Consider the following 144,179-nt stretch of genomic DNA (forward strand, 5'->3'; position numbering starts at 1 on the left):
TGGTTTTCGGGTGCTACATCACATTTGCATAGACCCTGAGGTACGTTGCTTTGAAAAAGCATTCATATCCCTTGAACTTTTTCACATATTTTTTACACTCCCAAACTTAAATGTATTTTAGAGGGATTTTATGTGATAGATTAATGTAAAGTAGCAAGTATGTTTGAAGTGAAAAGAAAATGATACATGGTTTTCAAAATGTTTAATAAATGAAAAGCTGAAAAGTGTGACATACATTTGTATTCAGCCCCTGAGTCAATACTTTGCAGGACCACCTTTCATTTCAATTACAGCTGCAGATGTGCAAAGCTATTTCTCCACCAGCTTTGAACATCTAAAGGCTGAAATGTTTGTCCATTCTTCTTTCCAAAATAGTTCAAACGCTGTCAAATTGGATGGAGAGCGCCTGTGAACAGCAATTTTAAAGTCTTGCCGCAGATTCTCAATGGGATTCTCAATGGGATTTAGTCTTTACTTTGACTGGGCCATTCTAACACATGAATATGCTTTGATCTAAATTCTAAACCATCCCATTGTAGCTCTGGATGTATGCTTAGTCCTTCTGAAAGGTAAACTTCCACCTGCGTTTTTTGCAGCCCCTACCAAGTTTTCCTCCAGTATTGCCCTGTATTTAGCTCCATCCATCTTCCTATCAACTCTGTCAAACTTAATAGTTTCTGATCTTTAACCAGTTTCCAATCACCCATAGACTATAAATGTCTGGCTGGTTGGGACATATCTCTGCACTGACATTTCTGCTGTACATTCTGTTGGGGGCTGTATTCCACCCTGTAACTGGGGCTAATATGTTAACCCCATGTACAGCAGAAGTCAGCAATACATTTTTTTAAATTTATTTTAAATGTTCCCCAAAGGTCTTATGTTACCTTATGCTGGCACAAAGTATAAAATTATATATATATATATATATTTAGATACACATATATATCCTTGTGAGGCGAGGTGACCAAAAAATGGCTGTTCTGGCATAGTTTTTTTATGGTGTTCCCCTCACTGGGTAGGTCATTAGAGATGTCGCGAACATAAAATTTCCTCAAATGTTCGCGAACGGGCGAAACGAGCAAACCACCATAGACTTCAATAGGCAGACGAATTTTAAATCCCACAGTGACTCTTTCTGGCCACAATAGTGATGGAAAAGTTGTTTCAAGGGGACTAACACCTGGACTGTGGCATGCCAGAGGGGGATCCATGGCAAAACTCCCATGGAAAATTACATAGTTGACGCAGAGTCGGGTTTTAATCCATGAAGGGCATAAATCATCTAACATTCCTAAATTGTTTGGAATAACGTGCTTTAAAACATCAGGTATGATTTTGTATCGATCAGGTAGTGTAAGGGTTGTCAATAGTTGACACACTCATGACATAAATTTTATTCCTCTATGCGTCAATCTTGGTGTAGTGATGACTGTGCTCGTGCGCACGTTTGGGAGATTGCAGGCGATGGTGGTTTTTCAAAGCCTATGGTTGTGCTAAGGTAGTTCAGTGACAGTTAAGTGACCCAGAAAACAATGATTCTGCAGTGTGGGCCCATTGTTGGCCTAGTAGGCTTTAATGATCACCTTAGATGATCACAAAGAAAATTAATGTTTTTTCTATGCAAAATTATCCAGCCGATCGCTTTTGGTCTGTTCACAATGAAGCAACGACCTTATCATCTGGGGTGTGCCAACATTTCCATTGCCAACACACTCATAGAGGTGATCTCTTCATTGTGATACGCAAGGCCCTTCACCACAACAAGGTAACAATCTCGAAGGGGAATTTACACATGTATGTGCCTTTTTTTTTGTTTTGTTTTTGCAGCCACAGTGCAGCACCAGAGGCCAGAAAAATTAGGCATGTACACATGCCTGAAAAATTAGGTATTGTTGCAGCCGCTGCTGTAAATTTATGTTTTCCAGGCAGAAAGTGCACTAAAACATTGCGGCTTAAACCCTAGTTGGTGGCGGAGAAGTCATCCGGCATGCAGAGATAAAATACAGCAGCGTGTGGACACAAATGTATCGCCCACTGTCAGTCCCTTTGGGATCCATGCCTCATTCATCTTAATAAAGGTGAGGTAATCTAGACTTTTTTGACCTAGGCGACTTCTCTTCTCAGTGACAATACTTCCTGCTGCACTGAAGGTCCTTTCTGACAGGACACTTGAAGCGGGGCAGGCCAGAAGTTCCATCGCAAATTGGGATAGCTCAGGCCACAGGTCAAGCCTGCACACCCAGTAGTCAAGGGGTTCATCACTCCTCAGAGTGTCGATATCTGCAGTTAAGGCAAGGTAGTCTGCTACCTGTCGGTCGAGTCGCTCTCTGAGGGTGGACCCCGAAGGTCTGTGGCGATGCGTAGGACTTAAAAAGCTCCGCATGTCCTCCATCAACAACACATCTGTAAAGCTTCCTGTCCTTGCCGGCGTGGTCGTGGTAGGAGGAGGATTACTTTCACCTCTTCCCGTTAGATTCCCGTTGTGCTGTGACATCACCCGTATACGCTGTGTAAAGCATACTTTTTAACTTGTTTTGGAACTGCTGCATCTATTCCGACTTCCGGTAATTCGGTAACATTTCAGCCACTTTCTGCTTATACCAGGGATCTAGTAGCGTGGCCACCCAGTACAGGTCGTTCTCCTTCAGCCTTTTTATACGAGAGTCCCTCAACAGGCACGACAGCATGAAAGACCCCATTTGCACAAGGTTGGATGCCGAGCTACTCATGTCCCGTTCCTCGTCTTTACTGATCTTACTGAAGGTCTGTTCTTCCCCCCAGCCATGTACAACACCACGGGTACCAGATTGGTGACAACGAGCACCCTGGGATGCCTGCTGTGGTTGGTCTTCCTCCTCCTCAAAGCCACATTCCTCCTCTGACTCCTCTTCCTCAGACTGCTCTTCCAGCGTTGCCGCAGGTCCAGCAAACTATGCTGATAAGGCTGTTTCTGGTAGTGATGGTGACCACAACTCTTCCTCTTCATGCTCATCTACGGCCTGATCCAGCACTCTTAGCAGGGCATGCTCCAGGAAGAAAACAAATGGGATGATGTCGCTGATGGTGCCTTCAGTGCGACTGACTAGGTTTGTCACCTCCTCAAAAGGACGCATGAGCCTACAGGCATTGCGCATGAGCGTCCAGTAACGTGGCAAAAAAATACCCAGCTCCGCAGAGGCTGTCCTGGCACCCCGGTCATACAAATACTCGTTGACGGCTTTTTCTTGTTGGAGCAGGCGGTCGAACATTTGTAGTGTTGAATTCCAACGTGTGGGGCTGTCGCAAATCAAGCACCTCACTGGCATTTTGTTTTGCCACTGAATATCTGAAAAGTGCGCCATGGCCGTGTAGGAATGCCTGAAATGGCCACACACCTTCCTGGCCTGCTTGAGGACGCCCTGTAAGCCTGGGTACTTATGCACAAAGCGTTGTACAATCAGATTCAACACATGTGCCCTGCAAGGCACATGTGTCAACTTGCCCAAATTCAATGCCGCCAACAAATTGCTTCCGTTGTCACACACCACTTTACCGATCTCCAGTTGGAGTCATCCACTGATCCACCTGTGCGTTCAGGGCGGACAGGAGTGTTGGTCCGGTGTGACTCTCTGCTTTCAGGCAAGTCATCCCCAAGACGTCGTGACACTGTCGTATCTGGGATGTGGAATAGCCCCTGGGGAGCTGGGGGGTGCAGTTGATGTGGAGCAAGACACAGCAGCAGAAGAGGACTCAGCCGAGGGGGTTAGCGAAGAGGATGGAGTAGGAGGAGTAGAGGAGGTGGCAGCAGGCCTGCCTGCAAGTCGTGGCGGTGTCACCAACCCCTCTGCAGAGCCACGCATTACATGCTTGGCAGCCGTCAGCAGGTTTACCCAATGCGCAGTGTACGTGATATACCTGACCTGACCTTGCTTTGCAGACCAGGTATCAGTGTTCAGATGGACCCTTGCCCCAACACTGTGTACCAGACATGCCATGACTTCCTTTTCCACAATAGAGTACAGGTTGGGGATTGCCTTTTGTGAAAATAAATTTTGGCCGGGTACCTTCCACTGCGGTGTCCCAATAGCTACAAATTTTTTAAAAGCCTCAGACTCCACCAGCTTGTATGGTAAAAGCTGGCGGGCTAAGAGTTTCGACAAGCCAGCTGTCAGACGCCGGGCAAGGGGGTGACTCTGTGACATTGGCTTCTTACGCTCAAACATTTCCTTGACAGACACCTGACTGTGGGCAGATGAGCAGGAACTGCTCAAGGCGAGAAGGGGAGTGCCGGATGGTTAAGAGGGGGCAAGGAGGAAAGCAGTGGTTGATGTGGCTGAAGATGCTGGACCAGGAGGAGGATGGTGGCTTTGAGTTTGTGTGCTGCTTGTACTCGTCATCATGTGTTGATCCCATAGGCATTTGTGATGTGAGATCATGTGCCTTCGCAAAGCAGTTGTACCTAGGTGGGTGTTGGACTTCCCACAACTTAGTTTCTTTTGGCACAGGTTGCAAATGGCATTGCTGTTATCAAAGGCAGACACACAAAAAAAATGCCACACTGCTGAGTTTTGCAATGACGGTATTCTGGTGGTGGCAACAGCATGCGTTGATTGGCGTGCTCTCTGGCTGACCTTGGGTGCCGATACATGCTGTCTGACTGTGACACTAGCTCCTTGCGACGACCTCCCCATGCTTCCAACTTGTCTCCTCCTCTTCTCTGTCTCCCCATCTTTTCCCCTGTTCTTCTTCTCTTCGAGCTGGCACCCACATGTCATCCACGGACACATCGTCATCATCAACCGCTTCACTTGTATCTGACAACTCAGCAAAGGAAGCAGCAGCGGGTACAACATCATCATCATCACATCGTACGTCCATGTGTGTAATGCTGCCTGACAGACATATCCCTGTTATCTACATCCTCTGGCAATAATGGTTGCGCATCACTCATTTCTTCCAACTGATGTGTAAATAACTCCTCTGACAGATCAAGTGAAGCAGCTGTGGTGCTAGTGTTGGTGGTGGCGGCAGGCGGGCGAGTGGTAACTTGAGAGGTGCCCGAAACTGAGCTGGAGGAGGATAGTGCGTCAAGGTTCCGAGCGGAAGCTGTAGAAGATTGGGTGTCCTGTGTTAGCCAGTCAACTATGTCCTCAGAACTTTTCGAGTTCAGGGTACGTGGCCTCTGAACACTGGGCTTTATTCTAGGGCCAAAGGAAATCACAGCACAACAACCACGACGGCCCCTGTGGGGTGGCCTGCCTCTGCCTGTCATTTTTTTCCCGATTAGTTGTACTATGCGTGCAAACTACTGTGACACCAGCTATGAGTGGTGGCACTGGGCACTGGCAATAGTGGGCACAGTACACGCTGTAGGCCTGACACACACGCTTGCAGGCAACTGCAATTATATTACAGTGAAAAAATTATTATTATTTTTTTTTTATGTAATCTACTGTGACACCAGATATGAGTGGTGCAACTGGGCACTGGAAGTAGTGGGCACAGTACACGCTGTAGGCCTGACACACACGCTTGCAAGCAACTGCAATTATATTACAGTGAAAAAAGTGTTGTTTTTTTTAAAATGGAATCTACTGTGACACCAGATATGAGTGGTGGCATTGGGCACTGGCAGTAGTGGGCACAGTACACTGCCACTTCTGTGAGAAGGTCTGTTAGATGTTCTTCTCTACCTGCATGAAGTTCGTTTTGGTTTCACTTTGTTATCTCCTTTCCTTCTCCCAGCTGTCACCTATTTACACGAATTGTCTCCCTTTATATTCCCTCCCATACTGCCTCACTTTGCGGTTTATACTTCTTCTTGGATTGTGTTCACTGCTGGATGCTGCTTCTGCTGATTCCTCAGATAAGTCTGTTTCCTTTATTTGTGTTTCCTTGCTGGCTTCATTCTATGTGACCCTGACTCCGTCTGTATTAAGTGCAGGGAGCCGGTGGTCGTGACCCCTCACTATTATAGGGTTTTCAGGTGTCACATAGTATGAGGTACGTGGACATGCAATCGTCTACCATAAAGACCTTTGCATGGGCATAGTAGTCAGGGAGAGCTCTAGTGGTTTTATAGGGCTCACCCATATGCTCCTTAGTTTGGGATCAAGCCAGTCGGATGTTTATTTATAAGTTCCAGCTTTCTGCAACACCATCCGTGACAGCAAGCTACTGTGACACCAGATATGAGTGGTGGCACTGGGCACTGGCAGTAGTGGGCACAGTACACGCTGTAGGCCTGACACACACGCTTGCAGGCAACTGCAATTATATTACAGTGAAAAAAATATATATTTTTTAAATGCAAGCTACTGTGACACCAGATATGAGTGTCGGCATTGGGCACTGGCAGTAGTGGGCACAGTATACGCTGTGGGCCTGACACACACGCTGGCAGGCAACTGGAATTAGATTACAGAGAAACAAAAAAAAAAGCAGACTGATGTACTAGCCCTAAAAAGGGCTTTTTGGGGTGCTGTCCTTACAGCATATCAGATGAGTCTTTCAGGACTGGAGTGGACACTGAATACACTGGCCTAGCTATGGATTTCCCTATAAATCAGCAGCAGCTGCACTGTCCCTGCTCTCACTAACACTGCAGCTTCCAAATGAATCTAAGATGGATGCTGTCCTTGCTTTTTGCTAGGAGGTGGGAGGCTCTGGGAGAGAGGATATGCTGCAGATTGGCTGGAATGTGTCTGCTGACTGTGAGATACAGGGTCAAAGTTTGTTCAATGATGACAAATAGGGGGTGGACCGAACATTGCATATGTTGGCCCGCCGCGGCGAACCCGAACAAGCGATGTTCATCGGGAACTGTTCGCCGGCGAATAGTTCGGGACATCTCTATATGTCATGTGATATTTTTATACAGCCTATATATATATATATATATATATATATATATATATAGTACAGACCAAAAGTTTGGACACACCTTCTCATTCAAAGAGTTTTCTTTATTTTCATGACTATGAAAATTGTAGATTCACACTGAAGGCCTCAAAACTATGAATTAACACATGTGGATTTATATACAGAACAAAAAAGTGTGAAACAACTGAAAATATGTCATATTCTAGGTTCTTCAAAGTAGCCACCTTTTGCTTTGATTACTGCTTTGCACGCTCTTGGCATTCTCTTGATGAGCTTCAGTCACCTGAAATGGTTTTCACTTCACAGGTGTGCCCTGTCAGGTTTAATAAGTGGGATTTCTTGCCTTATAAATGGGGTTGGGACCATCAGTTGCGTTGTGGAGAAGTCAGGTGGATACACAGCTGATAGTCCTACTGAATAGAATTTAGAGTTAGAATTTGTATTATGGCAAGAAAAAAGCAGCTAAGTAAAGAAAAACGAGTGGCCATCATTACTTTAAGAAATGAAGGTCAGTCAGTCCGAAAAATTGGGAAAACTTTGAAAGTGCCCCAAGTGCAGTCACAAAAACCATCAAGCGCTAGAAAGAAACTGGCTCACATGCGGACCGCCCCAGGAAAGGAAGACCAAGAGTCACCTCTGCTGCGGAGGATAAGTTCATCCGAGTTACCAGCCTCAGAAATCGCAGGTTAACAGCAGCTCAGATTAGAGACCAGGTCAATGCCACACAGAGTTCTAGCAGCAGACACATCTCTAGAACAACTGTTAAGAGGAGACTGTGTGAATCAGGCCTTCATGGTAGAATATCTGCTAGGAAACCACTGCTAAGGACAGGCAACAAGCAGAAGAGGCTTGTTTGGGCTAAAGAACACAAGGAATGGACATTAGACCAGTGGAAATCTGTGCTTTGGTCTGATGAGTCCAAATTTGAGATCTTTGGTTCCAACCACCGTGTCTTTGTGCGACGCAGAAAAGGTGAACAGATGGACTCTACATGCCTGGTTCCCACCGTGAAGCATGGAGGAGGAGGTGTGATGGTGTGGGGGTGCTTTGCTGGTGACACTGTTGGGGATTTATTCAAAATTGAAGGCATACTAAACCAGCATGGCTACCACAGCATCTTGCAGCGGCATGCTATTCCATCCGGTTTGCATTTAGTTGGACCATCATTTATTTTTCAACAGGGCAATGACCCCAAACACACCTCCAGGCTGTGTAAGGGCTATTTGACCATGAAGGAGAGTGATGGGGTGCTGCACCAGATGACCTGGCCTCCACAGTCACCGGACCTGAACCCAACCGAGATGGTTTGGGGTGAGCTGGACCGCAGAGTGAAGGCAAAACAAGTGCTAAGCATCTCTGGGAACTCCTTCAAGACTGTTGGAAGACCATTTCAGGTGACTACCTCTTGAAGCTCATCAAGAGAATGCCAAGAGTGTGCAAAGCAGTAATCAAAGCAAAAGGTAGCTACTTTGAAGAACCTAGAATATGACATATTTTCAGTTGTTTCACACTTTTTTGTTATGTATATAATTCCACATGTGTTAATTCATAGTTTTAATGCCTTCAGTGTGAATCAACAATTTTCATAGTCATGAAAATAAGGAAAACTCTTTGAATGAGAAGGTGTGTCCAAACTTTTGGTCTGTACTGTATATATACACAGTCAGGTCCATAAATATTGGGACATCGACACAATTCTAACATTTTTGGCTCTATACACCACCACAATGGATTTGAAATGAAACGAACAAGATGTACTTTAACTGCAGACTGTCAGCTTTAATTTGAGGGTATTTACATCCAAATCAGGTGAACGGTGTAGGAATTACAACAGTTTTCATATGCGCCTTCCACTTCTTAAGGGACCAAAAGTAATTGGCTTCTCAGCTGTTCCATGGCCAGGTGTGTGTTATTCTCTCATTATCCCAATTACAATTAGCAGATAAAAGGTTCATTTCAAGTGTGCTATTCGCATTTGGAATCTGTTGCTGTCAACTGTCAAGATGAGATCCAAAGAGCTGTCACTATCAGTGAAACAAGCCATCATTAGGCTGAAAAAACAAATCCATCAGAGAGATGTCCAATAATAAGGAAACACTTTTTATCATTTTTTAAAGCAGAACTGTAGACAAAATCTGACTCACTGCGTTATGACTAGTTCTGGAACTGAGGGGGAGGTGCGTGACTTCCCTTGTGGTATTTGAATCCCTGTGTCATGCTCCACCCCCTCATGTCCTGTACTATGCATAGTAAAGTGTATGAATTCTGCCTAGAGGGTTCCTTTAACCTACTGTATTTTCACTTAGTTGATAAATGTATCCAAAGCATTGCACTCACCATAACAATCTTTATTTAATCAAGCATGCACATACAGCAAGCACAGGAGGTTGATGCAGATGAGTAGGGCTGCTCTCTTGCTGTATGTGCACTGTATGTGCACTCTGGATTAAATAAAGGAAGATTTTTATGGTGAGTGTCACGCTTTGGATCTCTTTTGTTCCGGACTCACATTGGATTAACACTGTTGCATTGAGTACCACCAAATTATTGTATGTTTTCTCTTATAAAAGGATAGTTCCGGCTATGTGTTTTCTCTTTCATTTTATGGTTGGTAAATATATATTTTTGAACATGAGCCTCAATATGTATGCTCTAGCCATTTGTTTAATAATATACATTGAAAGTATATGTAGATCTGCTGTTTTTCTACACACTTTGTGATCTTGCTAAATATTATCATTTCAACATTAAAATGTGTTGATTGTGCTCAGATTCTAAAATGTGTTGGTAATTGTCAAAAAATAAACTGTGGCATACAGTACAAATCAATTATTTAATCAACAAGATTTCTGATGAAGAATCCCCCTGCCGCTTGATTAACACGGCCCTGTCAATCTTGTGCTTGGGTTGCCGCTCCAAGTAGTGGTGCAATCGCAGAGGCACTGATTCCACTTCTGGAGCAGCGACTACTTCTACCCAGGAGTGTAGAGGCGCATGCACAGTCACTGCTCTGGTAGCAGAATCCAAGACTATCCACTTGTGTGCTACTTGGAACAGTAGCACAAGCGCGAGATTGTCAGGACCAGGCGAGATGTCCAGCGGAGAGAACACCTCGCAGGTGAAGAAATCTTGTTGATGAACAAATCGATTCGTATGAATCTCTACTCGCTCATTTCTACTGTGGCATCCTTAGCATGTATAATTTGTAGGGCAGGAGAAACCAGAAGTAACTAATAATTCACTAAGACAGCAGCAATCCCAAATTTTATCTGTGTTAGACTATTAATAACTAAATAACAAGCAAGGAAACAAATGAATATGCAATAAATATATTGGTGGTTGGTGGTTATACATATCATTGGAAATTCACTTTGCAAACATATAAATTAGTAACACACTTATAGAAGCCATGTTGCAGAAACGTAACAATTGTATGTACAGCATTGTGTTTTCAACTGGTTGAATTTTAAAAACATACAGAAGGGCAAGGTTTATCAATTTATTTTCAGCACGAATGTATTGAAAAAAAAAATCACACATTTTGGCTGAACATCTAAGTTATGAATCCCCTGTGCCACACATACAAACAAGTCTGGTAAAAAGTGGCCGGGGCTTCAATGATGCATCAAATGTCCCTTTGATCAAAGTGTTAAGTCCTTTTAAGTCTATGTCAGGTTTCACCAACATTGAGCACACTTCACAGGGGCACAGATTGGTACACGAATGCACCAATATTCATAAATCTTCCCTATGGTGTTCCCTATTATAAAATGGTAATTTAAAAAATAAATAAAAAAAATGTAATTTTGATTTGTGTATGTAAAAACAAAAAAGTTTATTATTCATTAACACTCAATGCTGTTACTGTTGCATTTTACTTTAAAAGGTCATCTCATCCATTTACAATTCATAAGTCATTCTGAAAAGTACCATCTTCTGTACACCAGTCATGTATTGTCCACTTCTTGGAATTGCCTGGTGGTACTTGTTAACATACTGCACATGTCATGAATAACCATTCCACTATACAAACTTTGAGATCACAGACAGCAATTATCCACAATTATAGACAATAGGAAAATACACCTCAAAAATATGTTATGTAGAATTCCAACAGTTTTCAATAGCTGTAGATCAGAAATCATCAAGCTATTTGAGAGCTCATGTCCAATCCGAGGAACAAATAAATACCAAATGTACATACAAATCCTCACATGTACAAAACTATAGGACTCTTTCATACTGGAATGTAAAACAGAACAAATGAAGCCAAACAAACCAACAAATAAGACCTTTCCTTAAGTGAATATCTGCCCTTGAATCCCCTTTTTTTATCTACATAGGACCACAATTTTGTGATGATTAATTTCTTAAAATATATTAAAAGCAGTTTCATAAAGAGCTCCAATGTCCCTCTATAACAATTTTATTATTAATTATCTGTGGTCTATATCTTTCCCTAGTGTGAGTTACCACTTTTATACAGATAGATTAAAAAATTAATTTGCATAGAATATTGCATCTAAAAATTACATGGTGATAAACGGTGGCGATTTACATGTTTTATTAGGAAAGTACATCTTTTTGACTACTTAACCGATAAGTCAATTTACGGTATATTTGCCCTGGGTCAGTGTTCAGGCCACTGATATATTTCCCTTTAAATAAATGTGTTAAGTTATTGTCTCAAACACAGTTCTCCATCAACATATTATTAGGTAAAATGTACTGGTTCCTCAACTAGTGGTAGAGGAAATTATCCTTGGAAAGGACATGCCATTCCTTCACAAAATCAGCCTTTCTAATCTCTAACTAACTTGCAAAAGTTTCAAAATGTTTCCAACTTCTTAATAGTTTCAGCAGCTGATAAATTGCCAAGCTACCCATTGCACAGATCCCTCTGTATAAGAGCTGACCACCCGACCTGCTTCTCTTGTACACATTGTATCCCCAAAAAAGTTTATAGAACTTTGAGCACTTTTTCTGTTGAGGGATTATTTCCCTAGTTTCACCCCGGGTCATAGCAGGGATTGTTAGATGATCACACACTGCATGAAAGTCAAAGGAACTTTTGAATCCATTCAAGACTTAACAATAAATCTCAATCCACCCTTTCAACAAATTTTTCTGATTAGAGTCAAATTCTTTATGATTTCACATATGACCTAAAAACATTAAAAAACAGAAAAAATACAAGAAATTATCAATAAGAATCATACTGGTTAACCCAGTTCCAGCGTCTAAGTCTTCAGTTTCACTCATAGTCAAAAAGAATTTCCAATGCAGACTGTAGATCCTCTCTTCGATGTTCGCAATGTTACGATGTAGGCTCTTTAAAAAGATGGTGATAAACCTGCTTCTGGATTACAGATCATCAGTGTATATGATACAAGGGCTTGTTTCCTCACACAGTTCCAGATGTACACTGGAGGCAAACCATTTTTTTGGCCCCCCGCAGTTGTAGTTGAGCGTTGTTCTGTAAATGTTCTTGGCATGTTTTGGATAGATGATGGTTGTGCTTTGAAACCTCAGAGGCTTGTTGCGTGGCTCAAAAAGTAGCTGAGATTTATAATTTCTCCACGTGCAGTTTGGGGTGGAGATAATTGTTTCACTGAAAGAAGTGACAGTTGGAATTGGGGCATAAAACACATGATCTCGAAAGTGCTTCTCTGAATCATATTTTATTTCTGAATTGCACCTGGAAATAGAAATTTGAATATAATAAAACCATGTAACAGTGAAATTTTCAAAAAGTCTGAAAAAAATCTGGCATATACAGTATAAGTATGGATTATAACATGGTCCAAACTACATGAGGAAGAAATGTGTCCCTGCTCATAAATAATGAAGTGTGCAGACAGTACCACCCGTGTGCCTTTTCTTGTTCATTGTGAGAACATATAGTGGGAGGGAATTTATCATTTAAGGAATGTTTTGAAATCAAATTCGCAGGAGTCTACATGGTCAAAATGTGGGCCAAATACCATAATTTGGCCCAAATGTATCAAAATCTCACACAATGTTCAATCAGCTGGTGTAGCTTTAAAGGTTATGTACACCTTTGGGGACATTGTATTTACTATTGTATTGTACTCATTTTGAGGTAAAAAATTTTTTTCAATTGCCCTTTCTTAAAAATGTTGAACCTCTTTCTCTGTCCAGCCTAGCAGCAAGCTCTGTATTTTTATCTCACTGATAAGAATGTGACTTAAAAAGTGTTTATAACCTTTTAGTAATTTAGTTTATTAGATGTAGCACAAACTGAAAGCGAAAGTAAGATTCACACAGCTACACAAACAGTTAAAGGGGTTCTCTGGGAATTAAAAAAGTGAAATAAAGAGAGGATGGAACGACTGTGGTAATGGAGACTGCATACAAGTGCTACTGCTCATTATCCACACCTCCACCCTCCTCTCTGTACTTCATGTCTCCTCATTAACTCTATTCTTACAGAAATTCAGCTGAAGATCTTATCAGCTATATTCAGGATCATGATTCCTGATAAGCATAGCAGAGAGGAGGATGAGGCAGCAATTTATCTCAGTGTTGTGAAGTAACTTGTCCTGCTGTTGGTTGATTAGGACAGGTTTTGTGTGTACCAATAGGATGGCGGCCATTTTATTTCTCCTAATGATTGCTCTTCAGACAAAACGAGCCATTATAAAGAATGAAATGTATTTGGGAATACCGGTATATTTATAATAACACAATATTTAAGTATTTTAATTTTCTTAATTCCTGGAGAACCCCTTTAAAGATCAAATGAAAAACTATTTTTACATAGTAGATAGCACTTAAGTGTACCACTTCTATCTTGAGATGTTACTCCACTTTCTACACCACTCCTTTACTGGAGAAAAAAATGAGACTTTTTAAAACACCTCAGGCAATAATACTAGCTCCAATAAGCCATGGACACTTTCTCCCCACTCCTAAACTGGACATAGTGGAGTAAAACTGCAAAATGTCTAAATTTATAGTCAATGATGTTGGCGGGTGTCAGGTAGTGTCCGGCACAGCCAGATCCAGACATCTCCAGCAGGCTGCTCCCTGCCGCAACAGGCTGCTGGAGATGGTAAGGAGTCTGGGTATTTACTGACTGTAAACAAGCCTTAAAGGGGTATTCCATTTGTTCCACAGGATAGGGCATAACTATCAGGTCTGTGGGGGTCCTACCACTGATACCCCAATAGATCATAAGAACAGGGGCCCTGTATCTCCTGAAGCCCCCCTGAAATGAATGGAGTGGCCGGTGGCAGATGCATGTTGCCACTCTATTAATTTCTATGGGAGTTCCAGAGATAACCGAGTACAGAGCTTGGCTATCTCCGGAATTCCCATAGAGATGAATAGAGTGGCCGTATGGATTCCTGACTGGCTGCTCTTTTTGTTTCAGGGGGCTGCAGAGGATACGGGGCACCCATTCTCATGATCTATAGGGGTCTCAGCGGTAAGACCCCCACCGATCTAATAGTTTTCTCCTATCCCATGGATAGGGGATCATTTCTAACAACGGGCATAACCCTTTAACACTAACAGGCCTTCTAAAAGCTATGCACACCTTCAAGGGCAATTTTTTTATGATTGCATTTTACTCATTTTGGGCTAACAAAACATTTTTCAAATGGTCTTTATTAAAAATATTTAGCTGTTCTGTCACAAAGGGTTACCTGTCTAGCTGTATGAATCGTACTTTCACTTTGTGAGAGTCATCTAATAACCATTATCTCTAAATTACTAAAAGGTCATACTTAATATAGCCACTTTAAGGGCTCTTTCACACTTGCGTTGTCCCGATCCGTCGTGTACCCGGATCCGTAACACCGCAAGTGAACTGAAAGCATTTGAATACTGATCAGTCTTCAAAATGCATTCAGTGTTACTATGGCAGCCAGGACGCTATTAAAGTCCTGGTTGCCATAGTAGTAGTGGGGAACTGGGGAGCAGTATATTTACCGCCCGTGCGGCTCCCGGGGCGCTCCAGAATGACGTCAGAGCGCCCCATGCGCATAGATGACGTGATCCATGCGATCACGTCATCCATGCGCATGGGGCGCCCTGATGTCACTCTGAAGCGCCCCGGGAGCCGTATGGATGGTAAGTATACTGCTCCCCGCTCCCCACTAAACTTTACCATGGCAAACAGGACTTTAGCGTCCTGGCAGCCATGGTAACCATTCAGATAAAGCTAAACGTCGGATCCGGTAATGCGCCGAAACGACATTTAGCTTAAGGCCGGATCCGGATTAATGCCTCTCAATGGGCATTAATTCCGGATCCGGCCTTGCGGCAAGTCTTCAGGTTTTTTGGCCGGAGCAAAAAGCGCAGCATGCTGCGGTATTTTCTCCGGCCAAAAAACGTTCCGGTCCTGATCTGAAGACATCCTGATGCATCCTGAACGGATTTCTCTCCATTCAGAATGCATTGGGATAATCCTGATCAGGATTTTTCCGGCATAGAGCCACGATGACGGAACTCTATGCCGGAAAAGAAATATGCAAGTGTGAAAGAGCCCTAAGCCACATATTTAACTTAAGAATTGAGCTATAATGAGTGTTTAGGACATCAGAGATAAAAAGCCGTCAGCTGAGCTGCCTGACGGAAAGAGTATAAATACAGAACCTGATAATAGAGAATCACAAGGCTGTACAGAGAAAAGGGATCAACATTTTTTAAATGAAAAAATGATTTTTAGCTCAAAATGAGTACAATGCAATAATAATGGCCTACTATTGCCTCCCCCCCTTGCCCCTTCCCCCGTCTCTGGATGTTTTGTTCCACGCGATGTGGATATATATATATATATATATATATGTTAGCAGGATGACCCGACTTTGCATGGGTATATTTTAACTATTTCATTTATGTGTGTGAGGTTAAAAGGTATGGACAGTGTTTCCCATAACAGTGACCTCTACAGCACCCCTCCCCCTTAATAGTGACGTCCACAGCTTTACACCCCTTTAACATCTTTGGGACACAGCCTTATTTCACCTTAAGTACCAGACTATTTTTTGGAAATCTGACCAGTGTCATTTTAAGTGGTGATAACTTTAAAACGCTTTGACTTATCCAGGCTATTCTGAGACTGTTTTTTCGTCACATATTGTACTTCATGACACTGGTAAAATTAAGTAAAAAATAATAATTTTTATTTAAAAAAAAGACAAAATTTACCAAATATTTGCAAAAAATTGCAAATTTCCAAGTTTCAATTTCTCTACTTCTATAATACATAGTAATACCTCCAAAAATAGTTAATACTTTACATTCCCCATATGTCTACTTCATGTTTGGATCATTTTGGGAATTATATTTTATTTTTTGGGGATGTTACAAGGCTTAGACGTTTAGAAGCAAAACCGAATTTTTAGGGACCAGTTCAGGTCTGAAGTCACTTTGCGAGGCTTACATAATAGAAACCACCCCAAAATGACCCCATTCTATAAACTACACCCCTCAAGGTATTTAAAACTGATTTTACAAACTTTGTTAACCCTTTAGGTGTTCCACAAGAATTAATGGAAAATAGAGATACAATTTAAAAATTTCACTTTATTGGCAGATTTTCCATTTTAATATTTTTTTTCCAGTTACAAAGGAAGGGTTAACAGCCAAACCAAACTCAATATTTATGGCCCTGATTCTCTAGTTTACAGAAACACCCCATATGTGGCCGTAAACCGCTGTACGGGCACATGGCAGGGCGCAGAAGGAAAGGAATGCCATACAGATATTGGAAGGCAGTTTTTGCTGGACAGTTTTTTTTGACACCATGTCCCATTTGAAGCCCCCCTGATGCACCCCTAGAGTAGAAACTCCAAAAAAGTGACCCCATCTAAGAAAATACACCCCTCAAGGTATTTAAAACTGATTTTACAAACGTCGTTAACCCTTTAGGTGTTCCACAAGAATTAATGGAATACAGAGATACAATTTCAAAATTGCACTTTTTTGGCAGATTTTCCATTTTAATATTTTTTTTACTGTTACAAAGCAAGGGTTAACAGCCAAAAAAACCTCAATATTTATGGCCCTATTTCTGTAGTGCACAGAAACACCCCATATGTGGTAGAGCGCAGAAGAAAAGGAATGCCATATGGTTTTTGGAAGGCAGATTTTGCTGGACTGTTATTTTTTACACTATGTCCCATTTGAAGCCTCCCTGATGCAACCCTAGAGTAGAAACTCCATAAAAGTGACCCCATCTAAGAAACTACACTCCTCAAGGTATTCAAAACTAATTTTACAAATGTTTTTAACCCTTTAGGTGTTCCACAAGAGTTATTTGCAAATGGAGATGAAATTACAGAATTTAAATTTTTGGGCAAATTTTCCATTTTAATCCATTTTTCCCAGTAACAAAGCAAGAGTTAACAGCCAAACAAAACTCTATATTTATTGCCCGCATTCTGTAGTTTACAGAAACACCTCATATGTGGTCATAAACTGCTGTACGGGCACACGGTGGGGCGCAGAAGGAAAGGAATGTCATACGGTTTTTAGAAGGCCGATTTTGCTGGACTGTTTTTTTTTGACACCATGTCCCATTTGAAGCCCCCCTGATGCACCCCTAGAGTAGAAACTCCAAAAAAGTGGTCCCATTTTAGAAACTATGGGATAGGGTGACAGTATTTTTGGTATTAGTTTAAGGTACATATGATTTTTGGTTGCTCTATATTACACTTTTTGTGAGGCAAGGTAACAAGAAATAGCTGTTTTGGCACCGTTTTTATTTTTTGTTATTTACAACATTCATCTGACGGGTTAGATCATGTGATATTTTTATAGACCAGGTTGTCACGGATGCGGCGATACCTAATATGTATACTTTTTTATATTTATGTAAGTTTCTTCTTTAAAACAAAGTTTCTTCTTTGAAACAAACAAAAAAAATAATGTTATAGTGTTTCCATAGTCTGAGAGCCATAATGTTTTCAGTTTTTGGGCGATTACCTTGGGTACGGTATGATTTTTGCGGGATGAGATGACGGTTTATTGCCACTATTTTGGGGTGCGTATGACTTTTTGATCGCTTGCTATTACACTTTTTGTGATGTAAGGTGACAAAAAATTGCTTTTTTTAATCCATTTTTATTTTTTTACGGTATTCACCTGAGGGGTTAGGCCATGTGATATTTTTATAGAGAAAGTTATTACGGATGCTGCAATACCTAATATGTATATATATATATATATTTTATTTATGTAAGTTTTACACAATGATTTCTTTTTTGAAACCAAAAAAATCATGTTTTAGTGTTTCCATAGTCTGAGAGCCATAATTTTTTCAGTTTTTGGGCGATTACCTTGGGTAGGGTACGATTTTTGCGGGATGAGATGACGGTTTGATTGACACTATTTTGGGGTGCGTGTGACTTTTTGATCACTTGCTATTACACTTTTTGTGATGTAAGGTGACAAAAAAATGGTTTATTTAGCACATTTTTTATTTTACATTTTTCACGGTGTTCATCTGAGGGGTTAGGTCATGTGATATTTTTATGGAGCCGGTCGATATGGACACGGCAATACCTAATGTATATTTTTTCCCCCCTATTTTTTACCAATTTTTTTAACTTCATCTGGGGAAAATGACGTTTTTGTTTATTTTTACTTTCAACTTTTAATTTTTTTGGGGGGAAAATTTTTAGTTTTTCAACTTTTTTTTCACTTTATTTTTTGTCCCACTTTGGGACTTTAGCTTTTTTGGGGGTCTAATCCTTTACAATGCATTCCAATACTTCTGTATTGGAATGCATTGGCTGTATGAGTAATACAGTGAGTATTACTCATACAGCTTCCAGCCTGTGAGATCCAGGGGGCTGGATCTCACAGGCTCGTCACCGGAAGGCAGCCATTGGGTTCCCCCTACAGCCGCATGGGGACCCGATGGCACCGCCCCCGCTACCGCAACCGCAGGTAAAAGCCGCAAACCGCAGGTCTGAATTGACCTGCGGTTTGCGGCGATCTTGGCATTTAGCCAAGGTGCCTGCTCAATGATTCGGCGGGCAGCGGTGATTGGAAATACACATGACGTACCGGTACGTCATGTGTCCTTAAGTACCAGGACAACATGCCATACCGGTACGTCATGTGTCCTGACGAGGTTAACAGTGACCTCCACAGTGACCCGCCCTCTTAATAGTAACCCCTCACAGTGCCCTGCACAGCATCCCACCCTCTTAACATTGACCTGCACAGGGCCCCTCGCCTTTAATAGTGACCACTCACTGCACTGCATTCCCATAAAAGTAACAGCACCCTGTCCCCCTAATATAAGAATTTCACAACAACCTGCCTCCTTGCCTCAAGAACCGTTCCTGAGATATTCCCCCAAAAAAATTTTTATAGGACCTTGCAGCTTCATTCACATTCTAACTGCCATTCACACAGTCACATTTTTCTTTACTGTTGGAAGTCACTGTTAAGGGGGTGTGGTGCTGTGGAGGTCACTGTTATGGGGCGAGGTGCTATGGATGTCAAATTTTAAGTTTTAGAGAGCTGAGACCAGGTCTAAACCTTCCCCGAAACACATGATGTACCTATGTGCCAAATTTGGTGCAGACCTGTCTAGTCATTTGACTGCGCATAAAGAACAGACAGACAAAAATGAATTTTTATATATATATGTACTAGCTGGATGATCTGGCTTCGCATGGGTATATTTCCACTATTTCATTTAATGTTTGTGCGTGATGTTAAAATATTCCCACAGTGTTCCCCATAACAGTGACCTCCACAGCATCCCACCCCTTAAATTTGACCTCCACTGCATCCCACCCGGTTAAATTTGACCTCAACAGCAGCCTGCCCCTTCTACAGTGACCTCCACAGTGCCCCACCCCAATAATTGTGACCTTCACAGCCCCCCGCTCCCATAACAGTGTTCTCCACAGCGGCCCTATCCCCTTAACACTGACCTTCACAGCACCCTGCCCCTTAAAATTGACCTCCACAGCAGCTCACCCCCTAAACTTTGACCTTCACAGCAGCCCACACACTTAACAGTGACCTCAACAGAGGCCTGCTCCTTTAATGACATCTCCAGCACCTCGCCCCCATAACAGTGACCTCCAAAGTACACAGTCCCCATAACAGTGACCTCCACAGAAGCTCATCCCCTTAACAGTGACCTCAACAGAACTCCTCCCCCTTAACTGTGACCTCAACAGTGCCCAGCACCCTTTACACTGACCTACACAGTAGCCCGCCCCTTAAAAGTGACCTCCACAGTGGCCTGCCCTCTTAACAGTCACCCCACAATGCCCTGGCCCCGTAAAAGTAACCTCTACAGCGCACCGCCCCCTTAACAGTGACCTGCACAGTGGCCCACTCCCTTAACAGTGTACTTCACAGAGCTCTCCCACTTAACAGTGACCTCTAAAGCGCCTCACCCTCTTAACATTGACTTCCACAGTACCCCGCTCCCTTTACAGTGAGCCTCCACAGCGATCTTCCCCTTAACACTGACCTCCACAGCCGTACATCCCCTTAACAGTGACCCCCCCCACAGTGGTCCGCCCCCTTAACAGTGACATCCAGAGCATTTGGCTCCCGTAACAGTGGCCTCCACAATGGCCTGAGCTGGCTGAGTTGTTATGGAAACCTGGTGTAACTGTATATGTCAAAACTAAAAGGCCTGCAAGTTTCTATTGGATAATAAGGGTTATGTGACTGTGTCAATGGCATACACCCTCCATTCATTTCTATGGGGCCGCCGAAAATAGTCAAGCTCTGGCTCGGTTATTTTCGTTGGCCCCATAGAAATGAATGGGAGCGGTGGCAGCGCAAGCGCGGTGCGCTCCCATTCGCTTGTATGGGGAGAGCGCTTGGGTCCTCCAGCCACCACTCTCCCCGCTCTGTTCTCGGGGGTGGGACATGCCCCCGTTGTCTGTGATGGAAATACCCTTTTAAGTAACTAACTGGGATTTTGTGGAGATAAGAGGGGGTTAACTGAAGGTTTTCTATAAGAGTGTGAGGTCTTGAAACAAACCTTAGTGGTGGCAGTATTGAGGGGCAGTATTGAGTATTGGGTAATATAAATAATTTATAGTTTTTGCATTGGTCACCCAGTTACACACACACACATCATGTGAACTCCAGCGAGGGTGATTATAACACTGATGAAGGGAATAAAATGCTCTGTGCTGCTATTAAGAACTGAGAAGAAATTATAACTGTAATTTACCTGATTTCCTGGACTGGCTCTGGATTTACTTCTATGCTTTCCCCAAACACAACCGGGTGCATTCTTGGCCTTGACTCTGGAGGGGAGTTGTTAAGGAGAAGATATGGAATCTGCAGAGGAGAGCAATGAAATATTCCCCTCAGTACTTTCTCAATAGTATAAAAATATTGTCTGTGTATATATTAATAAGCTTAACAAAGACAATAAATCTTTCTGGAGCTCATTCAAATCCACATGTAAGTTCTTTACCTAATTTGTTTAATATACCACAATACATCGAGTCATATAATTGTTGATATTTTTCTGAAAGAATTGTACAGTGCCATATCTACAGTGGAGCAGCAAGATAATTTTTAGTAGCTTTACATCTGATCCCCTTCAAATGCAAACAGTGCCAAAGAAATATAAGAGAATCAATAAATATATTGCAGCAGAAACGTATAGAAAAGGATCTCTGGCAACTGAGCGAACTAGACACATGTAATCCTGGGGCAGACTACCAATATACTAAACAATCACTGTATTCTGAATCTACATTGTATAATTAATACATTTTCTTACACTAGAATACTGATGAACTCTCCTCAAGATAAGTCATCAATATCAGATTTACTTCTGTATGTCTTTTGTTACACCTTTTTTTTATATATATATATATATATATATATATATATATATATACACACGTACGTATTATATCGCACTATAAGACGCCCTATAAGACGCAACCCAATGTTAATCAGACCTCAGAACAGACCCCTGCTGTTAATAAGTTCCCCAATCAGGCCTCAGATCAGACCTCCATGTGAATAAACCCCAATCAGAACTCAGATTAGACATTAATAAGTCCCCCAATTAGACCTCAGATCAGACCTCCATGTGAATGACCCCCAATCAGCCCTTAGATTAGAACTCAATAAGTCCACCAATCAGAACTCCATGTGAATGACTCATATTCAGACCTCAGATCAGACTTCAATACGTCCCCAATCAGACCTCAGATCATACTTCTATGTGAATGACCTCATACCAGGTCTCCATAAATCCCCTATTCAGACCTCAAATCAGACCTTCATGTAAATGACCTCCATAAGTCCCCCAACCAGACCTCAGATAAGACCTCCATGTGTATAACCCCCAATTAGACATCCATAAGTCCCCCAATCAGATCTCAGATCAGACCTCCATCTGAATGGCCTTCAATCAGACCTCAGATTAGACCTCAATAAATCCCCCAATTAGACCTCAGATCAGACCACCATGTGAATGACCCCCAATCAGACCTCAGATCAGAACTCAATAAGACCCCAATCAGACCTCCATGTGAATAACCCATATTCACACCTCAGATCAGACTTCAATACATCCCCCAATCAGACCTCAGATCATACTTCTATGTGAATGACCTCCTATCAGATCTCCATAAATTCCCTATTCAGACCTCAAATCAGACTTCCATGTAAATGACCCCCAATCAGACCTCCATAAGTCCCACAATCAGATTTCAGATCAGACTTCCATGTAAATGACCCCCAATCAGACCTCCATGAGTTCACCAATCAGACCTCAGATCAGACCTCCATGTAAATGACCCCCATGCTCAGATCAGATTTAAAAAAAATCTACTTACCTCTCCTGCTCCGGCTGTCGCCGCTGCTCCTCACATCAGGCACTCTTCTTCTTCCTGCTGAGCTGTGAATCGACACAGACCAACATCCTCACACTGTGCGCAGTCACAGCACAGCGAGCGGCCGAGGACCAGGAAGCTGTGAGTACAGGGCCTCCATGGAAGTGCTCATTAGTATTTTCCCCATAACACGCACTGACTTTTCCACCCCAGTTTTGGGGATGGGGAGGAGTGCGTCTTATAGGGCAAAAAATATGGTATATACAGTGGATATAAAAAGTCTACACACCCCTGTTAAAATGTCAGGTTTCTGTGATGTAAAAAAATTAGACAAAGATAAACAATTCCAGAACTTTTTCCACCTTTAATGTGACCTATAAACTGTACAACTCAAATAAAAAAACAAACTGAAATCTTTTAGGTAGCGGGAAGAAAAAATATAAAAATAAAATAATATGGTTGCATAAGTGTGCACACCCTTAAACTAATACTTTGATGAAGCACCTTTTGATTTTATTACAGCACTCAGTCTTTTTGGGTATCAGTCTATCAGCATGGCACATTTTGACTTGGCAAGATTTGCACACTCTTCTTTGCAAAAACACAGCAAATCTGTCAGATTGCAAGGGCATCTCCTGTGCACAGCCCTCTTCAGATCACCCCGCAGATTTTCAATCGGATTCAGGTCTGGGCTCTGGCTGGGCCATTCCAAAAATTGAATCTTCTTCTGGTGAAGCCATTTCTTTATTTATTTGGATGTATTCTTTGGGTCGTTGTCATGCTGAAAGATGAAGTTCATCTTCATGTTCAGCTTTCTAGCAGAAGCCTGAAGGTTTTGTGCCAATATTGACTGGTATTTGGAACTGTTCATAATTCCCTCTAGATTAATTAAGGTCCCAGTTCCATGCTTCACTGTGGGTATGGTGTTCTTTTGGTGATGTGCAGTGTTGTTTTTGCACCAAACATATCTTTTGGAATTAGACCATATCAGACCATAACACCTTTTCCCACATGCTTTTGGGAGACTTCAGATGTGTTTTTGCAAAATGTAGCCTGGTTTGGATGTTTTTCTTCGTAAGAAAAGGCTTTCGTCTTGCAACTCTACCCCATAGCCCAGACATATGAAGAATACGGGAGATTGTTGTCACATGTATCACACAGCCAGATATTCCTGCAGCTCCTTTAATGTTGCTGTAGGCCTCTTGGTAGCCTCCCAGACCAGTTTTCTTTTTGTCTTTTCATCAATTTTGGAGGGACGTCCAGTTCTTCGTAATGTCACTGTTGTGCCATATTTTCTCCACTTGATGATGACTGTCTTCACTATGTCTCATTGTATACCTAATGCCTTGGAAATGCTTTTGCACCCTTCTCCTGACTGATACCTTTTAACAAGGAGATCCCTCTGATGCTTTGGAAGCTCTCTGTGGACCAGGGCTTTTGCTGTAGGATGCGAGTTAGAAGATTTCAGGAAAGACCAACTAGAGCAGCTGAACTTTATTTGGGGTTAATCAGAGGCACTTTAAATAATGGCAGGTGTATGCTGACTCCTATTTTACATGATTTTTAATGTGATTGCTTAATTCTGAACACAACTACATTTCCAGATATAAGAGGGTGTGCACAGTTATGCAACTACATTATTTTAGTTATTTTAGTTTTATTCTCTCTACCGAAAAGATTTCAGTTTGTTTTTCAATTGAGTGGTACAGTTTATAGGTCACATTAAAGGTGGAAAAAGTTCTGAAATGATTTATCTTTGTCTAATGTTTTTACAATACAGAAACCTGACATTTTAACAGGGGTGTGTAGACTTGTTATATCCACTGTATATATAGCATTGTGACTCTTCATCATGTAGAACGCCCTTTAAAATGTTATGTCTTGTGTTCTTAAACAAATCCACGTGCTAAGCTTAGAGCACATAAGGACTGAGCTGAACATAAGCCATGCAATTGATAAATGTGACATTACTGGCCTAGGACGAGGCCACAATGCACACCGAATTGCCGCATACTTTTCAAACAACTAACTGGTGGATTGCCGGGAATTAGATCCTACAATCTGGTATTGATGACCTATTCTGAGGACATTTTTTTTTTCTCTACTATTATGGAGGATAGGTCATCAAAATTCTACTCTGGGAAACCCCTCTAATACCACCTTTTGAGCAACAGGATGCCCAGCTTCTACTTACTTACAGTGCTGCCCATAATTATTCATATTCCGGGCAAATTTAGACTTAAAGTTACTATTATTCAACCAGCAAGTCATTTTTTGATGGGAAATGACATAGGTGTCTCCCAAAAGATAATAAGACGATGTACAAGAGGCATTATTGTGGAAAAAAAAAAAACATTTCTCAGCTTTTATTTACATTTGAGCAAAAAATACAAGATGTTCCGCACTGTGGAAAATCTCAGAGGACGCGGTCGGAAGCCAAACGTGACACCTGTGCTGGCCAAGAGGATAGTTGGAGAGGTTAAAAAGAATCCAAGGTGAATCCTAATGAATCTGGGCTCTGCTGGTGGCAATGTCTCAAGGCAGACAATCCAATGCACACTGCACAATGCAGACCATATACTGAGGGTGGTTTACAACGATTTGGTCCCTTTATTCTCTACACAGGCGGATGCCGTTCAATGGCTGGACATGGTGGGGTTATAAAGAAAATATGGCTGGTGGAGGCGGGGAGGTTAGGGGGGAAGTGGTTGAGAGGAGGTTTGGTGGATTGGAAGAGGTTGATGGGTAAGGTGCTTTTCCTTATCAACCATGGAGGGGGTGTTTTGGGGGTGGGTATGAGGGAGGGATTGGCACTCGCTTTATAGGCTTATGTGTTTCTCTCCAAGATGGGGGATCAGGACTACCAGTTATCTGCTGTCTATGCCACGTAATATTCTATTTTGGAATGTCAGAGGGCTGGGAGACAGGGTGAAGAGGACTGTGGTGTTTGATCAGGTGGCCTGTCATCTGCCGGCAATTGTTGTATTATTAAAAACCCATGCAACAGTAGACAGGCTCTATACATTGAAGAGAAAATGGGCTTCTCTGGAATACCATGCTTACTTCTCTACTTATGCAAGAGGGGTCAGTGTGTATATTCACGGTGGGATGGAATTCCTACTGGTGGATAAAATGATCGATAAAGAAAGGAGATTTGTCTTCTTGCATGGGTACTGGAAAGGGAAGGAGATTATAATGGTGTTTATCTACATACCTCCACCATATAAATCAACTGTTTTTTCTCTATTATCTAAATATCTTGCTACAAGAAATCCGTGCCCGCTACTAGTAGCTGGAGATTTCAACTCTGTACCTGATCCTGAGCTGGATCATTTCTCTACCTCGTCTGGGCGAGGTCAGACTGGATCTCCTCTGAGCTTTGTTCGCCAGGAGCTGGCGCTGGTGGATGTCTGGCGCCACCTCTATGGCAACAGGATAATTTATTCTTGTTTTAGCCAGTCCTATGGGTCAATGTCCCGTAATGATCTGGCTTTTGCAAGTCGCGATTTGTGTCATCAGATTGTGAAAATGAAATATGAACCTCATGGAATATCAGATCACTCTCCAGTCCTGATATCGCTCAGAGAGGGGATTCTCCTGCTTCACGTCGAACTTTTAAATTGAACTCGCACTGGCTGGATATGATAGGGGAGCAGGGTCAGATAGACCATAAAATACAGAAATTCTGGGGCATCAATGTAGGCTCAACACACATTAATTATGTGTGGGACGCACTGAAGGCCCATATAAGGGGTATATACTTCTCTAAAATTAACCATTATAGGGCTGAACTTCGTCAAAGGGAACAACAGTTGACAGAGACAATTGGGAGACTACAGGGGATATTGACTGTCCAGCATAGTGAGCAAAATATAACCAAGTTAAGAGGCCAATGCACAGTTTAAGACACTTTTATATAGTAAAGCTCAACATAAGCTTCTCTTCCAGGGGCAAAACCGTTTTTGTGAATCGGGTAAAACAGGGATGTTCTTGGCACGGTTGGTTGCTAATCAGAGAGAGGCTACTAATATAAGCGAAATTAGGAATTTAAAAAGCAATAGGGTGAGATCCCCAGAGTTGATTAGGGATGAGTTTTCAAAATACTACTTTTTGCTTTATCAGTCGGATATCACACCTAGTCAGGAAGATATGGATCGATACCTTCAACAATTAGGACTTCCCCAGCTGGAACTACAGGATAGGGAAATGTTGGATCGCCCTATTGATTTGGAGGAGCTACGATCGATACTTCCATTACTGACATATAATTCATCCCCTGGCCCTGACGGTCTGCCATTTGAACTCTATAGGTACCATGCTAAATCGCTCCTTCCAATTTTTTTGCGGGTCTTGAATGAATCCTGTGTATCTGGTTCTCTGCCTCCATCATTTAAGGAGGCAGTGATTACCTTGGTGCTGAAAAAGGATAAAGATGGACGCGATATGGGGTCATGTAGACCCATATCGCTCCTAAATACAGATTACAAGATCTTCGCCAAAATATTGGCCAACCATTTGAAAAGGGTCATAGCCTCTCTGGTTCATATTAACCAGACGGGATTCATTCCAGGCCGACAAATACAGATGAGTCTCTATAGGGTGTATTTGAACCTCTCGGTTGGGGGTAGTATAGACCACGCCATCCTGTCTTTAGATGCCGCAAAGGCGTTTGACAGGATGGAGTGGCCTTTTTTGTGGGCCACTATGTCTCATTTTGGAATAGGGACTGTATTCCTAGAGATGACTCAAATGCTATACGAACAGCCGTTAGCGCATATAAATATCAATGGTATTTGTTCTGCCCCCATTATGATGTGTCGTGGGATGAGACAGGGTTGCCCTCTCTCTCCCCTTCTTTTTGCCCTATTCATTGAACCATTAGCTTGTAAGATCTGTTTAGATAACAACATAGACGGCTTTGGGGTAGCAGTAGAAAGCGATAAAATAAGCCTCTACGGTGATGATGTTATTTTATTTTTGGACCGGGGATGGAGGTCCTCCCCCATGTGATGGCAGTAATAGAGGACTTTGGTAAATTTTCGGGCTATTTGATTAACTGGTCCAAGTCATCGCTCCTCCCGCTTAACCGCAAGGCCGTAGATGAGGGGAGTAGAGTAAGAGTTCTTGCTATAAATAGGTATTATGAGCTTAATTTAGCCCCGCTCTTGAACAAAGTAAAGTCTAAAATATGTGTTTGGCATAAATTGATACTGGCACAGACGGATCGAATAGCGTTGGTTAAGATGATTATTTTGCCTATTGTGATGTACCCGATGTGTGCTTTCCCAGTTTGGATCGACGATATATTTTTTTTATAGACTGTAGACTCTTATTAACGATCTAATATGGGGAAGGAAGAGGGTCAGGATAAAGCAAAGATATCTATGGCTGTCGGAATCAGATGGTGGGCTATCATTCCCTTTCTTTCAGGGATATTATTTATGTGCACAGGTTCAGCGTTGTTGTAGTTACACAGATAGTGTTTTATCACGATATTTGTCGCAGGTCTTGGAGAAACCAATAGAGAATATTTTTACATGTTTGGAGTCTGGTTATTTTGGGGGGAGAAAATCTCTATTGATTCCTTGGACCCTAATGATGGTATGGAATAAGCTCAAGAGGATTCTGAAAGTCTCTTCCCCTTTCGCTTTCACCCCTTTGTGGGAGAATAGGAATTTGACAGAACGGTCCACGGGAGAATGTATTTTTTTATTTTTGTTATGCCCAGACAGATGAGAGGGTTAAGATAGCTAGTTTATATAGCAAACTTCAAACAGCACTAGCAACTGTTACTCTATATAAAGGCTCAAGTAAATGGGAGCAAGAGCTGCATTGCTCACCATTACAATGGTCTAGTATATATAGGAATGTAAGAAAGGCTACACTATCTAATGCCCATAGATTAATCCAATTTAAGATCCTCCATCGGTTGTACTATACGCCAAAAACTCAAGCGAGATTCTCCCAAAATAAAGGCCGAGACTGCTGCTGCCCGAAATGTGGGTATGGAAATGCGTATTTCAGGCATTTACTTTGGGAATGTAGCAAAATAAAAAGGTATTGAGAGCAAGTTTTTCTAGCCCTACAAAAGGAGGCCTCTTCGAGGTATAGTCCTGGAATGGTGACAGTGTTGCTGAGAGATTATGCTCTTGACACTGAAGTTCTGATCCCGTTTAGACAGATCTGGATGAGGGGTTTGATGGTGGCAAAAGTTATTTTAGTTAGATATTGGGGCTCTGTCTCCCCACCATTGTTTAATGAATGGAGTCTTTACCTCCAACAAATCAAAGTCTATGAGGATATGGAAAGGAAACGGAGAGCGGCACGTATGACCAATCAGATATAGTTATTTGTGAAACCGTGTCGGATTCTATTAGGGTTGAAGTGACGACAGCCCCAATACAAAGTTTGCCCTAGGGCCCATAGACCTCTAGTTATGCCACTGGTTGCAGCATCAGAGACAGCCAGTACAAACAATGCAGAGCTATGCTTGGAAAACAATTGACGGGATCACCAGTTAGTGGACTGACGAGCATGCAGGAGTTGGACACCTACCTATCTGATATTGATGACTTATCCTTAGGATAAGCCATCATTTTATAGTCTTTAATGGGTCTAGCACTGTTTGGAGGATTATGCTAGTGCCAGGGACCCCTTCACAATATTTCATGCCTGGTAATGCTGGTTCTTCTAGAGAAAAGCCAGAATATTTTCAGCAAGCTGAAACTTCCCAGTTACAAGGTAAGCAGTAGCAGCTTTGTTCAATGATAGACTCTGTTCCAAATAACTGTAAGCATAAATTCCAGACTAATGTCTTACTTAAAAGTGACAACTTGAGTTATAGCTTACCTTCCTGCAGCCAAAATTATAAAAGTGCACTCAGACAGCCAAGCCATTGCTTCTGGCTTCTAGGTGTGTACTGCTAGCTAGTACTTGGTGACCTGCATTTTTTAAGTATTTGTTTGTCAGTTTATGTGATAAAAATAGGAAGTCCACCTTGGATACTTTCTTTTAGAAGCTGTCCCCTACGATAAGCTGACCGCAGGATGTCCCACAGTCCCACAGCTGGGTCTTCGCAGTGTTTTCCAGGAATTTACTGTTGATGGTCACGATAGGGTATTAATATCTTATCAACGGCGATGTGACACCCTGCATTCCCCAGCCTGGCAACTGTTTCACAGTAGCTCCATTGTGTAATGGATGGAGATGATAACTGCAGCCCTGTTTCCATGTAAGGGTAATTTTACACTGAATATTTTTAACAAGTACTTTGGTGCATTTTCCTTGCTGAATCCTAAGCGCCCCATTGCTTTTAATGGGAACCTACATTAGATTTCACACCGTGCAGATTTTTTCATGTGTGATTTTGAAATCTGCATTGCAGAATATACTGTTGACAGGTCTATTCTTGTCAGGGTTTCCATGTGGAAACTGCAACCGGTGGGCACAAGTGGATTAGCCCAGTTGAATAGAGCGAAATCTGAGTGCATATCCATGAGGACAAATACAAATCCGTGGCTGAAATCTGAGTACATGCAAAATACTTATGCTTCACTAACCAGTATGCCATCCTTTGGTATATTTATACTGAAAATAGGGTGCTGAAAGCAAGGAGCAATGCAATTAATACAATGAACATACTCTTATTTGTGCCCAATAAAATGTGCTATTAAATCCAGGGTACAGTTTTCATACATAATGTATACCGATGTACAAACTGGATTCCCAAAAAGTTGGGACACTATACAAATCGTGAATAAAAACTGAATGCAATGATGTGGAGGTGCCAACTTCTAATATTTTATTCAGAATAGAACATAAATCACGGAGCAAAAGTTTAAACTGAGAAAATGTACCATTTTAAGGAAAAAATATGTTGAATCAGAATTTCATGGTGTCAACAAATCCCCAAAAAGTTGGGACAAGGCCATTTTCACCACTGTGTGGCATCTGCCCTTCTTCTTACAACACTCAACAGACGTCTGGGGACCGAGGAGACCAGTTTCTCAAGTTTAGAAATAGGAATGCTCTCCCATTCTTGTCTAATACAGGCCTCTAACTGTTCAATCGTCTTGGGCCTTCTTTGTTGCACCTTCCTCTTTATGATGTGCCAAATGTTCTCTATAGGTGAAAGATCTGGACTGCAGACTGGCCATTTCAGTACACGGATCCTTCTCCTACGCAGCCATGATGTTGTGATTGATGCAGAATGTGGTCTGGCATTATCTTGTTGAAAAATGCAGGGTCTTCCCTGAAAGAGATGACTTCTGGACGGGAGCATATGTTGTTCTAGAACCTGAATATATTTTTCTGCATTGATGGTGCCTTTCCAGACATACAAGCTGCCCATGCCACATGCACTCATGCAACCCTATACCATCAGAGATGCAGGCTTCTGAACTGAGCATTGATAACAACTTGGGTTGTCCTTGTCCTCTTTGGTCCGGATGACATGGCGTCCCAGATTTCCAAAAAGAACTTCGAATCGTGACTTGTCTGACCACAGAACAGTCTTCCATTTTGCCACACTCCTTTTTAAATTATCCCTGAGCTTGTGGATCTTGCTTAGAAATGGCTTCTTCTTTGCACTGTAGAGTTTCAGCTGGCAACGGCGGATGGCACGGTGGATTGTGTTCACTGACAATGGTTTCTGGAAGTATTCCTGAGCCCATTCTGTGATTTCCTTTACAGTAGCATTCCTGTTTGTGGTGCAGTGTCGTTTAAGGGCCCGGAGATCACGGGCATCCAGTATGGTTTTACGGCCTTGACCCTTACGCACAGAGATTGTTCCAGATTCTCTGAATCTTCGGATGATGTTATGCACAGTTGATGATGATAGATGCAAAGTCTTTGCAATTTTTCGCTGGGTAACACCTTTCTGATATTGCTCCACTATCTTTCTGCGCAACATTGTGGGAATTGGTGATCCTCTACCCATCTTGGCTTCTGAGAGACACTGCCACTCTGAGAAGCTCTTTTATACCCAATCATGTTGCCAATTGACTTAATTAGTGTTAATTGGTCTTCCAGCTCTTCGTTATGCTCAAATTTACTTTTTCCAGCCTCTTATTGCTACTTGTCCCAACTTTTTGGGGATTTGTTGACACCGTGAAAATTTGAATCAACTTATTTTTCCTTTAAAATTATACATTTACTCAGATTAAACGTTTGATCTGTCATCTACGTTCTATTACAAATAAAATATTGACATTTGCCATCTCCACATCATTGCATTCAGTTTTTATTCACAATTTGTTTAGTGTCCCAACTTTTTTGGAATCCGGTTTGTATGTGACACGCACAGCTTCTATAAGAAGATACTTCGAAACTGATATGAAACTGCACTTTAACAACCAGAACTTTTTCTCCAAAGTGGTGGTAGTAGTTAGGCTCCCATGGTCATCAGTCCATACCCTACAGATGTTATGTAATGATCTACTGGAGATGATGGAACATATTGCTTTTCTCCTTTGCCAGTAAATGATGGATTTCAAAATCATTTTCCAAACTAGCCATTGCGTCTGAAAGGAAAATACACATTTGTATTGACTTCGAAAGTATGCATGTAAGGTTATACTGTTCTAAAGTAACAAGCCCTAAGCTCCTTGTTCTTTGCAGATGGAAAAAAGCCTCAAGCTGGGCACTTCCCACATCTGCAATACAGAAATTAGAACCAGGCTAACATGTTTAAGCATTTCCCAGTTCTAGACCCCTAGTCATATTAATGGCCTCCAGCCTATCTTGCAAAACATTCTTACAAATAAATGCAGTGCTTCATGTTGACTTGGCTTCTGACGAAGGAAATGCCACCAGCGCTATTATTCATACTCAGAAGCTTTCTGCAATAACATTTAACACATAGTTAAGGGTGATAATGGCCGGAGAACTGATACCTCAAGTAGGAATAATTATCTTCAATTAAGGAAAAAGCTGTAGAGCAAACAAGATATATCAACCTGATTATATATTATACACTAGCAGAAGGACCCGGCTTTGCACCGGTATATTTCATCTATTTCATTTAATGTTTGTGTGTGTCGTTAAAAGATATCGACAGTATCCCACATAACAGTGACCTCTGCAGCTCCCCACTCCCTTGACAGTGACCTCCTCAGAGGCCCGCCCCCTTAACAGTGACCTCCACGGTACCCCGCTCCCTTAACAGTGACCTCACAGTACCCTGCTGCCTTAACAGTGACCTCACTGTATCCTGCTGCCTCAACAGTGACCTCCCAGCAGTTGCCCTTTTAATAGTGGCCCCTGCCTCCTTAACAGTGACCTCCACAGTGTCTGCCCCTTTAACAGTGACCTCCACAGCGCCCTGCCCCTTTAATGCTAAGGATACATGAAGACAGGTGTCATGCAATATTCTGTCTCAACAAGATGGATTTTTCTGCGACTGTCATGTCGCAGTCGCAGCATGTCGCATGTTGCAATGCGACACCATGGACTATCATTCTAAAAAGTTGCGAGACATTGGTGCGACATCAACATGTAGCAGTGTAGTTGTGCCCTATGTGTCATGCAGCCCTAGCCTAAAGCTGACCTACATCAGTGAAGAAAAATAGCTGGGTTGTTATGGACACCTGGAGTAAAACTGTGTGTATGTGAAGACTAAAGGCCTGCGAGCTTCTATTGGGTGATAAGGGACATGTGACCATGTGTATGGCAGTTGGGATATGAAGAGAAACACTTGCAGGCTTGTATTAGCTAATGCAGATCATTTTTTGGGAATATCTCAGGAACGGTACGTCCTAGAGAGCTGTGGCCCCCACAAAGATTTATTTCCAGGTCGCAAGGGATGTGTATACCAAGTTTCGTTGAATTCTATGGTTGCGTTTTTGAATGATCGCAGAACATACAGTACAGACCAAAAGTTTGGACACACCTTCTCATTCATAGAGTTTTCTTTATTTTCATGACTATGAAAATTGTAGATTCACACTGAAGGCATCAAAACTATGAATTAACACATGTGGAATTATATACATAACAAAAAAGTGTGAAACAACTGAAAATATGTCATATTCTAGGTTCTTCAAAGTAGCCACCATTTGCTTTGATTACTGCTTTGCACACTCTTGGCATTCTCTTGATGAGCTTCAAGAGGTAGTCACCTGAAATGGTTTTCACTTCACAGGTGTGCCCTGTCAGGTTTAATAAGTGGGATTTCTTGCCTTATAAATGGGGTTGGGACCATCAGTTGCGTTGTGGAGAAGTCAGGTGGATACACAGCTGATAGTCCTACTGAATAGACTGTTAGAATTTGTATTATGGCAAGAAAAAAGCAGCTAAGTAAAGAAAAACGAGTGGCCATCATTACTTTAAGAAATGAACGTCAGTCAGTCCGAAAAATTGGGAAAACTTTGAAAGTGTCCCTAAGTGCAGTCACAAAAAACATCAAGCGCTACAAAGAAACTGGCTCACATGCGGACCGCCCCAGGAAAGGAAGACCAAGAGTCACCTCTGCTGCGGAGGATAAGTTCATCCGAGTCACCAGCCTCAGAAATCGCAGGTTAACAGCAGCTCAGATTAGAGACCAGGTCAATGCCACACAGAGTTCTAGCAGCAGACACATCTCTAGAACAACTGTTAAGAGGAGACTGTGTGAATCAGGCCTTCATGGTAGAATATCTGCTAGGAAACCACTACTAAGGACAGGCAACAAGCAGAAGAGACTTGTTTGGGCTAAAGAACACAAGGAATGGACATTGCTGGTGACACTGTTGGGGATTTATTCAAAATTGAAGGCATACTGAACCAGCATGGCTACCACAGCATCTTGCAGCGGCATGCTATTCCATCCGGTTTGCGTTTAGTTGGACCATCATTTATTTTTCAACAGAACAATGACCCCAAACACACCTCCAGGCTGTGTAAGGGCTATTTGACCATGAAGGAGAGTGATGGGGTGCTGCGCCAGATGACCTAGCCTCAACAGTCACTGGACCTGAACCCAATCAAGATGGTTTGGGGTGAGCTGGACCGCAGGGTAAAGGCATAAGGGCCAACAAATGCTAAGCATCTCTGGGAACTCCTTCAAGACTGTTGGAAGACCATTTCAGGCGACTACCTCTTGAAGCTCATCAAGAGAATGCCAAGAGTGTGCAAAGCAGTAATCAAAGCAAAAGGTGGCTACTTTGAAGAACCTAGAATATGACATATTTTCAGTGTGAATCTACAATTTTCATAGTCACGAAAATAAAGAAAACTCTTTGAATGAGAAGGTGTGTCCAAACTTTTGGTCTGTACTGTACATACACACATATATATGTACATCCTTCTTTATATATATATATATATATAAAATTTTCTTTGTATTCCCTGTCCCTGTAGTATACTGTACAATAGGAATAGAAAGAATTACTATTACTGCCAGTGCCGATCTGACAATTGTTGCAACCACCTTTGGTATTTTCCACTCAATTTACAGAAAGATATTTCAGTCTTCACAGTTATGACCTTGTGACCATGTCTGTTAAAGTAAAGATTTTATAAGTAGACATGTAGGTTCACTGCCACAGACACTATATCCTATTGTGGTGACCTCACTAATTTCATTTATCTAAGTGTGAGGGTATCAGATGTTTGGACATTAAGCACCAAGTATACTAACAACTGGGTCATAAGACATACGGATACTGCTTACACCACTGAACAAACTGAAAGCAGGCATTCTTTCCACCACTGAATCATCAGGGATCAGACATTGTTTTTACCACTGAGGCAATAGGGATTAGGCCATTGTTTTTACTTCTAGATTACATGTGCTCAGGAACCAACCATACATTCTAAAAATACATATCACAAGCCACCAGGTAATCTACACAGAACCAAAATCAAGAGACCACTTCAGGCTAGCACCATCTTCAGTACAATAGGTGGGAAAAAATTACAGTTGGAAGAAAAATAAAGTGTTCCCTTTTTAATTACATAGATTTCTGCCACAATTACCAATACAATGTGGTCTGATTCTTGTACAAGTCACCGTTATCCACAAACACATTGAATAAATATCCCCAGTGCACAGAGAAACTGTCACAGTGGGGAGTGGGGGAAACCCCCCACCGTGCGGTGTCAAAGGGTAAAAGGGGATCAGCCTGGCCAAAAGGAGTAATAAGGGAGCAAGCAGGTCACCTACTACAGCGTCCCTAATCCTCTCCCTGACTCCTCGCCGTATGAGCGGACCCCGATGGTAGGACGACTCATACTCAGGATTCCTAGAGACCCTAAGTCGCCCTGGTAATCTCTCACCAAGGAGCAGGGAAGAGACGACCCGTTCATCCCAGTAATGGAGGAACAGGAGTCTCTATCTGAGGCCAGGCTGCAAGGAGAGGGGAACACATACAGCATAAGGAGATGGCAGGTAAGCGAAACCGCATGCTCTTACAGCAACACGTTGCCGCGGGCAACCACAAGTGTGGCAGCAGTGTCACAGCGTACACCATAGGCCAGAAACAGTAAGTGAAATCCCTGACTGCAATAACCCATATATGCCCCTTCTGCAGCAATCACCTTCACCTGTAGATCCCCCTTTAACAGCTATCACCACCGAATGTTTCCTGTAGCTGAAAATAAGATTTGTACAATATTGAGGAGGAATTATGAACCATTCCTCCTTTCAAATGTGTTTCAGTTCATCAATATTTCTGGGACGTCTTGCATTCATGGCCCTCTTCAGGTCATTCTACATCATATTGATAAGGTCTCATGCACACAACAGTATTTTGTATCCGTATCCGATCCACATTTTTTGTGGATCGCACATCGACCCATTTATTTCTATGGGTCTGCAAAGAAAAAAACAAACAAAAACAAACAGCACACGGATGTCATCCATGTCATTTCTAGTAATGGGACTGAGAAAATATTCCAGATAATATACCATCAGTATTGTCTCAGTATTTCATCAGGATTTCTATGCGTATTCCTTCCTCCCTGCAATTTTGTTGCAATCCCATAGACTATAATGGGCGTATTTGGAAACAAATATGTTCCAAACTCAGACATCCTGCGGATTTCAAATACTGACGGAAATCATATCCAGGCCATATACGGATTGCAAATACGCTCATGTAAAAACGGCCTTGAATGGGTTTTCCAAGACTTGAATACTGATGAACTATTTTCTGGATAGGTCATCATCAGTGTCTGATCGGTGGGGGGTCTGACACCCAGGACCCACACCGATCAGCTTCTCGAGAAGGCAGCGATACTTACAGCAGCACCGCGGCCTTCTCGCTGCTTTGCCTAGGCCAAGTGATTACACGTTCATCGGTCATGTGGAATGAGGGCTGATGCTAACAATGCACGGCACTGTAATTGGTAAGCAGAGAGAAGGCCATGGTGTTGCACTGATAAACTGGGGTCCCTTTTGTCGGAGGATAGGCCATCAGTATTTAAATGTTGGAAAACCCCCAAATATACAATTCAGTTATGCTATCTGCTGTCTATTTCGTCAGAATAATGGTTAAGGCTAGTTTTACACATGTAGCAGAGAAACCTGGCAGGCTGGCAGAGCAATAGCCTGCCAGAGTTCTCCTAGCCGGATACTGCGGTTCACCGCTGGAGCCCATTGACTATCGGCTACTCCCTAATATTTAAGCCTGGATTCAGCCGGACAAAAACTGTTGTGTGCAGATATTTTTGTCTGGCTGAATCCTGCCATTATAGCCTATGAGGGCCGGTGAGCATGCGGCACTATACGGCTATGCCATATCCAGAGAACTCCGGCAGGCTGTTCTCTGCCAGAACAGCCTGCAGGATTGCTCTGCCTCATGTGTCAAAGAAGCCTTAATACATCTGATCATATTATAGTATTCCTGCATTATAGTCTATACCATTTTATATGTTTTATAAGTTAAAAGGTAAAAAATGTTGAGTACGGCCAAAAGAAACTCTGCGTGAAAACCCTCAGTGCATATTTGCATACTGTTATTCTCAATTTAAAATCAGCATGGTTTATGGAACTGCCAGAAGTCTTTATGGTGGGCAATGAGACCATTGGTGACAGCCAAGAAAGCAAAAGTCTTGGCATTAAAAATTCACTTTCCAACCAGAATGGAACTGAAGCTCTTGCGCAGTGTCACATTTCTCCTGAAATCAGCAATGCACTTAAAAAGATTTAACGTTTAATTCCTCTTTGGTTTTCTCTTATTCCATAAAAAGAACAGAAAGGACGGTGAATACGCAAACAGTCTACCTGTCCCTGGTTATAAACCAGGACAAATGTATACTTACAACAGAAAATATATGCTTATGTTGCATAGCTGACTATGTCACTTAACCCATTCCTTTCTGCAGGGCTTTGTTGTTAGAACAAACTGACCAGGTTAAAGGGTTTTTCTGGGAGTTCTAACACCGATATACTGTCCTTAGGATAGGTCATCGATATCTGACCAGTGGGGGTCTGACACCCAACACCCTCGTCAATCAGTTGTTTGAAGAGGCTGTGGTGCTTCAGTAAGTGCTTTGTCCTGAGCACAGTGCCGTACATTGTACAGTGGGTCTGCTTGGTTTTACAGCCCAGGCCCTTTAACTTGAATGACACTGAGCTGCACCTAGGCCATGTGACCGATGAACCTGATGTCACTGGCCTAGGAAGAGCCAACTGGAATGCCACTGCTTCTTTAAACAGCTAATTGGTACAGGTGCCAGGACCCCTCTGATCAAATATTAATGACCTATCCAGAGGCTAGTCCATCAATATCAAACTCCCAGAAAACCCCTTTAAGATACCTTGGAAGATCTGCAGTCCTTTAGAAAACTAATATACATTCATTGTATATGATGATGAACTATGCAAATAATGTACGGCTGCAATGACAAATTCATCCCTACATTTGGTCCTCCCAATACCATTTATCTGAAACAAATACCATTTATCACGTGATTAAAGGGGTAGGATGTTCTGCCTGGGACCCGCTCTATGGGCACGTAAGTGCAGCCATCACTCTGACAGGCTTGAACTTCTGAGTAATACTGCATTCACCTGAATGGCCACCATATAACAGAAGATTTCCCTACATTGGCTACTGTCTGTCTGGCTGCATCTGTCTCACAAATTCAGCTAATTCTGGTGACAGCTCCCATATTAAAGGGGCTATCTGTGATGAGACAACCCTTTAATGTTGCAATTCCACATGACTGACATGACATTAGGAAAATGAACTAATGCTCATAAAAATGTGCTCAATTAGATTAATATTTATGGAAGTTCTTATTATCTGGTAGCTAAAAAAAAAAAAAAATCTAACTAACTTCTGGATTGGTGTGAAAAAAATAGAAGTATGGGGGAGATTTATCAAACTAGTGTAAAGTAGAAGTGGCTTAGATGCCCATAGCAACCAATCAGATCCAAAGGAGATGTGAAAAATGAAAGGTGGAATCTGATTGGTTGCTATGGGCATCTAAGCCAGATCTACTTTACACTAGTTTGATAAATCTCCCTCTATAAGTTTTTCCTTTAGTACAAAATCCTAAGGGGCAAACTGGGGCATTCTTATGCCTCTCATTTACACGGAACAAGGAGCGCATAGAGAAAAACACAAGAAGTAAAAGTAGCCCCTTAATACTTAACTGGGTTTGTGAAAATAAATAAATAAATACAATTATATAAAATCCACACCACACTGCAGCATAGGAACCTGACCAAAAAAACAATTTTCACATTCAAAGTAAACATTTATAAAAATGGACTGGTACATCCATAGGACGTCCAATTTAGCATCAGAGGACTATGTGCTGTACTTGAGTGAGTGATCGACTGGAGCAGTCCGTGTTGGTTCAGCACATCACAGATCCAGACAATGTAAATGGAGATCAACCACTATGCGGCAGGGAATAGAAGTGTGAGCATAAGCCCGATGGAGGTATTAGTCCATTTTTACAGAGCTCCGATAACCATGTTAATATACTGCATACAGCTAGGACTGAGCCACTGTCATTGCCCATACCTCATAAGACTGCGCCTAACTGCAAGGGTGAATGGCTAACAGGCAGTTGGCCATATAGGGTTACTAACAGTTTTATTGCCTATTTACTGGAACTTTGACTCACTTTAGTGAGGGGAATAAGGGTCTTCTAGGTAAAGTTTCCTGGAAGAGTTCTACAAATTTATATGGAGTTCCCCCATGAGTCAGTGTTCCACTGAAGCCATGCTCCCCAGGGAGGGTTATAAGGGGAGATATACAAAAGCGATACTAATAACAGTGTTATTCTCAGTTTTGATTTTCAGATATTATTGTGGTTCCTTTTTTACATAGATGATGAGCTGTTTGTGTATCGTACCCTTGTAATGGGCACAAAATATTATCTGGTGTGGGCTAAAGTCAATGTCAGGTTGGACCTGGCCGTTGTTTCCCAGCTCTTTCATGTGTTTTATAACTATCTGGCTGCTGCCTGAACAGAAAATCAACAGAATATGAAAACTGTTGAAAATACATGATGAAATCTGCCCCAATAAGTACATTAATTTACAAATATACTTCTATTACTATTATTATTGAATTAATTCACTTTTTGAGCAATAGTAGAACAAGGCTACATGGTTTTCTTCCTACAGTGGCAGAACAAATCAAACAGACCACTGTTTACAGAAGCCTGTCTCCTGAACGACTGCAGGAAAGACACCGAAAATTTGATTTGTGTGTACCTTTTTTGCTTTAATGTGGAATTACTCCCAGCAAATGAACTGATGTTTGATGGGTTTATTAACCAATTTAGTGGCTTTATTAAACCCTTATTTAACCCTTCAGTACTGACTGTGGCTTCCCTTGGACCACTGGCTGTGAAACGTCAGTGGTCCCAATTTGTTGCTATGACAGTCTGGGCCTTGTGAAGGCTCCTAGGTGTGCCATAGCAAACTGTCTGGTAGGCCCTGCCTGTAGCAGGACTTAAGCTAGCAGAAATCCCATAGACTGTTGCACCCAAGCTCCACTCCATTCTGTGGTCAGACCCTCCTTTGTTGCTTTGATTGACAGGGCCAGGCAGTTACAAAGCAAACATGGAGGGGTAGGCAGGCAAAAAAGAAAGAAAATTGACCCATTCCTTAAGGGGTTAATAAAATACAAATTGGCTGGGTCCTTGATGGCTTATACAATTCTGAGCATGAAATATCAGAGAAGGCTTGAGACGCACAGCTGAAAAGCCAGAAATGTATCCCCATATCCCTCATATTCGTTACCATATGACACATTTTGTGCACCATAGAGCGAAGGGTTAAGTAAAATACTTTGGTAAGGCTGAGCAAGCTGTTCCAATAGAAACAATGATTATAGTTCAATACCAATAAAACGTATCACTGCTGGAACAAGATGCCAGTGGTACCACTAAGAGCAGTGCAGCTTGCCTTATTTACCTTGGAATATTCTATGTGTTTCAGCCCTGAACGGCCTATTTATGCAAACAGGGCTAAGTGAGCAATGTTTAAACAATGACGTTAGTGTTGGATTAGAAAATAATGCTTCTAATATCATATTAATATATTTTTTCATCTACTAAATGTGTGCTGTACGCGATAGCCTCTTTTATATAGCACAGCATATTTATTGAAGTCAAATAAAAGACAAAAGGCTTTGCCATGTACTGTGTAAACTAACCACCAGTTACCCAGGCACTCTCATCAGAAAGTGACATTTTTCTCTGACAAAATCATTATTTTTAGTAGATTTTTTTAAAAACATTTGTTGAAAAAAAGACCCAGGTTCATCAAGTTCAACCATAATTATCAACCTCTACTGTTAGATTAATTATAACCCTCCAAGTCGTTTGCTATTAAAGGGATTTTTCAATTTAACAATGATGACCTATCCTCAGGATAGGTCATTCATATCCGATCAGTGAGGGTCCGATGTTCCAATCCCTCACCGATCAGCTGTTCTCTGCATTAGTAGGGCATTCCATAGCTTGACTGCTGTAACTGTAAAGAACCCTTTCCAGTATTGATGTCTAAATCTCACACCCTAATAGAATGGCCTTGACAATGTGGCGGGCTGCATGTGGCCAAACCAGGCTGACCCATAAAGCCAGTGGCTGCCACCGTTGAGCCATAATCTAAAATCTTACTTTCTTTTGCAGCAGCTGCTGGACATTGAGTACTGCTGCTTAGTTTACTTAGAACCAGAATACCCAAGTCCTTTTCATGTTCTGTTGTCCTGAGTTTTATTCCATTTAATGTGTATGCAGCCATAGGATTACAGGTGAAGTTACTTTGCCATGATCTCCCCCATGCTGCCAGCTTATCTAAGTCTTTTTGTAATATTTTATAATCTAGCCCAGTTTTAAGTGTTTTACAACAGCAAAAAGTGACATTTTACTCTCATTCAAAAGATCATTGATAAAAGAGATAAAAAAGAATTGCTTGTGAAGATGCTTTTGGTACCCCCTGCTGCCTTTGGCCCACTTTAAGTATGTATTATTTACCGCAACCTTTTGTTTTATTTCCCTTAACTACACGTTCAACCATTTGGATACATTGGGGGTCATTTATCAAACTGGAGCAGATTCCAGCTTTCATTTTCCGAAAGAGTTGTGAAAAATGAAAGATGGAATCTGATTGGTTGCTATGGGCAACTAAGCCAGTTCTACTTTACACCAGTTGGATAAATCTCCCCCATTGTCTCCTAGTCCCTGCATTTGTAGACTCAGACGACTCTTGTGTCGCCTTGTGTCAATATCATTTGCTTTGGCAAAATCCAGATTTATTACATCTGCCGCATGACCAACATCCAGATTTGCAATGACTTTCTCATAGAAACTGTGCATGATGGTAGGGCATAAATTAGTTATTAATCAGTTATAAGATTCCCCGCTATATACTTTTGCAGTTCATGTGTTAGAATACCTTCAAATACTTTACATACCACAGATGTCAAACTTACCAGACGGTAATAACACAGTTCTACCTTTTTACCCTCCTTATATATTGGCACAGCATTAGTCATTCTTCAGCCATAGTTTTCATCGATAGACATTAGCTGAACTGGCTAACAAAATGCTATTAACGAATCTCATTTGATGGCTTGTAGTGAAACTGAATATTACCCCTTCATTTGGTGACAAAATGCTGTAGCAAGTCTATCACACTGTCAGAGTCAAGATAAGTAGCTGTTACACTGACAGCAGCAATAAAAGAATGGCAGAGATCAGTCACAGAGTAATGGTGGCATTACACTGCCCAACGTATGAGCAGTGTGAGTGCCATCCATATGCGCTTGTTTGCACTGGTCTAATTACAGAACGATTTGTTCCTCCTGCATTCTGTGCTATTCATTATCAGTAGAGATGAAATAACAAAAACGGGACGGATCCGTTTTGCAGCCCATAGACTTCTATTATGACGGAATGAATAACGGAATGCCTCTAAAGGCATTCTGTTATGCATTCCGTCATAGAATTGCGTTATGGTCTGTGGTAATGGAATCCATAACGCAATTCTGCTTTTACCACCAAACGAAGCGAGAACGAATAAAAAAATATGAAATTCGCTCACCTCTAATTATCAGCAGCACATCCCACATTACACAGGGAGATGTGCTGCTGATATTCGGGTATTTTTTCATCCTGATAAAAGATGATCAGCAACGGTTGAACAAGTGTTTGCTTGTTCATCAGCTGCTCGATTATTTAAGCCAATTATCGCAAATTACTTTTCCTATGAATGCTTGTTCCAATATTTGTGCGGTCTCATAGGGCCTTCAGGGGAAGAATTATTTGAGGTTGAGGCTACTGTCAATCAGAGCCTCCTAGAGCTTGTCATCCCACCAAAATAAGTAATCAGGGGAAAAGATCCCTGGTAAGCAAGGTGTCCAAAAACCCAATGGTCACACTGGCTGACCTTCACAAAGTCTGTGTGGAGATGGGAGAAACTTCTAGAAGGTCAGTCATCACTGCAGCATTCCACCTAGCCTCTCCTCAGTAAAAAAAAAAAAAAAAAAAAAAAGTTTGCAAGAGCAAAAGACTTGATTATGAGAAATAAGATTCTCTGGTCTGATAAAACCAAGATGAACCTTTTGGTCTAAATTCTATGCATGTTTGTGGAAAACAAGCAATGCCCAATACTATCCATAAAGTGAAACATGGTGGTCACAGCATGTTTTTCAGCGATTGGGACAGGGAGACTGGCCAGAGTTGAGGGAAGGCTAATTAGAGTAAAGTACAGATATGAATGAAAACCGATCTAGAGTGCTCTGGAAATTAGACTGGGCCGAAGGTTCATCTTCTAACAAGAAAATTACACTAAGCACACAGCCAAGACAACAAAGGAATAGCTTAAGGACAACTCTGAGGATGTTCCAGCCAGAGCCTTAACTTGAACCCACTCGAACATCTCTGGAGAGATCTGCCAGTCCTCATTCAACCTGACAAAGCTTGAGAGGATCTGCAGAGAAGAATGGAAGAAAATCTCCAAATCCAGGTGTGCAAACCTTGTGTCATTACACCCAACAAGACTGGAGGCCATAATCACTTCAACTCAGTACTGAGTAAAGGGTCTGAATACTTATGTTTATGCAATATTTTAGTTTTTCCTTTTCTATAAATTAGCAAAGATTTTGAACATTCTGTTTTCACTTTGTCATTATAGGGTATTAAGTGAGGAATGACACTGTTTTGCAGGATCTGTGGATGATGGCCATATCATCACTTCCAGAACTCCTTGTTCTTCTTTACACTGAAGATAATTCTTAATGAAATTGGCTGTATGTTTGTCCTGATGTAGATTAAATTTGGAGCCAATCAGACACCTCAGTGATGGAACTGCATGAAGGATAAGTGTCTGTCTGTATTTCTCAGGATTAAATAGACCATTAATCCTGACCAAATCCCCCAACTCCATATGCTGAATGCAGCTCCAAACTTGGAAGGATCCTTCAACATGTCTATTTGCCTGCAGACCACTCTCGAGCCCTTTGGTGAATATCACGAACCAGATGGTGTGAACCCACTGTGCCACGTGTCCTACCTCCTCAAGTGTACCTCTGATGGTGGGGATAGACTTTCCCAAGGGGAACACCAGATCACTACCTCTTGAGGAGGATTAACACACGAGACAACTGGTCCAGGCGGACCAGGAGGTACCTGAGGAAGGTACCAGAGGTACAGACATAGTCAGCAGGCCGAGTCATAACCAGGACCGAAGGATGAGGCAGAGGCGAAGTCAAACAGGCAATAGGTCAGAGCAGGCAGCACAGGTACAGGTCAGGCAATCTGGGTCGGCAACAGGAAAGTCAAGGCAAGCATGCAGGAATCAAAAAGGTAGCGGAGTCGAGAAACACAAGCACGAGTCAGGTGCAGAGGAACACAAGCAGAAATAATTGCAACCTTAGCAGGGCACGAGGACCTTGATGCTGAGGCATCTGGGAAGGGGGCTGAGCCACTTAAATATGTGCAGGAGGGCTAGGATTGGTCAGCGAGGTCACATGATCTAACCCATAAAGCACAGGAAGTGATGCACGCCAGCCCTTAAGGAAGTGCTGCAGGGAACAAGCATCAAGCATGCTGTGGCCAGGGCTGAAAGGAAACTGTGGAGCGGATCCCAGAATAACAGTACCTACACGGACAGAGCTCAGGACTGCAGCGGTGAATGGGGAAGCAATGGCAGCAGATCATTGCTGAACACGGGGCCCGGGAAAGCCGCGGTAAGCAGGGGACCAGCGGCGCACAGCAGCCACTGTTACAGTGAATAAACTGCCTTCTGTGATAGCCAGAAATTTGACTCATCATCAGAGCACCTGCTGCCATTTTTCTGCATCCCAGTTCCTATGTTTTCATGCTTAGTTCAGTTGCTTGGTCTTGTTTCCACTTTTTGGAAACTTTGCAGCATTTTTTCAACACCTCCCTAAAAAGTTTGCATAGTACTGTATGCAAAGTAAAATAAAACAGATATTTTTTTGGTCAATGCAGTCTATAGCTCAGAGGATTGTCCAAAGAAATTAGGACAAATTTACAATCTCTAAATTTAAACACATTTTCTTTAAGTGACGACAGGCAATCATAATACAGCAATGAAAGCTTTATTAAATGGGAATGAACAATATAATACTTTAAAGGGGTTATGCCACAAATGTAAAACAGTTTTTAAATCCATTTTCACATGGTCAGTATTTGGTCAATAATTTTCATAAGTATCTAGAAGTCAAAACCAAGATTGCGGCCAAAACACAGAAGGGGCACGATCATTTCCATTATACTTTTTCTCTGTAGTTTCCGCTCCTGGTTTTGCCTTACAAATACTGATGCAAAACACTGACCATGTGAAAGTGGCCTTACTCACATATTTAAAAGACTGTCTTCCCTTTCTGTGGGTGGGCAAAAGCTCATTAAGCTCCTACATCTCTCAGGATGCACTGCAATTAGTTCTTGTTAACGCCTTCCTTCCCTACATAAAAAAAAGTCCCTCACATACAGCCCTATAGATACATTTGGTATGTAATGTCCCTACACGTTCCTTCTTGACTATGTAGAGAGAAATATAGCGACATATTACTATGAACTTAGAAGAAATAGGGATAAATAATTGAAAAGTGTATAGACTGCTTCACTATGAGATCACTACATCAGCCCAGAATGGAGGGGGGCAGGAAAGCTACTAAGCATGTAAGTCCACCTCTGAATGCAGAAGGTGGACCAGAAGAATAAACTGCAGGGGGGAGAAAGGTAACGTATATAAAAAAAAAAAAAAGAACAATATTTTTCTTGCGCGTATATTTTAATAATTCTTGATTTGAAATGCCCTTTTCACTGTATAGTAAGACTTTTGGTGAGATAACCCCTTTAGAGGGAATCGGTCACCAGGAAACTCGCTGTTAAACTAGACACAATGGCATTGTACCTGGTTAAACTGTGAATTTCTTGGTGACAGATTCCCTTTAAGTAAAGTACCATTTTGAGCTCTTGATTGAAACGTATGTACAGCACTCAGTTAGGTGGTTTAGACTGATAACAGAAAACACCTTTATGACCACTACAATGATATATAAATAGCTCAGACATGGACATCACAGAATATTAGGTTATATTTTTAAAGTGGGGCTGTTAACACAACTTGGCTCTGTGAGGTCTACCACAGAGGCACCTGTCATATTTAAACTATCTCCTTTAAAGAAAGAGATTGACACAGAAAGACGATCCTTCGTATGTGGAATTCTGAGCTTACACTCTTCCTCCTGCCTGCTCAGGCGTGATAAACCTCAGATTATATTTACATGCATGAAATAATCATTTGCTTTTCTCCTCCACTTCAGCATCTGTTTACCACTGGGCTCTAAAGTCTGAGACATGGAAGTAGCCAGTAGATGGAGACATAAACCATCTGGCACAATCTGTCCCAGGGTGCCTGCTGGCAATGCAGATGATCTATCAATCACATGGCCCTTTTAACACTGTAGGCTCAGAACTGACTGTCACCGGCCTTGAACTTTTGTAGAGTGATTCATTTCACTAGATGACTAAGGGGGATTTTACAGTACTGTCCCTGAACTCTCAGCCCTCAACAGCTGGATGGAAATATTTTCTATACCCTGCGTTATCATGGTGTGACACGTGAACACTGAAACACAAATCACCCAGATGTCAATTTCTGAAAACTAGTAAAGGTTCTCGAATTAAGTCCTGTAAACTCATTAGCGATTTATATCACAATTATTGTGTCCACAGGAGCCCCTAATCTAGTGATGAGTGAAGCGAACTTCGGATCCTAGCTCCGAAGTCGCTTCGCTGAAAACTTTGAATGCGTACAGCATTAAAATGTATGGCCTCTGACAAGGTGAAGTCAGTTATTCCCGAAGTATTGCGAGACTTCGAGGAATAGCTTTGGTATTTGATTTTTAAACTGGAAAAACATTTTAGAACTTGGATCCGAACTCGGCTTCAGTTCCAAGGTACCAGTCAGAACAGAATCCGAGTTCAGATACAAGTTTTAAAATGGTTTTCCAGTTTAAAAATCAAATACTGTTATTCACCGAAGTCTTGCGAGACTTTGGGAATAACTGACTTCGCCTCGTCGGAGTCCGTACATTATAATGCTGTACGGAGATGGATCTCCATACAGAATTAATCAGATATTTTGAACAAAGCGCCTTTGGATGCTCGCTTCACTCATCCCTACCTTAAACCCATCAGCTATCAGTTAATTCCTGCTCTTAAATCCCTTTAAAATCCCATACAAAGAACATTTTTCTGCAAGTCTTTTGGGAGTTTACATGTGCAGCAAGCCCAGGGGGCGCAAGCAGAAAATGGCAGCTGTAGTAGCATTGGCAATGATAAATGAGTGCATGGATCACAGTGGCAATCACCACAACAATACCCGCTAGGGCCATGCAGTGACTGTTGGGTGAACCCTTTCTTACCTCGGGGCACACCCTTATGTTTGACCTCCCGCCTGGTGGTGATTGAGGTGCCCTTGGTGTTAAGTGTTTGTCAGGGTTCAAGGAAGGAGTGTGGAAGCAGTGGCTGGCCGATGGTGATGGACTCAGAGACTAGACCAGTTGACAAATACGTTACTCTTTACTAAAGTACAGAATAGGAGTAGTAGTACATTTGACAGTATCGAGGCACAATTCCAAGTAAATCACAGTGCAATTCTTCCTCAATAGCAATGTATCGATAGCAGCAATGATTGGGGTTGTGGAACTGTTTCTCTCTGTCTTTCTAAAGTCTCTTCCTCTCTGCAGAACCTTAGGTTGGCAATGAGATTTTTGATAGATGTTTTTTACCGACTGAGGGGTAATTACTCTATGTCTTTGGAAAGTCTCTCTGTAGAACCTTACACATGCAATTGAGGCTTTTAGTAGATATTTCTGTAATTCCCTGTAATTCTGAGGGGTACAGAATTAAATTACGGTTGACCAAACAATCTCAGAGTGGACAGGTGCGTCTCTTTCTGCCATTAACAAGCATATTAACTTGCTGTCTGACTCCAATGCATGGCCCTGCAGAGTCTGGACTTTCTAACTTCCTTTCTCTTTCTGGAGCACTTTTGAATGAAGTAGCTTTAGCTGTAGATGGCTCAGAGATGGAGTCCAGGCTTAGCTCGGAGGAGTAGGCACAAGTAGGTCCTCTATTTTTCTCAGCTAAGCACGCATTCTCTATTGCGCGACTAACCAAGGGCTGGACCCAGGCCCATCTCCTGGCTACATAAAAAAGGTTCAGTCATGGTGTTGACTGTTGGGTGCACAAATACAGTAAATCAGAACACTTTCACTAAACAAAATCAAAATTATAACAGTTAAAGGGGTTCTACAGTTCTTTTAAACTGATGACCCCTGCCGATCAGCTGTTTGAGAAGGCAGCGGTTCTGGCAGTAGCGTCGCGGCCTTCTCGCTGTTTACCGCAGGCCCAGTGACGTCACGAATAGCACCACTGGCTTGGGTGCGGCTGAGCTCCATTCAAGTGAACAGAGCTTAGCCCCGCCCAGGCCAGTGATACTAGTCGTGACATCACTGGGCCTAAGGGAAACCGAGAGAAGGCTGCGGCACTCGTGGAGTGCCGCTGCCTTCTCAAACAGCTGATCGGCAGGGGTCCTGGGTGTTGGACCCCTGCCAATCAGATGCTGATGATCTATCCAGAGGATAAAGAACTGCAGAACCCCTTAAACCTTTTGCAGTGACCTTGTTCTGGAGTACTGTATATACACTCACTATTTATTGTTTGGAATGTCAATTCATTGAAATTGCATGCAAAAAACATCCCCGAGAATAAAAGCCAAGCTCTCTTTATTAAATAAACCAAGTAAATGTAGGCGTCTGGTCAGAAGTCTTAGTGGATTTTAGGGTCTGATCTGCAGTCTGCAGTTAATGTTGTTTCTTGGTATGGAGCCCAAAAGAATTTAGGGATTTGGTCTTGGATCTTGTCTGGCGTCTAAGTGAGTTTAACTTATCAGTCCTTAACTGTTTGTTATGCTATTTCTATACCTGTAACAGTAAGAACCTACTTAAACCTACTTTCAAGGACATGACCACATGAACTGTAGTGACACTGATGACCTACTAAAATCCTAATTTGTAATATATATATTTTTTATTATGAAAAAAGGAAATGTAGATTTCCCAACTGGGTGATTGTCTTCTGGTCATTTAAATCATTGACTACCTGTCTTGGGGTGTGATATATTAGCAGGTGATCAGTTAATTCTTGAAGCTGATTTGTTGGAAGCAGACACCTCCAAACTGAAAGGTCTTGTGTCTGCTGGGAATCATTGCTTTCTGGCATTCATGTGGATGTTACTGTGACACATATCACCTACCTATACATTGTGGCAGACCAATTATACCTATTCATGTCAAAGGTATTCCGTATTGGCTGTGGTCTCTTTCAGCAGGATATTGTACAGTACCGTGCCACAATGTAAAAAATATCTCAAGAATGGTTTGAAGAACATGACAAAGAGTCTCCAAATTCGCCACACCTCAATCAGATCTAAATTAAAGGGTCTGCTGTTAATGCCTTGGTGCCAGATACCATAGGAGACCTTCAAAGGTCTTGTGGAGTGCACGCTTGGTTGATCAGAGCTGTCTGTCTGGCATGAAGGGGACTTGATTTTAATATTATGGCTGATCTGTATACATCAATGCTAACCTTTTTCTCTAAAGAAAAACTGACCTGGATGGCACTGCAGATGACATCATGCAGATGTGAACCTGGCCTTAGTTGCCCATCGCGACCAATCAGATTCCAGCTTTCATTTTTCAGAGCTCCTTTGCAGAATGAAAGGTTGAATCTGATTGGTTGCTATGGGCAACTAAGCCAGTTTTACTTTACACCAATTTTGATAAATCTCTCCCTATACATTTTGGATGCAGGGTCTATGGGAGATATAGAAACAGCTGAGCAACTGAAGCCAAATCCCAATCATTGTCCTGTGTGTGATGGTCACCTCAACTTCTCAACATAGGGGTTGGTTCCAGAGGTGGGAAGCACATTGATAAGATGGCACCTCTTGTATATATGGCAATTCTCATTGAACCTGTGGTGCTGGACTTTGATCCAGAATGTCACACCTGCATGGCACAGGTTTAAAGCTCTTGCTCCTGCAATCTATCAGGAGCAGGTCCCTGAATCACTTTAGCTTAGAATAGATTTATTAAAATAACCTTTCACTACTGTGATGTGGCTACATTCTCAGCTACAGACAAGACAAGAAATAGCTCTGAAAACAAGTGATGGAAATGTCATCAAACGAGATGTAAATATCACATGTCTGTGTCTGCCATCGTGATCGCATACTTTTCATATTTTCACCTCATGTCTTCCTGTTTCTTTGCTATTCCCAATGACTGAGCTCAGAGAAGGCCAATGTACACAGATATGTTCCCCAACCCCACCACAGGACAAAATCATATTACTGTACAAACAATTCAGCCCAAACAGCCGGGTCAGAAAACCATGTGTACCTTGTTTCTTCTCAGTCGTCCAACATGACATAAAAATCCCTTCACAAGAAATGGCTATTTAAGGAATTACTCCCTGCTTAGTTTTCCAAAGAACTACAATTGTAAAACCCTAATATCATCATCTCGAAAAATAATTGTAACTAGATATTTTACATGTGTTATAACATTATTACACTGTACATGAAAACACATTAGTATTGCAGCCTTAAGCAAGATATGGAGTCCCGATAACGGGAGCTCTGTGTGCCACAGTATGGTGTGAGACATTTTATTCTCCCCTAGAAGCAATGGGAGGGGAATTTCTTTATAATGTGACACATATGGAGCATGCCATGATATTTTCCCATTGGATTCTGTATTAATTCATAAAAAAACGCCTTGTGTTGTGCCCTCCAAAATCAGACGCATACTGCGGTAAAGTATGGGCCCATAAATTTCTATACATGCCCTATTACAGATGTATAGACTAATCTTAAAAAGCAGTGGAGTGCTTCACACCAATTTTATTAAAAACGCACAGTTCTTATAAAACATTTTTACTTTTTGAACAATTTTGTAAATTCGATCAAACCAGTAATATAGTATAGGGTCCAGTTACAGGTTACAATTGTATAAATGACTATTTTTATGCATAGACAATGCGAATAGCTCACAGGTATCCTACTTTAGGGGGGACAGTCTTTCTGTTGAGAAGTTATTCCCACAACAGTGACTAACAAACGTGGACTCTTCGTGTTCTCTGCGGACACACACGTATCCATCCATTTTAGCGTGTTTATTGACATATCCTTGTTTTTCCACTGACCCTAGATCAGAAGCATGCACTACTTTCTGGTCGGTGTTGTTTACCAAGCAGGTCTAATGAAATCTATGGGTTGGGGAAAACCACTGACAGAACATATATGGCATCCAAAGACATAGTGATAGGGACCTTAGATTGTGAGCCCCATTGGGGACAGTTGGATGTCTGTAAAAGCACTGTGGAATATAGTGGCACTATATAAGTGCATACAATAAATAAATACATAAATCTGTGCTCTGTCAGTGGTTTTCTCGGACCATTGGAATTAGATGATGTGGAAATCCTCTTTTCAAGCTAGTAGTGCACGTAGTAAATAAATGACACACAGAGGGCTGACACTATCACAGATGAAGCACTGACAATCTTGTCATGGACATAGTCAAAGACATGGATGTGTGAATAAGACCTTAAATGTCACTATTTTTGAACTGATAAATACTGTAGGTTAGAATTAAAGGAATATTCCTATGCATAGTGTATGCCATAAATGTCTGATAGATGTGTTTCCTACCTCTGACACCTGTACCTACGTTGCGAATGGGGGTCTTCTGACCTGCATGGTGAAGTAGTCACCAGCCACCACATACAGGCAGAGAAACTGAAGCCAAATCCCAATCATTGTTCTGTGTGTGATTGTCACCTAAACAGACAGGACAGTAGTAGTCTAGGGACCCTTATTCTCAACATAGGTGTTGGTTCCAGAGATGTGAAGCACATTTATAAGATGGCACCTCTTATATATATGGCATAAATGTCTTCATGACAATTCTCATTGAACCTGCATGGCACAGGTTTAAAGCTCTTGCTTCTGCAATCTATCAGGAGCAGGTCCCTGAATCACAGACAGCATTGACCCCTAGGAGACAACAAAAGTGGTTTCTGTCTTCTCCTTTCCTTTGACTCTATAGGTGCTGTGCAGTGAGTAGAGGAAACAGCACTGATTGCCAGATGTTCTCAGCCTCCAGAACAGCTTTATGTGTGTAAAATGCCCCCTAAGGGGGGCTGTTTTCCCCCTGTTGTAGATCATAAAAGGATACTAAATATAAAGGATCAATACTACCTCATATTTTTCTTCTCCACTCCTGGTTTTGGCTCCAAAAACTCCATGTAAACTCAGCCTAACCCCTCATCCACATGGAGCTTTTTGACCATGGAATTTACTGTTGATACCATGCTACAAGCCTGGGGTAGCTTCGTGGAACCCCCTGCTATCAATAGTTGCTGTAATGCTTTTTATGCGACCACAGTTTATTTCGGCGACCATGCCAAGAAACAACATGTCCTTATGCATGCACACTGAGCAATTATCATTACAAACAGCCATAATTGTAAAAATTATACTGTTATACTGACTCTATAAGCGCCTTTGAAGTATATCAGGTTCTATATCCTGGTATGTAGGTACACACAATATATACTAAACTCACCTAGCTCCCTATTAGAGTACCCTGCTGCCAACACAGTATGCTACACAGATACCTTTCAGACATAACACTTCCCATGTGCCTCATATTATATAACCATCTCCTTCTCAACTAGTGCACCAGGAATGTCTGTAAGAATTTAACAGTAACCAGGCCCTCAGTCGAGGCTGCAGAAGGTCCACTAATGGGCATAATTATCTACGTTACTTGTAAATTCAGAAAGGAGTAGAAATGGCTGAGTAGCCTCATTCTGATTAACCCTACTAAGGGATAGACATAGACTTCAAAGCCAAGGGTTCAGTGTTCAGTCTGAATATGAATAGATATGGAAAATATCATTGAAACAGAATTTGACAGCACCTCTTAGATCTAGCCTGATTTGAAAAAAAAAAAACTAATACAGAATATATTTGGTTATTTTTCTTCTACCAGCTCACATCTGCTGGTTTCAAATGCAAGATGCAACATTTTGGACAAATCGCATGTAGTGTAGATCTGTACATTACACTACATGTTTACTTAGCAATAAAACACACAGCAGGAGAATGTAATGTCTGTACTTGGACTTAAAGGGGTTGTCCCAGATTTTACAAGTGATGGGCTATCCTTAGGATAGGCCAACAATGTCAGATCAGTGAGAGCTGATCAGCTGTTACTTTGTAGCTCTGTTGCAGGAAGTCAGTGCCACAAGTACAACGTACCATCCATTGTGTAGTGGACAAAGGGTTGCTATTTGACAAGTAAACCACCAGCTGGTATTTTATTTTTACAGGCACATTGAAGCACTGGTAAGTTTTAGTTCCGTGCTTTGGCTCTGCATCTACAGAGTCAGCGTTCTAACAAGGGAGAATGAAGGGGGGGGGGGGGGAGGGTGTTCTTCGAACAATGTAAGCAATATGCTTGGGGACACCCCTGTATATTTAACTTTTATTCTGTCTCTTCTTTTCGATTGCTGGATCTTGAACCTAGGACCTTCTATACAGAAGGCAGAAACTATAACTAATGAGCCACAGGGACCACTGCTATCAATAGGAGGATTTTGTCTGACTAAAAACCTCAACAGCATTACTCCTATGTATAATGCACTGGTATCTACAGATATATCTCTATGTATACCAGTACATTGTATGGTTGTTGTTTTTTAGAGGATAAAAGAAGAAGTATAATTTTTTATCAATTACAAAAAATTTAATGGTGCAAAATAAATGACAATCACAAAACTATTCATTGTAGATGGAGAAAAGGAATATAATAAAAGTGCTGTTACCATCCAGTGAGGGAAATGAACATCACTTGATGAACCCACTGACCAGTGCCGTAGCTATAGGGGTTGCTGTGGACGCAATTGATCTGAGGTCTGATATTTGGAGGATGATGGAAAAGTAGAAAACTAAGATTTATTTTTGTCAAACTCTGCAGAGACGAGAGATGGCTGAAAGAAGTCATCACGGTGGTCTGGTCCAAATGGAGAAGATGAGGAAAGAGAACGTCTACATCAGAGAAGACGTCACTGGATGTAAGAGGTATGTGCACTGTATTCTCCTGTATGTTTGTAGAGCTGTAGGTAATGTTTCCCCAGTATGTTTTTCATTAGGGCTCGAGGGAAGGGGCTAGGTTGAGAATTTGGCATGGGGGGGGACGTTTAAATTTTTGCCTCAGGCAGCAGAAAGGCTTTGTGCATCCCTGCCCCTCGCCAACAAAGAACCGAGGGAAGGGGGCCCAAGCTGAACTCTTGCACCAGGGCCCATGAGCCTTTAGCTACGTCTCTGCCACTGACTATAATGGGATCTGGCTAGGAAACTGGCATGCATGCTGTGCTATTCTGTCCCAGATGGATCCTCTTATACAGATGTGGATAAAAAAAACTAATGTAATAGTCACTTGCCCATTTAATCCCCCTCTGCGCTGAATTAGGCTGTTTTATGGATGCCACAACGTTTACCAGTGTCTGGATCACAGCAAACACAAATACCAGTGAAGTGTACATTTTACACTGTCCTCCTGTGCATTCTGAATCTTTAGTATAAAACATGCAGAGTGCTTCTTTAGGGATAACCGTTACACACTGCAGTAATGGCGACTATCACTAGAAAGGAAGTACAACAGATTTCTGACAGATGAAGGATTCCACCAGTCAAAAAAGACATTTCCTCTCACTGACTTTCACCATAAATGAGTGCTGTTATAGGCTACCTTCAGACGAGCAAGTTCAGCTTCCGTCCTGAACTTCCAGCATTGCAGGGGTCACATAGCATTATATTGATGTATGACGCTGTGTAACCTTTAGAGGTCTGGAACGTATTGGATAACACAGACAGCACTATGTCAGTGTTATCCTATACATAGAAAATTTTGAAAACTGAAAAGAAAAACTCTGTTGCCAATGGCAACCAATTATAGTGAAGTTTTCATTTTATAACAGCACTATGAAAAATGAAAACTGCACTGTGATAGGTTGCTATGGACAAAGACATTTTTTCTATTAGACAGTTTCCACTGAGCTAAATGGCAAGTCATATGCTCAACTGTTGCTCTATTCATACTCCTCCTCACTGTGGTTGTGCAGTAAGGCGCAATGGCGTAACTATAAGGGCCCATTAACACAGCGTTTTTTGCTGGCAAAGTTTTGTGTGGACACCCGTGCAAAAACTTCACCAGGAGAGGCCGTCTAAAGCTGCAGCTGCACCAACAATGAACACTTCCCTTCTAGCCAAGCTATAGCTTTAAACTGCCGCTCTGTGATCTTCACCGCTGCCTTCTATTGAAATGAATGGGGGGCAGAAACCAAAAGGTTGCACGCCAAAAGTCCACGGCAAAAAAAAAAGCTGTTTGAACAGGCCCTAAGGGTCGCAGCAGTCCCAGTTGGAACTAAGCCCACAAGCCAGAAGGGCCCACAGATCCTCTCATCGTATTATTATTTGATTGACCTCCTTTCTGATTTCCTTTGACTTATGGCATACTAAGTACAGTAAATCTGAGACAGGAGTGGAGGAGACAGGAAAAGAAGATTTATGGTGCTGGACATTTCCTACTGTCAGAACCTTTTAATGCCAAAAGTAGCAGTAAAGTAAGTCAGCATACAGGCCAGGAAGGGAAGCTGTGGAGAAATATGCAGACAGGCAGCTGAAAGGGTTAGAGTTTTTTTCATAGCACATACAATGCACTTGATAAGTCGACAGACCCTTTCACTTTTTTCACATTTTGTTATATTGCAGCCTTGTGCTAAAATATATTTTAAAAAAAATCTGGTTTCCCCCTTTATTCTGCACTCAATACCCCATAATGACAAAGTAAAAACAGAACTTTAGAGATTTTTTTAAATTTATTAAAAAGGAAAAAATAAAATTTCGCATGAACATAGCTACAGTATTTAAACCCTTTGCTCTGACACTTGAGACCACAGTTTATTGAGACCATTTCTCTTGATCATCTTTGAAATGTTTCTACACCCTGATTGGAGTCTACCTGTGGTAAATTTAGCTGATTGAACATGATTTGGAAAAACACATTGCTGTCTGTAGAAGGTTTCACAGCTGACAATGCATATCGGAGCAAAAACCTAGCCATGAGGAGGAAAGTACTGCCTGTAGAGATCAGAGACAGGATTGTGTTGAGGCACAGATCTGAAGAAGGGTACAAAAAGATTTCTGCTGCACTGAAACTTCCCAAGAGCTCAGTAATTCTTAAATGGGAGAATAGCCGTTTGGAACAACCAGGATTATTGTTACAGCTGGCAGCCTCACTAAACTAAATATCTGGGGTAGAAAGGCCTTGGTAAGGGAGGTGACCCCAATGTTGCCTGAGCTCCAAAGATCCTGTGTGCAGAAATGAGAAACTTCCATAAGGTCAAGTATCACTGCAACACTCCACCAATCTAGCAGTCTCCAGAAAGAAACCTCTCCTCTCGAAACAACACACAAAAGCCCATCTAAAATAAAAAATAAAAATAAATAAAAAAAAGACTTTAAGGACTCTCAGACTGTGAGAAACAAGATTCTCTGGTCTGATAAAACCAAGATTAAACTTTTTGGCCTCAATTCTAAGCATCATGTCTGGAGGAACCAGGCACTGCTCATCACCTGCCCAATACCATCCCTATAGTGAAGTACGCTGGTGGCAGCATCATGCTGTGGGGGAGTTGTTTTTTTTTTTCACTGGCTGGGACAGGGTGACTTGTCAGCGTTGAGAGAAATCTGTGTGTACCAATGTACAGAGATATTTTTAACGAAAACCTGATCCAAAGTGCTCTGGGCCATGTTTCTCCTTCAAACAAGACAATTACCCTAAGAACACAGCCAAAACAATGAAGGAGTGGCTTAGGGACATCTCTGTGAATGTTCTTGAGTGGCCCAGTCAGACCCCTGACTTGAACCCAATCAAACATGTCAGGAGAGACCTGAAAATGGCTCTCCACTGACAGTCCCCAGGTAGTGACAGAGCTCAAGAGGATCTGTAGATCTGCAGCGAAGAATGGTAGAAAGTCCTCAAAATCCAGGTGCAAACCTTGTGGCATCATACCAAGAACACTGGATGGTGCTTCAACTAAGTACTGAGAAAAGAGTCGGAATACCTATGTCAATGCAAGATTTTTATCATTCTGTTTTCACTTTATCATTATAGGGTATTGAGTGCAGAATGGTGGGGAAATTTTTTTATATTTTTTTATTTTAGCACAAGGCCACAACATAACAAAATGTTAAAAATAACTGAAAAGGTCTGAAGACTTTCTGAAGGCATTGTATATGGACTAAAGTATTTGGGCACCCACACATTACACCTACAGGTGCTTTTATGACATCTCATTCTCAAAGGGGTTTCTGGGCTTTTAATATTGATGACCTATCCTCAGGTGGGGGTCCAACACCCGGCACCTCCGCTGATCAGCTGTATGAGGAGACGGAGCGTGCAATCTGATATTGATAACCTATTCTGAGGATAGGTCATCAATATTAAAAGCCCAGACAACCTATTTAATTCATAGGCAGTAATATGGCTTTCTTTTTATTTTTTATTTTAGTACAGTGAAAGCGAAAGGGTCTGAAGACTTTTCAAACGCACTGTATCTATATGGAAGATACTACGGAGCTGTAGAGGAGAATATACTGTAACCCTACCTCTACTTAGAGTGGTGGTGGTGTGTATGGGTACAACCCAAGTAGAATAAATAGTTAAAAATAGTAGGGCACACCACCATCTGATGTCACATGGATATTTATTATATACTGTTTAGAACATATACTGTAAAATACAATGAAATACAATAAAAATATAAATACTAAAATATAGTCATCAATAAGGTTATTAAATTCGGTTAAACTGTAATCTTATAAGTTAAGGGCTTCAATATAATGTCCTGTAGAATACAGTTTGATCCAATTTTGGTATTTGTATAAAAGTCACTTGTAGCTATATAATTTAACGCTGAGGTAGTGCCACAGGTAAAACGCTGCCCAATTTCAAGACTGATACCGGAGTGGTTTTACTCACTGTTTTAAATATTGCCGGTTTCCATATCACTCGTGGCGTCCCACGTGCAGTGACAGTCTTTTATGGGCTGCGGTGATGAGTAGATAAATGAAGTATGAACTTGCGGGATCCTCGGTGATTGTAAGTTAGCTGAGCCGTCTCAGAGGCCACCTGGAAGTATATGCCTTCTGCCTCGTTTACTCGCAGTGTGCAGGGTTAGCTTTCACCAGGAAACTGAAGACTCAGCATGAAGACGGATATTCAGTTTTTCTTCACAGCAAAGTACAAAATCACCGATCCCTTCTTTAAAGCGCTTGTTAATCTTCAAATCTGTATGTCATGGGATTCGTTACCAATTTGTTATTTGGTAACGAATCCCATGACATACAGATTTGAAGATTAACAAGCGCTTTAAAGAAGGGATCGGTGATTTTGTACTTTGCTGTGAAGAAAAACTGAATATCCGTCTTCATGCTGAGTCTTCAGTTTCCTGGTGAAAGCTAACCCTGCACACTGCGAGTAAACGAGGCAGAAGGCATATACTTCCAGGTGGCCTCTGAGACGGCTCAGCTAACTTACAATCACCGAGGATCCCGCAAGTTCATACTTCATTTATCTACTCATCACCGCAGCCCATAAAAGACTGTCACTGCACGTGGGACGCCACGAGTGATATGGAAACCGGCAATATTTAAAACAGTGAGTAAAACCACTCCGGTATCAGTCTTGAAATTGGGCAGCGTTTTACCTGTGGCACTACCTCAGCGTTAAATTATATAGCTACAAGTGACTTTTATACAAATACCAAAATTGGATCAAACTGTATTCTACAGGACATTATATTGAAGCCCTTAACTTATAAGATTACAGTTTAACCGAATTTAATAACCTTATTGATGACTATATTTTAGTATTTATATTTTTATTGTATTTCATTGTATTTTACAGTATATGTTCTAAACAGTATATAATAAATATCCATGTGACATCAGATGGTGGTGTGCCCTACTATTTTTAACTGTTCTTGACATTTTTTAAAGGATTGGGTGAATCCTTTTGTAGGTGCACCCTTTCATTGCCTGAGCAGTAGGTGAGCCCTCTCTAATTATTTGAATTAACCCAAGTAGAATAAAGTTGGATATTTGTGCACTGACTGACACCAGATAGCAAGTGTATTCATTGAACTGAACAAAAACCACACTGTGGTTTGAAGGCTTCCTTCCTCTGTCAAACACCTTAGGGTAGAGATCCAGCAGCCTGACGCTAGTGTGCAACTAGCCTTAGATGCTGCTGTCACTATTTGGGAAGCAGATGACTACAATCAGAACATATGTAACTGCATTGTAATCCCTGTCTAATAGTGCTACATTGATGGGTCACTTAAGAGACCGAGTGAGGCTGCTAAAAGGGTATGGACGGGCTGCAGCTGCCAGTGGCAAGTGTGAGAAGTTCTGCTGGTGGGGACCAAGCTGAACGTAGATGACTGTATATGACAGGGCTGGCCAACCTGTGGCTCTCCAGCTGTTGTAAAACTACAACTCCCACCATGCTTTGCTGTAGGCTGATACCTGTAGGCAGTCTGGGCATGCTGGGAGTTGTAGTTTTGCAACAGCTGGAGAGCCACAGGTTGGCCATCCCTGGTATATGACATTTACAAAATCTCACGTATATGGTGCAGAAATTTTCCACTTGGAAATTGACCTGTGGTACAGAATTGGAGATATGCAGCATGTCAATTTTTTGTTTGGATTTTCAGTGCAGCTTTCACTCTTTTTAATGCAAAATTTGAGAGCTGAGGCAAATCAATGACAAAATGTAGATTTTGGTGTGGATTTGGTGCGGAAACACAGAAAAAAAAAATGCACGAAAATCTGTGTGGAAGATCCACATAGACTACACCGCCATGTCCGTATACTCGTAATTTTCGTTGTCACGTATTTGCAAACTATTATCACTAAGCTCTCTACATTCTTCTTCTCATCCACACATACATATGTTCCTGACAAATGAATAATAGGTACAAATGTCATCAATACAAAAAAAAAGCAACATAGACATAACAGACGACAGTTTCTGCTCTGAAGCATCCAAATAACTATTTTAGTACATTACAGGGAGAAGTTTTGACAGGGATAAAAACTGAAGGATTAGTAAACCACTTATTTTTTACATCAAAACTTCAAGTGCATTCTACAGAACATATTAAACCCCACCCTGCGATCATTAACATGCTCTAATAGGGTGTAAACACAATGGAATACAAGCTAAAAAGCCATGAACAAGTTATCACAAGACAAGTCCTTAGAATATGGGAATAAAGGAATGCAAGTACAATCAAAAAACAGTTTAGCTATAAAAGCAAAAGTAAAGTACATACCACTTTTCCCTCTTTGCTTTCCTTCTTGTAGGCATATCCTTGGTATTGTGTTGGCGTAATGCTGCCCTCAGCTCTGCTGTCAGTAATGCCAGGAGAGATAGAATAGAAAGGAGGACTGGGGCTCGGTGGGAGGCCAGAATCCGGACTATCCAATAACCCTTCCCGATTCTTGTCCTTCAAACTGTCTTCCATCCCTTGTAAATTCAGATGTCCTACCATGTCTGGCAGAGCCTAGGTCAACTCCCAGGACAACCTGATCCAATTTCTGTTTATTTCTTCCACACACTTGCTTGGCAGATCAGATGCAATTCTGGGATCTTCCCAATGTGCACATGCAGACCACCCTCAGATCAGACCCTAGGTTAAGAATAAATGAATATTAAAAACGGAGATACTATACCAACATCTGTTTATATACATTCGGCATGTCCACATGAGCGTTAAGCCAGTACCCTAACATTGGCAACATGGTAATAAAGTAATTCTGTGACTTTACTCTTCTATAAACTATTCCGTTATCTAATCTGCAACCAAATGATTGTGATCCCACCATGAATGAAATGCTGCTTCTATGAAATAGCATCTAGGGAGAGTTTAAAGTCACAGAAAGTCCCTTATTTGAATTTTATCCCAAAGTGTGACAGATACCACCATGGGAGACTGTGCTTTCAGAGATTATTTGTTAACTGAATACAAAATATACAAGCAGTACATGCTATATATCCTTGCTCTGGTTTCCTAGTATTCGTAAAATCCTTGCATTAACACCAGTGCCAGAAACCCTACAGGGCCTGAAATTGAGGTAGAAGCCCAGAGCTCAAAAGAACAATTTATACATTGTCCTGCTCTACGGTCAAGTATGTCATTTGCAGTTAGGAAATCAGAGAATGCTGATTTAGTGTCTTCTATATGATTTTGCAGCAGAGTTCACAAAGTTGCTTTTCTATAGCAACCATTTTAACTGCTATGGAACCTTCTCTCTTATATTCTTTATAGCTACATTTATACCTGAGAACCTCTGATGTACATGAAGTGTTACATAAAATATAAATGAAGAAACAATGGGGCAGAAGTAAAACAGTGCAAAGTTAGACTAGAACCTGCTCCAGATTGATCGCAGTAGCTGATGTTGGATGATAAATCTGGAAAATCTTTAGACTGTCTAGTAAAACTTTACACCGCCTATTTGTTGACCAAAATGTGCCAATTCTTCGTACATTTTATTTCTGGGGAAGTCAAGTCCTATTCCACAAAGCTACGCCCCATAGCTGGAAAAGTTGCAAAAAGTGTCTAAAATGTTCTACAAAACATAATGAATAAAGTGCAAAGCACGTAAGGCTACTTTCACACCTGCGCTTTCCCTTTCCGCTATTGAGATCCATCATAGGATCTTAATAACAGAGGAAAACGCAGAATGCATTCTGATTTGTTTGGTTGCATCCCCATCGTGGGGTGCGGAGCAAGACGGATCCCTCATGACACACAATATAAGTCAATGGTGCCAGATCCGTTTTCTTAGACACAAAACAAAATGGATCCGTCACCCATTGACTTACAATGGTTTTAGTGATGGATCCGTCTTGGCTATCTTAGAGATAATACAACCAAATCTATTCATAACAGATGCAGACGGTTGTATTATCATGACGGAAGCGTTTTAACTGATTCATAATGGATCCAGCAAAAACGCAGATCTGAAAGTAGCCTATACCAGGTTTTGGCATGAATAGTGCCAGAATTCTGGTGCATTTTGATTAGTAAATCTGCTCAGTAGGTATGGTATCTGGATATATGCGTGAATACAGTATGTCATGTATTCCACTTGACAAATATGCAGTACCCCAGACCTGGGGGCACTAACATTGTATATACTTTGTGTTGTATTGTGTTTTATATTGCATTGTTATGTAATTTTGTATGCATGGCTATATGTTCCAGTAAGGACATGGATGGCAAGGGTTAACCAGGAACAGGTCTAACCACCTCCTCCCCTCTTGCTGGGAGTGGGTTGGTCCTGTTTCCTGCCAGGAAGAGGGAGTTCTTGTGTAACCACAGAGGAATGAGGAGGCACACTACAATGCTCCTGCTCCTAATAGAGGTTCTCCACAGACATCAACTTGATCCTGCCTCAAGAAAACACTTGAGAGACAAGACAGCAGAGTGATCCATGAAATACAGCTTTAGAGACAATGCTGCAAGGTGAGGGACAACAGTTCAGACACCACCACCTACCTAAACCATCGCTATGCCTAATATCAAGCCTATACTACAATGGATACCTATATCCACAATTGTCTGCTTGTGCCAACTTATTGCCATCCAACCAGCCACAATACCTCCTCATCTGCTGCCACAAACTGCCCTTTGAACTTATTACTGCTGGATGTGCCACAAGTTATATTTTGAACTAAGTTAACAGACGTTTACTTCTGGCCTGATTCTTCAAACTACATTTCTACTGCACCAAACTCCTCAGAGCGACGGCCTGAGGGAGTACACCATGACACAACATCTTATCAGGGCCACTACTACTCCCATCTCCTGCACTGGCTCCTCAGGGGCTCGCTATACAAAGCACTAACATTGTTTGCCTATTTAAAACACTGGGGGAGACATTTCAAAACTGGAGCCAATGAAAAGTCTAGTAGTTGCCTATAGCCAATCAGATTGAGCTCTAATCTTTTAGAGAATTTCTGGAAAATGAATGCATCATCCTGACTGCTAAGAGCAACTGTTCTACTTCTCTTTGCTCTAGTAAATCATAACTTTACCAAACATGCAATAACTCCTTAAAATCTTAATAATATGGCCATGAAGGTACAAAAGGTCATGAACTACAGTAAGGAGGCCCTCGGTACAGCATAGTCAAGAAGAGGCCAATGACTAGAATCTTAGAACAACATATGTCATATCCCATCATGGTGTCCCACTCACTCTTTGAATTGACTTGGCATACTGTGTTTTACATGAATCAACCATTGATTGCAGTGTGTAGGCACCATCAGCTTCCTTTCACAAAATTGAATGATATTCATGGGTTGCAACCCCAAACCCCTAGCAATAAGCTGACTGTCTGGGTGGTCATATCTATAAAGGGAGGTTGCTTCAATGGACAACTCCTTTAAAGTTAACCTGTCACCGTGACGATGAAGTGTATTCTGAAGGCAGCATGTTATAGAGAAGGAGAAGCTGATCAGATTGATATATAGTTTTATGGGAAAAGATCCAGTATACGTGGTATTTTGTTCATTTAAATCTCTGCTCATTCTGGGTTTAGGAGTCCTGTGGGCAGTCCTGTCAGTGATTGACATAGAGAGATAGCTGTTATTCACTGATGAGACCACCCACTGGACTCCTTAACCCAGAGTGAGCCGAGGTTTACATGAACAAAGCACAAGGCCATAGCCATTTTTGCGGTCCACAAATTGCGGTTCTGCAAAATACGGATACCGGCCGAGTGTGTTTCGCATTTTGTGGAACGGAAGGTTCTGCCATCTATAGAACAGTCCTATCCTTGTCCGTAAAACGGACAAGAATAGCACATGTCCTATTTTTTTGCGGGGCTGTGGACATATGGATCCAGACAGCAGACGGTGTGCTGTCCGCATCTTTTGTGGCCCCTTTGAAGTGAATGGGGTTGCATCCAAGGCTTGCTTTAAAGGGGTTTTAGGACATATCCATAAATGTCCCCAAATGTTACCCTTTAGGTAATATTTTAAGATGGGGTGATTGGCTGTTGTTCGGGTATAAATTGATATTTTCTCTTTTTGCTTGGTGTCTCACCTTCCAGAGTTTCTGCTGCTTTTGGCTGCTCCCCTCCAGTAAATGACCAGGCCTCCCTTAGATAAGTCTTGTACAGACCTTCTGGTCTATCTCCATAGCAGGTACGGACATAAATGCATGGGACGTATCCCAGGGAGAACTGAACATTTCCTGTAGACAAATCCAAACAAAAAAAAAGAAAAGAAATAGAAATTTTGTACAGTACTGAAATAAAGGTAAACCAGGGCAGTATATAGAAAATATGATAAATGAAGGATTTACAATGGCAGCAAGAACCCTATCTCCAGTCTTGAAATAGCAGAATCAATAACAGAATCCAAGACTTGTTTGCAAATGTGTAGAAAATTATCCTAAAATATCCTAAGGAAGTACTGTAAAAAAAAATTATTAAGCAAAAAACAAAAACAAACTTAGCCTGGAAGATCCATTGGCCCAAACAAGCTTGAAGTGCTGCAAAAAGTATTGGTCAGGAGGCACCATATTAAATCACTGCAATGGGAAACTTTCATTGCTGAACATACCTAGAAATATTACTCCATTAATAATAACCACTGACTTTCCATCAGCCTCTCATCGCACTAAAATACAGGCGCTCAGCGATAACTAACCCTGTTAGTATAGGATGGTTGGTATATATCCATGTCTTCAACTGCTGCAAGTCAGTGTCTGTCCACCGGGGCATGTCAATGAAAAAAATACTCCAGTGTGACCTGCATTACAGAACTGAAGCCAGTGACAATCTTTTTTCATGATTTATGCTAGCTTCAGGTGCAATGGTGGCACAAAATGTATTATACACTTACCGTACAGATCCTGTGCAATAGCCAAGGGGCGATGTAAGGAAGAGAAGTTTGTTTTGATGCCTTTGCCACAATTTGTGCAATGTATTATAATTTTTTTTACATTTTCTATAATATTTAAAAGTAACACAAACCGGAAAAAAAAATCTCTGCTGTCCCTTGGAACTGGTTCCGCAGGTGCTTTATTGCTTTTACCATGAAGCGATCCAGGTGAAGCTACCGTACCATGCCAGCGAGAGGTTAATGCAGTATAATATCTCTAGGACTAGAAACCTGAGCTTGTGCAATGTTAGGGAAGCAGTGTACTGTAAACATAGGTAGACCAAATGGGAATTCCAGCTCGGGATCAATGCCCTCATTCTACTCTGCCTTTACAGTACATCAATTCAAACCATATGAAAAAGAATATCATTGTGTCCATTCCCTTAACCCATACTCTCCCAGAACCGAGCTAGTAATAAGGGATACAGCCTAAAATACCCATACACGTTAGGAGAAAATGAAAACATGCAATGTAGAGGAGAGATTTTGGATGAGAGTAATATTTTACAGTGGTGACCCTAGGCTGATGGCTATAGGGCCACCAGAATGATGAAGAATGTCTGAAATATTCATGTACACCTGGATGCATGGCCATCTCTGCATGGAGAAAAGGGGACCTGACCACAGGTTTAGGATATGTCCTCACAGTGTTTTAGTGGAAAGCCCCCTCCTGTAGATGGTTCCCTATATACCTGATAATCAATGTAACAGGCAGTGACTACTAATAAATCACTGGAATGCATTTAACCCCTACCTGTGTGAATGAAAGTCAATGCAATGTAACCCCTGCCCTGCCATACACTTTCCATGTAATGGAGGAATAAACTTCACTACTGTAGGACTATAGACCCCCTAGTTACCGGTCTTGGTGATTTTACATAGGACTGCAGAACACAGTTATCCCAATTCACTGAGCATGCAGCTCCAGAGAGTTAAAGGACACACTGAGCTCTGCTAAATCAATAGACAGGCTACTATACAGAGCAGAGAGCGGGACGTATGCCTGGCACAGACAGCAGGGCACTGAGAGGGGGTACAGGGCACTTACCGGGCTCCAGCTGCTGCCAGGAGGGGAGAGCAGATCCTTCCAGGGACGTGCAGCCTGCTAGAAGCTGAGAGCTGGAGGCGAGTGCTCCCTGGAGCTGCTGCTCTCAGATCTGGAGGGAGTCCAGCCCTTCCACTACAAGGCTGCTGCTGTGCTGAGGGAGGGGCAGCACAGCTGATCTGCAAATGTCAAAGTGCCCTGTGCTGAAGGCAGGCGGCCACCAGTCTACCTACACGGGGTGATCAGTCCTCAGTGTGCCCCATATCATGTCACTGCGATACAGCACTTGTGTCCCTGTGAAGTGCATCGTCTTCTTTTCACCTTCCTACCACAGGCTGGTGTTCTGTGAGGTGCACATCTTAGTATGTAGATGGTCAGTATTTGTAAAGGGAAGTCCTGGATCTAGAAGAGGTGCACATATTGCCATTCTACTTTTTCTTTGTAGCTTTCACTCCTGGTTTTGGGTTACAAATACTGATGCAAAATACAGGTCTAAATACTGTGAAAGTGGCCTAAAGTAATCTACTCTTTCCTCATCGCTGTATAAAAGTAATCTACTCTTTCCTCTCAACGCTGTATAAAAGTAATCTACTCTTGCCTGTTGACGCTGTATAAAAGTAATCTACTCTTTCCTCTCAACGCTGAATAAAAGTAATCTACTCTTTCCTCATCGCTGTATAAAAGTAATCTACTCTTTCCTCTCAACGCTGTATAAAAGTAATCTACTCTTACCACAGAAGACCGGACAATATAGTAAGGAGATCTCCCTACAGCTGTACCTTGGAACTGACACATATGGGGTAAGACTGTTCCGGTTTTATACTATAGACAACTACATTTCCAGGACTTAAGTGAACTTATCACCCCAGGACTGCAATATAGGATATATAAGTGAATCTATCACCCCAAGATTATAACACAGGATATATGACTCCTACATGCAGACTGATCATCTGCAGAAGTAGGACTTTAGTCATATAAGGACTTTTATCTACTCTATTCTATTTTATTCTATTTTATTTATTTCAAGCATTTTAACCATTTGATATACTCTGCCATAATAGGAAGGACTACAGTGTTCCTGACACAATCTGAGAAATTTGTATTGTTGTGATTAAGTTTTTACTCCTCCACATCCTTGAAAAGTATTTATTGTATCTTTGATATATTGATAATTTTACAGAAGGGTATATACATATTTTTAGAAACAATAAAGAAACGTGATATACCTTACTATAACTGTTGCCCTCTCTATATATACAGACATCTGAGTGCCCTCCATCCTCTACATATTATCTTTCCTCTCATTGCTGTATAAAAGTAATCTACTCTTTCCTCATCGCTGTATAAAAGTAATCTACTCTTTCCTCTCAACGCTGTATAAAAGTAATCTACTCTTTACTCTCAACGCTGTATAAAAGTAATCTACTCTTTCCTCTCATCGCTGTATAAAAGTAATCTACTCTTGCCTGTTGACGCTGTATAAAAGTAATCTACTCTTTCCTCTCATCGCTGTATAAAAGTAATCTACTCTTTCCTCTCAACGCTGTATAAAAGTAATCTACTCTTTCCTCTCAACGCTGTATAAAAGTAATCTACTCTTTCCTCTCAACGCTGTATAAAAGTAATCTACTCTTTCCTCTCAACGCTGTATAAAAGTAATCTACTCTTTCCTCTCAACGCTGTATAAAAGTAATCTACTCTTTCCTGTTGACTCTGTATAAAAGTAATCTACTCTTTCCTCTCAACGCTGTATAAAAGTCATCTACTCTTTCCTCATCGCTGTATAAAAGTAATCTACTCTTTCATCTCAACGCTGTATAAAAGTAATCTACTCTTTCCTGTTGACGCTATATAAAAGTAATCTACTCTTTCCTCTCAACTCTGTATAAAAGTAATCTACTCTTGCTTGTTGACGGTGTATAAAAGAAATCTACTCTTTCCTCTCAACGCTGTATAAAAGTAATCTGCTCTTTCCTCATCGCTGTATAAAAGTAATCTACTCTTTTCTCTCAACGCTGTATAAGAGTAATCTACTCTTGCCTGTTGACGCTGTATAAAAGTAATCTACTCTTTCCTCTCAACGCTGAATAAAAGTAATCTACTCTTTCCTCATCGCTGTATAAAAGTAATCTACTCTTTCCTCTCAACGCTGTATAAAAGTAATCTACTCTTTCCTCTCATTGCTGTATAAAAGTAATCTACTCTTTCCTCATCGCTGTATAAAAGTAATCTACTCTTTCCTCTCAACGCTGTATAAAAGTAATCTACTCTTTACTCTCAACGCTGTATAAAAGTAATCTACTCTTTCCTCTCATCGCTGTATAAAAGTAATCTACTCTTGCCTGTTGACGCTGTATAAAAGTAATCTACTCTTTCCTCTCATCGCTGTATAAAAGTAATCTACTCTTTTCTCTCAACGCTGTATAAAAGTAATCTACTCTTTCCTCTCAACGCTGTATAAAAGTAATCTACTCTTTCCTCTCAACGCTGTATAAAAGTAATCTACTCTTTCCTCTCAACGCTGTATAAAAGTAATCTACTCTTTCCTCTCAACGCTGTATAAAAGTAATCTACTCTTTCCTGTTGACTCTGTATAAAAGTAATCTACTCTTTCCTCTCAACGCTGTATAAAAGTCATCTACTCTTTCCTCATCGCTGTATAAAAGTAATCTACTCTTTCATCTCAACGCTGTATAAAAGTAATCTACTCTTTCCTGTTGACGCTATATAAAAGTAATCTACTCTTTCCTCTCAACTCTGTATAAAAGTAATCTACTCTTGCTTGTTGACGGTGTATAAAAGAAATCTACTCTTTCCTCTCAACGCTGTATAAAAGTAATCTGCTCTTTCCTCATCGCTGTATAAAAGTAATCTACTCTTTTCTCTCAACGCTGTATAAGAGTAATCTACTCTTTCCTGTTGATGCTGTATAAAAGTAATCTACTCTTGCAGGGCCAGCGCTACCATAGAGGCAAGGTGGGCAATTGCCCCCGGGCCCCCGGGCCCCCGACTCCTTATTGAATATTTCTATTGTCAATTTGTGTGCCTGTGTCTGGAGAGATGCTGCGCCGCCGCAGTAATGTAATTAATAAATTAAAACTAACTGGGCTGGTCCGGAGTCTGGAATCAAGTGGAGGGGCCCCCCCTGCCGGGCGCCGGGGGCCGCTGACTCACCTGACTGTGCCTGCGCTGCGCTGCCGCTGCTTGCCTCTTTAAGAGATTCGAGACTGGAGCAGCGGCATGCACGGCACAGGCAGGCACGTCTAGCGTCTGGCTGACGTACGTTGCCATAGGCTCCGCCCCCCGCCCTGGATTAAACTTAAGGAGGCAAGGAGCAAGCAGCAATTAAGCAACAAGCAAGCAAGCGCCATTGGCATTTGGCAGCCAGCCAGCCACAGCCCAGAGCCCAGTCTGACTCTGCCAGCAGCGCCAGGGAAGGCCCACAGTCAGAAGGCAGCCAGCCCACAGCCAAGTTCCAACCTTCCACTGACTGTCTGGTAGGTTCATAATTCATTGGTTATATTGTTTTGTTGTTAATTAAACTAGATTGGATCCATGATCCATCCATCCATACCATTCCCAGTGTTTCCCACTCAATGACTTACTTAGTCCGGCAACATCTCACCCGTCCGGGCCGTCCCAGTGTACTACTAGCCCGCCCTGTGAGCTGCAGCCCTGGTTCTGTTTGTGTTTGGAGTCAGTTGGACTGGAGAAATGTGCATTTGGGGGGGGGGGCAGTTACTGGTACTACCAGTAACTCAGTAACTGCCCCCCCCCCAAATGCACATTTCTCCAGTCCAACTGTCCAAACAGAACCAGGGCGGGCTAGTATACTGGCACTGGGATGGGTGAGATGGTGCCTGGGATGGATCCGACCCAGTTTAATTAATCAACCAACCTACCAGTAACTGGCCCCCTCACACCCCCTAAATGCACATTTCTCCAGTCCAACTGTCCAAACAGAACCAGGGCGGGCTAGTATACTGGCACTGGGACGGGTGAGATGGTGCCTGGGATGGATCCGACCCAGTTTAATCAACCAACCTACCAGTAACTGGTTGGTTGATTAAAATGGATTGGGATCCATCCCAGGCACCATCTCACCCATCCCAGTGGGGGGGGGGGGCCCTTATTGTTTTCCGCCCCAGGGCCCCATTTCACCTAGAACCGGCCCTGTACTCTTGCCTCTCAACGCTGTATAAAAGTAATCTACTCTTTCCTCTCAAGCCTGTATAAAAGTAATCTACTCTTGCCTCTCAACGCTGTATAAAAGTAATCTACTCTTTCCTCTCAACGCTTTATAAAAGTAATCTACTCTTGCCTGTTGACGCTGTATAAAAGTCATCTACTTTTTCCTGTTGACACTGTATAAAAGTAATCTACTCTTTCCTCTTATCGCTGTATAAAAGTAATCTACTCTTTCCTCTCAACACTGTATAAAAGTACAAACGCAAAAACACAAAATGCAATCGCACACTGCAACCAGCACTCTGCCCTGCCTTTATGCTGGATGTTGAATAAGGCATTGGTGTACATTTTGGCCATCCAGGAATGCAAGTACCAACATGCATGCTGATCCCACTATATACTTCTCCTGGAGCCTAATGGCTACTGGTAGGTGCTATATAAGCAGACTCAGTTTTATACTGACTTTAAAACCAGCCTCCAGGGCATACTAACTGGTTAGGTGTGCATGACTGCTTGGAGGTGTGCATGACTGCTTGGAGATCGCCACGCCTCCAATATATACTATAAAGAAAAAATATGGGGGATTCAGCCCGCACAACCCCTAGCAGGTGCAGATTGCTATGGCGAAATACAGATACAAACGCAAAAACACAAAATGCAATCGCACACTGCAACCAGCACTCTGCCCTGCCTTTATGCTGGATGTCCAAGCAGTCATGCACACCTCCAAGCAGTCATGCACACCTAACCAGTTAGTGTGCCCTGGAGGCTGGTTTTAAAGTCAGTATAAAACTGAGTCTGCTTATATAGCACCTACCAGTAGCCATTAGGCTCCAGGAGAAGTATATAGTGGGCTCAGCATGCATGTTGGTACTTGCATCCCTGGATCCGATGAAAGCTGTAATGGCACCGGACGGGGTTAAAAGCAGAGTGTGCTTGGCGTGCATGCTGTACCTGCACTCCCTGGACTTTGTGTGGCTGTCATGGCCCATAAAAGGTAGGAACTAGTGTTAGGGACCACTCATTAAGGCGACCTTGATGTGGTGAGTGGCTTATTACGCTTTGGCCAAAATGTACACCAATGCCTTATTCAACATCCAGCATAGAGGCAGGGCAGAGTGCTGGTTGCAGTGTCCGATTGCATTTTGTGTTTTTGCGTTTGTATCTGTATTTCGCCATAGCAATCTGCACCTGCTAGGGGTTGTGCGGGCTGAATCCCCCATATTTTTTCTTTACTGTATAAAAGTAATCTACTCTTTCCTTTCATCGCTGTATAAAAGTAATTTACTCTTGCCTGTTGACGCTGTAAAAAAGTAATCTACTCTTGCCTGTTGACGCTATAAAAGTAATCTACTCTTGCCTGTTGATGCTGTATAAAAGTAATCTACTCTTTCCTCTCAACGCTGTATAAAAGTAATCTACTCTTGCCTCTCAACGCTGTATAAAAGTAATCTACTTTTGCCTGGACACTGTATAAAAGTAATCTTTGCTTGCTTTGACGCTGTATAAAAGTAATCTACTCTTGAATTTTGACACTGTATAAAAGAAATCTACTCTTGCTTCTCAACTCTGTATAAAAGTAATCTTCTCTTGCCTTTCAATGCTGTATAAAAGTAATCTTCGCTTGCCTTAATGCTGTATAAAAGTAATCTACTCTTGCCTCTCGACGCTGTATAAAACAAATCCACTCTTGCCTGTTGATGCTGTATAAAAGTTACTTTCACTTGCCTCGCCGCTGTATAAAAGTAACCTACTCTTACCTCTCAACTCTGTATAAAAGTAATCTACTCTTGCCTCTTGACGCTGTATGAAAGTAATCTACTCTTGCCTCTCGACGCTGTATAAAAGTAATCCACTCTTGCCTGTTGACGCTGTATAAAAGTTACTTTCGCTTGCCTTGCTGCTGTATAAAAGTAATCTACTCTTGCCTTTGAACTCTGTATAAAATTAATCTACTCTTGCCTCTTGACGCTGTATGAAAGTAATCTTCTCTTGCCTCTCGACGCTGTATAAAAGTAATCTTCGCTTGCCTCAATGCTGTATAAAAGTAATCTATTCTTGCCTCTCAACGCTGTATCAAAGTAATCTACTCTTGCCTCTCATTGCTTATTAAAAGTAATCTCTAGTGTTGATCAAGCACCAAAGTGCTTGGGTGCTCTGGTGCTCGAGTAGAACACTTTGGGATGCTCTGGTGCTCTACAGAGCACCCGAGCACAATGGAAGTCAATGGGAGAACCAGAGCATTAAACAGGCACCCCCGGCTCTGAAGAGGGGAGGGTGTCTGGTTCACAGGAAAAGGTGAGAAATTGATGGGAACAGCATGGGGAGGATGTCTAGATGCATCTTGGACTCCCAGGTCACTGCTGGGAACGATGTTGTCCGAGTAGTACGCCACTTTTACAGACCGACAATAATACGCACAAAACTGAAGATAAAATCGATTTTAGAGGGAAAAATTGTTAGGAAACATTCTTTCCTGTATATTTACTTGTATATAAAGTGCAAGTGCTGCCAAAAATTATAAGGAAGAGGCACTCCGATACAACCTGTATACCACATAAAGGAGGGCCTCATTCACATTGTGGTACAATTGTTCAGGTAGTGGGACTCCTACACTCATAAAGCCTATGCACTAAGTCAAAGGGCTGCCAAAAATTACAAGGAAGAGGCACTCCGATACAACCTGTATACCACATAAAGGAGGGCATCATTCATATTGTGGTACAATTGTTCAGGTAGTGGGACTCCTACACTCATAAAGCCTATGTACTAAATGAAAGGGCTGCCAAAAATTACAAAGAATCGGCACTCCAATACACCCTTTATTACACATAAAGGAGGGCATCATACACAGCCTTGAAAAATTATGATTGATGGCCTGCTGGCGACCCTCAAAAACATTAGGGGTGAGGGTCTGCTCCTGATCTGACCATCTAAAACATCAGGGGCGAGAGTCTGCTGCTGAGATGACCCACTAAAACATTAGCAAGGGCAGCCTAATAAGCATGTTGATATGATGGAGGAGGAGGAGGAGAAGGACGAGAAAAGGAAGATTGAACAATATACCCTTTTTTGTGGTGGAAGGGGTGCATGGGAATACAGTGTATTCAATACACCATAAAAGCCATATTTAAAGTGCCTTTATGTTCAGCCACTTTCCTCTGGTGGAGTAGAGAAGTCAGGGGAAATCCAGGCCTTGTTCATTTTGATAAGGCCCAACCTTTTTCAGGGTACTTTCACACTAGCGTTTTTGTTTTTCGGTATTGAGTTCCGTCATAGGAGCTCAATACCGGAAAAAAACTGAGTTTTATCCTAATGCATTCTGAATGGAGAGCATTCGGTTCAGGAGGCATCAGTTCAGTCCCTCTTACGTTTTTTATATGGAGAAAATACCCCAGGATGCTGCAGTTTCATCTCCGGCCAAAAATACTGATCACTTGCTGGCATGCTGGACCCGCAGACTCCTCCCTCCTCCCATTGCAAGCATGGTTACATGCTGGAGGTAACTGGTGAGCTGTTTGTGAGTCGGCCTCATGCTCCTGTAATTTTCCCACTGGCTCCTGGTATCGCCCATACGGCTCAGGTAGGAGAGTGTTAGGTCCCGGGCTACTTGAGAAACCTTGACGTGGTGCCCGAGCTTAGACATGTTCTACACCGTAGGACATGTTGACTAATCTCTCAATTTTAAAATCAGTTTGAGGGTTTAGTGAGACTGCAGAGTGCACCTGTATTTGTTATTGTTTTGTTATATTGTTATATTGATTATGACATCCGCACTTGTTACCTTGTGTGAGATGTCTATTGTGGTACTTGTGGTTCGCCGCGGGCATCCTCCACCGTATGCATTTTGCTGGGGATCGCCATTAGCAACGGGCCACAAGTGCAGGATTTGCTCCCCTGTATATATGCACGACTGCATGTGGGTTTGAGCACCTCCTGCTAATGCCACCTTGTCTTTTTGGTTTGTATAATGCTGGACCCGACATTAATTTACATTGAAATGTATTAGTACCGGATCCGGCATTAAGTGTTTCGGCAAAACTGATCCAGTTTTCCCATCTGAGCATGCGAAGACCTTTCAAAATGCAAAAAAATAAAATACCGGATCTTTTTTTCCGGATAACACCGGAAAGACGTATCCGGTATTTCAATCTATTTGTCAGACGAATCCCATCAGTTTGCATCCAGCGATGGAACTGCCTGCCGAAATCCTCTGCCGCAAGTGTGAAAGTACCCTCAGTTGACAGGCGGATGCGCTTATCAGTTATTATGCCACCGGCAGCACTAAATACCCGCTTTGACTGGCGGCAGGGCAGGCCAGCACCTCCAAGGTGTAGAGCGCCAATTTGTGCCATGTGTCCAGCTTGGACACCCAATAGTTGTAAGGCACAGAGGGATCACTGAGGACGCTGACACGGTCTGCTATGTACTCCTTCACCATCTTCCAAAACTTTTCCCTTCTTGTGACACTAGGCCACGCATCAGGGTGAGGGTGCTTGTGGGGTGTCATGAAACTGTCCCAGGCCTTGGAGAGTGTTGCCCTGCTGTGTGTTCCCTTGTCTCCCCTCCTTGGTTGCCCAAGGAACTACGTACTCTGCCACCAGCGTAGTCAGCTGGAAGTTTTTGGAGCATTTTTTCCACAAGGACCTTCTGGTATTGCACCATTTTGCTAGTCCTCTCAACCACAGAAATGAGAGATGAGAAGTTATCTTTGTAGCGGGGGTCGAGAAGGGTGAACAACAAGTAATCAGTGTTGGCCAAAATGCGTATAACGCAAGGGTCACGGGAAAGGCAGCCTAACATGAAGTAAACCCTGCCTAAAAAAAAACAACTATTCCTGTCCCTACACTATCTCTCCCTTCTGCTCTCCCTGACTAAGACTGAGCCGAACCACGTGTCATCGGGTGCTATATAGCACCCGATGACGCATTCCGGCCAGCCAATCACTGTAATGCCAGTAACCAACTTGGCTACGGCATTACAGTGAGTGCCAGTACTTCACTGCATGTTTATTGGCTGCGTAGCATGCTCGAGACTAGTAATCTCCTCTTGCCTCTCAAAGCTGTATAAAAGTAATCTACTCTTGCCTGTCAACACTGTATAAAAGTAATCTACTTTTGTCTCGATGCTGTATAAAAGTAATGTGCTCTTGCCTTTGAACGCTGTATGAAAGTTATCTCCTCTTGCCTCTTAAAGCTATATAGCAGTAATCTCCTCTTGCCTCTTGACACTACTCTTACTTTCCCACGCTGTATAAAAGTTATCTACTCTTTCTTCTCGACACTGTATAAAGTAATCTACTTTTGCTTCTCAACGCTGTATAAAAGCAAATAGCGGTCTGTAATCAGGGCCGGTGCAAGGATTTTTGCCGCCCTAGGCAAGATAAAAATTGCCGCCCCCCCCTTATCAGATGATCTGCCCATATGATGACATCACATATGTTCCACCCCTTTCTCAGCATTTCAATTAAAAGAGAGTTATATGTTGCAATAAAGCCCCCTATTAAGAATGGTGGAGAATAACTACCATAACTTAAGCAATAGCTAAAGAAACAAGCCTGGGGTGAAAAACAATAAGCCCCCCCCCCCCATGACACTTGATGACTTTTACAGAAGAAACTGTATATTGAGTGGCACAGTGTAGGCTATTTGTGTATAACATAAACATATTTCATATGAAAACTTACAATTACTTGGCTTGACCCTTGGGGATCTCGGACACCACTTCTACACTTTGGCCGGGGGCTCGGCGATGCTGATATTGTGTTTTATCCTAATGAGAAAGATTTTATAATAAGGATTTGGAGAAGGGGCAGATGGATAGCAGAGCAGGGAGAGGCTGGTGCTGCTACTAGGGGGTCATACCATGGGGGAGTAATAAAGCCCACCATAATGCCCCCCCCCCCCAGTAGAAATAATTATCCTTATAATGTGACAGTGCAAAAATTCCCCCATTGTAATGCCACCAGTTGAGCTAATGTCCCCATAGTGCCCCATAATGTGCCAGTATAAAATACCCCTATATAGTGCCCCCAGTAAAGGCCCCCATAGTGCTCCTCTCCCCCCTTCCTCCTAGTGCCCCCCATAATCTACCAGTATAAAATGCCCCATATATAGTGCCCCAGTAGATGCCCTCAGTGTCCCCCATAATTTGTAAGTATAAAATACCCCTTCTCAGTGCCCCCGTAGATGACCCCATAGTACTCCTCTCCCACCTTCCCCATAGTACCCACCATAATGTGTCCCAGTATAAAATGCCCCTATACAGAGCCCCCATATAAAATAGCCGTTCTTTGTGGCCTCCGTAGATGCCCCTATAGTGCCCACCAATAATGTGCCAGTAAGAAGTGCCCCAAGGTGACAGTAATAAGTGTCCCCATAGATGTGGCAGTAAAATGTGCCCTCATAGATGCCCCCCAATCATGTGCCAGTAATAAGAGCCCCCCACCATCATGTGTCAGTAACAAGAGCCCCCCCATATCATGTGCTAGTAGCCAGAGCCCCTCTATATCATGTGCCAGTAGCCAGAGCCCCCCCTATATAATGTGCCAGTAGCCAGAGCCCCCCCCTATATCATGTGCCAGTAGCCAGAGCCCCCCTATCATGTGCCAGTAGCCTGAGCCCCCCCCCATCAACATGTGCCAGTAGCCATAGGCCCCCCCTATCATGTGCCAGTAGCCATAAGGCCTCCCCTATCATGTGCTAGTAGCCATAGGGCCCCCCTATCATGTGCCAGTAGCCATAGGGCCCCCCTATCATGTCCCAGTAGCCATAGGGCCCCCCTATCATGTCCCAGTAGCCATAGGGCCCCCCTATCATGTCCCAGTAGTCATAGGCCTCCCCGATCATGTGCCAGTAGCCAGAGCCCCCCATCATGTGCCAGCCCAGTAGCCACCAGTATTGACAACAACAACAAAAAAACACTTATACTTACCTCCATGCGATGCAGGCCTCTTCCGGCCTGTGTCCTGCGCTGTAAGGGTCAGGGCTCAGGTGGCGCGATGACATAATCGCGCCGCCTGTGCCGGCCTCTGATAGGCTGCCTAGTGCCTGCAGCCTATCAGAGGAAGGGGAAGGGACACACCTCTCCCTCCCCTGCCCTGCTGCACAGCCATCTGTATCAATGTCCTGAGGACGGCGATACAGATGACTGGAGATGAGCGCTTCCACAATGGAAGCGCTCATCTCCGTGTGACACGTGTCCACAGTCCTGCCTATAGTTGTTGTTTTTTTAAACCAGACGGTTCCGGCGCCCCCTGCTAAATTGTGCCCTAGACGGCTGCCTAGGTCGCCTTACAGGTGGCGCCGGCCCTGTCTGTAATGCACGGATACCAGCCGTGTGAATCCCGTATTGCAGCACAGACCCATTTAATTGAATGGGTCTGCAATCCTCATTATACAACAAAAGATAGGAGGCATGGACCCAAAAGTCCACTGAAGCTCTTCCAAGTGCTTCTGTGGGCTTCCGATCCGCACCTCCACTGCATATCTTGCAGATTGCGGACCCATTCATGTCAATGAGTCTGCATCTGTGATATGGAATTCACACTGCCGTTGCTTGTTTATTGTGGACCTGCTGTTTGCAGTCCTCAATACGGGCAAAGACGGCTTATGTTCATGTGAATGAGGCCTAAGACTCTTATGACCAGGTCTCTACAAAAATGAAGGCATAAAGTATTCACCTCTAGTCAGCGTTGGACCGAAGTTCCTTGGGCCCACCAGAAGAAATGACTCTGAGGGTCCACCCTCATATGCACATTCCCATTTAAGCCATTTTTGTTATCATCTATAAGGTTTAACAAAATTTGGTGGTTATTGCTTTCAAGATCAGTTCCAAATTATCTTCAGGGGGCCCTGCATTATAAGGGACCCATTATTGTTTCAGAGCTTGGGCTCTCGGGAGGATCCTCTGGTACTCTGGTGGGTCAGTCCATACCTGCCTATCAGGGGCGTAGCGTGGGGGGGGGCCGGAGGGGCCGTTGCCCCGGGCGCCAAATTGCAGGGGGCGCCAGGCATCCGAAATTTCAATGAGGGCTACGGGAGCCTATGGCTCCCGTCCCCTCCGTTATGCCCCATAGGCTTCAGGCCACTAGGCCTGAAGCCTATAAGGCAGTAGAGGCGAGCGACGCAGGACTCGGTCACGATAACCTCACTGTGACCTCCTGCGTCGGGTCTCGCGAGATGACGCGATGACGCGGCGCAGGAAGGCACAGTGAGGCGTTCGTGACAGCCTGCGGCGGGAACAAGCGGGGATGGAGATAGGTGAGTATTTTTTTTTTATGTTAACTTACCTAATTGCAGAGGCTCTGGCGGCAGTATGGGGGGTGGGAGAGGAGAGGAGAGGACTGGAGCAGAAAGGCTTCAATGGCATTGGCACAGCAATAAGAGGGGCGATTATATTAGCAAAGAGGGGGGCCAGTACATTAATAACAGAGGGGCCAGTACATTAATAATAAAAAGGGGGCCATTATATTAATAATAAAGAGGGGGCCAGTACATTATTAATAAAAAGGGGGCCATTATATTAATAATAAAGAGGGGGCCAGTACATTATTATTATTAATGTAATGACCCCCTCTTCATTATTAATGTAATGACCCCCTCTTTATTATTAATATAATGGCCCCCTCTTTATTATTAATGTAATGGCCCCCTCTTTATTATTAATGTAATGGCCCCTCTTTATTATTAATGTAATGGCCCCTCTTTATTATTAATATAATGGCCCCCTCTTTATTATTAATGTAATGGCCCCTCTTTATTATTAATGTAATGGCCCCTCTTTATTATTAATGTAATGCCCCCTCTTTATTATTAATGTATTGGCCCCCTCTTTATTATTAATGTAATGACCCCCTCTTTATTATTAATATAATGACCCCCTCTTCATTATTAATGTAATGACCCCCTCTTTATTATTAATGTAATGGCTCCTCTTTATTATTAATGTAATGACCCCCTCTTTATTATTAATGTAATGGCCCCTCTTTATTATTAATGTAATGACCCCCTCTTTATTATTAATATAATGGCCCCTCTTTATTATTAATATAATGACCCCCTCTTTATTATTAATATAATGGCCCCTCTTTATTATTAATGTAATGGCCCCTCTTTATTATTAATGTAATGACCCCCTCTTTATTATTAATGTAATGGCCCCTCTTTATTATTAATATAATGGCCCCCTCTTTATTATTAATGTAATGGCCCCTCTTTATTATTAATGTAATGGCCCCTCTTTATTATTAATGTAATGGCCCCTCTTTATTATTAATGTAATGGCCCCTCTTCATTATTAATATAATGACCCCATCTTTGTTATGAATGTAATGACCCCCTCTTTATTATTAATGTAATGACCCCCTCTTTGCTAATATAATGGCCCCCTCTTTGTTATTAAAGAGGGGGCCAGTACATTAATAATAAAGAGGGGGCCATTATAATATACAGGGGGAATGAAAGCTATCTGTCTGGCTCTAGCTCAGTATTGGGGGGCAGCAGGATGACAGTGTTGAAGGAAGGAGAGCATGATAGTAAAGTGAGGAACCTAAATTTTTTTCGGTGAAACTCTGCAGAGACGAGAAGCGGCTGAAAGAACAGTGGCGTAACTACCGGGGAAGCAGGGGAAGCAGCTGCTTCGGGGCCCGGGCTGCCAAGGGGGCCCGGCGCCCCAAGCAGCGTGTGTGACAGTTTATTTTCAAGTTAGATAAATATCGTGTTCAGGGCCCCTTCACAGCCGCTAGAGTGATCTAATTTTACTGTCTGCTAAAAGTCTCCTGGTCTGGGATTCGAACCCACAACCTCCAATCTATAAGTGAATCAGTGGCAAAGCATTTACCCTCACAGCCATAAAGGCTGCATTACAACTGACTGTAAAAAAAAAAAAATACATCTATACACATGACAGCTGCCCAAACACACCTAGCACTGCTATATCTGTATATGACAGCTGTCCCTGCACATTCAGCTCTGCTACATCTCTATATATGAACAGCTGCCATGTGTATAGAATGTACACTTAGCCAGCTATAACAGTAGAAGTCTCATATTTTTTCACTCAGCCTCAAGGCAGCTGTTATGGTCTAGTGGATAGCTGCTCTGCCTCTGAAGCAGAAGGTCCTGGGTTCGAATCCCAGCAGACTCTTTTCTGAAATACAAGCACTGACTCCATATAAGGGCATACAGGGCGGGACAGAATACAAGGCGGGACACAGGAAGAGGCTGCATCGCATCGCTGACATGGAGGTAAGTAGAAGTGTTTATTATTTTTTTTTTAATACCCGACTGTTACTGCCATGGGGGAGCGGAAGGCACCTGATACTGGCACATGGGGGGAGGGGGGTTGGCACCTGATACTGGCACCTGGGGGGGGGGGGGGGTTGGCACCTAATACTGGCACATGGGAGTGGGGTTGGCACCTGATACTGGCATGGGGGGGGAGGGAGAGAGGCACCTGATACTGGCATTGGGGGGGGGGAGGGAGAGAGGCACTTGATACTGGCACTTTTTTTGTGGTGGTGGTGGGGGGGGGGGGGAGATGGCACTATGATACTGGGACATAGGGGGGGGGGAGGCACCTGATACTGGCACCTGGAGGGGAGAGGGGGGGTTGGCACTTGATACTGGCACATGGGGGGGGGGGCACCTGATACTGGCACATAGGGAGGGGGGAGGGAGAGAGGCACTTGATATTGGCACTTTTTAGTGGGGGGGGGGGGAGATGGCACTATGATACTGGGACATGGGGAGGAGAGAGGCACTTGATACTGGCACATGGGGGGTGGGAAGGAGAGAGGCACTTGATACTGGCACATGGGGGGAGATGGCACTATGATACTGGGACATGTGGGGGGGGAGAGGCACTTGATACTGGCACATGATAGGGGCACTTACTGGCACATTATTGGGGGGCATTATGGGGGACACTAGGCCGGCAGCCTATCAGAGGCCGGACACTGAGCGGCATCTACTGGGGCACTATATATGGGGCATTTTATACTGGTACATTTTGGGGGGGGCACTAGCAGGAAGGGGGGAGAGGAGCACTATGGGGGAAGTTACTGGGGGCACTATATAGGGGTATTTTATACTGGCACATTTTTTGGGGCACTATGGGGACATTAGCTCAACTGGGGGCATTACAAGGGGGTATTTTTTGCACTGTCACATTATAAGGAGAATTATTACTACTGGGGGGGGGGGGGCATTATGGTGGGTTTTATTACTGCCCCATGGTATGACCCCCTAGTAGCGGCACCAGCCTCTCCCTGCTCTGCTATCCCTCTGCCCCTTCTCCAAATCCTTATTATAAAATCTTTCTCATTAGGATAAAACACAACATCAGCTCCGCCGAGCCCCCGGCCAAAGTGTGGAAGTGGTGTCCGAGATCCCCAAGGACCAAGCCATGTAACTGTAAGTGTTCATGTGGAGTATGTTTATGTTATACACATATAGCCTACACTGTGCCACACAATATACAGTATACCGCTACACTGTGCCACACAATATACAGTATACCTCTATACTGTGCCTCACAATGTACAGTATACCGCTACACTGTGCCCCACAATATACAGTATACCGCTACACTGTGCCACACAATATACAGTATACCTCTACACTGTGCCTCACAATATACCGCTACACTGTGCCACACAATATACAGTATACCGCTACACTGTGCCTCACAATATACCTCAACACTGTGCCACACAATATACAGTATACCGCTACACTGTGCCTCACAATATACCTCTACACTGTGCCACACAATATACAGTATACCGCTACACTGTGCCACACAATATACAGTATACCTCTATACTGTGCCACACAATATACAGTATACCGCTACACTGTGCCACACAATATACAGTATACCTCTATACTGTGCCACACAATATACAGTATACCGCTACACTGTGCCACACAATATACAGTATACCGCTACACTGTGCCACACAATATATAGTATACCTCTACACTGTGCCACACAATATACAGTATACCGCTACACTGTGCCAAAGGAGTGGGGTTTACACAGGAGGAGGGAGGTGCGAAGCGCGCTGAGGGGGGCCCTTACAAATATTTGCTGTGGGGCCCAGTCACTTCTAGTTACGCCCCTGTGAAAGAAGTTATCATGGCGGTCTTATCTCTGAATGAAGACGTCGAGGAGAGTCTACATCACAGGAGACGTCACTGGATGTAACAGGTATGGTGCGGTATTCTACTGTAATAATAATGTCCATCCACATATCTGTTTCATGGTAGGGTTGGGGGAGAAGATTGAGAATTTGGCCCATACTGCCGCATTCTGGCCCCAGACTTCAGGTCACACTGTACGTGTTCAGAATTCTGGGGCCTCACACCCATCTACTACATTATCTGTACTCAGAGAGTTATCTCTGTGTTATCTGAGGTGTAACATAGGACTGCTAGTGATCTACTACAGTATCTGTTAAAAGTGGCGTGCCTGGGGTAGGCGCGGGGGGGGCGCAATTTTTGGCTTGCCCCGGGTGCTGGCAACCCACGCTACGCCACTGCTGCCTATAGACTAATATGGGTGCCATCCTACAGCTTCATAATATTGAGTTTATAGAGCCTCACAATACAAACATATGAGTAAACACTAATGCCACCATTTAATACCACAATGCATTCCACCCTGTTGAAGCAGATACAGTTTAAAATAGTTGTGCCAGGAGAGGTGCCCAAGGAAATCAGCTGCACGGCCAATTGTGCAAACACTTTTAAACTATGTAATTAGAGTAAAATAAGCACATATTTAATCAGGCAGCTTGCAAATTAAAGAGTAGATCAGCAGCACTCGGTATTAATAGTGTGCCTCAGCAAGTATAACCAGTTCAAGTTATTTTAGCCTGCTTAAAAAAATACTCTTTAACATATAGAACGGTTCAGGAAACATGGCCGGCACACTGTAATAAGGCTGTGTGGTTAGGTGTGCGAGGAAGTGCCAGGATGTTACAAAAGATAAGGAGTTGCATAAAAGAGTGAAGTCCTGCTAGGGTGAAAAATGCACTTGCAAATATTAGGTAACTGCAAATTTCTGTTATGTATATGTATAATAAAAGAGTTAATATGACATTTGTGATTGGTAATAGCAGGGTTAATTCTACAAATTTATCAAAGTGACCAGAAATTTTTATTTTAGTTCTGGATTTATTTACGAACGTGTGCTGCCCATTGCCGTATTGCGGCCTGCATTTGCGGATCCGCAATGCACGGGCATCGCTCCGTGGCCATTCCGCATCACGGATGCGGACCCATTCATTTCATTTCAATGGGTTCGCAAATACGGAAATGCGTAACGGTGCGGAACAAAATGGAACAACAGAAGCACTACTGAGTGCTTTCTGGGGTTCCGTTCCATGCTTCCGCACCGCTAAAATATAGAACTTTTTCTATCTTTTTGCAGAACGGAAGGATCGCGGACCCATTCAAGTGAATGGATCTGCGACCCCTATGTGCCTGCCCCATGGACGGTGCCCGTGCATTGCGGACCACAATTTGCGGTCCACAGAACGGGCACGGGCTTCACACATTCGTGTTAACGAGCCGTAAGGGTTGTCTATTGGAGAAGACACAGTGTTGCTTTTAAAGATTTTTTTCCATATTGGATATTTTTGCTAGGATATGCTATCACATTATGATTCGTGGGGGTCCCAGAGATGAAAGTGATGAAGTTCAGCACTGAATCAGCACTGTGCCCCCTTTACAGTCTTTTCCTGCTCAGCAGTTCCCTGGCTACCCACTGTGCAGGGAAACTGAAGAATATTCAAGCAAATGGGACTATGCTGTCATCGTTCCCTGCTCAGCGGGTGGCTATGGCGCCACTGTGTCAGGAACTGTATCTTGCTCCCATTTACTTGAATAGACAGTGGAGGGGATGTACACCCTGTTTCAAATTATTATGCAAATTCTATTTAAGTGTCACAAAGATTAAATATTTTGTTTTTTAGTTTCACTCATGGATGGCATTGTGTCTCAGGGCTCTTTTGATCACTGAAAACAATCTCGGACACCTGTGATAATTAGATTGGCAGTTGAGCCCAATTTAAGGAAAAACTTCTAAAGGAGGGTGTTCCACATTATTAAGTAGAACACAATTTTCAAGCAATATGGGGAAGAAAAAGGATCTCTCTGCTGCCGAAAAGAGAGAAATAGTTCAATGCCTTGGACGAGGTATGAAAACATTAGATATTTCACGAAATATCGCACTATTAAGAGATTTGTGGCTGATTCAGGGCACAGATGGGTTCGTGCAGATCCATGCATCGGATCAAGAGAGAAGCTGCTAAAATACCATTACATAGCAGCAAACAGATATTTGAAGCTGCAGGTGCCTCTGGAGTCCCACGGACATCAAGGTTTAGAGTCCTCCAGAGTCTTGCAACTGTGCATGAACCTTCTATTCGGACACCACTAACCAATACTCACAAGCAGAAATGGCTGCATTAGGTAGAAAAATACATGATCGGCGTATTGTCAAGTCGCTTACCACCCTCCCCCACAATTCTCGCTCCTAACCCAATAATGACAGACTGTCCCGACCATGGTCATGCTCGTGACTCAGGATCCGCATGCAGTTGCCTGCGGTTTGGTTTTATTGTCAACCACATGGTGAGGGCTGCTGTATGTTGCCTCACGTGTGGTTGCCGCTGGTAACATGGTTGTACTTGGCAGTATAGCAGCCTGAGCTGTTTCTGGGCAGCTTGCTGTCAAGTGCATGCGGTAACTCCTGGTTGGGTGTGTGTGTATGTTATGCACTTTGTATGTCTGGTGTGCACGAAGTTTATGTTAGGTGTGCACTGTGACTTTTCCCTTCACTGTGGCTGCCCGTGGCAACGTTTGGTTGGGATGTGTACATGTGGTGGCAGTGTCTCGGCCTTCTGGCTGACTCCCTGGACATGGTTGCCACGCATGTCGTTGCCTGCGGTAACAGCTGCAGTGTGATCTTCATTTGGACACTTCCCCTTTAAGTGGTTTCACTCCCTGGTTAGTGTTGAAAGGGTTAATTCCCTCTCCTGTGTGTGTCTGTGTGGGTGTGGCCACTTTGGGCTATAAAGCCTCTTTGGAGATCAGAAGCTTAGGGGTTCTTCAGCCACGCTTTGCTGGAGACACCCTCCTGGTAATGCCATCTGCCAGTGGGGGCCACCCTTGTGGTCATAAACAAATTGTTATGTATTGTTATACATGATGTTATGAGGATGTGTTTGTGTGTCATTTCTCGATATGCCATCACCTTATATGGTGGGAAAGCCCTTTAACACCTAGGCAGGATCGGTGCAAACTTCAAAGGTGGGCAAATGGACATCTCATCTAAGCCACTGAAGGTATAATAAAAATTGGTTTACATTGTGGGTGTCAGATCCAAGTCTCAGCAGTGTATCCCTTGTTCTTTCTACCCTGAAGGAGCAAGAAGAGACTGCAAAGAATTGTAAGTATTTAATGCTTTCTGTTATTTCTTTATTTTATTTTATATTATTTTGTTTCTCTTTGTATATTTATGAGCATTGTTCTTTTTATGCTAACGCTTAAAACTTTAATAAGTTTAGTCCTTGTATTTAGAATCCATAGCCTTTCTTACACTATTTAAGTCTTTCTTACACTTGCGGAAAGCATTATGTGTATCGTTGTTACCTGTACAAGCGAGTTGTTTATCTGGAGTGAATAGACTTTGTTGGGGTGTGATTTTTGCTCAATGTGCAACCGGAGTGGAAGGTCACAACCATGTCATGTGCTTACCGTCACAACCATGTCATGTGCTGGCAAAGTGTACATGTAACAATATGTGTATTTTACTGTCTATCTATCTATCATATGCATTGAAGAAATTATTTTAATTTTCCCACTCACTTTCTCACTCAGCTTTCTATGTGTACTGCATCACTTAATTAATGGTTTAGTAGTTAAAACCTAGCATCCCTGGTGATCTAGTGTGATAAAAGGGTTTACATTGATAGCCTTCATCCATGGTGCTCTACAGTGGTTATGGGGTTCTGTATTAACATTTGAGCACCATTTCAAAGTTAATATCCAGGAAGGTTTTAGTCTAATGTGACCTACAGTCTCACGGTACAGTGAAGTCAAGGCTTAGGATTCCAATGCACTGATGGATGGCTAGTCATGGAATGTGCTCTAACTGAATGCCACCCAACTTCATCTCTGATCTATACAGATGCTGTTATTTAGGAAGGACATACTGACCTACATTGGCATGCAAAAAAATATTGTCTGAACTAGATCATAAGAGCACTTCCCATTGTAATGTTTTTCTTGTGTAGGTATAAGCTTAATAAATTTGCAGCTTACTCCATATTGATGGCCTGAGCAAGAAGGATCATTCTGAACTGTATACAGCTGTTTATGGGTCAGGCTGGTTAGTGATCCCGTATTGCTGTCTATGAAAACATGATCCAGTTGTCCTTAAGGCAATTCACAGAGAAAAAAAAACAATTATACAAAGAAAGTGTTCAAATTATCTAAACTGCTCAAAATGAGTAGTCCAAAAATAAATATGGTTGTAAGGGGCAGTGGTTAACAATGCTCGTTCATGCCAAACTATGCAACAACTTTCTGTGTGTTTTTAACAGCAAGCACCTTTTTAGTGTTTTAATAGTTTTTTCAAACATGCATTTTTTCCATAAATTGCTCTGTAGGAGAAACGCCCAAAAATGCCATGTCTAGCATTTCTGACTATAGATTATTTGCTATCCATAAAAAAATCCCATAGGCAGCAATAGTAAACTAAGTGAACCAAAAATTTAACGGGTTGCCCAGCTTGGTCCTGTGATAACTCCAATAACTGGCCTCTGTGGTCACATCTGTGCTAATGATGTAGAAGTCACGGGTCCAAGCCATTTCCTGGAGCAGCAGCACATGCATGGTGTCACCCCATACGGGTGAGTTTTTTTACTGTCGCACAGTTTAGGATAATTTAATATGGGAAGTAAGCCACTTTTTGGCATACTTTTGTCGCAGATTTTGTCGGAAAGAGCATTTGTGGCCGAATCTGCGACTTTTCCCTGCTCATGCACCTTTTTCAAGGTAACAGAAAAAGGAGGTGTGGTGTGGGTGGTGAAGGGGATGGGCAGGCAGGCCCATCTGATTCATCATTTTCTACGCTTGTTTTTGGCATAGAAAATGACTTAAGCAGGTCGCACAGTTGCCGGTAAAGTGCCTGTTATGTAGAGTCTGGTGCCTCTACATCAGTGTTTCCCAACCAGTGTGCCTCCAGCTGTTGCAAAACAACAACTCCCAGCATGCTCGGACAGCCTTTGGTTGTTAGAGGCACACTGGTTGGGAAACACTGCTCTACATAACATAGGTGCATCAGAAGGCAGCAGACATGGACTAAGATTGGCGTCTAAATCGAAGGTCTTAGTAAATGTCCCCCAAAATTTTTTCAAAATTCAAATTACCCTCTTCCTATTTTTTATATAAAAATGTAAAAAATGTAAACATAATTGGTATTTCGGTATCTGAAAATCTATGGACTATTAAAGTATAAAAAACATTATCTTGCACAGTGAATGCCATTAGCAAGCGCTTTTAAGAGTGCTTTTAAAGCAAGTATTTTTTCCATAAATTGCTCTGTATGAGAAACATCAGAGAAATGCCATGCCTACAGCATGCTGCCTTTTGAAAAACTGCAAAACACTAAAATGCAATGCAAAAATGTCCAAACAGTAACATATAACCACAGAAAAAGATAAAATAGGCACTCAAAACACAACAAAAACAAGCCGCAAAGGATAGCAAAAGTGCTCCAAAATACTGTTTTCAATTACACTAATAGGGTTTTTTGAGTCTATGTGGTCCTTCTCTGAATGCTATAACTAACCCCTATTCTAATGAACAAATTGAAAGGGGTTTTCTGAGACCGTAATATTAATGGCCTATACTGGCAGCACAGCCTCAATATTCAGCTCATAAGGCAGGGTTCTATTAAGCAGATTCTCATGATGACCTGTCTTAAGATATTTCAACAGTTGTTGCCATCACTGTTATAGGTCAACAAAACCCTTTTATGGTTAGTCTACTAAAGGGTAGAATGTTGTGTGCTTAACACCAATGTAAATAAAAGTCTTCTTTAAAGATTGGTATCATTTACCTGTAGTAATGGTTATTATAATACAGTATATGTTGTATATGGTAAGATGCAACTTACAGCTTTACCATATAACTGTAGGTAGACACCATAGGTACAGGACATCTCTGTAGAATGACTTCTGTTTCAGTCACACCTGCTTTTGGTGTAGACTTGCCTCGGGACCAGTAGCTCATCTTATCATGTGATATGATAACCCTAGACTAGTGATGGCTAACCTCCTGCAGTTCAGCTGTGGTGAAACTACGACTCCCAGCATGCTCCATTCATTTCTATGGCGTTTTGAGAACAGCCAAGCAAGTGTACATCCTGAGAGTCGTCGTTTTACCACAGCTGGAGTTCTGGAGGTTAGCCATCACAGCCCTAGACTTATACAGCCATGTTCCCCGAGGCATACATCCCAAAAAATAAAAATTATTTATTTTCAAAACAGATTGGTCTCTGTTAAATCGACTGTGGTTCAATTTTCCCCTAACATTGTGGACTAAAGAATTCTCATATATAGCTTTCTGCTTTGGGCCTAAAAAAAGAGACCTCCTTATTAAAACTTAACTGTGTAATTACCCATTTGGAGTGCACAAAGAGGATCAGTGAGAGCAACCTAAAACTCATACACTGCAAAGTCTGGAATGGTTTGTGTTTTAGGACACAGAGGACACATCTCATTCACAAATGTCAAACAGTCATCATCCCACACACAATACTCCAGATGAATGAAGTACCTCTGACCCATTGCTCTGATGCCTCAAGTGAAAGAAGGCAATGATAAAGAGCAAGGTTCTGTAGGACCTTTGATTTCCTCCCCACAAAAAAGCTGATCTAAAAATGCCAGTGATGGAAAGGTCAGAATTTCCATATAGTCCAATCATCGGCAGAGCCTTATATACAATGCATTCAGAAAGTCTTCGACCCTTTCCTCCATCAATCTGCACTCAATACCCCACAATGAGAAGAGAAAACAGATTTTTTTTTAAAGTTTTGCAAATTTGTTAAAAATAAAAAACAAAAATTTCTCATAGACATAAGTATTCAGACCTTTTTGGTATGACGTTTGAAATTTAGCTCTGGGTGCCTCCCATTACTCATAATTATGTTTGAGATGTTTCAGCACCATTATTGGACTCCACCTATGGTAAATTCAGTTAATTGGACATGATTTTGATGCATATCAGAGCAAAAACTAAGCCAAAAGAGGACAAAAGAACTGCCTGTAGAGATCAGAGACAGGATTGTGTGAAGGCACATATGGGGAGAAGAGTTCAAAAAGATGTATGCTACACTGAAAGTTCCAAAGAGTACAGTGGCCTTCATAATTCTTAAATAGAAAAAGTTGGATGAACAAGATATCTTCCTAGAGCTGGCCATCCCACCAAACTCGAGGGAGAAGGGCCATGGTAAGAGAAGTGACCAAGAACCCAATGGTTACTCTGGCTGAGCTCCAAAGATCATGTGTGAAGATTGAAGAAACTTCCCGTAGATCAACTATTACTGTAGTACACCACTAATATGGGCTTTATGGCAGAGTGGCCAGAAAGAAGCCACTGCTTAGTAAAAGGTACTTGAAAGGCCATCTGGAGTTTGCAAAAAAGCACCTAAAGGATTCTCAAACTTTACGAAACAATATTCTCTGATCTGATGAAACAATGATTGACCACAACAAAACTGCAATGTACAATGACCCCTAAGCATAGGTACACATACCAGGGTATGAAGGACCTTTGGAATAAAGTAATGGTAGGCTAAAGGACCTTTTATGATGTCAGCATGTCTTATGATCACAGCTCTTTTAGCCACCAAAAGATAAGGAGGGGAAAGGAGAACCTGAAGCCTGTAATTAAATAAGTATCTGTGTGTATGTGTATACTTATGTGTGTGGCCCTTGTCTGTATTGCAGCCCACAAACAATGAAGCCGTGTGTGCTCCGTATCACTGATGTGGACCCATTCATTTGAATGGGTCCACAATATAAGGAGCAGTGTGGAGTGGAGGCACGGAGCGGAAGCCCACAGAAGCACTACGGAGTGCTTCCGAAGGATTTAGGGCCGTGCCTCCTCACCGAAAAAAAATAGAACATGTTCTATTTTTTTGTGGTGTGGACAGACTATTGTGGATCACTGACCCATTCAAGTGAATGGATCCGCATCCGCAAACGGCGGCCACGCGGCCGGTGCCCATGCTCTGCGAACCACAATTATCTGAGTGAATGTGTGTGTATTTGTGTCAACATCTGTTTATTAGGAGATGGCACCAGTGTCTTAAATATGTAGCTATGAGTAGTAGTAATATATATATATATATAGATACAAAAATTGGACTGCACTCCCAGCAATTCATGAAAAAAATCTTTGTTTATTCACCCATCTATGGCAAAGCAACGTTTCGGCTCCAACTGAGCCTTTCTCAAGCATTGGTGAACAGTGCATGGCAAGTATATATAGGTGTATCACATATATAATCAATATAATCACATAATTGGTACTTTACAAATGGTATCTGTACATAATACATACATGTGCAAAAAACACACATCAATAATATTACATCAAGTGACATGTGCTAAATAAAATGACAAAAAGTCAAAAGATGTGCAGTATTACAGAGAAATACCAAAGAATACAAGATTGTTTGCACCTGTAGCTAATTAACATATCATTAGTATATTAGCTGGAATGGTAACCAAGTGCAGCAATATAGAAGATTAATGAATTTTACCCTGATAGATGGATGGAGCCCACATATACTGTAGCGCCGATCGGCGCGTCCTGTGCAGTCCAATGCGCATGTTCCAGCCAGCCAGCGTCATCGGTAGAGGCCGCATCCAAGCGCCAGGTCGCCGCCCACTGATGACATCAGCCGCACCTTAATGACGCTCACCGATGTCAGCAAAAGGCCACGCCTGCGCACTGCTCTCATCACCCTATATCCACCATATTGGTTGAGGGAATCCTATCGGGGAAGGATCTTCACTGTACATCTTAGTAACAAAGGAACGTTCTGTAATAACAGTTGCTGTGGTCACTTGCCACAATACAGCAGGTGGTGTGCGTCATCATCTTTGCCCAAAATGATGAACGCACGTCCAAAGATCCCACATCGGTCCCCGGCACGTCAGTGTCGTTGGCCCCATGGGATCAAACCCAGCTTCGTTAAGCAACTATGAGGGTGCTCCTCATTACATCAGAGCGTTGTCCACATAAGAATAATATAAAAAGAATAAGATCCATTCCCCATTAATGCATATTACAGCTGGATGGAATAAACGTCTGGACTGCACAAAAAATGTAAAATTGTGTAAATCAAAATAAATTAGCAGATCAAAAATTAATAACTTATTCTGGGGCTTGTCATCCACTCTCAGGTTCATCCATCTTCCAAAGTACCTTCGGCATCAGATTTGTCTAAAGAGACAATAAGAAATGTGTTAGTGACTGTGTGAATTGGATTGTGTTAAAAATACTTTAAATTTTTTCTATATAAAACCAATGTTTCAATACTACACACAGGATTTTACACAAAGTTCATAAATGGTACACCAGGGCAAGCTGCTATCCTCACGTAATCCCACCATATCTATAGTCAATGTTTAAACCTGCAGGGTGAAGGCTTTTTAAAGTTTGGATCCATTGCATTTCCTTTTTCTTTAGTAAAGCTATCCGGTCCCCACCTCTCCGTGGCATTGGAACATGGTCTATGATCCAACACTTAAGGTCTTTCTCCTTATGTTTGAGTAACCCAAAATGTCTTGGGACTGGTAGGTCCTTACGGCCTTTCCTTCTGGACAGGTACTAAGGAACAATTGTTTGATTTTCACCGTTACCTTAATGGGATTGATGGTGAACTACAATTTACTTTGGCACATTCTAATACCTCAGTCCAGTTCCTTGATACTAATGTGGAGATTTCTAATGGTAAGCTTACTACATCATTATATACGAAACCCACTGATAGGAACATGATACTGAGATATGAAAGCTGCCACCCCCGCAGCATGGTGAAACACCTCCCACATTCACAATTTTTAAGAGCTAAACGCATCGTAGCCAATAGTGATGCCCTTGAACAGACGGTTGACAACATGGTCTCTAAATTCAGACAACGGGGTTATCCTAACAAATTACTTATTGAGCAAAAACAGAAAGTGTTGGCTATGGACCGTGATATTGTATTGCGGGGCAAGGTCAACAAAGATAGACCAGAGAAAATTACGTTTGTCTCTACGTACACTGAGTATAGTGACTCCATCAGCAAAATCATAAAAAGACATTGGCCTATATTGGGTAGTTGCCTCCAAAAGATACCTGAATTTTCAACCTCTCCCATGTGCGCCTACCGTCGACCTCGTAACATTAGAGACCAACTAGTGAGGGCCGATTTGGGTCCGAAATCTAGGATGATACAGACCACATTGGCACCATTGGGCACGGGGTGTTACCCGTGTCTACATTGTGTCAATTGTGGGTTGATCCGGAGATCTAGGACATTTGTACACCCTGAGACAGGACAAGTATTTCCCATTAAATTCCATCTAACCTGTGATACCCCATTTGTTATCTATGTGCTATCCTGTCCATGTGAAATATTATACGTAGGAGAAACATCCACAGACCTGAAAACTAGACTAAATAACCACCGTCATTCAATTAGGAAAGGCCGTAAGGACCTACCAGTCCCAAGACATTTTGGGTTACTCAAATATAAGGAGAAAGACCTTAAGTGTTGGATCATTGACCATGTTCCAATGCCACGGAGAGGTGGGGACCGGATAGCTTTACTAAAGAAAAAGGAAATGCAATGGATCCAAACTTTAAAAAGCCTTCACCCTGCAGGTTTAAACATTGACTATAGATATGGTGGGATTACGTGAGGATAGCAGCTTGCCCTGGTGTACCATTTATGAACTTTGTGTAAAATCCTGTGTGTAGTATTGAAACATTGGTTTTATATAGAAAAAATTTAAAGTATTTTTAACACAATCCAATTCACACAGTCACTAACACATTTCTTATTGTCTCTTTAGACAAATCTGATGCCGAAGGTACTTTGGAAGATGGATGAACCTGAGAGTGGATGACAAGCCCCAGAATAAGTTATTAATTTTTGATCTGCTAATTTAGTTTGATTTACACAATTTTAAATTTTTTGTGCAGTCCAGACGTTTATTCCATCCAGCTGTAATATGCATTAATGTGGAATGGATCTTATTCTTTTTATATTATTCTTATGTGGACAACGCTCTGATGTAATGAGGAGCACCCTCATAGTTGCTTAACGAAGCTGGGTTTGATCCCATGGGGCCAACGACACTGACGTGTCGGGGACCGATGTGGGATCTTTGGACGTGCGTTCATCATTTTGGGCAAAGATGATGACGCACACCACCTGCTGTATTGTGGCAAGTGACCACAGCAACTGTTATTACAGAACGTTCCTTTGTTACTAAGATGTACAGTGAAGATCCTTCCCCGATAGGATTCCCTCAACCAATATGGTGGATATAGGGTGATGAGAACAGTGCGCAGGCGTGGCCTTTTGCTGACATCGGTGAGCGTCATTAAGGTGCGGCTGATGTCATCAGTGGGCGGCGACCTGGCGCTTGGATGCGGCCTCTACCGATGACGCTGGCTGGCTGGAACATGCGCATTGGACTGCACAGGACGCGCCGATCGGCGCTACAGTATATGTGGGCTCCATCCATCTATCAGGGTAAAATTCATTAATCTTCTATATTGCTGCACTTGGTTACCATTCCAGCTAATATACTAATGATATGTTAATTAGCTACAGGTGCAAACAATCTTGTATTCTTTGGTATTTCTCTGTAATACTGCACATCTTTTGACTTTTTGTCATTTTATTTAGCACATGTCACTTGATGTAATATTATTGATGTGTATTTTTTGCACATGTATGTATTATGTACAGATACCATTTGTAAAGTACCAATTATGTGATTATATTGATTATATATGTGATACACCTATATATACTTGCCATGCACTGTTCACCAATGCTTGAGAAAGGCTCAGTTGGAGCCAAAACGTCGCTTTGCCATAGATGGGTGAATAAACAAAGATTTTTTTCACGAATTGCTGGGAGTGCAGTCCAATTTTTGTATCTACAATACTGGGTAAGCACCTGCTGCCGTCCTTGGATTTTGCACCCATATATACGAAGGGTGGTGCCGCCTGTGGTTTTTCTTTTTTCATTTTATATATATATATATATATATATATATATATATACAGTGGATATAAAAAGTCTCCACACGCCTGCTAAAATTTCAGGTTTCTGTGATGTAAGAAATTATACAGATATCATTTCAGAACTTTTTCCACTTTTAATGTGACCTATAAACTGTACAACTCAATTGAAAAACAAACTAAAATCTTTTAGGTAGAGGGAAGAAAAAATATAAAAATAAAATAATATGGTTGATTTTATTACAGCACTCAGTCTTTTTGGGTATGAGTCTATCAGTATGGTACATTTTGACTTGGCAAGATTTGCCCACTCTTCTATGCAAAAACACTCCAAATCTGTCAGATTGCTAGGGCATCTCCTGTGCACAGCCCTCTTTAGATCACCCCATAGGTTTTCAATCGGATTTAGGTCTACAAAATTGTAATCTTCTGGTGAAGCAATTGCTTTGTTGATTTGAATGTATGCTTTGGGTCGTTGTCATGCTGAAAGATGAAGTTCCTCTTCATGTTCAGCTTTCTAGCAGAAGCCTGAAGGTTTTGTGCCAATATTGACTGGTATTTGGAACTGTTCATAATTCCCTCTAGCTTAACTAAGGCCCCAGTTTCAGCTGAAGAAAAACAGCCCCAAATCATGATGCTGCCACAACCGTGCTTCACTGTGGGTATGGTGTTCTTTTGGTGATGTGCAGTGTTGTTTTTGCGCCAAACATATCTTTTGGAAGTATGGCCAAAAAGTTCAACCTTGGTTTTATCAGACCATAACACCTTTTCCCAGATGCTTTTGGGAGACTTCAGATGTGTTTTTTCAAAATGTAGCCTGGCTTGGATGTTTTTCTTCGTAAGAAAAGACTTTCGTCTTGCCACTCTACCCCATAGCCCAGACATATGAAGAATACGGGAGATTGTTGTCACATGTACCACACAGCCAGTACTTGCTAGATATTCCTGCAGCTCCTTTAATGTTGCTGTAGGCCTCTTGGTAGCCTCCCAGACCAGTTTTCTTCTCGTCTTTTCATAAATTTTGGAGGGACGTCCAGTTCTTCGTAATGTCACTGTTGTGCCATATTTTCTTTACTGTGTTCCATGGTATATCTAATGCCTTGGAAATTATTTTGTACCCTTCTCCTGACTGATACCTTTTAACAATAAGATTCCTCTGATGCTTTGGAAGCTCTCTGTGGACCATGGCTTTTGCTGTGGGATGCGACTAAGAAAATTTCAGGAAAGACCAACTAGGGCAGCTGAACTTTATTTGGGATTAATCAGAGGCACTTTAAATGATGGCATGGTGTATGCTGATTCCTATTTAACATGATTTTGAATGTGATTGCTTAATTCTGAACACAGCTACATCCCCAGTTATAAGAGGGTGTGTACACTTATGAAACCACATAATTATTTTCTTCCCTCCACCTAAAAGATTTTAGTTTGTTTTTAAATTTTGTTTTTAAATTGAGTTGTACAGTTTATAGGTCAAATTAAAGGTGGAAAAAGTTCTGAAATAATTTATCTTTGTCTCATTTTTTTTTAGAATACAGAAACCTGACATTTTTACAGGGGTGTGTAGACTTTTTATATCCACTGTATATACATACAGTTGCAAGAAAAAGTATGTGAACCCTTTGGAATGATATGGATTTCTGCACAAATAGATCTGATCTTCATCTAAGTCACAACAATAGACAATCACTGTCTGATTAAACTAATAACACACAAAGAATTAAATGTTACCATGTTTTTATTGAACACACCATGTAAACATTCACAGTGCAGGTAGAAAAAGTATGTGAACTCTTGGATTTAATAACTGGTTGAGCCTCATTTGGCAGCAATAACTTCAACCAAACGTTTCCTGTAGTTGCAGATCAGACGTTCACAACGGTCAGGAGTAATTCTTGACCATTCCTCTTTACAGAACTGTTTCAGTTCAGCAATATTCTTGGGATGTCTGGTGTGAATTGCTTTCTTGAGGTCATGCCACAGCATCTCAATCGGGTTGAGGTCAGGACTATGACTGGGCCACTCCAGAAGGCATATTTTCTTCTGTTTAAGCCATTCTGTTGTTGATTTACTTGTATGCTTTGGGTCGTTGTCCTGTTGCAACACCCATCTTCTGTTGAGCTTCAGCTGGTGGACAGATGGCCTTAAGTTCTCCTGCAAAATGTCTTGATAAACGTGGGAATTCATTTTTCCTTTCGATGATAGCAATCCGTCCAGGCCCTGATGCAGCAAAGCAGCCCCAAACCATGATGCCCCCACCACCATACTTCACAGTTGGGATGAGGTTTTGATGTTGGTGCGCTGTGCCTCTTTTTCTCCACACATAGTGTTGTGTGTTTCTTCCAAACCACTCAACTTTGGTTTCATCTGTCCACAGAATATTTTGCCAATACTGCTGTGGAACATCCAGGTGCTCTTGTGCAAACTGTAAACGTGCAGCAATGTTTTTTTTTTTTTTTTTTACAGCAGTGGCTTCCTCTGTACAATCATCCCATGAAATCCATTATTGTTTAGTGTTTTTACGTATCGTAGATTTGTTAACAGGGATGTTAGCATATGCCAGAGACTTTTGTAAGTCTTTAGCAGACACTCTAGGATTCATCTTCACCTCATTGAGCAGTCTGCGCTGTGTTCTTGCAGTCATCTTTACTGGACAGCCACTCCTTTCTCCATTTATAGACAATTTGTCTTACCGTGGACTGATGAACAGCAAGGCTTTTGGAGATACTTTTATAACCCTTTCCAGCTTTATGCAAGTCAACAATTCTTAATCGTAGGTCTTCTGAGAGCTCTTTTGTGCGAGGCATCATTCACATCAGGCAATGCTTCTTGTGAAAAGCAAAACCAGAACTGATGTGTGTTTTTTATAGGGCAGGGCAGCTGTAATCAACACCTCCAATCTCATCTCATTGATTGGACTCCAGTTGGCTGACACCTCACTCTAATTAGCTCTTGGAGATGTCATTAGTCTAGGGGTTCACATACTTTTTCCACCTGCACTGTGAATGTTTACATGGTGTGTTCAATAAAAACATGGTAACATTTAATTCTTTGTGTGTTATTAGTTTAAGCAGACTGTGATTGTCTATTGTTGTGACTTAGATGAAGATCAGAAATCCATATCATTCCAAAGGGTTAACATACTTTTTATTGCAACTGTATGTAAAGACTATTCCAAGCTTATGAGCAGCACAGCAAATCAAGTATAAGTTGGGTGCCAGCGGCTGTTGGAGCGATCCAGTCTCCAGGAAACACAAAGAGAGTAATCCATGGCACTTCCACAAGTAAAAAGAGATGCGACTTTACTCATCAAAGCAACGTTTCGGTCCACACACTGGAACCTTTCTCAAGCAGAACTAATGAAAATCCAACATTGCTTTTGAATTGTGGTTCAAAAGAATTTATTTATAAAACTGCCGAAACTGGCCTGGACAAAGATGATAGTATCCTTAACTTTAAGTTTTATTGCACAACCTTTTGAGGCAATCACTGCAATCAAGCAATTTCTGTAACTCTCAATGAGACCTCTGCATCTGTCCACAGGTATTTTGGCCTACTACTCATGAGCAAACTGCTCCAGCTGTCTCAGATTTCAAGGATGCCTTCTCCAGACTGCATGTTTCAGCTCCTTCCACGGATGTTCAAAAGAATTTATATCAGGGCTCATAGAAGGCTACCATAATAGTCCAATGCTTTGCTCTTAGCCATTTTTGGATGTTTTTAGCTGCATTTTTTTGGGTCATCCTGTTGGAGGACCCATGACCTGCAACTGAGACCAAGCTTTTTGACACTGGGCAGCATAATTTGCTCCAGAATGCCCTGATAGTCTTAAGATTTTGTTGTACCCTGCACATATTCAAGACATTCTGTGCCAAATACAGCAAAGTAGCCCCAAAACATAACAAAACCTCCAACATGTTTCACAGTAGGTACAATAGTCTTTTATTTGTATGCTTCATTTTGTGTCTTTGAACATAGACCTGATGTGACTTGCCAAAAAGCTCCAGATGTCTCTCATCTATCCAAAGGACATTCTACCAGAAGCTTTGTGGCTTGTCAATATACATTTTGGAAAAGTCCAGTCTCACTTTTTTATGATTTGCTTTTAATAGTGGTTTCCTCCTCAGTCGTCTTCCGTTAAGTCAACTTTGAGACAGAGACTGAAGGTGCGATCTGACATTGAAGTACCTTGACCTTCTAATATCTTTGGAAGTTGTTCTGGGCTTTTTGGTTACCATTCGTATTATTTGTCTCTTCAATTTATCAACGATTTTCCTATTGCGGCCACATCTAGAGAGGTTAGATACAGTCTTGTAGACCTTAAACTTCAGAATAATATGTGCAACTGTACTAACAGGATCATGCTTTTTGGAGATGCTCTTATAGTCTTTAACTTGTTTGTCTATAATTTTCTTTCTAATCTCCTGAGGCAACTCTCTTATTAGCTTTGTTTCGTCCATGTTCAGTGTGGTACACACCATGATACCAAACAGCGCAGTGACTACTTTTCACCGTTTGAAAATGCAGACTGACTGATTAAAAGTAGTGATGGACGAACATCGGCCGGGACGATTCGCAAATGCAATCAAATGTTTGCGAACCGCAAGTTCGCAGAAAGCCCCATTCACTTTAATGGCAGGCGGGTCATTATTGCAGCCACCAAATACTTACAAGAAGTGCACAAATCGTCCCACAACATGGACAGTGACATACTAGAGGGGGATCAATGGCAAAAATTCCCACAAAAAATATGTATTTTAATCAGGGGCCATTTTTATGCATCTTAAAGGCAAACTGTCAAAAATGTGGCCTGCTGGAGCCTAGAAAAAAATAATTTTAGGCCCCACGGGAATACAGGCCCCAAACATTAGGCATTCACCAGACAGAAAACATCAAGTGATTATGTGGCTGGAGGTATATTAGACGGTCATTGGATAACAATTTTACTGCAGGCCAGTACAAATAAATGTCAAATACATATATTTAAAAGAACTAAAAATATAACATTTGATTAAAAACATGGCTAATGAAATCCCCCCTCTTGAATAAACCCCAAATGATAATAATTGAAATTCAATAACACGTGGTCGTCACAGGTGTTGAATTTCTCCGAGGCCCCAACAATTAGGCATTCAGCGGACAGAAAAGGCCTTTTATGCCACTGTATTTACATTCCAAGACAGGGACCATTATTTGTTCTGGGTGGTGGGGTGGCATGAGGAAATTCAATTAAATGTGGTCATCACAGGTGTTAAATTCCTCCGAGATCCATGCCTCATTCATTTTTAGAAATGTGAGGTAGTCAACACTGTCGTGAGCTAGGCAAGTGCGCTTATTGGTCACGATCCCCCCTGCTGCCCTGAACGTCTTTTCGGACAGGACAATCGAGAGTTCCATGGCAAATTGTGCCAGCTCTGGCCACAGGTCAAGCCTGCACACCCAGTAGTCAAGGGGTTCATCGCTTCTCAGAGCATCCACATCGGACGTTAACCCAATGTAGTTGGACACCTGTCAGTCTAGGCGTTCCCTGAGGCTGGATCCGGAGGGCGGCTGTCGATGGGTTGGCTGCAAGAATGATCTTTTATCTGAAGTGACCAACACATCTTAAAACCGCCCTCTTCTTGCATGCGCTGTAGGATTGGTACTCGCAACAGTTTCTCTGTGGGTGGAAATTCCTCTGCCAATGCCCGCAGCAGTAGAATGCAGCATCTCTTGAAGCGAGGCCTGGAAATGCTGCACTCTGACAGCCCTCTGTGATGCTGGTAACATGTCCACCATTTTGTGTTTGTACCGGGGGGTCTAAGTACGTTGCCACTCAGTACTGGTCCTTTCCCTTTATACTTTTTTTTTACGGGGGTCCCTCTTCAAACACTGGCGCATGGAGGGCCCACATTTGCACAAAATTGGAAGCGGTGGAGCGGCCTGGCTCCTGCTCATTTCCCAGGAGAATGTTGTCATCCACGGACAACACCAGGGATCCCAGATAAGTTTAAAGCCTGCATTTCTTGCTGATCCTCCTCTTTCCCCCAGGCACCATCCTCCTCTGACTCCTCTTCAGACTCCTGCTGATGTGTCTCAGATGGAGTAGCCCCCCCATGGGAACTCATTCAGCATTGCGCCTTCCTCATCTTCCTGCTCCTGCTCCTCGTTGGCTTGATAAATGACACAACGCAATGCATGCTCCAGAAAGAAGGTGTAAGGTGCGATGTCACTGATGGTGCCCTGGCTGCGACTCATCAGTTTGGTGATCTTATCAAATGGCCGCAGAAGTCTGCATACATCGCGCATGAGCAGCCACTGGCGCGGTGAAAAAAACCAAGCTCCCAGAACCTGTCCTGCCGCAGAGTTCGTACAGGTAGTCGTTAACGGCACGTTTTTGCTGGAGCAGCCTATCAAGCATATACAAGGTGGAGTTCCAGCGCGTCGGGCAGTCACAAATCAGACGTCTGACGGGCAAATGGTGTCGCCGCTGAACGTCAGCAAGGCGAGCCATGGCCGTGTAAGATCTTCTAAAATGGGCAGAGATTTTCCTGGACTGTCACAAGACGTCCTTGACCCCGAGGTATTTGGCAACGAATCGCTGCATGACTAAGTTCAGGACGTGTGCCATGCACAGCACGTGTGTCATTTTGTCCTGTTTCAGCACGCTCAGCAGATTGGCACAGTTGTCGCACACCACTTTACCAACTGTCAAATTGAGCGGGGTTAGCCACTGATCGGCCTGTGATCGCAGAGCTGAAAGCAGTGCAGGACCGGTGTGGCTCTTGGCTTCCAGGCACAACAGCCGCAGCACAGTATGGCAATGTCTTACCTGGCACGTCGAATAGGTTTGGGGAGCTGGGGGGGGTGCAGCGGAAGAGGCGGTAGCAGTGGAAAAGGAGGAGGCAGCCGAGGAGGAGACGAGGATGGAGTAGCCTGGAGGAGAAGAAGAGGCAGGCCTGCATGCAATCCGTGGCGGTAACACCAAATCCCCACGGGTGCCACGGGTTGCATGCTTGACAGCCGTCAGAAGGTTCACCCAGTGGGCAATAAAAGTTATGTATCTTCCCTGCCCGTGTTTGTTAGACTACATGTCTGTGGTCAGATGTATCTTGGCACTGACACTGTGTGCCAGAGATACATTCACATGCCGCTGAACCTGGCCATATAGCTCTGGGATGCCTTTCTGGAAGAAATATTTCCTTCCAGTTTATATGGCAGTAGTTGGCGGGCTAGCAGTTCCGACAAGCCGGCGGTCAGCCGTTGGGCAAGAGGGTTATCCGGTGTCGTCATTTTTTTACGTTCGAACATTTGGGCCATGGAAGCCTGCCTTTTGCCAGATGAACGTGACGACGGCACAGTGGAAGGTGGCGTGGAGGACAAATGGGAGGAGAAGGAGAAGAAGAAGAGGCAGGACGTGGAGTGGAGGAGTGTGACTTTGTGGGTTCTGACGGTGTTGCTCCCACTGGACTCAGTGATGGGAGGCCAGGTGCCCTCTTAAGGCGGTCGTCCCTAGGTGAGTGTTGGGCTTACCGCGACTTATGCGTTGACAGCACAGGCTGCAGATGGCAACACTATTGTCAGCAGCTGACACGTTAAAAAAAAAGTCCACACTGCAGAGACATGTGCCGGCGTCCTGGGAGCTCCAGATGTGACCGTGCATGGTGGATGGCTTACTCCAGATACATTTGCAGTCTGATTTTTGCCTCCTGTGCACTGCGAGTTCTGCCTGCTTCTCCTCCCTATCTGCTGCTCCGTCTCTCCCTCTGAACTCCCCTCCTCTTCCTTTCTTGTGGGCACCCACATGATGTCCATCGACATGTCATCATCGTCACCTTCACCACCACTGACACTAGAGATCTCGGAGTAGGCAGCAACAGTGGGGACCACCCTTCGGGGCTGACCTGGGTACTGTCGTCAGACAGCTGGATGGTGGCAGTTGCTACCTCCTCTTTCTGATCGATGCCAAGAATGGCTGCGCATCGGTAAGATCTGGGAATGGATGGGAAAATAATTCCTCTGACTGGAGTGGAGAGGCTATGGTGGTGGTGGTGGTGGTGCACACAGCAGAGAGTGAGAAGGGAGCTGATACAGAGGATGAGGGTGCAGAAGTGGAAGGATGAATGAGCCACTCAACCAACTCTGTTGCGTCCTTTGACGTAATCGCACGCACCTTCTCCAACTTCCCACTTAGGCTCTGGCCTGGTGCACCTGCCCGACCCATACCACTCCTGCAGAATTGCCTGCCTCTTCCTCTGCCTGTCATTTTCAAAATGACCCTGTGACAAAGTCCCTATAAAAGAGCAGTATTTGTGGAATCAGGTATATCAAACCCCTTAATCAGTTTATTTTGGGGCAACAGGTATATCACACCAGTTGCAATTTGTTGTTCCAATAGAGTTTGTCCCTCTGTATAGCTGCGGTATCTCAGCAGAACCGCACACAAATGCTGCACAAAACAAATGCACTATATAGAAATTATAGGTATATCACATCCCTGCCTCAATCAGTTTTTTTAGGGGGCAACTGCTATATCACACCAGTTGCAATTAGTTGTTCCAATAGCGTTTGTCCCTCTGTATACCTGCGGTATCTCAGCAGAACCGCACACAAATGCTGCACAATACAAATGCACTATATAGAAAGTATATTTTAGGTATATCACACCCCTGCCTCGATCAGTTTTTTGGGGGGGCAACAGGTATATCAAACCAGTTGCAATTTGTTGTTCCAATAGCTTTTGTCCCTCTGTATAGCTGCGGTATCTCAGCAGAACCAAACACAAATGCTGCACAATTCAAATGCACTATATAGAAAGTATACTATCGGTATATCACACCCCTGCCTCGATCAGTTTTTTGGCGGGCAACTGCTATATCACACCAGTTGCAATTTGTTGTTCCAATAGCGTTTGTCCCTCTGTATAGCTGCGGTATCTCAGCAGAACCGCACACAAATGCTGCACAATACAAATGCACTATATAGGAAGTATATTATAGGTAAATCACACCCCTGCCTCAATCAGATTTTTTGGGGGCAACTGGTATATCACACCAGTTGCAATTTGTTGTTCCAATACCATTTGTCCCTCTGTATAGTTGCAGTATCGCAGCAGAACCGCACACAACTGCTGCACAATACAAATGCACTATAATATACTTTCTATGTTAGAAAGTATATTATAGGTATATCACACTCCTCAGTATGTCACACCTATCGATAGCACACCTATACCAGTCCTTAAAAGGACTTTTTGGGCCTATTAGGTAGCGTTTGGTGTCTCTAACAGTCTGTATTTGTCTGTGTGTGTCCATGTACTGAAACGTTTGTCTGTCTGTCTGTCTGTCCTGTCCCATCTGATGGATGTGTTATGGGTCAAAGTTCGGCACAATGCAAAAGAATATATAGCCAGCGGACATCGCCATATGTTCGCATGTTTGGCAAAGTTCGCTGCAAAACGACCACCTGGCGAACCGCAAGGCCATCACTAATTACAAGTTTGAGGACAACCATGACGCTAATTACAGGACACACCTTAGTTTTACATGTCCCTATAGACACATTATTTTCAGTCTTTTCTAGGGTTATCATCATTTTTGATCAGGGTAGTTTTAGTTTGTTTTTTAAAAGTATTCTTTTGAACCACAAGTCAAAAACAATGACTGATTTTTATTAGCTGATTTTCAGTAAATTATTACTTTTGTCAGTTTTGAGTTATTTCAGTGACCATTGTGGGTTTTTCTCTTTGAGGATACTGTTTAATACTCAAAAGTACTTAATTCTGTATAAGAGAATAAGTAAAGCTGCCCCAGGAGATCCCCTCTCAATATGTTATTCTTTGCTCATGAACCTGATGACTTGGAGGAGTCTAGACTGCTGGCACTTCAGTAACTACATCCCTCCCTGTCAATGGTAATGCTGTCATTTTGTTATGTGTAACTTGTTGAAGTGATGAACATGACAAATCTGACGAGGACATTAGTCTATGTCCTTCAGAGTTTTTGTCTGTCAAAAAAAAAAAAAAAACATACATACAATTCTGGTAAAGTAACAAAAACTCTAGTGTGGAGGTCCCCTCTTCTAGCTTGCAAGGCAATTTGAAGATCGACTGAACATTTGGGAAATATTCACATGCAGCAGATTTGTGGCAGATCTGTGACTGACTGTCCCTTTCACCTCAATGGGAATTGTAGCAATCCATGCATATGGTGATAAAACAACCACATTCACATGTATGGAATTGATTTTTTAGACGTAAGACGTTTATGCGAATATACTAGCAATGAGAAAATACGAATCAATTCTATAATCAGATTTTATGCATCATACCCTATAGGTATATTTGTGATATGGTTTTGCTGCTCAGAGGGCGATCTACAGGTTATTAAATACAATTATTCACTTTCTCCATACAATGTGGAATAGACATAAACGGTACAACTATTTGTTACTAGATTCTTTATTTATTGTGACTACATTTTTTGGTAATTAATGCAGAAATCCAGGTAATTCCAAATAGCTTTTTATTGCTTTATATAATTTATATAAATGATTTAACAGAAAACACATTGGCAATACCTACCTGCCAAAATACTGAATTCCTTCACCATATATTCCTGCTGTCTTTTGCTGTGAGATATATAAAAGATACCCATCTATCTACTGTATGTACCTTATTTTCCGGCATATAAGATGACTTTCTAACACTAGAAATTATTTTCAAAAGTTGGGGGTCGCCTTATACGCCGGTTATACTCAGATCTGATGGTATATTCTAACCCCCAGGTGTTCCCATGGTGACAGGGACGCTTGCCTGGAGGTTAGAATATACCATTGGATCTGAATTTTCACGATCTCAGTGAGATCGTGAAAACTCAGATCCGATGGTATATTTTAACCCCCAGGCGTTCCCATGGTGACGGGGGTTAGAATATACAGGGCCCCGCCGCTCACAGGAGTATACATTTATAAGCTGTAATCCGTAACTTTAACTTTAAATCAGCGCTTATCTCTTTACTACCTTACTCTCAGCTCCGATAACAGGCAGTGCGGGCAGCGCTCGCTCACTGACGTCATGCGCCTGCCCCTCGCACTAGGTGGCGCAGGCACGTGACGTCAGTGAGTGAGCCCTGCCCGCACTGCCTGTTACCAGAGCTGAGAGTAAGGTAGTAAAGAGATGAGTGCTGATTTAAAGTTAAGGTTACGGATTACAGTTTATAAATGTATACTCCTGTGAGCGGCGAGGAGGGGTATCTGTGGATGGCATTGTTATGGGGAGGGGTATCTGTGGATGACACTGTTATAGGGAGGGGGATCTGTGGATGACACTGTCATGGGGTGGATCTGTGGATGACACATATAGCATGAGATGCAATATAGTGTCATCCATAGATTCCCTCATAACAGTGTCAGCCATTGATCTCCCTCCCCATAACAGTGCCATCCACAGATCCCCCCATAACAGTGTCATCCACTGATCCCCCTCCCCATAACAGTGCCATCCACAGATCCCCCCATAACAGTGTCATCCACTGATCCCCCTGCCCATAACAGTGTCATCCACTGATCCCCCTCCCATAGCAGTGTCATCCACTGACCCCCCTCCCCATAACAGTGTCATCCACTGATCCCTCTCCCCATAGCAGTGTCATCCACTGATCCCTCTCCCCATAGCAGTGTCATCCACTGATACCCCTCCCCATAACAGTGCCATCCACAGATCCCCCCCAATAACATTGCCATCCACAGATCCCCTCCATAACAGTGCCATCCACTGATCCCCCTCCCCATAACAGTGCCATCCACAGATCCCCCCAATAACAGTGCCATCCACAGATCCCCCCCAATAACAGTGCCATCCACAGATCCCCCCCAATAACAGTGCCATCCACAGATCCCCTCCATAACAGTGCCATCCACAGATCCCCTCCATAACAGTGCCATCCACAGATCCCTTCCATAACAGTGCCATCCACAGATCCCCCATGGCAATGGACCCACCATCTTTTCCCAGCCCCTAGTAGCTCCTATGTGGGAAACTGGGAATGTGAAAAAAAAAAGATAGGTTACCATGGCATGGTCAGTTCCCTGGACTGGGGAAGATCTTCTTGGGGACAGGCAGGGCTGGGCAGGCAGTGGTAGTCTTATACGGCGAGTATAGCCCAACCCTTTATTTAAAATGGAAAAGTTGAAGTCGTCTTATGCGCCCAGTCGTCTTATACGCCGGAAATTCCGGTATGTGTGTATGTAGCTAGTGGGTGGTCCATGAAAAAGTAGCCCACCTCCAATATCTCCAAATCAAACTGCCTAATAGTAAATCTGTTAGTTGGCCATAGCAACCGGTCAAAGTTCAGCTTTCATTTTTTAAGAGCCTTGTAGGACCTGAAAGCTGAGCTCTGAATGGTAGCTATGGGCAACTAAAACTGATTTACTTTTAGGCAGGTTGATTTGGAGATATTTAAGATGGGCTAGTTTTCATGGACCACCCTGTATCTATCTATCTATCTATCTATCTATCATGCATTCGGAAACTCTTCAGAACCTTTAGCTTTTTTCACATTTTGTTATGTTGCGGCCTTGTACTAAATTAAAAATAAATTCAAGTTTTCCCCTTATTATTCTGCTAATGTATTGAAAAGGAAAAAAAAAAATCTTGCATTAAGATATACGCATTTAGACTATTTACTCAGTACAACCTCCAGTCTCCAGTCTTCTTGGGTATGATGCCACAAGGTTTGCACAGCTGGATTTAGGAATTCTCTGCAATTCTTCTCTTCTGATCCTCTTAAGCTCTATCAATTTGGATGGGGACCGTCGGTGGACAGCCATTTTCAGGTCCCTTCAGAGATGTTTAATTGGGTTTAACTCAGGGCTTTGGCTGGGCCACTCAAGGGCATTCACAGAGTTACTCCTAAGCCACTGCTGTGTTGTTTTGGCTGTCTGCTTAGGGTCATTGACTTGTTTGAACCTTTGGCCCAGTCTGAAGTTCAGAGCACTCTGGATCATGTTTTTATTAAGAATATCTCTGTTCTTTGCTCTATTCAGCTTTCCCTAAACCCTGACAAGTCTCCCTGTCCCAGCCGCTGAAAAACACCCTCACAGCATGATGCTGCCACCACCATGCCTCACTGTAGGGATGGTATTGGGCAGTTGATGAGCAGTGCCTGTTTCCCCCAGACGTGACACTTAGAATTGAAGCCACAAGCCTCAAACTTGGTTTCATTAGACCAGGGAATCTTGTTTCTCACATGTCATGTCGAACATGGTGTCTGAGCTGCAGGCAGCATGTTATAGAGCAGGAGGAGCTGAGCAAACTAATATATAGTTTTGTGGGAAAAGATTCAGTATAACATGCATTTCATTCATTTAAATTCCTAGTCGTCCTGGTCTTTGAAGTCAGGGAGGTGGTCCTATCAATGATTGACAGCTATCTGCGTATACAGCCATAGAGGGAAGGCTGTTCCAGGGATGTAATTGATCTGTACAATTTTTTATATCTAATTTGGATGTTGGTTTAATGAAATAAAGATTGTTTATCAAAATACGGAAATATGAGGTTGATATCACTGTGTATTCAGCTTGTCAAAGACCCAATCAAATGTAAGAGTTGAAATGTTGCTGTTATGTACTCTATACCATTTTGACTTGAATAAAAGAGTTCTTTGAACTGGGTTAAAAATTGCTGGGAATGTAGCAGGAAAATACAAATGACTCGGGAACGTAGCCAGACAGGCAAGTGGTTGTTAATGAAGGTCAAGCAAAATTAGACTTGCAGTACTGTGGAATTGAAGTGAGCATAGTCAGATGAGCCAAGCATCGTGGTATGGAGGTCAAGTAGAACACTGTATGCAGGGCTCTTCAACAGACATGAGAGTAGTCAGACAAGCTGGGTTCCAACAGACAGGATCAAGATCAATCAGCAGCCAGCATAAATTAATATAATAAGACCTTTATACTGTAGTAAGACCAACCTAAGGGTACATTCACATGACAGTGAAACAAAAACGACAATCATTAATTGATACATTTTTTTTCATGATAATTTTGCATCTTTGTGTGCATTCATTTCCTGGCCGTTTATCCATTTTTAACATTCGCTTGTCATCCGTTCTGCACTTGTTGATAAAAGCCATTAAAAAACGGATGAATTTCATTGGCTTTTTAAACTGCAACCCCTGCAGTGCCTTCAGTATATATTAATGCCCCCCATAGTGCCCTCAATATAAATTAGGGCCCCCTTACTGCCCTCAGTTATTCTTAATTGCTCTCATAGTGCCCCCTGTATTTTTAATGGTCCCCATATATATAATGCCCTCCACTCATGATAGTGCGAACAAATGAAAAAATAAAATAACTCACCTCTTCACAGGCATGCGCAGAACCACGACCACTTGCCCTTGCTCTGTACTGGAGGCAGCAGGACCTGACACTCCCTGCCCCGTGACATTACATGATCATACTGGGAGTGTGAGGTCCTGCTGCCTCTAGTGCAAATAAAGTGTTCCTGTCCATGCCTATGGTGAGGTGAGTATATATACTGTAGGTCATTTTTTTTACATAGTGCACCGTTCTTAACGGCTGTTAGTCTGGTGCACTCCTGTCTAAACGGCAGCTAAAAACAGGGCCACTGATTTTAATGGGATCCGTCTTGCTGTCTAAAGGGCAAAAAATATGTCCTATTTTTTTACTGCTGCTATTGACTGGCCATGTGAATATCCCCATACACTGCAGTGGTTATAAAAATGGCCATCTGACAGCTATTTAAAAAAAATGCCATCAACCAGCCGTTTTCAACTTTTGTGTGAACATACTGTGAAACTTTGCGATCCACAGTGACTAGGAAATCGCAAATGCGCCATATTTTGCAATCACAGAGACACCAGAGCCTTCACTAAAAATCTTCTCTTTTCACTAAAGGAGTAATTCACAGAGCAGAGGTGCCATTATCACCTCCTTGTGACAAACCTTTCCTGCCCATGCCAAGTTGAGTAGCCATCAATCTAGTTCTCTTATGACAGAACCTCCTAAACCTGGTCTTTCTGCAGCCATAGTGTCTCCAATACCAGCAGGGTTCTCACACCTTCAGTCTTGCCAGTGCGCTTCAAAGAGAGCAGGACAGATTCTTATCAGACAGCTGTTTGAGACACAAAAAGAGGTCACCGGGCAGCCACCTCTAATACATAGCTTTCATATTTGCATCCATATTTCCTCATATTTCCTGGGTTCGGAACCAATGCACTGAACCATCTCTTCAGGGATTATTCCGGCCCCAATAATACACCTTTCAGGAAATCGGCCAGTCAATCAGAGATTCTCTCTCTCAGATATCAAAGCTCTCAGGGAATCCAAATGGTAATTCTATCCTGTTTGATATCAGAGGATCAGTAAAATTGTGCTGATTCTCTATATGACCGCTATGTCCTAATTTGACCCACGGGAACGGAGAAACTGGCACAGCAAAGATTCAGCCAGATTTCCTCTGTCCAGGGCAGGAACCGGCCCTCTTCCGATTACCCAAGGCTGGACTTGTGCGGGTCACAACCCCTCCCCACTACAGAGTGGGTAAAACTCTGTGACACATTCAGCCCGGGGTCCTTCTACCATCTGACGTCGACTAACATCACGACCGCCCGCTGGACACAGGCACACCCCACCATCTTGCATTATTCTACAAAGACTTTGCATTTTACTGGACTTTACCATGGTAATTCTGAACTTACATACATTCTATTCCCTTCCACCTCTTACCTATTTCTATCCAAACCAATTTGTTCAACTGGCAGGTATATTTATCTGTCAGCATTAATGTATATATTTTTGTGTATAGTTTTAGAATGTACAGTGTACAGTTTTGCCCTTGTTACTTGATGACCTGATCTATGCTAAGAACTCTGTCCTCAGAAGACATACTACCAAATTGTTTTATTTTTATAAATTGTTAATGTACTAGTTAGGTTGCAAATAACCGTTTCGTCCCTTTAGGATTAGCTAGCTGGGGTCTCTTCGCCCCGATTCAATGCGAAGAGACCCCGGCTCAATAATTTGATTTCCAGTGTGAAATCAGTAATTTTATTTTTACCGATTTGTACATACAATAATGATTGTATCCTGTCTGAGCCCACCAACTAATCTTAAACGTCTTCTGTGCTCACAGTGGGTTTGCCTCTAGAAGTCTCTAGTGGAGACCTGTATGGCAACTGTGGCTTAGTACGACGGGATTGGCGGGTGGTTGTCACACATACCCTAAAAGCTTATTTAAATACTTTTGTTCACTGGGTGGCTCCTTAAAGGTCATCTGTCAGCAGATTTGTACCTATAAAGCTGGCTGACTTTATGCTGTGTGCTTGGCAGCTGAAGGCATCTGTGTTGGTCCCATGTACATATGTGCCTGCATTGCTGAGAAAAATGATGTTTTAACTTATGCAAATGAGCCTCTAGGAGCAATGGGGGCGTTGCTGTTACACTTAGAGGCCCCCTACCTCTGCAATTGCCACTTTGATTGACAGGGCCAAGCGTGATGATGTTTACACTGTCTGGTCTTGTTAATGGCACTGCAGCGGCAGTTGTAGGTGTAATAGCAACGTCCCCGTTGTTCCTAGAGACTCATTTACATTTATTGAATCTTCATTTTTCTCAGCAATGTGGGCACCAACACAGATGCCCTCAGATGCAGCTAGTCAGACAGTTTCCTAGGTACAAATCTACTAACAGATGCCCTTTACAGAGGTTATCCAGGAATTACTATTGATGACTTATCCTCTGGATAGGTCATCAATATCTCGTTGGCGGGGGCCTGACTCCCGGGAATCTCATTGATCGGATGTTAGACTTTATGCTGTGTGAGCGCCGCACAGTCTTCCTAGGCCATGTGATGTCAAAGTCACATGGACTAGGTACAGCTTTCAAGTCAATGGGGCTGAGTTGCAATATCCAGCACAACCGCTATACAATGTACAGTGATGTGGTTGGAAAGCTGCTGGGAAACAGCTGATTGTTGGGGGTGCCGAAACTCCTGAGGAACAGGACTGTCTGTGTTTGCATTTAAGAATTTCCTTTTAGTAAGCATGTCACATCTAGCTCCTAAAAAACACATGACAAAAAACCTGTGTGCAACCACCCTTAGAGTACTTTCACACATAACTTTCTTGTGGTGTTTTTCCGCACTTTTGTATTGTGGATTTTTTCTGTAAAAATGCCACCTCCAGTTGTTAGTTGAAAGTCTGAGGGAAATATGAGACACAGAATACACAGGTTTTTTTTTATTTTTTTTTGCTCCTGACCTTTTTGTTAATTAGGTGGCCTGTTTTGTCTTTCTGCCTTTAAAACTTTTTCTGTCATTTTGACATCTCCTTGAAGAGCTTGAAGACAATGCTAGTGAGCAAACACATTGGTGTAATAAAAACGGACTTAGTTGCCCATAGCAACCAATCATTCAAGATTCCACCTTTCATTTTTCAGAGCACCTTTGGAAGATAGAATGTGGAATCTATTAATTTGCTATGGGCAACTAAGCAAGTTTTCTTTTACACCAGTTTTGATAAATCTCCCTTATTGTTTGCAACAATTGCCCATAGAGACTCCACAAAAAAACACATATAAAACGCAGGTGTCCTAATAACAACATAAGCAGTTATTCTAGTGTTATTACAACCCTAAAGAAATGCCAATGCACAATCAGCTAAGCAACTTTTTCTGCCAAAACCAGCTCCTGACTGTAATACTGTGCCCTGTGAACCCCTTTATATAGTGCCACATGCTCTGTCCCCCATGTTCTGTACCCTGTGGGGTTTCGCTCTTGTAGACAGGATTAGCGGACGCAGTATAGAGGCAAGAACAAGTTCTTTGGATCAAACAGTTCAGTTTTTTATTCACACTTTAGGCAAGTGACAAAACAAGCAATCATAATCAAACAAAAAGTCACCTTGCAGTGTTGGTGGTAATTCACACCATGTGGCAATTCTGCCTCGAAGAGTCCTTGACAGGGGCGGATTAAGTGCATGATAGGCCCGGGGCTGTCTACCCAACTTGGGCCCCTCGCTCCATCAAACTGGTGTAAAGTAGAACTGGATTTATGTAAAAAAATGAAAGGTGGGATCTGATTGGTTGCTATGGGCAACTAAGCCAGTTCTACTTTATACCAGTTTGATAAAGTACCCCAAATGTCCGTATAGTGACCACAACAGCTATAATGTCCTCTAGAGTGCCCGCAGGAATAATAACACCCTATATTGTGCTCCAGGCAATAATCCCTGTATAGTGTCCCCAAAAATAATAGAATTGCCCCTACAGTGCCTCTGCAATAGCAACACCCCTATATAGTAATTTCCACCACACTGCCCCCACATAGTAATCCCCCCATAGTAATTTGCCCCCACACAGTAATTTCCCCCAAACTTCCCCCATATAGCAGTTTGCCCCCACACAGTAATTTCCCCTACATAGTAATTTGCCCCACACTGCCCCTACATAGTAATTTCCACCACACTGCCCACACATAGTAATTTCCCCCAAACTTCCCCATATAGTGGTTTGCCCCACACAGTAATTTCCCCTACATAGTAATTTGCCCCACACTGCCCCATATAGCAATTTGCCCCCACATAGTAGTCCCTCCTATAATAATTTGCCCCCACACTGCCCAATATAGGAATTTGCCCCCACATAGTAGTCCCTCCCATAATAATTTGCCCCCACATAGTAATTTGCCCCTACACTGCCCCATATAGTAATACATATGGTCTGTGCCCCTTATGTTCTTTGCCCACATGCTTATGTGCCCCATATGGTCTGTTCCCTTATGCTCTGTGACATGATGCCCTGTACCCCTATATGTGCCACCATACTTTGTGGTCCTTATGCTCTGTGCAGCCCCATATAGTAATACATTCTAAGTGCCCTCATGTTCTGTGCCCCTTATGCTCTGTGCTCTTATATTCTATGCCCTTATACTCTGTGCACCTATATACTATGCGACCATGCCCTGAGCCACTTATGCTCTGTGCTCTCATGTACTGTGCCATCATGTGCTTTGCCCCCCCTGTACTGTGCCTTCTGTGCCACCATGTACTGTGCCATTATGCTCTTTGCCCCCATGCTATGTGCGCCTTATGTTCTGTGCCCTTATGCTCTGTGCCTTTATGCTCTATGAGCTAATGCTTTGTGCCATTATGTTCTGTGGCCCTATATACTGTGTGACCCATGTGCTGTGCTACCATGATCTGTGCCCTGTGCCTCTGTGTCCTCATGCTCTGTGCCTCTCATGCTTTATGCTCCCATGCTCTGTGCCTCTCATGATGTGTGCCCCCATGCTCTGCACCTTACTGCTCTTTGCTCCATGTACTATGCCACCATGCTCTGTGCCTCACTGTACTGTGCCTTCATGCTCTGTGCCCCCATGTACTGTGCCATCAGGCTCTGTTCTCCCATGCTCTTTGTGCCTTATGCTCTTTGTCATTCTGCTTTATGCTCCTATATACTGTGCCACCATTCTCTGTGCCCCTATATACTGTGCCATCATGCTCTGTGCCCCCATATACTTTGCTGCCATGCACTGTGCCTCCTTGATCTTTGCCTCCCTACTCTGTGCCATCATGCTGTGTGCCCCTTATGTTCTGTGCCCCCATGTAGTGTGCCACCATGTTCTTTTAGCTCATGTACTATGCCCTCTGTGCCTGATGTAGTGTGCAATCATGCTCTGTGTCCCCATAGACTGTACAATTATGCTCTGTGCCTAGGGTTGCCCCCTTTTCTTCAAGCCAAACCCTGAACAGAAGGGAGGGAGGGCCCCCTTCCAGGCCCCACCCATGTCCCACCTCCAGCCACACCCACGCCCCTGCCTCCAGCCACGCCCACATTCCACCTCCACCCCTGGTCGCTGTCGCACCGCGATCATTACGCCCCTGAAGAGGCTCATTAGCATATTATAAGTCTTTATTTTAAGAGAACAGCGGCGGGCAGGGAGTTATAAAACATACTGTTATGTACTGCTGACATCAGCCCATCGCTAATGTCAGTCAGCTCCATAACGTAACGTTTTTTCTGATGATTGACAGATTCAGAAACCTGTTTAAAGGGCTTCTACCACCAGAAATACTGTTATGTAGCTGACTGATATGTAGCGCTGACATTGGTGCATCGCTATAACAGTATGTTTCTAACGTTAGTCCCTGCAGCCGTTTTTGCTAAAAAAGCACTTTTATTATATGCTAATGAGCCTCTAGGTGCTATATGGGCGTAAAATCAACACCTAGAGGCTCTGTCACCCATTATCCCGCCCAGGTCCAGTGTTGTGCCCGCCCCGCTCCTCTTGATTGATGCCACTGTTCCCTGCATCGATGGCGAAATCCCGCTGCCTGCGCCATTCACTTCTGTCTTCGGCGCAAGCGTAGTGAGTGAATGATGCGATCCTGGTGCCGGATTCCTCACTGCGCCTGCGCCGACTACGTCACAGTGAGGAAGTCTGCACCAGGAGAGTGGCCTTCACTCACTGCGCCTGCGCCGAAGACATAGTGAACGGCACAGGCGCGGGATTTTGTCAACGCTGCTGCGAACAGTGGCATCAATCAAGAGGAGCAGGGCGGGCAGAACAGGGGACCTGGACGGGATAATGGGTGAGTGGCGGAGCCTCTAGGTGCTGATTTTATGCCCACATAGCACCTAGAGGCTCATTAGCATATAATAAAAGTGCTTATTTTTTTTTAGCAAAAACGGCTGCAGGGACTAATGTTAGAAACATACTGTTATGTAGTGCTGACATGGGCGCATCGCTATATCAGTCAGCTACATAACAGTATTTCTGGTGGTAGAAACCCTTTAAACACTGTTACATTTACACACTTCAAATGTTTTATATACCTTTTTAGAAGTGTCTATCTAGGACAGGTGTCAGGACTGTCTTGGTCACTCTGCAGGCAGGGCACTGTGGGTAGGGGCACTACTGGAGCTGGGCTGGAGCTGAGCTGGAGCTGGGCTAGAGCTGGGCACAGTGGGCAGGGGCACTGCTGGAGCTGGGGCTGGAGCTTGAAGAAGAATGATTTCAATTCTCCCTCCCTGCCTCTCTCTCTGATGTCACTTCCTGTGTGGACCTGACTTTCTTATCAGAGAGAAGGAGGGAGGGACTGGGAGGCAGAGGAGGAGCGAGGAGGAGCGAGGAGGAGGGAGGAGACCGGAGACTAAACAGTGAGTGAACACAGCGCTGCCTGGCATCACTGTAGTGTGTAGACTGGAGGAGGGAGGAGGGAGGGGGGAGGCTCGGGAGGCTCGGGAGCGCTGCGCTCAGCTGATCACCCGGCCGCAGTGAGTGACAGCTTAAATATGTGATCGGATGGACGGAGTCTCGGTCGGACGTCCGTCCACACACACTGCAGTTTACTTTGAATGAATAATCCTGTGTCCGGGTCTGAGAAAGGTTTGTACCCGGACACAGGATTACAAACCCGGACTGTCCGGGTCAATCCCGGACAGGTGGCAACCCTATCTGTGCCCTTTATTTTCTGTGCCACCATGCTCTGTGTCCCCGTGATCAATGCCTTGTATACATACTTACCTGCCCTGACTTCTGTCTTCATACCCGGACTACACCTCCGTCTGATCAGCCTCTGGCCTCCAAGCATCAATTGGGTGTATGGTGTCACCTGGAGATCAGTCCAGTGGGTTCACACTCTTGAAACGATTCCCTTGTGTTCCAATTCCCCTCTGAGGTAGCACTGGGAAAGTCTCTTCTCACCATCAGAGGTATCGTGTGATGAACAAGGAGTGTGCTTAGACATCGCCCTCAGAGGCACTTGGTCATGTGGGGCAGGTTCACACCCCCTGGTCATAACAGTTTGCTTAGGCCATGGACCCCGCTGATCAGAACCCTCCTAGTCTCACTGAGTTATACCAGGAGTTGACCCAACAGCGTGAGTGCCAGGATCAAATGCTGTCCTATTTACCTAATGTGAATATCTGCCTAAATGACCTAACGTCTGCCAATGCTGCACCATCAGTTACCGCCTTCCGCAGGGTGTTCAACAACTTAGGATGCACCACCTCAGCCTCATTGTCACGGCCTATGGTGAATGCTGTGACACTGTTGCCACACTTGCGGTTGCCCGTGGCAATGTGTTGCTGTGAGAGCATGCAGTGGCAGTGTCTTGGCCTTCTGGGTGATTGCCGTGACATGGTTGCCACGCATGTTGTTGCTGGTGGTAACATGTGGTTTAGTATGCTAGTGTGTGCACTTCCCCTTTAAGTTGTAGCCTCCCTCTGTCTGGTGTTGTAAGGGTTAACTCCCTGACTGGGTGTGGTCACTTGGCTTATATCTTCTGTGGTTTCCTGGCTGGAGTCAGTTGTACTTCAGCTGTTGTTGGTGCTGGAGCTCTGCTCCAGTCCAGGGTGTTCCATCTGTCCAGTGGTCATCAATGTCATCCCGGTGTCTCCTTCCCTTCCTGTCCCTATTTGTATGGAGTGGGTTATGTTCAGGGTGTTTGTATGTCTAGTTTGGTGTTACATGTCTGGTGGTGTTTGGTGTCCAGCATGTTTACTAGACATTCCCCTGTCTCAGTGTTTTACCCAGGGGTCCTGGGTTCCTGTGTGGTTTGTGGTGTGTGCTGTGTCCTTTAATGTTGGTGTGGACCGCAGCACTAGTGCACGGGTTCCAGTCAGTGTGTCTGTGGCAGGTAAGTGTGTTATTGGTTCCGCTTACCTGCCATCTCCTTATGCTGTATGTGTTCCCCTTTCCTTGCAGCCTGGTCTCAGATAGAAACTCCTGCTCCTCCATTACTGGGATGAACAGGTCGTCTCTTCCCTGCTCCTTGGTGAGGGATTACCAGGGCGACTTAGGGTCTCTAGGAATCCTGAGTATGAGTCGTCCTACCATCAGGGTCCGCTCATACGGTGAGGAGTCAGGGAGGGGATTAGGGAAGCTGTAGGAGGTGACCTGCTCCCTTATTACTCATTTTGGCCAGGCTGATTCTCTTTTACCCTTTGACACCGCACGGTTGTGGGTTTCCCCCACTCCCCGTCGTGACATGCATCCTCTATATTGTGGATGCGTCAAGGGAGCCAATCTGTGGGCCAGTATGCAGTCCAGTTTCATACGCTGGCTTTCCTAACTAGGTTGGAATTATGAGGCACTCGTGGCTGCCTTTTGGGAAGGTTTCTGCGGTAGAATTAAGGACTAGCTGGCCGGACGGGATGTTCCTTCTACCTCGGATGCCCTCATCTCCCTAGCTTGTCCCCTGAAGCCGGGAAACTCCCAAGCCTAGGGTTTGTTGGAGAGGCTACCCTAGGTGAAGATAATGCCTCTCTACCAATGACTCTGCCCAAGCAAGTGAGCATGCATCGGGCCATTTGTGCAAGTGACTCGGAGGGTCTCCCTGCCTCCATCTCCACTGCATACTGCCACGGTGTGTCTGGGTCCTCATCTTCCTCATCGCCCTGTAGCTTCTCTGGCTGCTCCTCCTCTCCTGTCACCTATGTAGAATAACCACACATTTCGTTACACATTGCTTGTGCTCCAATGTCCTCCTCCAGTTCAGCCCCCACAGGGCTCATGTGGTCATGAGATGTAGGCGCCACGTCTCCAGTCCCTTGACCAGACAGATTCATCAGCATCTGTTCCAGAACATGAAGCAGTGGAATTACATTGTTCATCCCCTAGTCCTGGCGAATGACAAATAACGTGGCCTCCTCAAAGGGCCTGAGCAATCGGCAGGTGTCATGCATGAGCTGCCACTAGCTGACATCGAAGTTACACAGGGGAGTACTCTCCTGTCTGTTTGGATCATCAAGAAATCGTTTATGGACTTTCTCTGTTCATACAGTCAGTCCAACATATGGAGGGTGAAATTCCAATGGTTGGAAACGTCGCATATCAGCCTGTGTTGGGGAATGCCATTATGCCGCTGCAGCTCAAGGAGCGTGTGCTTTGCGGTGTAAGAGTGGCTGAAGTGCATGCAAAGTTTCCTGACCATTTTTAGGATGTCTTGCAGATGGGTCGAAGAGACAACCAGATTAAACACATGTGCTGGTGTGGCTGCAGAGACAAACATTGTCACAGGACCAACGGTGTGAGAACGTGGAGGCGGAAGTGGCGTCACCTGCCAAGTTGCTGGTGTGGCTTGTGCAGGAACCACATTCACCCAGTGAGCCATAAAGGACATGTATTGTCCCTGACTGTAGTTACAACTCCACACATCGGTGCTGCCGTGCACTTTGGCAGTCAAAGACAGGCTCAAAGACTGGCCCATCTTCTGTTCTACATGTGTGTGCAGGGCTGGTACTGCCTTTTTGGCAAAGAAATGAAGGCTTGGGACTCTCCACCTCGGCTCGGCACAAGCCATCAGTTCTCGGAAAGGTGAAAGGTGCAGAGTACACCACTTGGAAAGGGAGGGACTGCAGCATCAGCAACTTGGACAGGAGCACGTTCAGCTTCTGCACCGTTGGATGAGTGCACGCATACTGTTGGCAATTGGCAATTGCAATTGCTTCGGTGATCGATTGCTGACGGAATGACTGACAAGGAGTATGAGAGCGGGAAGCAGGAGCATCAGGACTAGCAGATGATGGGAAGGACAGACAGCTCCCCTCAGCTGAGGTGGTGGAGCCTTGACTGCCTGAAACTGGGTGCCTGCCACTGGATGATTCAGCAGATGCTGCGGCAGGCTGGACCACCACATTGGAGCCACGTTTCTGCCAGGCCAAATTAAGGTGACGCTGCATATGTTGATGCAGGGCTGTGGTGCCAACATTTACACCCTGGCCACTCGTCACCTTCTGCCCACAGATTCCATATATGGCCATGTTCACCTCCTCGGGCAGCTTAACAAAAAATTGCCACACCGCCGAGTAGGTGATTTTACCCCCCAACACTACGCACTGACTGACTGCTACCGTCGCTGCCTCTGTGAACCCATGCACCGCTAATTTCTGGGCAGGTAGGCTCCTGCAAAGCTGGTTGTCTACCCTGGGCACGTTTGGCTCCCGACCTCCCGCTGCTGCCACCCTGCTGACTCCTGGCCACTCTAGTGACTTGCTGGCTCCGCTACTGCCTCACGGGCAAGCTGACACCCTCTTCTCCCGATGATGATGAAGCCCCTTCATCACACAGCTCCCAATTGTGATCGGCTACATCATTGACTACTGTCTGCACATCACTGATGTCCTCCTCAACGGTCTCTGAGCCAGGAGCCTGACCGCTCGCAACACCAGCTCCCACACCACTCTCCTCATTACTACTTGCCCGCCTAGCGGAGGAAGCGGCGGATGTCTCCTCCAGATCTTGGCTGGGCAGTAGCTTCTGGATGACCTCTAGTAGCTCGTCCTCGCTGTATATTGGAACTGTTGTGGAAATTTTATTATGCGGACATTTTATCTTAGGATGTGTGTGTGTTTTATAAATTGTCATCATGTCTCTCAGTGGTAATGGTAGAATATTGTATACATGTGTTTGTATGGGGTGTGTCCATTGTCTGCACAGCCACATTGGCTGCCCCTCCCTGTCCTTTGATATGTCATCACTTCCTGTATCCTTGTCTTGGGCCAGCCCCTTTTTACACCTTTTGTTTTAGTCAATAAAAGACGGATACTGGGCAAGGAGGAGGGAGGAGTTGCTCAGAATTGAATGAAGATGGTAGCATTTGTGTGGTTCTCTGGCTGTAGCTGATGGAGGATGGAGTTGCCTTTTCCTTACACTAACTTTGATGCGAGCTGATTACAACTATTAATATTTTTACCACAACAGATGGCGAGCTCAGGAAGGAAATAATTTTTTTTCCCTGTTATCGGCAGAACTTAAAAGGAGACACAGTTTAATTTTCAAAAAGCAAAAAAGGCCGGCATAAGGTAATATCCTTTTCTTTACTCTCATTTTTGAGAAAGTTTTGCTCTTTGAGAACTGAAATCTGTGTACTCCAATCTGCTGGTATCAGAGGAAAGAAAAATCTGTTCAAACAACCTATGTGGTTGTTGTCTGCCGCATCAAGGGGTGTGGGGATAGGGTAAGTGTTTTTCCATTGTGTTGATTGTACAGAGATTGTATGATGAGCAGGACAGGGTATTGTGTTTTCTTGTAACTTCTTAACTTTTATGTTACTGTGATTTTGTAAGAGGCGATTTTATAGAGGCAGTAATTGGTTTTAGTGTCTGTACGTTAGAGACAGCGTTCAGAGTGGTTTTTGTATTGTTAGCCTGTAAATCACCCATAGAGTGGAGGTTTTGCTCTGGTTTAAACATAGGGAAATATAAAAACTGTTTTTATTGCTGGATATTGTAGACACTATCTTGATTTCCTTTGTGTGACCATGCTTGTCGGCCATCTTTACCATGCTTGTCGGCCATCTTTAAGTTTGTCGGCCATCTTAATTAGTTTGCTATGGGAAGCGATTTGATTGTTTTTGCCTGAAATGTTAGATTTGTTGAATAGTTATCTTGTTTTTTTGTAACCTTTCTATGTACAGTTTTGTTTTGGTAAGTTTTGTGATATCGGTTTAGTGTTCGGTTATGTTATAGCGCAGTGACCAGTCTGATACAGGAACCATTGTGTGAACATTAGTGGCAGTTTAGTGGTGAAATCGTCCTATAGTTGATGATTCTGCTTAATGTTTGTGTATCTGTGGCTGTTACACTGAATTGTAGACTTGTTTGGCATAATTAATGTGGGTATTACAGTGTAGAAAGGAGGTACTTGTAGTTCTGTGCCAAAAGTATTGGGTCAACTAGTACTAGTGTTTTTTTTTTTTGTAGCAACCATTGTGGTGTTTGTTTTCTGGTGCAATGGAAAGTAGAATGAAGGTTTATCTGGAAGCCTGATGCATGCACAGGGTGCTGTAAGGGAATTGCCAGAGTTATTGAAACAACCCTTAGAGAGTAATGTGTCTGGGATTAAAGGCAATGTATGGTCACGATATTGTAATGTTGCTAATGGCAACAGACACAGGTATGTTAAGTACCCCAGAACCACACCTAGCGGCGAGGTGGGGTAGTGGTCCCAGAGATGCTTCTTTGCAAAGGCAGAGAACCCAGGGACAACCAAGGTCATTTATCAGTGAATCAGATTTTAAATCACAATATGAACGGTTAAAATGTGAAAATGTGAAGCTCAGAGAGGAAAGAGATTGGTTCTTGGAATTCAGTAGAGCTTCTAATTTTTGTGTGCCAAAGAAGGGTACATTAAGGGCTTTGGAAATCATTTTAACTCTTAAGACCTAATTTGAATAGAATCCCTCCTCCTAGGAAAAACTGGTTTTGGGACCTTGTGATGTTAAATCCTGCTTCTCTGGTCAAATGAATCTGAAGCTGTTTGGGGCTGGGCAAATTAACATTTCAATTACTGGGTGGGTAGAGTTTCTCTTGTACGGTTTCAGGGGAACCCTCCAGGACATTGATTTGTTAATTCAGTCCTATACAATTGTATGTGTTCCTAAGGGTTAAGTTTTTGCATGAGTTTTGGGTTTTAAGGTAAAATGAATTTTTTTACTGAAGCTCAATGTATGTAATGAAGTGTTTTTTTCCTTTTTTTATTTTTCAGTTATATTTGTCTATTTTTGTGTGGGTATTTCTTTGATTAATTTATATTTACATTTTTCTTCTTTTACTCATTTTTATTTTTTAGGTTTTTATTGCATATTTGCTGCTTTTCTCTCTCTCCCTCTCTTTTCTCTGTAGATTTGGTTAGAAGTACTGGGGGTCTCATGATATTGTGTGGGAACTACTGTCTGAATTCAAGGGCTGCTGCTGAGCGAGAGGTTTTTGATCAGTCACTGCAAAAAGGGCTTCGTGTGCTGTTCAGCTTGACTATATAGAATCATATCGGCAAAGGAAAGTGAGTTGATGAGCATTTTTTTTAAGGAGACAAGGTGATGTATATCACCTGGGCATACCAATAGCTATGTGAGTAACCCCATTCCCCACAGGAGTACTGTGTGTTTGTTTCCTGCGCACCCCTCGTCCCCACAGAGGGTACTGTGTGTTCTCTGTGCACCCCCCTTTTCCACTCCAGGTCAATTGGAAGCCCTATCCTGTGGTCAGGTCACTATTCAGAGCCAAAACCGAGGCTGGTATATCTCATTAGGAGACTCAGAGGGCCGCCGTGTGTCGGCAAGAGCCCTTTTCCTCACACTGATTACTCCTTTTCCTGAGGTCTATCTAGGGTGAACGGAGTCCGTGTGTCGGTGCCAGAAACCCTAGGGAAACTCAGAGCGAACGAAGAGGAGTAGCAGCCGTCCAGGCGTTTGTCGCAGGACACTGGAGGTGGACGCACCTACTTTTAGAAAATTCCTTGCGTAGGTCGCAGGAAAATTTATGCTCGAGCATGGGTTTAGGGAAAATTAGGGATCAGAAGGGTACCACTTCTGACTACTATAGGACAGCCAAGCAGTACATGAAATCCATCTATAGAGGAGGAGTTGTTAAGCCCCCTCAAAGATTGGCACCAAGGGACTGTAGGTTCAGAGTGGACCATCCCCAAAGAAGGGATCTTTGAGGTCTGGATTGGGAAAAAGTTCGTCCGTAAATTCCCCACTAGACTCCAAAGCCATGGTTCCCTCCAGAAAGCAGAACTGTGGCTGCACAAATCCATCGATCTCCAGCAACAGGACATTCAAAAGTCCCAGACAGTGCGAACTAACACTGTCATGTACTCCCATCCCGCTAAGACTGCAGAGTCCAAGAGAAGCGCTTTTCTTTTTCTCTTTCTCTATCTCTCTCTCTCATCCCTCCGTCATCTCTCCATCTAACCTTGAGACGATGCACCATGCTAATCCAGCTTCTCTTCGTCCTGGTTTTAATGCCGATGAGAAGGGGGGAAAGTGGTGCAGAAATCAACGATCTTCAAACTTTCTAACCTCTCAAATGTCAATCAATCACAACTGCCTTTTCTTTGCTGGTACTTGGGTCAGATTTTTGCAAAGTAGGTAAAAAAAATCACGGCCGATCCATGGCCTGAATGTTCCGCTGTAACCCTTTTATTCCATCAGGTATCCCTCCAGGCAGCCCCACGGGTTATCACCCAATGTCCACCATCGGGTTCGGGAATTGCTCCCGGACCCAGACTCAATAACCAGTGTTCATTCTAGCCAACCAGGTGATTGGGTCGTGCTAAAGAAACATCCGAGGACGGGACTAGAGCCGAGATATCTTGGGCCATTCCAGGTGCTGCTGATGACACCAACCTCTCTGAAGTTCGAGGGACAAGACAACTGGATCCACACCGGTCACTGCAAGAAGCTGCTCAACTAAGTCAAAGAATGCAGAGTATCACTTTTGTTTATTTGTTACAAGGAGGCATTTGTTGATAGACGATATTAATATTAGCTCTGGCTCCTGCTCCTCGCTTGTTAATCCTGTATGGGTGTCCGGGCAGCTAGGCGACCCGTAGATTTGGGATCCTCCAGTTGTGAGGAAGGTATATGGTTATGCCAGGCTAGCAGACACCATTGACAAGGGTCAGGCCCATACTGACAGGAGCAGGGCAGGGGCGGAGCTATGACTAGTGAGAGTCAGAATCCTTTTTAAAGCCTTGGGAGGTCTTGGGGCTCACTGGTTTTCCATTGGATCCGGGCGAAAGGAAATAGGACATATACTTATGTTTTTTGTCTCCATTCCTTCTATACGCCGGAGTGAGATGTTCCTGATGTCTAATCGACTGATATACCGAAGCCCGAACAGACAAGACGCCCTGAAGACCAAACCATGGACCAGATGCAGAGGATTCCAAACCAGCCGGCGACCAACGCGAAACGCCACCTCCTAAGTCACCTCCCGAAGAAAAGAAGCTACGTGTCAAGATTGACTTTCTGTTTTCCATCATCTGTTTTGTTTTATGGATTCAGGACTTTTCGTAGACAAGACTGTTTTTTTTTTGCAAAGAAGAAGATCAAGATTCGTCAAGGGACACTGGGGAGCATATGACAAAGAGGAGGGACTGTTGTGGAAATTTTATTATGCGGACATTTTATCTTAGGATGTGTGTGTGTTTTATAGATTGTCATCATGTCTCTCAGTGGTAATGGTAGAATATTGTATACATGTGTTTGTATGGGGTGTGTCCATTGTCTGCACAGCCACATTGACTGCCCCTCCCTGTCCTTTGATATGTCATCACTTCCTGTATCCTTGTCTTGGGCCAGCCCCTTTTTACACCTTTTGTTTTAGTCAATAAAAGACAGATACTGGGCAAGGAGGAGGGAGAAGTTGCTCAGAATTGAAGCAAGATGGTAGCATTTGTGTGGTTCTCTGGCTGCGGCTGATGGAGGATGGAGTTGCCTTTTCCTTACACTAACTATGATGCGGGCTGATTACAACTATTAATATTTTTACCACAACAGAACTGAGCCCACAGCATACAATACTTCTCTGGCTGAGGGAACAGAAAAGGATAGAGGCAGGTTGAGGACAGGTGATGTTCCCGGGCCATGCCAACTAAGGGTTGTGTCTGACGAACCCACTGACTCTTGGCTAGGGGTGGCTGATGTCACTTGTGACGAAGTCGATGATCGATTCAACCATTCAAGAACCACTGGGTTGCTGGTCACGACACTACCACTAGCTGACACTGGGAGCTCAGGCCTCTCGAAGTGACCCCTGCTGCCACCGCCCCTTACTCTGCTGCGACCTCTACCTGCGCCAGAAACATTAGGGCCTCTTCCACTCCCCTGAGCAGGGCCTGGCACTTCTATGTCTGACATACTGTTAGATCAAATAAATAAATAAAAAGGAAATTAAAACACCCCAAAAAAGTCTGTAATTTTCTCACTTTACCACACAACGGCTAATAAGCCCTTTTCCCCCCCACTAAGACACACACAAAGGGCTTTAAAACATATAACTGCACCGCTGAACGGCAAATATATTTTTCTTTTGCCACTAATACACGTCACAAAAGGTTTTAGAACATATAACTGCAACGCTGAACAGCAAATATATTTTTGTAACATGGTTAGCACTCCTTTTTTCTGAGATTTCTGAGTTTGGTTATCTAATCTAAGCCAACGTCTTCAATTGCTTTTCAATGGCTTTTGTCTCAAGATAATGAAATGAGTTAAGAAATTTGAGTTAACAGCGGGAGTGCAAACCATGTTATATCTGTACATGCCACAAAAGGCTTTAGTACATATAAATGAAACGCTGAACGGTAAATATATATTTTCTTTTTCCACTAATACATGCCACAAAAGGTTTTAGTACATATAACTGCAATTCTGAACGGCAAATATGTTTTCTTTTTCCACTAATACACACCACAAAAGGCTTTATTACATATAACTGCACCACTGAACGGCAAATATATTTATTCTTTTTCCACTAATACACACCACAAAAGGCTTTAGAACAGGTATGCTCAACCTGCGGCCCTCCAGCTGTTGCAAAACTACAACTCCCAGCGTGCCCGAACAGTCTACAGCAGGGAATTGTGGGAGTTGTAGTTTTACAACAGCTGGAGGGCCGCAGGTTGAGCATGCCTGCTTTAGAACATATAACTGCAACGCTGAATGGCAAATATATTTATTCTTTTTCCACTAATACAAGCCACAAAAGGCTTTAGAACATATAACTGCAACGTTGAATGGCAAATATATTTTTCTTTTTCCACTAAGACATGCCACAAAAGGCTTTAGAACATATAACTGCACCACTGCAAGGCAAATATATTTTTTCTTTTTCCACTAATACACGCCACAAAAGTCTTTAGAACATGTAACGGATCTCCTGAAACCCTGACTGCGTACCTCCGTTGATGGATGCTGCTAGTGCTTCCCGAGGACTCCAAACACTCCACTTGACCCCGATACCACCACAGGAACCAGGAACAGGAACAGCTCTTACAAGAGCTAGGAGTAATAGCCAGGGGAGTATACACGTATAGCAATCCCCACACACATGAGACGAGGCTCTATGTTGAATGTAAAACAGGAACTCTTTATTGAACACACAGCATTGACTTATATACGCATGACATACTGAGGACATGACATAGGAGCCAATCCTGTACAGTTTAAACCCAAAACTAACCCTATTCAGCAAACACAATGGCATTGTCTGTGACACAATTAACAAACACACTGGCATTGTCTTTGACGCAATCAACAAAATACAATGGGCATTGTCTTTGACACAATAAACTAAATACAATTACCAAAACACATTGGGCTCTGCCTGTGATACAATTGCCAATCATAATGGGCCAACTTAATCACTCAAAGACAGAAACCACACATTTTTCCCAAAACACAGAAAACACTTCAAAACCCCACATATCCCCATAATGTATATACAGTGCTGCCCATAATTATTCATACCCCTGGCAAATTTTGACTTAAAGTTACTTTTACTCAACCAGCAAGTAATTTTTTGATGGGAAATGACATAGGTGTCTCCCAAAAGATAATAAGACGATGTACAAGAGGCATTACTGTGGAAAAAAAAAATGTCAGCTTTTATTTACATTTGAGCAAAAAGTGTCCAGTCCAAAATTATTCATACCCTTCTAAATAATCAATAGGAAAGCCTTTATTGTCTATTACAGCAATCAAACGCTTCCTATAATTGCAGACCAGCTTTTTGCATGTCTCCACAGGTATTTTTGCCCATTCATCTTTAGCAATGAGCTCCAAATCTTTCAGGTTGGAAGGTCGTCTTGCCATCTCCCTGATCTTTAGCTCCCTCCACAGATTCTCAATTGGATTCAAGTCTGGACTCTCGCTGGGCCACTCCTGAACGTTAATGTTGTTGTCTGCTAACCATTTCTTCACCACTTTTGCTGTGTGTTTTGGGTCGTTGTCATGCTGAAATGTCCGCTGGTGCCCAATGCCAAGTTTCTCTGCAGACTGCCTGATGTTGTCGTTGAGAATCCTCATGTATTGCTCTTTTTTCATGGTGCCGTTTACTGTGATTAGGTTCCCTGGTCCATTGGCTGAACTCCCCCCCCCCCCCAAAGAATTAAAGAATTAGGTTCCCACCACCATGTTTGACAGTGGGGATGGTGTTCTTTGAGTTGAAGTTTTGTTCTTTTTTTATGCCAAATGAAGGAAACATCATTGTGACCAAACAATAAAATTTTTGTTTCATCTGACCATAACACAGAAGTCTTCTTCTTTGTCCAGATGAGCTTTTGCAAAGGCCAAGCAAGCTTTTGTGTGCCTTATCTGGAGAAGTGGCGTCCTCCTTGGTCTGCAGTGTGCAGTGTCCGTTGGATTGTCTGCCTTGAGACATTGTCACCAGCAGAGCCCAGATTCACCAGGATGGCCTTGGTGGTGATCCTTGGATTCTTTTTCACCTCTCTAACTATCCTCCTGGCCAGCACAGGTGTCACTTTTGGCTTCGACCACGTCCTCTGAGATTTTCCACAGTGCAGAACATCTTGTATTTTCTGCTCAAATGTAAATAAAAGCTGAGAAATGTTTTTTTTTTCCACAATAATACCTCTTGTACATCGTCTTATTATCTTTTGGGAGACACCTATGTCATTTCCCATCAAAAAATTACTTGCTGGTTGAATAAAAGTAACTTTAAGTCAAAATTTGCCAGGGGTATGAATAATTATGGGCAGCACTGTATATACAGCCATGGATAGCTCTGATCTGGGTGAACAACATATCCAAAAATCACCCAGGCGTTCCCGAATTCCATGGAAGTCACATTTGGCCGGCCGGAAGCATAGCTTTCCTGCCCAAAACAGTTATACAGATTTAAGCTGTGCGGCCGGTCTATCTTCTCCTTCAAAGTTAGTATGGGCCATAATCCTGAGGCATGAGGCTGGCAAACAGGCCCCTCCAAAACCCAGTGGCGAGGTTAGTTTCGCCACACATCTCCCCCTCCCAGGGAAGACTAACCAGATACCTGACCTCACGCCGGTCGGTATTTGAGTTAGTCTGGCAGTTCACCCACAACCAAATACTGGACCTGTTGAATTTGGTAGCCTGTCTCTGTTCAGTGAGTCCACAAGGTCATGTTGGTAACTGGTACTCCCGGTCTCTGTGTTGCTCCCTGGCTTGGAGAGGAGGTTGCTTTGTGGGCAGGGATCAGCGGTACTCTGCCCTGGTGCCAGGGCTACCATGGAAGAAGCCTAGTTGGAGCCTGGTTGTTGGAGGGGGAGACCGACTGTCTCCCCTTTGGATACCCAGCTCTGCTGCTGGAGGGGGAGACCGACTGTCTCCCCTTTGGCTAAACAGCCCTGATGGTGGGGGACAGGACCGACTGTCCCTACCCCCTGTGCTGTAAGTGCAGAGACCGCGGTCCCATCTGCACTGTTGTGGGGCTTACTGTCTCCCCCTGGTGCATTAAGCTGCTGCTGGGGAGAGGGGCTAACAAGCTCCTCTCCCATACATACTTCCAGCCGCTGGGGAGGGCGACCGACTGTCTCTGCTCCCAATACAGTGTCCTGCTGCTGGGGAAAGGAGACTGGGCTCTCTATTCCCTGCTGGACACTCTGCCGCTGGGGGACAGGACCTACTGTCTCTGCCCCCTTGTAACTCAGCCTGCTGCTGGGGAATGGAGACTGGGCTCCCAATTCCCAATAAATCACATTGCCGCTGGGGGACAGGACCGACTGTCTCTGCCCCCTGTAACTCAGCCTGCCGCTGGGGAATGGAGACTGGGCTCCCAATTCCCTGCAGGACTGGTGGAGAGACCTCGGTCCTCTCCACCGGCCGCCTGGGGTTCTTCCCAGTAAACCTCCACAATATCTTCCCAGATGAAGAGGTCTGGCTCTGGGTCTGTCACTCTGCTCTCCTGCTGAGCCTTCTCACTGGAGTGGAACCGCTGCTAGTAGCCCTGTTCCAGCACCATCTCCCGGGTCACCAGGTGGACCAGGTCCTGCTCAGTCTCATGAGTGTCGTCCCAGTCATACCTGCTCTCCCTCTATTCCAAGAGATCACGGAACCGGGCTTGTGTAGGGTTCCCAAACTCCAGCTCTGAAAAAGTCTCTCATAACAAGCCAGGACCATCAAACTCCTCTCCCTCTGGCTTGTCATGCTCAGCTGTCCTGGGTAGGTACTGTGCCCCATACCACCAGAGGGCCTGGTAGGCATCTTCCAGCCACAGCTCCTCCCATGCTAGGTGTTCCAATTTCTTTACCCATTCCCCCCAGGGCTGCTCTCCCAGGAAGGGCATCCCCAGGGCTACTCGCTTCTGCAACTGCTGGTCTTCCGTGGGGAGTCTTTCGTCCCGCATATACTACACAATACCCAGTGCCTGTTACCAGATGCCTTTGCGGACTGCATCTCGGTCATCCATGACACCCTTATCATAATCCACTGCTGTTTCCATTCTGGTGCTGTCAGGGTCGCTGTACTAGGACATGCGTTGCCCTCAAATTGTAAAATCCATAGAATGGTGTCTCCTGTAGCTGTCCTTCTGGCTGTGGGAACGATCCCTCCGCTTGCCACCAATGTAACGGATCTCCTGACACCCCGACTGCGTACCTCCATTGATGGATGCTCCTAGTGCTCCCCGAGGACTCCAAACACTCCACTCAACACCGATACCACCACAGGAACCAGGAACAGCTCTTACAAGAGCTAGGGGTAATAGCCAGGGGAGTATACATGTATAGCAATCCCCACACACATGAGACGAGGCTCTATGTTGAATGTAAAACAGGAACTCTTTATTGAACACACAGCATTGACTTATATACACATGACATACTGAGGACATGACATAGCAGCCAATCCTGTACAGTTTAAACACAAAACTAACCCTATTCAACAAACACAATGGCATTGTCTGTGACACAATTAATAAACACACTGGCATTGTCTTTGACGCAATCAACAAAATACAGGGTGGGCCATTTATCTGGATACGCCTTAATAAAATGGGAATGGTTGGTGATATTAACTTCCTGTTTGTGGCACATTAGTATATGTGAGGGGGGAAACTTTTCAAGATGGGTGGTGACCATGGTGGCCATTTTGAAGTCGGCCATTTTTAATCCAACTTTTGTTTTTTCAATAGGAAGGTCATGTGACACATCAAACGTATTAGGAATTTCACAAGAAAAACAATGGTGTGCTTGGTTTTAACGTAACTTTATTCTTTCATGAGTTATTTGCAAGTTTCTGACCACTTATAAAATGTGTTCAATGTGCTGCCCCTTGTGTTGGATTGTCAATGCAACCCTCTTCTCCCACTCTTCACACACTGATAGCAACACTGCAGGAGAAATGCTAGCACAGGCTTCCAGTATCCGTAGTTTCAGGTGCTGCACATCTCGTATCTTCGCAGCATAGACAATTGCCTTCACAATGACCCCAAAGATAAAAGTCTAAGGGGGTCAGATCGGGAGACCTTGGGGGCCATTCAACTGGCCCACGACGTCACCAGACATCAACACAATTTCTATCTGCTCCGCACGTGTTAACCTCGGCAACATGTCAATAGCTGTAAACAAAGAGAAACTTGAAAATAACTCATGAAAGAATAAAGTTACGTTAAAACCAAGCACACCATTGTTTTTCTTGTGAAATTCCTAATACGTTTGATGTGTCACATGACCTTCCTATTGAAAAAACAAAAGTTGGATTAAAAATGGCCGACTTCAAAATGGCCACCATGGTCACCACCCATCTTGAAAAGTTTCCCCCCTTACATATACTAATGTGCCACAAACAGGAAGTTAATATCACCAGCCATTCCCATTTTATTAAGGTGTATCCATATAAATGGCCCACCCTGTACAATGGGCATTGTCTTTGACGCAATAAACAAAATACAATTACCGAAACACATTGGGCTCTGCCTGTGATACAATTACCAAACATAATGGGCTAACTTAATCACTCACAGACAGAAACCACACATTTTTCCCAAAACACAGAAAACACCTCAAAACCCCACATATCCCCATAATGTATACATCCATGGATAGCTCTGATCTGGGTGAACAACATATCCAAATATCTGTAAAGAATAAATCAAGGCAACTGGACGTACTGTAGATTTCCAATGAGCTTTCTCAATTCTGAGTGACTGTACAGAAATTCTGGGAATAAATATGTAACGGATCAACATCTGGTAATTATACCCAGCATGGGGTCAGAGGTCATTATACCCAGCATGGGGTCAGAGGTCATTATACCCAGCATTGGGTCATAGGTGCTAATTCATTATCCTAATTTTTTACAGATATACCATGTCCTGGATAAATGAGAACCTTCACAGACACAACATATCCAAAAATCACCCAGATCCGAGCAGGGGTTACCGAATTCCATGGAAGTCACATTGTCTGTCTTCTCCTTCAAAGTTAGTATGGGCCATAATCCTGAGGCTGGCAAACAGGCCCCTCCAAAACCCAGTGGCGAGGTTAGTTTTGAAGAAAACCACAGAAACAAGATAATAATGCACTTATTAAAGCAGATGCAAGCACTATATATGGACTAAGTCCTCACCCTGATATGATAATGTCTGAGACACTTAGTCGATATATTTTGATCAAAACACATCTAAGCCCGCCACCAAGCGTCAAGGTGGTCTCAGGTCAGGCGGGTCCTACGCTAAACCTACCTAAGCCGTTGGGCTTCTATGTTCAGGAGCGCAGACCCCGCACATATGGTGTGCTGCTCCTAGTAACCTCCATGTGCATCAAGCAACCAATGGGAGGAGGAGCAAGCACAGCCATATGTACCACCTAATTAAGGCGCTCATTGGATAGAGGAGGGGGGCAAAAGTGCAGAGGAATGCTACTCCCAAGATACTAGGTGCGAATTAACACTTGAAGGTGCCACTCCCTCAAGCAAACACTACATAAACTACATAAACAAAAAAATCACAGAAAAAACTAAGATAAAAACATCCTGCACGATATGATACAAATTTGCGGATGTCCCTGGCCATATTATTGAAGAAAACCACAGAGGTTAGTTTTGCCACAGAACATATAACTACAGTTGAGCGAACCTGAACTACAAAGAAAAGAAGATACTGGCTGCGCAATCAAGTGGATGAGGTGAGTTTTTTTTTTTAACCCCTCAATAGACATTTTATTTAGCATTCTGTTTTAAGTGAAGTTCGGGTCCCCATTGACTTAAATGGGGTCTGGGTTCGGGGTCAAGTTCGGGTCCCGAACCAGAACTTTGACCTGAAGTTCGTCCGAACCTGGCGAACCAGAACTTCCATGGGTTCGCTCAACGCTACATATAACTGCACCGCTGAACGGCAAATATATTTTACTTTTGCCACTAATACACGACAAAGAGCTGTAATTTTAGCACTTCACTACACAACAGCTAATAAGCAATTTTTTCCCCACTAATACAAGCCCAAAAATGCTTTAGAACGTATAACTACACCGCACAAGGGCAAATAAGACATATAAATATTTCCTTGTAATAAACCCTGTTAATGCCTGTTTCAAACAGCACTTGCAACCTAATCAGAACGGTATGCTGGAATTACAGAGCTGTATAATGGCAATTTAGATCCCCAGTCAGTGCAGCAAGATGTAATAGGATTGTTCCTTTTACTCAGGCTGTAACTTCCCCTACTGAACCCTGTTCAACAGAAATGCTGTGGAATGATTCCTCCCTATCCTTTCCCTACACCTTGAATAATCTTTCCCTGCACGTGTAAATATTTTTTTTAGCACAATGAAGTTGGTGTCCCTAGCACCTGCTGATGTCTCTCCCTGCACTAAGTACACTGGTAAATGGCAGAATCTAAGATGGCTGACGATATTTATAGGGCTGTGACATAACAGGGCTGGCTGGCTGCTGATTGGCTGCATGCATTGCATTATGGGTGATCCCGCTTTCCCAGAGTTCCTTTCTCAATGTCCTCAAACGTGCAGCAGCCTTTTTAGGAAAAAATGTGATTCGTTACCACGAAGCTCGAGGAAATTCAGCTTTGGTGCGAATCAAATTTTTCCTGAAATTCGGATCGAATTCCAGTTCGTCAGCTTCAATTCGCTCATCTCTAGTCATAACAATATCTGTGGACGCAGATAATTGACTGCAGGGGCACCCGGAATGCACCTGAATGGAGAGGGGACCATGTGGCGCCCCTTCAGGAGTGAATGCTGACCCTGATCCTGCATTCTTGGGATTGCAGGGGGTCCCAGCAGAAAAATCCCTCGCAATCCGACATTCATCAACTATACTGTTTTGTGGGATAACTTAACTTAGTGGGATAACCCCTTTAACATTAATATATTAAAGTTTCTTTTATATGCAACTTTCTCCTGTAAAAAACAGGGCTTATCAAAGGTGAATGTTCACTGAAATGCAATTATGAAGATTAGAACGCAGAAATTTTCATTTATCAGTGGAAATGTCCTCCAACAGACACATTCACAAGAAAGTATTTATACTAAACTCTCTTTAAAATTAAACAGAACTGAAACCTTTCCTGCTGGATTCCAAAAGGAATTATTCTGTGTTTTAGCCTAACTCCATCCCTTAACCTTGCAGAACGTTTTACTAGCTATGGTAAAAGCTACAGTTACTTCTTGAGAGGCTACTTCCAAAGCCTGGTTATATTCCCATGCCAAGGAAAAGAATGTGGGATATAGAAGAATTTAGAACAGGAGATCACATAGATTTTGAAGCCAGAGGTGCATAGCCAGCGAATAATCAGACCTAAGTCAAGGTACCAAGGGTATAAGATGGTGCAAGGTCAAAAGCAAGGTGGAGGTCAGTCATGGGCAATTAGTCATAACAGGAATGTGTAGAAAAGGCGGACAGCAACAAGGCTAAACACTAACTGACACAGCAGCTGGGTTATGTAGGCAGTTTCTTCATGATTGATAGGACAATAATGCATAGAAGGAGCAATTAAGTTGTTATATACTGTATGTTTAACCAGAGGAGCAAAAAAATTGCTTTGAGAGCAATATGATCTACATTTTGTGTATATGTCTAGTTAGTATGTCCATACTGGAGTATGTTCTACTGGCTAGTCATAATATAAAAGAGTGTTGTTTGGGCAGCATATGACCTTTTTTGAACTGTACCAAAAAAAGTAGTTAACTGCGCCTATCAATTAAAATATAAGTCAGAAAAATATATGCCATGTGGTACTTAATTTTTTTATAGTGGGAGAATAGCATCTAGTTCTAACTGTATAAAGTTGCATATATCCTGGATGTACGTACAGCAGCTATGGTGTAAAGCCATAATAACTCTTATATTTTATTCACTGCATACATCGAAAACATATGTTAAAGAAGCATAGATTTTGAGCTTCTCTTGCTTGGAGAATTGCTGTTCTACAATAACATAAGAGAATGAGCATAGAGCAGGGATCAGCAACCTTCGGCACTCCAGCTGTGGCGAAACTACAACTCCCAGCATGCACACCTTCTTGGCTGTTCTCAGTAACTCCCAGAGAAGTGAATGGAGCATGCTGGGAGTCGTAGTTTCACCACAGCTGGAGTGACGGAAGTTGCTGATCCCTGGCATAGAGAGTACTTAGTGGTAACGTCAGTTGGACTTAGCACACACCATAACTTTGAAATTAGTTTTCTGTTACGCATTCACTATGCAAGATAAATACTTAAATAGTTTAATAGTCATTTGAATTTTTGATTCTTTACTATTCACTAAAATGAAATATTTTTTTTTACATTGAAACTATTTTTTAAGGGGAATTAGCTTAGAATGCAATAGTATACAACTGAACTCTGGAGATTTTCCATACTTCCTATTAAGAACCGCCATAGACAGGGCTTAACAAGCAATTTGCCATGGCAGACTCGGAAGCCTTCACAAGCAACTGATTGGGAATTTCGCTGTAGGGTTCCAATCGGAAGTGAGAGTGAGTCTCTTTTGACTAACCTTTCAAATGCCACGGTTGCAATTGGCCACTGGATCTAAGGGGTTAAATGACATGACCAGAGCTAGCCTCTATGCAGATCGTTGTGAGTCTGTATCAGCTGTATTACCCAGCCAGCACCTGTCCCATATGGAGTGGAGTCAGTTCATAAGCTGCTCCATTCACTCCTCGCACGCCTTGGACATATAGTTATGTCAAGGTGTGCAAAGTGTCTGTCTGACTAATTAAGAAATGCTCCCCAAAGCCTGAAATTTTCATAAACTAATAAAAGAAGGTATACTTACTCCCAGGTTGGGACGAAGTATTTCCGCACACTAGGTGGAGCAGGTAGATTGGGTTGACCATTTACCCCCTCTTCCCCCCCCCCCCCCCCGAATTAATTAAAAGTGGCATTACTTCCTAATAAAGAGATTAAAACACATTTGAAAGAATAAGTCAGGAGCAGATCCAGTCACATACAGGTGACGTCTACTTGGGTTTCAATTGTTCACTTTCCTTCTCTTCTCCATTTGGTCCAGACTAGAGGATTTTTAAAAAATTGGATTCGCCGATTCGGCAAATTTTTGGGGGAAAATTTGGTTTGATCCGAATAAATTTTTGGCTAATTACGCTAAGAAACGTCTATTTGCTGGCTGCAGAGAGCCTTTATAGTGGTGTAGAACATTGTGCCTTGCAGTAACACGCATAGGGAGTCTGCTTTGGTAGTGAAATAATACTGTGAGTCCGTATAACATGCAGATGACAGGCGTCGCACACTTCACTTATTTGGGAAGTCACGGGCCAAAACTGACCAAATAACTCAAGTATGAACTCAGCCTTACAGGTCAATGTTAGCGTCAAGAAGAAGTGCACTCCTATTACACCATCATCAGCTAATTCCACATACAGTACAGACCAAAAGTTTGGACACACCTTCTCATTCAAGAGTTCCACACATGTGGAATTATATACATAACAAAAAAGTGTGAAACAACTGAAAATATGTCATATTCTAGGTTCTTCAAAGTAGCCACCTTTTGCTTTGATTACTGCTTTGCACACTCTTGGCATTCTCTTGATGAGCTTCAAGAGGTAGTCACCTGAAATGGTTTTCACTTCACAGGTGTGCTCTGTCAGGCTTAATAGGTGGGATTTCTTGCCTTATGAATGGGGGTGGGACCATCAGTTGCGTTGTGGAGAAGTCAGGTGGATACACAGCTGATAGTCCTACTGAATAGACTGTTAGAATTTGTATTATGGCAAGAAAAAAAGCAGCTAAGTAAAGAGAAACGAGTGGCCATCATTACTTTAAGAAATTAAGGTCAGTCAGTCCAAAAATTGGGAAAACTTTGAAAGTGTCCCCAAGTGCAGTCACAAAAACCATCAAGCGCTACTAAAAAACTGGCTCACATGCGGACCGCCCCAGGAAAGGAAGACCAAGAGTCACCTCTGCTGCGGAGGATAAGTTCATCCGAGTTACCAGCCTCAGAAATCGCAGGTTAACAGCAGCTCAGATTAGAGACCAGGTCAATGCCACACAGAGTTCTAGCAGCAGACACATCTCTAGAACAACTGTTAAGAGGAGACTGTGTGAATCAGGCCTTCATGTTAGAATATCTGCTAGGAAACCACTGCTAAGGACAGGCAACAAGCAGAAGAGACTTGTTTGGGCTAAAGAACACAAGGAATGGACATTAGACCAGTGGAAATCTGTGCTTTGGTCTGATGAGTTCAAATTTGAGATCTTTGGTTCCAACCACCGTGTCTTTGTGCGACGCAAAAAAGGTGAACGGATGGACTCTACATGCCTGGTTCCCACCGTGAAGCATGGAGGAGGAGGTGTGATGGTGTGGGGGTGCTTTGCTGGTGACACTGTTGGGGATTTATTCAAAATTGAAGGCATACTGAACCAGCATGGCTACCAAAGCATCTTGCAGCGGCATGCTATTCCATCCGGTTTGCGTTTAGTTGGACCATCATTTATTTTTCAACAGGACAATGACCCCAAACACACCTCCAGGCTGTGTAAGGGCTATTTCACCATGAAAGAGAGTGATGGGGTGCTGCGCCAGATGACCTGGCCTCCAAAGTCACCGGACCTGAACCCAATCGAGATGGTTTGGGGTAAGCTGGACCGCAGAGTGAAGGCAAAAGGGCCAACAAGTGCTAAGCATCTCTGGGAACTCCTTCAAGACTGTTGGAAGACCATTTCATGTGACTACCTCTTAAAGCTCATCAAGAGAATGCCAAGAGTGTGCAAAGCAATAATCAAAGCAAAAGGTGGCTACTTTGAAGAACCTAAAATATGACATATTTTCAGTTGTTTCACACTTTTTTGTTATGTATATAATTCCACATGTGTTAATTCATAGTTTTGATGCCTTTAGTGTGTATCTACAATTTTCATAGTCATGAAAATAAAGAAAACTCTTTGAATGAGAAGGTGTGTCCAAACTTTTGGTCTGTACTGTAGATGTCTACAGAACATGTTCTATTAAACGCTTATACAAGTAGAGCCCCCCGACAGAGTGGAGAGGGTGTCAGCAGTAAGTTTGTGTTGACGTCACACATAGGGAGTCTGCTTTGGTACTGAAATAATACTGTGAGTCTGTATGACATGCAGATGACAGGCGTCGCTCTGCACACTTCATTTATTTGGGCAGTCACGGGGATAAAATTGACCAAATAACTCAAGTATGAACTCAGCTTTAAAGGTTGATGAAGAAGCGCACTCATTTTACACCATCGTCAGCTGATTCCACATTAAACGCTTATATAAGTAGAGCCCCCAACAGAGTGGAGAGGGTGTCAGCAGTAAGTTTGTGTTGACGTCACTGATTATTTTGCCCTTCCTCTGTTTCATTAGAACAATAATCCACAAAAAACTGATCCTGTCTGTGGAGCATCCGCCTTCACTGAGTTAGCATTTGGTCAGTAATCCATCAGTATTGCTAATGCCATAAAAACAGGAGTGGATCCAAAACACAGATGACACGTGAACGGAATAGTTGCATGTCTTCTGTGTTTTGTACCTACTCCTGCTTTTGGCTACCAAATCACAAGCCAATTTCTATTTTTTTTGAACGGGGGAGAAAAAAACAACGTTTATTTAACAAACAGGATATTAGAAACATAAAATACAACACGGAAGGGGGAAAACCACAAGATTTAAAAGTATAGTGTAGTATAGTATAGAAAAACATAGTGGTTCATCAACAAGAATGGATTGACGACCAGTGTCGGGATGACCACGATGGTAATGCATACGGATCAAGAAATGTATGGGGTTATGGCTGATAACTGGAGGACAGTCCAGCAAACAAGCTGACTCAAGCTGCACAATCACAGCTGAAAGGTAACTGGTCTTTACAGGCAACACCCGAAAATCTTCATAAATAAGCTTTAGTATGTGCGGGTCTCACAGCCACTGTAACAGAACGGTAAGAAGCGGTATAATATGTAGTAAGCACTGCAGGAATCATGTCTAAAACATGTAAGACGTCCGGGGGTCCCGAACATTGTGGACAAGGTCCGAGATGAGAATCATCCATGTGTTCAATACTGGATGTTATTGATGGCCAGCTCCGTGATGAATCCCAGCACTCGGATTAGGTAGCCCTTACTGAGGAACTTCACAGTGCGCTGATGCCACAGATGCCGTCACCTTGACAAGCTGGGTTGCTGATAAGTGGATTCTAAAGTGTCTGAATAAATTCGAGTAAAGACATTGGAATAAATTGTCCACTTCCTCCAACGTGACCTCGTCCCCATTGAAGTCCTCTGCGTGGATGGCATAACTAATGTCCTTGCGAGGTTCAACGGGCACAGGGAAAACAAGCTCTGTGGCTGACACTGATCCAGACATGTCATACCCGGCCCACATCTCTGCTAGCCAAGTAAGGTCCTGAGAACTGATCACCAGCTTACCCAAACAACAGTCAAAGTTGCTTTGGAACCACATCCCTACGGTAGCCGTGAGCACCTCGGAGCCATTATATAGGAAGAGCAGGAGGCAAGTAAATGTATTTGGTAACACCTCCAATAGATCGTCCTCCGCAGAACCAACTGTTTACACAATCCGGTCCTTTGTGCTTGCCTTGGTGGGTGGAGGCTTTGATGAAATCTATATGAGCACAGCCAGTGGATCTCTGTCCTTTCCTTTGAGTCCAGGTAAACAGGAAAATATGGCTTTTAGGTTCAGCTCTGCGCCCACTTTAATGGCAAGACCCTTCTGCTTCTCGGCAGCTATGTCGGCAGACAGGTGCTTGGAATACTCTTTCAGTCTGGTGTATGAGAAATTATACATTGGTGTCTTGCTGTACAGAGTCCATTGTTTTTGAAGGAGCAAAGCAGCCTGTGCCGGATCAAGAGTTTCCTCCAAGGGGGTGCACTGTGGGATTTTTCTTTTTGACAAGCTTTGCAATGCAGACCATCAACTTGCAGAGGTCGAGCTTCCGGGAGGATACCTCGAGCTGTGAAAATGACTGCTCCTTCATGCCGATGACCTATTTCTAGGGGGTTAACACCCCATAGGTTGATGTTTGCATGTCCTTGCAATAAATTATGTTCCCGTTCACTGACTGCAAACAGAGATATTGACAGAGAAACGTATCAAACTCTGCCGCCATCTTTCTAGGCACCACGTCTCCAGTCCTCTGACCAGCCAGATTTAGGAGCATCTGTTCCAGGACATGAAGTAGTGGAATGACATTGTTCATCCCGTAGTCCTGGCGAATGACAAATAGCGTGGCCTCCTCAAAGGGCCTGAGCAAACGGCAGGTGTCACGCATGAGCTGCCACTGGCTGACATCGAAGTTACACAGGGGACTACTCCTGTCTGCTTGTATCATCAATAAAACATTGATGGCCTTTCTCTGTTTGTACAGTCGGTCCAACATATGGAGGATGAAATTCCAATGGTTGGAAACGTCGCATAACAGCCTATGTTGGAGGATGCCGTTCAGCAGCTGCAGATCAAGGAGGGTGTGCTTTGAGGTGTAAGAGTGGCTGAAGTGCATGCAAAGTTTCCTGGCCATTTTTAGGATGTCTTGCAGATGGGTGGAAGACTTCAGGAACCACATGATAACCAGATTGAACATGTGTGCCATGCAGGGCGCATGGCTCAGCCATCCTTGAAGCAGCACCGACACCATGTTTTTCCCGTTGTCAGTCACCATGGTTCCAATTTTCAGTTGTCGTGGAGAAAGCCAGGATTGAATTTCTTGCTGGAGGACACGGGGCAGTTCCTCCCCTGTGGGACTCTGTTCGCCCAGGCAAACCAGGTGCAGTACAGCGTGAGAGTGACGAGAGGGGTCACTCATGGCTTGCATACACTACATGCCTCCAACATAATTCTTGGATCTCTACATGAGAGAGGGGCATATTTGGAGACATTGACTTCACAAGAGATACAGAGCAGCGGAGTTTACTTTGAAATTTAACATTTCAACACTGCGTAATTCAGCCCATTCAGCAAAAGGAGGTGTACAGTCACCCATAAAAAAAAAAAAAAAAACATTCACCCATACATTTTCCAAAAAAAAGCCAGTGTCACAAAGAATTTCACCACTAAGGAAGTCGTTCCATACCGCAAAAGGAGGTACATTCACCCATACATTTTCCGAAAAAAAGCCAGTGTCATATAAAGAATTTCACCACTAAGGAAGTCGTTCCATACCGCAAAAGTAGGTGTACATTTACCCATAAATTTTCAAAAAAAAAAAAGCCAAAAAATTTCACTGCAAAAAGGGCTTTATCACATATAATTGCACCGCAAGAAGGCCCTTAATTGAGAGGGGTCGCACATGGCTTGCATACAGTACATACCGCCAACATAATTCTTGGTTCTCTACATGAAAATAATGTATTTGCGAGAGGGGCATTGATGGAGACATTGACTTCACAGGAGATACAGAGCAGCGGAGTTCAGCCACCTCTATTTGCTTCCCGCTGTTTACAGCTCCTGAATTAAAATTTTACACAAATTTTACACAATTACACAAATTCTTTTCAACAGATAAGTGCGCCGCTGAACGGCAATTAGGCCCTAATGTCATTTTCGCACTTGCAGCGTCCCACTACATGTGTGTGGGCACTGCTTAAAAGCACTTTTTATTCTATAAACTGTATTATGTGACTTTGTACTAATTTATCTGCAAAATCCCTGTTACCAGTCAGATTAGGTGTAATTTATACATCCCACCACTAGATGGGGATAAAACTTAGGTTCTATATAAACCTAGTTCAGGCCTAGTGAGACGGGACGGGGACGGGGACGGGTCAGTGGTTGTTGATTGTTTAGCCAGTCTGCTGAGAGTGCGAGAGTGCAGATCTAGCACTTCTGCTCTGATGAAAGTTTAGTCCAGAAAGGGACAAGAGAAAAGACTTAAACCTCCAAAGCTACAAATCAGGCGTCCAGGACCTTTGGATATTCAGGGGAAGGCTACCATAGCCTCCGGCAACCTCCCCAAAATTACACCGATACAGAAAATATCCGGCTAGGCTAAAATCAAGCCTAAGAAAGCCTAGGAACAGTGGATTTGCAGATTAACTCTAATACCATCCAGAGACTGTATTTTGTACTGCTGCAACCAAAGACAACATCAGTAAAAGTTGTGAGTTGCATCTTACCACTGTCTACTTCATTCTTACCATTGGTTGCACCACCATTAACGGTACTGGTGTCACGACAGATACCATCAAGGGACTCAGCCGCAACAAGCATCCTAAGCACCCATGACATCAAGGGCACCTCAACCACCATCTTGGCTGATGCTTCCCTACCACAGAGTGTGCTCCGGAGGATTTCATGCTGTCCACCTCAACACTGTGCTGCCAGCCCAGGGAGGCTTTCTGCTAACCGTGAGTAAACTGATGAACTGTGTTTTATTACTTGACCCCCTCATCGGTACACCGTGCACCTCACGCGTTGCACCTGCGCTACTGGATGGCTGCACACTTCACCACACAGAGCCCTTTTTTCCCACTAAAACAAGCCAAAAAATGCTTTAGAACATATAACTGCACCACACAAGGGCAAATAAAACATAGAAATATTTCCTTGTAATAACCCCTGTTAATGCCTGTATCAAACAGCACTTGCAACCTAATAAGAACGATTTGATGTAATTACTGTTCAACAGAAATGCTGTGGATTGATTCCACCCTATCCTTTCCCTACACCTTGAATAATCTTTCCCTGCACTTGTAAATCATTTTTATTAGCACAATGATGATTTTTCGATCACTGTCTCTAGCGCTTGCAGGCGTCTCTCCGTGCACTAAGTACACTGGTAAATGGCAGAATCTAAGATGGCTGCACTATTTATAGGGCTGATTGGCTGCATGCATGGCATTGTGGGTGATCCCGCCTTCGCAGAGTTCCTTGCCAAATCATCCTGCTGCTACTCCCAATACTGTGCCTGTTGTGCTCCCCCATGCTCACAAACACTATACTGTCAGAAATAACAGTGATATACAGATAATCCCCCTATAGTAAGGGTACTCCTAGACTGAGCTCATTAGCAATAGTGCCCCCAATAGTGATAATACACCCCAAGAGTGCCCCATTAATAGCAATGCCTACATATTGTGTCCAATAATAATAATACCCATACAGTACCCCAGTAGTAATAATGCCACCATAGTGCCCCCAGTATTTATAATGCCCCTTCAGAAGTGCCCCCTGTAGCTGTAATGACCCCTTGCAGTTATAACTCCCCTGTAGTGCATATATATATATATATATATATCTATATATATATATATTACGCTTTCCCCCTCTATAGGGCCTATATATATATATATATATTACATATGTGTGTGTGTATATATACAGTACAGACCAAAAGTTTGGACACGCCTTCTCATTCAGAGAGTTTTCTTTATTTTCATGACTATAAAAATTGTAGATTCACACTGAAGGCATCAAAACTATGAATTGACACATCTGTGAAACAACTGAAAATATGTCTTATTCTAAGTTCTTCAAAGTAGCCACCTTTTGCTTTGATTACTGCCTTGCACACTCTTGGCATTCTCTTGATGAGCTTCAAGAGGTAGTCACCTGAAATGGTCTTCCAACAGTCTTGAAGGAGTTCCCAGAGATGCTTAGCACTTGTTGGCCCTTTTGCCTTCACTC

The 144,179-nt window shown here is 43.1% G+C and overlaps 1 protein-coding gene across 1 annotated transcript; it reads right to left on the bottom strand.

The window, feature by feature from the left end:
• Positions 1-11,857: 11,857 nt before the first annotated feature.
• On the bottom strand, positions 11,858-66,931 carry RFLNA (refilin A). The gene is made up of 4 exons (XM_044290185.1): positions 66,813-66,931; positions 61,140-61,496; positions 21,056-21,165; positions 11,858-12,562 (listed from the first exon to the last, which is right to left on the bottom strand). Exons 2-4 carry the CDS (start codon positions 61,356-61,358, stop codon positions 12,229-12,231), a joined length of 663 nt encoding a protein of 220 aa, XP_044146120.1. The 5' UTR covers positions 61,359-61,496; positions 66,813-66,931; the 3' UTR covers positions 11,858-12,228.
• Positions 66,932-144,179: the final 77,248 nt, after the last annotated feature.

This window comes from Bufo gargarizans, chromosome 1 (genome assembly GCF_014858855.1).
Source record: "Bufo gargarizans isolate SCDJY-AF-19 chromosome 1, ASM1485885v1, whole genome shotgun sequence".
Classification (NCBI taxonomy): Eukaryota; Metazoa; Chordata; class Amphibia; order Anura; family Bufonidae; genus Bufo; species Bufo gargarizans.

Excerpts from the sequence above, each read along its gene's own strand:
- RFLNA (XM_044290185.1), bottom strand. The coding sequence starts at position 61,358 with ATGGTAGGACATCTGAATTTACAAGGGATGGAAGACAGTTTGAAGGAC. Across the intron at positions 21,166-61,139 it reads AAAGCAAAGAGGGAAAAGTG|ATTCCATATCTTCTCCTTAA; the intron begins GTATGTACTTTA and ends TCTCCTCTGCAG. Across the intron at positions 12,563-21,055 it reads GAGCCAGTCCAGGAAATCAG|GTGCAATTCAGAAATAAAAT; the intron begins GTAAATTACAGT and ends TTCTATTTCCAG.